Genomic DNA, 144,179 nt, shown 5'->3' with positions numbered 1-144,179 from the left:
GAAGGGCAAAGGAGTCCAGGAAGGCTGGATGTTATTCAAGGAGGAAGTCTCAAAGGCACAGGAGCAGGCCGTCCCCATGTGCCATAAGTCGAGCAGGAGGGGGAGAAGACCGGCCTGGCTGAACAGAGAGCTTTGGCTAGAACTCAAGAAAAAAAGGAGAGCTTACTGCCTTTGGAAGAAGGGGCAGGTGACTCAGGAGGACTGCAAGGATGTTGTGAGGGTATGTAGGGAGAAGATCAGAAAGGCGAAGGCCCAGCTGGAACTTAAACTGGCCACCGCCATTAAAGACAACAAAAAAAGTTTTTATAAATTTGTCAGTGACAAAAGGAGGGCCAGGGAGAATCTCCCTCCTTTTTTGGATGCAGAAGGAAACTTTGCCACGAAAGATGAGGAGAAGGCTGAGGTACTTAATGCCTTCTTTGCCTTAGTCTTCCAGAAGACTGGAAGCTAGCAAATGTGACGCCCCTCTACAAGAAGGGTCGGAAGGAGGATCCGGGGAACTACAGGCCTGTCAGCCTGACCTCGGTGCCAGGGAAGGTCATGGAACAAATCATCCTGAGAGCCATTATGCGGCATGTGTGGGACAACCGGGGGATCATGCTCAGCCAGCATGGGTTTATGAAAGGGAGATCCTGTTTCACTAACCTGGTCTCCTTCTATGACAAGGTGACCCGCTTAGTGGATGAGGGGAAAGGCTGTGGATGTTGTCTACCAGGACTTTAGTATGGCCTTTGACACTGTCTCCCACAGCATTCTCCTGGAGAAGCTGGCTGCTCACGGCTTGGATAAGTGCACTCTGTGCTGGGTTAAAAACTGGCTGGACGGCCGAGCCCAGAGAGTGGTGGTGAATGGAGTCAAATCCAGCTGGCGGCCGGTCAGGAGTGGTGTTCCCCAGGGCTCAGTACTGGGGCCGGTCCTGTTCAACATCTTCATTGATGATCTGGATGAGGGGATCGAGTGCACCCTCAGTAAGTTTGCAGATGACACCAAGTTGGGTGGAAGTGTTGATCTGCTGGAGGGTAGGAAGGCCCTACAGAGGGACCTGGACAGGCTGGATCGTTGGGCCGGGGCCAACTGCATGAGATTCAACAAGGCTAAAAGCGCCGGGTCCTGCACTTGGGTCACAACAACCCCATGCAACGCTACAGGCTGGGGGAGGAGTGGCTGGAGAGCTGCCTGGCGGAAAAGGACCTGGGGGTGTTGGTTGACAGCCGCCTGAACATGAGCCAGCAGTGTGCTCAGGTGGCCAAGAAGGCCAATGGCATCCTGGCTTGTATCAGGAATAGTGTGGCCAGCAGGACCAGGGAGGAGATAGTGCCCCTGTACTCGGCACTGGTGAGGCCGCACCTCGAGTACTGTGTTCAGTTTTGGGCCCCTCACTACAAGAAGGACATCGAGGTGCTGGAGCGTGTCCAGAGAAGGGCAACGAAGTTGGTGAAGGGTCTAGAGCACAAGTTTTATGAGGAGCGGCTGAGGGAGCTGGGGTTGTTTAGCCTGGAGAAGAGGAGGCTGAGGGGAGACCTTATTGCTCTCTACAACTACCTGAAAGGAGGTTGTAGCGAGGTGTGGGTCGGTCTCTTCTCCCTAGTAACAAGCGATAGGACGAGAGGAAACGGCCTCAAGCTGCGCCAGGGGAAGTTTAGGTTGGATATTAGGAAAAACTTCTTCACCGAAAGGGTGGTCAGGTACTGGAACAGGCTGCCCAGGGAAGTGGTTGAGTCCCCATCCCTGGAGGTATTTAAAAGAAAGGTAGACGTGGTGCTCGAGGACATGGTTTAGTGGTGGACTTGGCAGTGTTAGGTTAACGGTTGGACTCGATGATCTTAAGGGTCTTTTCCAACCTTAATGATTCTATGATTCTATGCCCGAGACGGCCTCCAACCATCACATCACCCACAAGTTCTTCTCTGTTCACAAACAAGAGGTCCAGCAGGGCCCCTTCCCTAGTTGGCTCGCTCACCAGCTGTGTCAGGAAGTTATCTTCCACACACTCCAAGAACCACCTAGACTGTTTCCTCTCCGCTGTACTGTATTTTCAGCAGACATCTGGTAAGTTGAGGTCCCCCATGAGAACAAGGGCTAGCGAGCATGAGACTTCTCCCAGCTGCTTATAGAATATTTCATCTGCCTCTTCATCCTGGCCGAGTGGTCTGTAACAGACTCCCACCATGATATCTGCCTTGTTGGCCTTCCCCCTGATTCTTACCCATAAACACTCAACCCTTTCATCACCATCATCAAGCTCTAGACAGTCAAAACACTGCCTAACATAGAGGGCTACCCCACCGCCTCTCCTTCCTTGCCTATCCCTTCTGAAGAGTTTATAGCCGTCCATTGCAGCACTCCAGTTGTGCGAGTCATCCCACCATGTTTCCATGATTGCAATTATATCATAGTTTTCCTGCTGTACAATGGTTTCCAACTCCTCCTGTTTGTTGCCCATGCTGCGTGCATTGGTGTAGATGCACTTCAGTTGGGCCATTGATCCTGCCACCTTATTTGTGGGAGAAGCCCTAATTCCTATGTCTGTTCTCAGGTGCTTCCGTGGTTTCTAACACATCAATAACCCTTGCTTCTTTGCTGCCTCGTGGATCTCCATTCCCTACCCACACTGAGATGGCTAAGGAGCATTCATTGCTGCTCTGGTTGGCTTGGCTTTTTACCCTGTTGCTTTCAACTTCACGGGTGTCACCACTATGGATCCCATCCCCCAGGCTTGTCAGTTTAAAGCTTGCTTCACCAACTTTGCTAGCCTGTTGGCAAAGATTCCTTTGCCTTCTCTAGTCAGGTAGACTAGACATCTAGTCCAGTGACCCAATGAGGAAGTCGGGAGGCAAAGGCATTCGGAAGCGCTGTCTGTTGTACCCTAGAGGGACTCAGCGGGAGATTGTTCAGTTACTGTCCTTGGACTAGGCAAGGAAGAAGGAAGCCCCCTCCTCCATTTCCAACCCTGTGTCGTCAGAACGGGGAATTGTGTGAAACGGAGCCTTAAACAGGGACATGGCCGAGTGTCCTGGTTTCAGCTGGGTCAGAGTTAATTTTCTTCTTGGTAGCCCTGCTGTGTTTTGGGTTTAGGATGAGAACAATGTCGATAACACACTGATGCTTTGGTTCTTGCTAAGTAGTGCTAAGTTGTTGCTAAGTAGTTGCTAAGTAGTGCTCACACTGGTCAAGGACTTTTCAGCTTCCCATGCTCTGCCAGGTGCACAAGAAGCTGGGAGGGGGCACAGCCAGGACAGCTGACCCAGGCTGGCCAAAGGGCTATTCCATACCATATGACATCATGCTCAGTATATAAGCTGGGGGAGTTGGCTGGGAGGCAGCGATCCCTGCTTGGGGACGTGCTGGGCATCGGTCGGTGGGTGGTGAGCAATTGTAGAGTGTATCGCTTGTTTTGTATTACTATTGTATTATTATTATTTGTTTTTATTTTTATTGTTATTATTACTATTACTACTGTTCTATTTTTATTTTACTTTAGTTATTAAAATGTTCTTATCTCAACCCACGAGTTTTCTCACTTTCACCCTTCTGATTCTCTCCCCCATCCCACTGGGGCAGGGGGAGGAGTGAGCGAGCGGCTGTGTGGTGCTTAGTTGATGGCTGGGGTTAAACCACGACAGTCCTTTTTGGCGCCCGACGTGGAGCACGAAGTTGTTTGAGATAATAACAGATTAACCAGAGTGTATTAAGGAATTTGTATCTGTTAACAGTTGCCAGTCGTAATATTGATTCATCCATTCTCTGTACTAGTCTACCTGATCTGCACCATGCTCTTGTTTTTTCTGTGCATGTTAAAGATTGGTGTGGGTTTTTGCAGTTTGCTGTGCTCTGCAGTGATTAGTGATGTTTTGCCTGGAAGACTGGTTATTAAAACACCGACCTTGAGCGGTATCTGGTATTTGGGTTCTGTAGTGAAGCCATTACTGTACTTCCGATACCACCTCATGGAGACAATTAGCAATAATACCTCTTCTGAGAGTTTTTTTATGGAGGAAATACAGACTGGCACCTTTGTTGCTTTCTTCTGTGATGTTTCCTCCTTCATTACAACACCTTTTCATTATCTTGAACATCCTTGGGTAGTTAAGATACATCTATTGGTAGTTCTTGGGAATATTGTTTCAGTTTTGTCTAAGGTTAATAAGCAGTTTAAGAATATCATCCAGAGATCTGCTCCAAGGCTGGATAGTTATGAGTGGCAGGGTGTGCGGGAGAGCATGGGCAAGTATCTAGGACAGTGGGCACCTCCAATGTTTTGGAACTTCACCCCCGAACAAGTGCAGAATCCTGAAAAACTAGTAAAGTATTTGGAAAAAGTATGTTGTCACCCTGGCAACTCCAGAGAGACACAGATCACTGCAACATGCTGGGGCCTGGCCCATGCCTACCGAGCCCTGTTCAACACTATTCAGAACCCTCAAGGGGAAGAGAAGGTCTCTGGATCTGACGACAAAATGACAGCCCCCGTGGCTGCGCCGGTCTCTGCGGCTGCGCCAGCCCCTGCCACAGGCACTGCAGCTGTGCCAGCCCCCGTGCCGGCCCCCGCGGCTGTGCCAGCCCCCGCGACAGGCACTGTGGCTGAACCAGAGAACCAACCCGTGCTAGTATCATTCACCCCTATACAGCAGAAAAAATACACAAGGAAATCAGCTCGTTTAGTAAGGGCTGATGATGAGCCAGGGCCATCAAGAGAGCAGGAGGAGGAAGAGGCAGAACCCATAAATGAGATGGTAACCACCTGATCCCTGTCCCTGAGAGAGCTGCAAGATATGCAAAAAGATTTCAGTCATCATCCAGGCGAGCCCATCATCACCTGGCTGCTCCGATGCTGGGATAACGGGGCCAGTAGCCTGGAATTAGAGGGTAGGGAAGCAACTCCTGTCAGGCTTGAAGGAAAGGTATCCCTTCAAGGAAGATGTTATATGTCACCCAGGCAAGTGGACCACCATGGAGAGAGGTATCCAGTACCTGAGGAAATTAGCCATGCTGGAGGTGATTTATAATGACCTGGACAACGAGCAGTTATCCAAAGATCCAGACGAAGTCCAGTGCACATGACCCATGTGGCGGAAGCTTGTACAGAGTGCACCATCATCACACACAAAGTCATTGGCAATAATGACCTGGAAAGATGAAGAGGGACCAACGGTGGATGAAATGGCTGGCCAACTCCGACAATACGAAGAAAGTCTCTCTTCCTCCCTACGGGCCTGCATCTCAGCTGTGGAGAAACTGTCCCAGAAGGTCCAGCAACTCGAAGAGGATATATCCTACTCCTCACCTGTATGGACCAGTGTCTCAGCCATTAGCAGTAAGCGTCCCTCTGCTCAAGAGAGAAGATATAGTGGATACACACCACGGGGCACCCTGTGGTTTTATCTGCGTGACCACGGAGAGGACATGAGGAAGTGGGATGGAAAAATCTACCTCGACCCTAGAGGCATGGGTACGTGAGTTGCAAGGAAAAACAACTACAAAAGGTGGTTCTCCCAGGATAATTGTTGTTCCAGTTTCCAGTGAGCAGTTCCCCAGACAGGGTAGAAGGGCTGAATTTGCTTCCGATCTCAATAAAGGGGTTTTTGATTCGCATTTACAAGAAGTGAGTGACGAATGCTATGACTGGGACTAGAGGGGCCCTGCCTCCAGCCAGGTGGAGGAAAGGGACTCTTGGGTTTACTGGACTGTGTGGATTCGATGGCCTGGCACATCAGCCCCACAGGAGTATAAGGCTCTAGTGGACACTGGTGCACAGTTTACCCGAATGCCATCAAGCTATAAAGGGGCAGAACCCATCTGTATTTCTGGAGTGACAGGGGGATCCCAAGAGCTGACTGTATTGGAAGGCGAAGTGAGCTTAACCAGGAAGGAGTGGCAGAAGCACCCCATTGTGACTGGCCCAGAGGCTCCGTGCATCCTTGGCATAGACTACCTCAGGAGAGGGTATTTCAAGGACCCAAAAGGGTACCGGTGGGCTTTTGGCATAGCTGCCTTGGAGACGGAGGAAATTAAACAGTTGTCTACCCTGCCCGGTCTCTTGAAGGACCCTTCTGTTGTGGGGTTGCTGAGGGTCAAAGAACAACAGGTGCCAATCGCTACCACAACAGTGCACCGGCGGCAATATCGCACCAACAGAGACTCCCTGATTCCCATCCATAAGCTGATTCGTTGACTGGAGAGCCAAGGAGCGATCAGCAAGACTCGCTCACCCTTTAACAGTCCCATATGGCCAGTGCGAAAGTCTAATGGAGAGTGGAGACTAACAGTAGACTATCGGGGCCTGAACAAAGTCATGCCACCACTGAGTGCTGCCGTGCCGGACATGCTAGAACTTCAATACAAATTGGAGTCAAAGGCAGCCAAGTGGTATGCCACCACTGATACTGATAATGCGTTTTTCTCAATCCCTTTGGCAGCAGAGTGCAGGCCTCAGTTTGCTTTCACTTGGAGGGGCATCCAGTACACCTGGAATTGACTGCCCCAGGGGTGGAAACACAGCCCCACTATTTGCCATGGACTGATCCAGATGACACTGGAACAGGGTGGGGCTCCAGAACACCTGCAATACATTGATGACATCATCGTGTGGGGCAACACAGCAGCAGAAGTTTTTGAGAAAGGGAAGCAAATAGTCCAAATCCTTCTGGAGGCCGGCTTTGCCATAAAACCAAGTAAGGTCAAGGGACCTGCACAGGAGATCCATTTTTTAGGAATAAAATGGCAAGATGGACATCGTCAGATCCCAATGGATGTAATCAACAAAATAACAGCCGAAAGGGTAGTCAGGCATTGGAACAGGCTGCCCAGGGAAGTGGTTGAGTCTCCATCCCTGGAGGTATTTAAAGAATGGATAGATGTGGTGCTCGAGGACATGGTATAGTGATGGACTTGGCAGTGATAGGTTAACGGTTGGACTCGATGATCTTAAGGGTCTTTTCCAACCTTAACGATTCTATGATTCTATGAAGGTCAAGGGAGGTGATCCTTCCCCTCTGCTCAGCACTGCTGAGGCCACACCTGCAGTCCTGTGTCCAGTGCTGGGCTCCCCAGAACAAGGGAGACACACACATCCTGGAGAGTGTCCAGCAAAGGGCCAGTAAGATGATGCAGGGACTGGAGCACCCATCATAGGAGGGGAGCAGGCTGAGAGAGCTGGGATTGTTCAGCCTGGAGAGAAAGCTCAGGGTGGACTTCATCAATGTGTACAAATACATGAAGGGAGGGTGCAAAGAAGACAGAGCTAGGCTCTTTCCAGTGGTGCCCAGTGACAGGACAAGAGGCAATGGGCACAAATTGCAACACAAGTGGTTCCTCCTGAACATCAGGAAACACTTTGTTACTGTGAGGGTGACCGAGCACAGGCACAGGATGTCCAGAGAAGTTGTGGAGGCTATTTTACTGAGGGGGATGTCAGCCATCTTAAGCACAAAAGCAATCCTATCTATTATCGCAATGGCACTACGCTGAGCCCTCTGAGACACTTTGGCAGGGGGAGAAGTGGTCTCATGTAAAATAAAAAATTCCTGCAAAACATTCTGGCAAAACACAGCTGGGGCACAGACAGTGCCAAGTATTTACAGATTAACTCATAGCTTTTGGAGAAGACTACCTGATGATATGAGACATTCCTCCAGGACATTGATTTGCTCCTGACAATTGAGTTCTTTTCATGACAAAGACATCTGGAAAGATCATGGTGCTCAGTGAAGTCCCCCATTTGATTTTCTGTTTTACTCTACAGAAGATTCTAAATACCTGTAACTTTTAATGTAATCACAGAAATAATATTTTAATATATTTACATTATCTGCTACTGTACAAGAGATTTATTCCACACATTCCTACCTTTAGATCCCCATTCTTTTGCATAGTCAAATATCTAGACAAAGGGTATATCAAGATTAATCTGAAAGTTGGAAATGCCAACATCTGTGCAGTACACAAACGTTCATAAAAGGAAGAACAATGAAAGTAAAGCACAAACTAGGGTAGGCAGTACTCACATTCCACCATAGGTAAACATCCAAGTATTTACCGCTACATTCTTCTCAATATGGCAATGTGTATTTTTACTATAGAAATACATATGAAGATCTGCAGAGCTTTTATGTTTTTGTCAACAACTTGGATACATGTTCTTTTTCTTTCCTGTTTGCCCTAGTTTTAGCTGGCCCCCTATTATTTAGATACCCCTATTATTTGTTGTAAATCACCTTGTTTATTTTGTAGACATAACACTGTTCTCAGGACCGTGGGTTTGTGATAACTGGGTGAGTCTTGAGGCACTTCTGTTTTTTCCAAACTTTCTTTTAAAAGAATTTTCAAACTTTCTTGTATCCATAGCCTGAGAGCTTTTTGTCCCTCTTTCACATAAGGAACACAAGTTTTTTTAGGGGAAAATCATCTGGAAAAATATTTGCCCAGGATAGACTTCCTTTGGTGGAAAAACAGACTATGATAGGCACTTTCAGATGTTGCTTGACTTAAATGGGAAAAATGTTTTGATAATAGAAAAATAGTGAAATAAACTAAAGTATTCAGAAACATTACAGGAGCTACCTGACTGGACATGGTCCTGGGCAACCTGCTCTAGGTGACTCTGCTTTGAGCAGGGGATTGGGCTAAATGATCTCCAGAGGTGCAGTCCAGCCTCAACTACTCTGTGATTCTATCTACTGTAATGAAAAAGAAACAGAAGATTGCTAGGTACAGAATATGATTTTTTTTTTCTTCTAAGTTGCACGTACAACTTCATAGTGTTATAAGCATTGGTCAGATGTTCAACAAAATAGATATTCTCTTAAGCAGCTGAAAGAACTCTATGCACTTTAAAATATATTTTTCAGCAGCTCTGACGTACATTTCAACAGGAAGATTCATTCCTGACTCTTCTTTGGAAAGGAGAGGCTGGATCTAGGAAGCTATCTTTGTAAATCTGTCTTCATTTAACCAAACTATCTATACAGTTTCCTTTCACCATCCACTTGCTATTGAAGCGGAAAATTGAAAGTATTATCTTGGATTTTTCTTAGCTTTTTTTTTTTAACAAAACTAATTCAAGTATCAAACTAATGGTACTTAACATAACATTTACATAATTTATATAACATAACCATTTACATAAGATTTGCACAACTGCCTTAAAAAATTTGCTCTGAGGAATTAAAGCCATAAACCTGAATTTAAAACTTCCATTTCTTCTGAAAAGCTTGTGCGAAGCTTTTAAAAATGCTTTTCAATTCACATCAGAGTTGGGAGAACCACATTTTCATTTGAGCTTGTTTGGCAAATCTTAACAACAGCATTTAGATTAAAAATAATAATAATTTGCTCTCTAAAATGGCTTTATATTAAAGGTGAAAAATTTCTCTCTGTACAGAATCTGTACATATCAGCAACATATTTCCCAAGAAATGGAATTAAAACCACATGAATATGAAGCAGAGGGGAATGCTAAGCCTGATTTGGAAAGAATCCTTTAGAAATTCAGGGTCCAGATGATCAGCTGCATCTCAAGCCAGGCTAATGCTGGTACACAAATACGCTTTGTCAGACAACAAACACACACCTGTTCTGGTTTAGGGGCAACTGTGTAAACTAGCTCCCAGCTACAGGAGGAAGCAAGGCAGCAAATGCTGCCACAGCTGCCATCAGTTCATCGCCATGAAGTTGGCCGCCATCTAGCCTAGCCCCATTGTGTCTTTGAGCAGCACCAGGAGCACACATCAGAGAGCAGCAGGGAAGGGGAGCAACACCTGTCTTGTCATCCTTATGGAAACATGGCACAAGGCTCACGGGATAAGGACTGCTAACCACTCTCCAGCTACACCTCTTAGATAAAATTTCTTTACTCTTCATCTCGTATGAACCTATTTTCAGTTGCTGATAAATTTTGCCAAGCTTCATTCCCTTAACAGATGTTTACTTCAAACTGAGTTTTTGGGACACAGGTTAGCCACAGAGTTCAGTGAATCTGGAGAAGGCAATGAAAGGAAAATTTGGATAAATGAATCACATCAGAGATGTGCTTTCAGCTATCTCTATAAATATTCCTAAATATTAAAACCTCTGAGGGGAAGAGAAAAAAATAAATCATCTGACATATGCACTACAGGGACCAAGTTCTGCAGCTGAGTTTTCAGAAGACTTGGATCGACTGATCACCTTCTGTCCTGTCTCAACTCCTGCAGGCCAGAAGGGCTGCGGGCATCACATCTGTGTTATGCTGGAGTATGCGGAGACTGAAAAGGATAAAGTTGACACATCTACAGCTGGAGAGTCATAGTGGACTGACATCCCAAACAGAGAGAAAGTACAGCTTTCCTTAACCACCAAGACTCTCCTCACTATTACAAGACTGATTTTGCACAAGGCTAGTACTAAGGCATAAGCAACCATGGCAATACATCAGGGAGTGAAAGTGTCTGGATAGAAAAGGGAAAGACTGAGACAGAGAAGTTAACAGATTGGGTAAAACAGAGGAAAGTAAGTAGGAACAGGAATCAACATGTCTAGTTAGATAGGAGAGGGGAAAAGCTGCTATAGACTGGCACAGAAAAATATAGGAGAGGCTGCCAAAGGTGAGGACTGGATTGGCGCACGGGAAGAAGAGGGATATGTGGAGACACAGAGACAGCTATAACCACCAGATTATACTCATAGAATGTTTGGGGTTGGAAGGGACCTTCAAAGATCATTAGTCCAACCCCCATGCCGTGGGCAGGGACATCTTCCACCAGATCAGGTTGCTCAAAGCCCCATCCAATCTGACCTTGAACACTTCCAATGGTGGGGCATCCACAACTTCTCTGGGCAACCTGTTCCAGTGTCTCATCACTCTCATTGTAAAAAATTTCTTCCTTATATCCAATCTAAACCTACCCTCTTTCAGTTTAAAACCATTGTCTCTTGTCCTGTCACTACAGGCCTTGGTAAAAGTCCCGCTCCGTCTTTCTTGTAAGCCCCCTTTATATATTGAAAGACCGCAATAAGGTCTTCCCAGAGCCTTCTCTTCTCCAGGCTGAACAGAAATCCCCCAGAAAACCTGAAACTGAAACCAGAATTCCAGTGTCCATAAAGGGGACTGCCCCAAGGCAGCAAATACAGCTGAAACCACTGCCCAGATCCATTCCCTTTTCCTTACTGAATCATCCACACAGGAGTAACTGGCAGCACTAGTCCTAAAATTTTGCTACAGTTGCATGTTTTCTGTGACCTGCATTTTGATTTCAAAGATCCAAATTGAAATCAGTGGGGACCAGCTGTGCAACATATGTCACAATCCATTGCTGGTTTATATTTCTGCTTTCTTCGAATCAAGTATGATGTAAAGTCTTGCCATAAAAGTGGCTTTGTTTAAATCTAGGGCTTTTAGAATGATCAAGTTTAAAATGTAATTTTGTGAATGGATTAATATTATAAATGCTTTTAGCACTAGGCTGCTTTTAAAATAGGCTATTTGCAATTTGATGATTTATATGGTCTTATATAAGCTATTTCACTGAATTTTATTAATAAAAGTGTAATTGAATTCCAAAATTATTGTTTGACAGCTGATCACTTACAAATCTGAATGATGAGAAAATGAGTTTAAGTAGCAACTAGGGAAAAAAGAGTAATAATAGTAAAACCAATAAATTATTATAAATTGTGACTATTACTCAGGTAACTATTACCTGTTACTCAGGTTAGTGGCAGACTGTGCCCAATGCCATCACAGCCCACACGTACAAATCCCTGTACAAAGGCCACAGCAGATGCCCCGGGCAGCATACATCCTGCAGGAGGTAAAGCACATGCAGTCCCTGCTCTGGGAAGAGGAATTCCTCTCACCTGTAGGGTTTTCTTCAGGGACCTGCCCGATAAAGAGCCTGGTGGGGCCCTCGCGCCAAAGGGAAACCGGCTGCTCTCGCGAGCGAGGCAGGCGAGGCTTGGGCGTTGCTGGGGCAACCGCGGGAGATTTAAACGCGGAGATCCCGGAAGCAGCATTCAGTTGGCGAGGCACGCGGCGGCAGCAACAGGAGCGTGGTGACCAGGGCGCGTCGCATCAGAAAGGGCGCGGCGCGTCAGAAAGGGCGCGTCGCGGCAGTTTGCGCAGGCAGTTTGCACAGGCAGAGCGAGCAGGCAGCTGGCGAGCTCTCCTTGTGGTCTACACCCTCCCGGAAGAGACCTAGCCATGGTTTCCGCTCGGACAAGAGCCATCGCCAGAAGGGATGTGGCGACGCAGACGGAGCTCCCACTCAAACATGCAGCCACCCAGATCTCTGGCTGCAGGGAGTGCCAGAGCCTTGCTCTGGTGACAAGGTACTGCTGAGGCAACACTCGCGTGAGGTGCGAGCAGGTGGAGGATCTGCTCAGCATGGTGGCAGAGCTGAAAGAAGTCGCAAGACTGAGAAGTATCAGGGAGTGCGAGAGGGAGATGATAGACTGGTGGAGCCAGTCCCTACCATCCCTGAGACGACCATGCCAGATGGAAGCATCAAGTGAGGGAGTGGCTCCCCTGCCCTTGTACCATCAGGCAGAGGGAGGGGACCCAAGAGAAGGAGAAGGATGGATGCGGATCCCAGCTCGGCGCAGCAGGCAAATCCTCTCCCAGCCAACCTCACCCCCCCAGGTGCCCTTACACAACAGGTATGAGGCTCTGGAACCTGAGGGCCAGGAGGATGAAGATACAGACAGGGATCCATCCAAAGGGTTGACTGGGGGGAAGCAGTCAGCCCCGCGCATTACAACGGCCATTGGCAAGAAAAAAAGAAGGGTAATTGTCATAGGTGACTCCCTTCTGAGGGGAACAGATGGCCCGATATGCCGACCGGACCCATCCCATAGGGAAGTCTGCTGCCTCCCTGGGGCAAGGAAAAGGAACGTTACCAGGAAGCTCCCCAGGCTGGTGAAAGCTTCCGATTATTATCCACTAGTGGTTGTTCAAGTCGGCAGTGATGAGGTAGCTGAGAGTGGCATCAGGACAATCAAAAGGGACTTTAGAGAACTGGGGCGATTGCTTGAAGGATCAGGAGCACAGGTGGTGTTTTCCTCCATCCCATCAGTAGCCGGGAGGCATATGGAAAGGAACAGGAAGACCCATCTCATTAACACGTGGCTCAGAGGCTGGTGCCAGCGGCGGAATTTTGGGTTTTTCGACCATGGGGCAGTTTACATGGCACCAGGCCTGCTGGAGACAGATGGGGTTCACCTGTCGCAAAGGGGGAAAAGGATCCTGGCCCAGGAGTTAGCTGGCCTTGTTGAGAGAGCTTTAAACTAGATGCGAAGGGGGAAGGGGATAAAACCAGGCTTGCTTGGGACGAGCCTAGGGGTGGCATGCCTGTGTTGGTGAAGAGATCTATAGCCCAACTGAAGTGAATTTACACCAATGCACGTAGCATGGGCAATAAACAGGAGGAGCTGGAAGCCACTGTGTGGCAGGAAAACTATAATGTGGTCGCCACCACTGAGCGCTGCTGTGCTGGACATGCTAGAACTTCAATACAAATTGGAGTCAAAGGCAGCCAAGTGGTATGCCACCACTGATACTGATAATGCGTTTTTCTCAATCCCTTTGGCAGCAGAGTGCAGGCCTCAGTTTGCTTTCACTTGGAGGGGCATCCAGTACACCTGGAATTGACTGCCCCAGGGGTGGAAACACAGCCCCACTATTTGCCATGGACTGATCCAGATGACACTGGAACAGGGTGGGGCTCCAGAACACCTGCAATACATTGATGACATCATCGTGTGGGGCAACACAGCAGCAGAAGTTTTTGAGAAAGGGAAGCAAATAGTCCAGACCCTTCTGGAGGCCAGCTTTGCCATAAAACCAAGTAAGGTCAAGGGACCTGCACAGGAGATCCATTTTTTAGGAATAAAATGGCAAGATGGACATCGTCAGATCCCAATGGATGTAATCAACAAAATAACAGCCATGTCTCCACCAACCAGCAAAAAGGAAGCACAAGCTTTCTTGGGCGTTGTGGGTTTTTGGAGAATGCATATTCCAAATTACAGTCTGATCGTAAGCCCTCTCTATCAAGTGACCCGGAAGAAGAATGATTTCAAATGGGGCCCTGAGCAACGACAAGCCTTTGAACAAGTCAAATGAAGCACATGATTAGGAAAAGCCAACACGGCTTTACCAAGGGCAGATCATGCCTGACAAATCTGGTGGCCTTCTATGATAAAAAGTGACCTGCTCGGTTGACATGGGGTGAGTGGTCGACGTTGTCTACTTGGACTTCTCCAAGGTTTTCAGTACGGTTCCCCACAGCCTCCTCCTGGAGAAACTGATGCGTTATGGCCTGGACAAGTGGTCTGTGCAGTGGGTGAGGAATTGGCTGACAGGCCGCACCCAAAGGGTGGTGGTAAATATCTCTTTTTCAAACTGGCGACCTGTCACAAGTGGGGTCCCCCAGGGATGGATATTGGGCCCAACGCTATTCAATATCTTCATAAGTGATCTGGATGATGGGATCAAGTGTAGCCTGATGAAGTTTGCAGATGACACCAAATTGAGTGGGAAAGTAGACACTCTGGAAGGGAGAGCCACCCTGCAGGAAGATCTGGATAGGCTGGAAGAGTGGGCTAACAAGAACCTCATGAAGTTTAACAAGGTCAAGTGTAAGGTCTTGCACCTGGGAAAACATAATCCAGGAGTGCAGCTCAGACTGGGATCCACCTGGCTAGAGAGCAGCTCTGTGGAAAGGGACCCGGGGGTCCTGGTGGACAGGAAGCTCAACATGAGTGAACAGTGTGCTGCTGCATCCAAGAAGGCCAATAGGATGCTGGGCTGCATCAAAAAGGGCATCACCAGCAGAGATAAAGAAGTCATTATCCCACTCTACTCGGCGCTTGTCAGGCCACACCTGGAATACTGTGTACAGTTCTGGTCCCCGTTATACAAAAAAGATGTGGACAGGCTGGAGGGGGTCCAGGGAAGGGGCCACCAAGATGATCAAGGGTCTGGGAAGCCTGCCATATGAGGATAGGCTGAGAGAGCTGGGCTTGTTCAGCCTTGAGAAAAGGAGGCTTAGAGGTGATCTCATCACCATGTACCAGTACTTAAAGGGGAGCTACAAAGATGATGGAGACTCCCTTTTTACAAGGAGTCACATGGTGAGGACTAGGGGTAATGGGTACAAGTTACTCTTAGGGAGATTCCGATTGGACACGAGAGGTAAATTTTTCCCAATGACAACAGTCAATCATTGGAATAATCTCTCCAGGGAAGTGGTTGACTCCGCTACACTGGACACGTTTAAGACTCAGCTGGACATGGTGCTGGGTCATCTCATCTAGACTGTGCTCTTGCCTAGAAAGGTTGGACCAGATGATCCTTGAGGTCCCTTCCAACCTGGTATTCTATGATTCTATGATGATTCTATGAAGTTAAACAGGAGATAGTTCATGCAGTAGCCCTTGGGCCAGTCCGGGCAGGACAAGATGTAAAAGATGTGCTCTACACCGCAGCCGGGGAGGATGGCCCTACCTGGAGCCTCTGGCAGAAAGCACCAGGGGAGACTCGAGGTCAACCCCTAGGGTTTTGGAGTCAGGGATACAGAGGATCCGAGGCTGGCTATACTTCAACTGAAAAAGAGACATTGGCAGCATATGAAGGGGTTCGAGCTGCTTCGGAAGTGGTTGGTACTGAAGCACAGCTCCTCCTGGCACCCCGACTGCCAGTGCTGGGCTGGATGTTCAAAGGGAGGGTCCCCTGTACACATCATGCAACTGATGCTACATGGAGTAAGTGGGTCGCACTGATCACACAATGGGCCCGAATAGGAATCCCCAGTCACCCGGGAATCTTGGAAGTGATCATGGACTGGCCAAGAGGCAAAGATTTCGGAATATCACCAGAGGAGGAGGTGACGCGTGCTGAGGAGGCCCCACTGTATAATAAACTACCAGAAAACGAGGAGCAATATGCCCTGTTGACTGATGGGTCCTGTCATCTTGTGGGGAAGCATCGGAGGTGGAAAGCTGCTGTATGGAGTCCTGTACGACAAGTTGCAGAAACTGCTGAAGGAGAAGGGGAATTGAGTCAGTTTGCAGAGGTGAAAGCCATCCAGCTGGCTTAAGATATTGCCGAACGAGAGAAGTGGCCAATGGCAAATGCCCTGTGGGGGTGGTTGCAGCAATGGAAGCAGAGCAACTGGCAGCGCAGAGGCAAACCCATCTGGGCTGCTGCATTGTGGCAAGATATTGCTGCCCGGGTAGAGAACCCGGGCATCACGTAGATGCTCATGTACCCAAGAGTCGGGCCACTGAAGAACATCAAAACAACCAGCAGGTGGATCAGGCTGCTAAGATTCAAGTGGCTCAGGACTGGCAACATAAGGGTGAATTATTTCTAGCTTGGTGTTCCCATGACACCTCAGGCCATCAAGGAAAAGATGCAACATATAGATGGGCTCGTGATCAAGGGGTGGACCTGACCATGGACACTATTGCACAGATTATCCATGAATGCGAAACATGCGCTGCAATCAAGCAAGCCAAGCAGTTCAAGCCTCTCTGGTATGGAGGACAATGGCTGAAATATCAATATGGGGAGGCCTGGCAGATTGATTATATCACACTCCCACAAACCTGCCAAGGCAAGCGCCATGTGCTTACAATGGCGGAAGCAACCACTGGATGGCCGGAAACATATCCCGTGCCCCATGCCATCGCCTGGAACGCTATCCTGGGCCTTGAAAAACAGGTCCTATGGCGACATGGCACCCCAGAAAGAATTGAGTCAGATAACAGAACTCATTTCCGAAACAACCTCATAGACACCTGGGCCAAAGGGCATGGCATTGAGTGGGTATCTCACATCCCCTATCATGCACCAGCCTCCGGGAAAATCGAACGATACAATGGACTGTTAAAGACTACACTGAGAGCAATGGGTGGTGGGACATTCAAACACTGGGATACACATCTAGCAAAGGCCACCTGGTTAGTCTACACTAGGGGATCTGCCAATCAAGCTGGCCTTGCCCAATCAAGACTTTTACGTACTGTAGAAGGGGATAAAGCCCCTGTAGTGCATGTAAAAAATATGCTGGGGAAGACAGTCTGGGTTAGTTCCGCCTTAGGCAAAGGTAAACGCATTGGTGGGATTGCTTTTGCTCAAGGACCTGGGTGCACTTGGCGGATGATGCGGGAGGATGGGGAAGTCTGATGTGTACCTCAAGGAGATTTGATTTTGGGTGAAAATAGCCAATGAACCAAATTATATAATGTTTGTTGCTATATAATACTGTATGTCATCACTTCTGTGATTACTATATGCCATATCAACAGTATACAGTAAGAATCACCCAAATTAATGCAGAATGAACTCTGAGGAAACGAAGCAAAGTTCAGAGGTGATAGAACTAGAACTGGCTTCAGCATGAGACAATCCAACAGCACACACCATCTCTCCTGCCCTGAAAGTGAAAGGGTTAAAGCCAAGATAGACAAAGCCACTGCATTAAAATGCCTCCTGAAAGAATTAAAGCCTAGGGGCCAGGAGGATATTGTAAATATCTTAGTCACTTAACTAAACAAAAGAAAGGCCTTTGTGATTTAGAGAGTAGTTAGAATGGTTGTAAGATAAGGGGGCTCAGGGATAATCCCATCTCAGACAACTGGGCCTTGGGAGAACAAATGCACAGATAGGAAGTCACAAAAGAATGACAACAGCCTTGAAGGACACCGTTTATGTGATCCTAGAACTGAGTTTGCGCAGAAGCAAAGGTCAATCAGCGAGCACAGTGAAGACGACTACGAGCCTTCATCTGAAGACCCCCAAAGACCACCTGAAGACCACCACGGGAGACGACTGCGCATGCGGACCGGACATTTGCATATGTTAATAAGTTCCAGGAAATCCCATGTTTATGTAAATGATTTCTCGGAAATCCCGTGAATATGTAGGATTTTATAGTATATAATCTCTGAAAGTCCACCAAATCGGTGGAGCACTTATGGTGGAGAATCCCCAGTGCTGCCCAGCGCTGCAATAAAGAATACCTGCTTAATGGTAACTTCGTTGCTATGGAGTTTCATTTCAGGGACTCTCTGAATACTCCGTTTCTCCCTTGGGGGGATTCAGACTGTGAGGAGAAGCATCCGTGAATTTTTGTATCAAAAGACTGTTATGACAGATGAAGCTCAAAGTCGTAAACTAAATGAACTCAACAAACGTTCTAGAGGGATAGCCTATAGATTGAGGGAATGATACCCGTGTATTGTATCAAAGGAAGGGAAGGGGGTGGTGTTTAATGAGGATGTGTTGGATAACATGGGACCTGAGCATGACGTAAATGGTATGGAATAAGGGGTGGATACTGTCCTGGTTTCAGCTGGGATAGAGTTAATTTTCTTCTTGGTAGCCGGTATGGTGCTGTGTTTTGGGTTTAGGATGAGAACAATGTTGATAACACACTGATGCTTTGGTTCTTGCTAAGTAGTGCTAAGTTGTTGCTAAGTAGTGCTTACACTAGTCAAGGACTTTTCAGCTTTCCATGCTCTGCCTGGTGCACTAGAAGCTGGGAGGGGGCACAGCCAGGACAGCTAACCCAAACTGGCCAAGGGGCTATTCCGTACCACATGACGTCATGCTCATTATATAAGCTGGGGGAGTTGGCCGGGGGGCAGCGATCCCTGCTTGGGGACGTGCTGGGCATTGGTCGGCGGGTGGTGAGCAATTGTAGAGTGTATCGCTTGCTTTGCATTACTATTGTATTATTATTATTATTTGGTTTTATTTTTATTGTTATTATTACTATTACTACTGTTCTATTTTTATTTTACTTTAGTTATTAAACTGTTCTTAGCTCAACCCACGAGTTTTCCCCTTTTACCCTTCTGATTCTCTCCCCCATCCTACCAGTGGGGGAGTGAGTGAGCGGCTGCGTGGTGCTTAGTTGCTAGCTGGGGTTAAACTATGACACCGAGTCATACTCAGCATCAGCTAGGCACAGTTTGCTTAGAGTCTTCTAGCTAAAGTATGAGAAATCACCCTTTCTGGCATTAATGAGCAGAAGCCTAAAACATCAGTTAAGTTTTTATCTCTGATTTAGCCTTGCAGATCAGCTATTCTGTTAACTGGGGCGGGTATATCTCACGCAATTGTTGGGGTTAGGTTTCAGGTTTGATTCAGCAGTGTTCAGAGCCTGAGGGTGAGTGAGTTGCCCAAGGAAGAGGGAGCTGTGGCAGAGCCAGGATTGAACAGCATATAAAGAAATCATCACAGGGGATATGTATGTGAAGGGAGGAAATGGTTTCCTTAGCCTTAACCAGAAGACCAGCCAGACTAGTGGCACGATGTTTTAGCTTCAGAACAATCCAAATCTTGAATATTGGAGCAATTCCATGTTAAACCAAATTTTCCTGGCTATTTGAGTTATTGTTTGGGTTTCCAGTTATTAAATTGCATCTTTACATAACCTCTACCTTGAGATGGCCATTCCTTTATATGGCATGTCAGTATCAGAGAAGATTATGTTGCATCATGGAAGACACCATACAACAGAGAAGCCTGATTCATCCCAGACAGACTAATCTAGCAAAATGAAGTATAACTTCAGTAAGCAATTCAGATGCCTGAATCTCATTGAAATGCCTGTAGTGGCAAAGGTCAAAGGCCCATCTTTCCCTGTACCCCATCTCAATTTTGTTAAAAGAGTGGCTGAGAAGGATGTAGAGATAGAGCAAGCATAGACGGTGCCTCCCCATAATGTTCTCCTAACTTCCAATGCACTTCAGGATGTCCCTATGCTGAAGTAGGTGTGGGATTTCCTGAACGGGGTGTGGTTTCCATGTGTTTAGGAGTCATGCAAGTGAATTATTTATGTGACAAAACACTTGATATAAGCTTTCTCTTATCCACCTCCTTCACTGCAAGCCCATCTTCTGCAGGCAATGAATAAAAAATTCAGTTTAATATTGGACTGTTTTAAAGAGAAATGTTTTGCCTCTTTCCAGTTGTTCAAAATATTCTGTGTTAGTTCAAATCAACCAGAACTAAATACCCATTTTCAGATTTTTCTCTTTTTTTTCTTATTTTTTTTTTAATAAAGTTGAATTTTGTTCTGGGTGGGGGGGACAGAAAATCTGGCTTTGCAGAAATTGCATATTTGGAAAGAAAAATCTCCCCTAAAGAAAATATTTAGCTACCTCCCATTCTGCTCTTGGAAACACATCCAAAAAAGAGATGGTAGTGATTTTTCAATAACCAATGCTGAGCTTCAAATAATAAATCGATAATCCTTTAGCAAGATTGAAGTAATTTTGTTCTTTGCTAGGTTGGTTTGTCACAAATTGTTAGGAGGATTTATTTCCCTTTGGGACCATGACACTGCTGCCATGACAACAGTTATTAACAAAGCAAGATTCATCCCATGATATGTAAAATTATGGAAGCTGTCTAGGACGTTGCTGAGTATTATATCTTTTTTCTTTTCTTTTCTTAGTAATTAAACTTGGTGGGTGGATAATAACACAGTTTGGAAGCTTTCAGATATCTATTTTGAGACTCCCTGTCCTATATGGAGGCTTTCTTGCAGAAAGATCCAAGTCTAATACAAAACGTGTGTTTTGCACATGATGAGCCCTTGGTAACATGCAACAGCATTAGCAGAGGTCCAGGTTATTCAACCGGATTGATTTAAGAGGTGGCATTGTTGGCACTTTTTCATAAGTCATTTAAAAAATAGAACAAAACAAAACAAAACAAACCCTTTCCATTTCCTATGTCTTTTATAAAGATTAATTGAACCTTCCAGTGACACGTGTGGAGTGGACAAGTTGCAGCAACTGGATCACAGATTTTGTACTTTCCCATTTCCACATATTGTATTCCACAGTGATATGGAGAATCTTCTACTTTCTCTTTTCTCTACTCTGGCTCAGACTGTTTGGGGTGTTTTCCTCCATCCCATCAGTAGCTGGGAGGCATATGGAAAGGAACAGGAAGACCCACCTCATCAACACGTGGATCGGAGGCTGGTGCCAGCGGCGGAATTTTGGGTTTTTCGACCATGGGGCAGTTTACATGGCACCAGGCCTGCTGGAGACAGATGGGGTTCACCTGTCGCAAAGGGGGAAAAGGATCCTGGCCCAGGAGTTAGCTGGCCTTGTTGAGAGAGCTTTAAACTAGATGCGAAGGGGGAAGGGGATAAAACCAGGCTTGCTTGGGACGAGCCTAGGGGTGGTATGCCTGTGTTGGTGAAGAGATCTATAGCGCAACTGAAGTGCATTTACACCAATGCACGCAGCATGGGCAATAAACAGGAGGAGCTGGAAGCCACTGTGCGGCAGGAAAACTATGATGTGGTCGCCATCACGGAAACGTGGTGGGATGACTCACACAACTGGAGTGCTGCAATGGATGGCTACAAGCTCTTTAGAAGGGACAGGCTAGGAAGGAGAGGGGGAGGGGTAGCCCTGTATGTTAGGGAGTGTTTTGACTGTCTAGAACAGTAATTATAAGGTTGAGTGCTAATGGGTAAAGATCAGAGGGAAGGCTAACAAGGCAGACATCCTGGTGGGAGTCTGTTACAGACCACCCAACCAGGATGAGGAAACAGATGAAGTATTCTACAAGCGGTTGGCTGAAGTCTCACGATCCCTAGCCCTTGTTCTCATGGGAGACTTCAACTGACCAGATATCTGCTGGAAATACAACACAGCAGAGAGGAAGCAGTCTCGGAGGTTCCTGGAGTGTGTGGGAGATAACTTCCTGACACAGCTGGTAAGCGAACCAACCAGGGGGGTGCCCCGCTGGACCTGCTGTTTACGAACAGAGAAGCCCTGGTGGGCGATGTGGTGGTCGGAGGCTGTCTTGGGCTCAGCGACCACGACATGATAGAGTTTTCGATTCTAGGAGAAATAAGGAAGGGGGTCAGCAAAACCACTACCCTGAACTTTAGAAGGGCAGACTTTGGATTGTTTAGGAGTCTGGTTAACAGAGTCCCTTGGGAGGCAGTCCTGAAGGGCAAAGGAGTCCAGGAAGGCTGGACGTTATTCAAGGAGGAAATCTCAAAGGTGCAGGAGCAGGCCGTCCCCATGTGCCACAAGTCAAGCAGACGGGGGAGAAGACCGGCCTGGCTGAACAGAGAGCTTTGGCTAGAACTCAAGAAAAAAAGGAGAGCTTACCGCCTTTGGAAGAAGGGGCAGGTGACTCAGGAGGACTACAAGGATGTTGTGAGGGTATGTAGGGAGAAGATCAGAAAGGCGAACGCCCAGCTGGAACTTAAACTGGCCACCGCCGTTAAAGACAACAAAAAAAGTTTTTATAAATATGTCAGTGCCAAAAGGAGGGCCAGGGAGAATCTCCCTCCTTTATTGGATGCGGAGGGAAACTTTGCCACGAAAGATGAGGAGAAGGCTGAGGTACTTAATGCCTTCGTTGCCTCAGTCTTTAATCGTCAGGCTGGTCATGCTCGGGGTTTTCAGGCCCCTGAGCTGGGAGATGGAGATAGGATGCAGAGTGAAGCCCCAGTTGTCGAAGAGGTGGCAGTCACTAACCTGCTCCTCCACCTGGATGCGCACAAGTCCATGGGGCCAGATGGTATCCACCTGAGGATACCGAGGGAGCTGGCAGAGGAGCTTGCCAAGCCATTCTCCATCATTTAACATCAGTCCTGGTCAACTGGGTAGGTCCCGGATGACTGGAAGCTAGCAAATGTGACCCTCTACAAGAAGGGTCGGAAGGAGGATCCAGGGAACTACAGGCCTGTCAGCCTGACCTCGGTGCCAGGGAAGGTCATGGAGCAGATAATCTTGAATGCCATTACGCAGCAAGTACAGGACAACCGAGGGATCAGGCCCAGGCAGCATGGGTTTATGAAAGGGAGATCCTGTTTCACTAACCTGGTCTCCTTCTATGACAAGGTGACCCACTTAGTGGATGACGGGAAGGCTGTTGATGTTGTCTACTTGGACTTTAGTAAGGCCTTTGACACTGTCTCCCACAGCATTCTCCTGGAGAAGCTGGCTGCTCACGGCTTGGATAAGTGCACTCTGTGCTGGGTTAAAAACTGGCTGGACGGCCGAGCCCAGAGAGTGGTGGTGAATGGAGTCAAATCCAGTTGGCGGCCGGTCAGGAGTGGTGTTCCCCAGGCCTCAGTACTGGGGCCAGTCCTGTTCAACATCTTCATTGATGATCTGGATGAGGGGATCGAGTGCACCCTCAGTAAGTTTGCAGATGACACCAAGTTGGGTGGAAGTGTTGATCTGCTGGAGGGTAAGAAGGCCCTACAGAGGGACCTGGACAGGCTGGATCGATGGGCCGGGGCCAACTGCATGAGATTCAACAAGGCTAAAAGCGCCGGGTCCTGCACTTGGGTCACAACAACCCCATGCAATGCTACAGGCTGGGGGGAGGAGTGGCTGGAGAGCTGCCTGGCGGAAAAGGACCTGGGTGTGTTGGTTGACAGCCGCCTGAACATGAGCCAGCAGTGTGCTCAGGTGGCCAAGAAGGCCAATGGCATCCTGGCCTGTATCAGGAATAGTGTGGCCAGCAGGACCAGGGAGGAGATAGTGCCCCTGTACTCGGCACTGGTGAGGCCGCACCTCGAGTACTGTGTTCAGTTTTGGGCCCCTCACTACAAGAAGGGCATCGAGGTGCTGGAGCGTGTCCAGAGAAGGGCAACGAAGTTGGTGAAGGGTCTAGAACACAAGTTTTATGAGGAGCGGCTGAGGGAGCTGGGGTTGCTTATTTTGGAGAAGAGGAGGCTGAGGGGAGACCTTATTGCTCTCTGCAACTACCTGAAAGGAGGTTGTAGCGAGGTGTGGGTTGGTCTCTTCTCCCAAGTAACAAGTGATAGGACGAGAGGAAACGGCCTCAAGCTGCGCCAGGGGAGGTTTAGGTTAGACATTATGAAAAACTTCTTCACTGAGAGGGTGGTCAAGCATTGGAACAGGCTGCCCAGGGAAGTGGTTGAGTCTCCATCCCTGGAGGTATTTAAAGAACGAATAGATGTGGTGCTCGAGGACATGGTATAGATGGACTTGGCAGTGTTAGCTTAACGGTTGGACTCGATGATCTTAAGGGTCTTTTCCAACCTTGACGATTCTATGATTCCTTAGGCAAGTAGAGGGCCGTTGGTTGGGGAGGACCTGCCTTCCTAAGCAAGCAAAGAGCTGACCGGGAAGCTGGTCAGAACATGTAGGAAGAAGACTGAGAAGTTACCTGGACAAAAGACAACATGGTAGCACAATGAGTAAACACCACAGATAGATCTGTACTCCTGAAAGCCAAACAAAATGTGGATGGGGTGCAAGCTTGAACCCTGGACCACTGATCCTCCACAGGAACTGCAAACATATTTCCTGGCACAGTACTTACTGTGCCAGTTAGCATGTGTTGCCCCCCCCCCTCCGCTATCTGGCACAGTCTTGAGGGGTAGCACACTGCAGGGGCCACTCCCAGTAGGAAGAACAGACAAGGTTTCACTAGGTTTGTCTCCTTCCACCCTTTGCTATCACAAGCTGGCTTTTTACTCTTAAATACCCCCCACCATGCCAGACTCCAGAGCATACTGGACACATCACATTTCATACTATGAAAATTTCACCCGCAGAAAACTTTCTGCAGGAAAGCATAATTTCAACACCTTTTTAGATACTTTCCACCCGGGGGGGGGGGGGGGGGGAACAAATAAAGCCTGAACTGGTTTAGGGCCATGGGACCCAGAGCCGCATAACATGGGTGCATAGCCTTGTATAGCCTCAAGTCCAGAGTGAACTCCATCCCTGCTTTATTAAGGATCCCAACACTGCAGTCTTGCAAATAGCTACCAGTTAAAAAATAAAATAAAAAAAAATCCCAACAACAACACAGACTTTGCTTACTATCAGAAAAGTGCAGTTATAACTTTTAGTGGTCAACTTTCATGATCTTTCCTGATCACAATTTGCTGAAAGAGCAGATTCTGGAGAGAATAAGTACAGAAGAAAAATAAGTGTATTTTTTCCAGAACAGGCTATCTTAACACTAATACAACACGCATGGTAAATTGCTTAATATCTCTGAAAGTGACAACTGCAATGAGCCATGAAAACCTTCTGAGGATGAAAATTCCTCTCAATGAAGAGAGGAATTTTTAAAGTAATGCTCCATATAGTTTAGACTATAGAATATCTAAACTATAGAGTATCTAAAACCAGGGATTATATTAAAAACCTTAGAATCTTAGCCAGGACTGGAAAGTATTTTATCGCACATTAGTAACAGACTTGGAAGGCGATATTTTGCTCTTAAGCTGCAATAAGACTTATTAAGAGCTAGAACTAAGAGTCAGTAGCTGAAGCCAGAGGAAAATAATACCCAAAAGTAAGCAATTCTGCTTTTGTTAAAATAGCATAAAGTGTAGCATTTCAGAAAGAAGCTAGTGTAAGACCTCCAGAAAAATCAAGTCTTCAAGCCATAAAGCATTGCCTTCAGATCTCTCCGTCAAACGCATTGCAAAAGTAGATATTTCCTGGCTTTTCAATTAATGACTTCTGAAAGGGTTATTTCATACCTCTTTCCATACTCTTCCCACCCTACCAAGTACGCCAACAACTGTTGCTAAACGCCCTACAGAAAACTGCCTTTTTATTTTCCCCTTCTACTATTGCTATATTTTCCTATTGCATTCCAAACCTGGAAATAAAAGGCCCTATAGCCCCATTACATTGATGTAGCTATTTTCTAGCGCTACTTTTTGCATGGATTTTAAACGCTATCTTTCATTATTCCTCTTGCATGGAAAAATTACTAGAAGACTACTGTTTAATCAATCTATTTTGCACTTTCTGGGGAATACATTATGACTCTCTTCCTGTGGGTTATCCTATACATCAGTATTCCCACAGCTAGGCACATGACAAGGCAATTCAATCTGAATGTTGCATAAAGGGCCTTAGCGTTATTTCTGTGAGAAAGCTTCAGGAAATGGCTGTAATGACCAGGTTTTATGTTCTCAAACTTCATTTTGTCATCAGGAGGAGCTGGCTTCATCCAAAATAAACTTGAACAGATTATTTAGAGTAACAGATGTTTTTCAAACAGATTTATGTTTAAATAAAAAAACCCACAATGTTGATTAGCGGGGCATTAATTTTAATTAAGTGCACCAGCATATTGATAACTGGTCTTTTCAGGTCTCAGCTAATTGTTTCATTTACTGTATACACACAATGCTGTGCTATATCCACTATATGGGAATCTATTATAACAAGAGGTTAGTCAGTGATTATCAACTTCTCTCTTCATAATTAAATATCTTGATAGGAAGCATCCATATGGAGATAAGAGGCAAATAACAGATTTTATATCCGTCAAGTCCAAGGGCAGCACACTGCTAGAAATTTTACATACCAAAAGGCTGGAGCAAGGCCAGTCTTTTTAATGGTCAAAGATAGGTGGATGTGCAAACATATTTGTGCCAGACACCACGTTGCTCTGCAAATGCCTAGGACATCACAGATTTTACCATCTGTTTAAATGGATGAGCCACAGATGTTCAAACTTCCATGTCAGTTGAGTCCAGAAGCTGCATACAGTATTCAGACTCTGAAAAGTGCAAATGTTAAAAATCCAGCCCTTGATTTATTTTTTAGAGTGGTTTCAAGTATAATTTGCATTTTATAGCTTTTCTCTGTGTAATGATGGTTTCTACACATAAATATCTACTCACCACAGTAATTTTATGTTGGTATATGTATTACTAAGAGTAAAGAAAGTAGAAAACACATTCTCAGGCAAATATATCTTCTATATCACTTTATTCATGAGGCAGGAAAGAAGAGGCAGAAGGACAGAAATTAATGCAGACTCCTTGGCTGTAAATTAATGAAACTACAACCCTTCACATCAATGCCCAGATCTCAAACAGCTTAGGGAGGATCAGATCCCTAGATAATAAGAAGTTGAATCATAGAATCGTTAAGGTTGGAAAAGACCCTTAAGATCATCGAGTCCAACCGTTAAGAAATGTAGTCTGTCTATTCTTTAACTGTTAAATGTTGATTTTTAAAAAAAATACTAAAAATGTTTTGATACAGATTGAATGAAATCTTATATTTAAGATTTAAAAACAGAAAGCAAAATCAGCATTTTTAATGTAATTGTACATGTATATTTTTATATGTATACAACTACACACTAATTCTGTTTTGGGGGTATATCAGTATAAATATCACATGCAAAACACCTTTTTTTTTTTAAGCTGTAGACATAACTACATTAGGGAGCTTAGCATTAAGTAAGGGCCTACATTTTCAAAATTGTAAGATAGAATGAGCAAAATCTGTTTTTTATTTTTAATTGCATTTGCAAAAAGGTTGGACCATAGTGTTGGAGATATGCAAGAAATAAGACAAAGGATGTTAAGGCAGAGATCATTAATCAACCTCTGTAAACAGTTAACAAGACCTGGCCTGAGGGAAGAAACAGAAGGACACCACAAAACAGTCTAGCAAGGAAATACCAAGATAAGCATGAGAAAACAAGGCCGCTGACAAACCCGAAGTAAGAATCGCTTGAACCATGAGTGAACTATCCTAATTAACACAGTAAAAACCACACCTCCAGCAATGAAGCCCCTGGCCCAAGCAAAGACCTCTACCCACTGAGCATGCTCTGTAAATTTAAAACACACTGTTCCTTTAAGTGGAGAGGAGGCTTGTGAGAACCAATAGAAGCAAGGACGAATAAGTGGAATTGTGAAAATACTGATAACAGCTACTCAGAATGTATAAAATGTCCCTGCATGTTAACCAAGGTGTGCTAGCTTTGTGGATTTACCTCCTAGCACCCATCTCTGCGCAGACATGAAATAAATATCTCAACTCAGTGTGTTATTTGGCTTTTTGCACACTGGGTAAAAGAACCCTGCTTTTTGGGACAACAATAGGGGAAATATAGCTATCACTGAAAACTGGTTGAGTCACATTGAAATTCAGCATAGCAAGATCACCTGTATTCCTCTCTCCTACTGTGTCATATATCTATGTACTGTGGTCAACTGCAATTTTTCTTTAACAGTAACCAGAAAACTTAATATGTAGGAGAGATGTTTGGGATAACTACAATCACAGACAAACATAGATCCGATTAATCTGGTTCCATGGCATGCACATCCCTTAGGTTCTCAAAATTCTGGTTTTCCAGTGAAACTGAGTATAAAACAGCTTTCATGCTTTGCCAGCTCAGTTTATGCAGCCAACAGTTCAGCAATCCCGCAGGTCCTAGTGTTGTCTTAGTTATTTATACAATCATCTAATACATATTCATTGTCACTTTGTTAAATGATTGGTTAAAATTCTTCACCTGCCATGTAAATTACTACGCATGCTCACTATGATTCTCGAGCCCTTTACTTCCTTAATCTTTTGGGTCGGTGGGTTTCTTGAGTGGGTGGTCCTTGAGTTGGTGGTCGTGATCTCCCCCTGCCGGAATTACCTTTCCCCTAAGTTCACTTAACTTTGGCAACACTAAGCACTCCTTTACGGACTGTTAGCGAAGCAAACAGTCATTCACTTTAGGGTTCTTTGTTCTGAGACATATATCCTGTTTCATGATGCCATAGTATTGTTGTTAGGGTAAAAATGAGCAAGGTTAATCTTTACCGACATCACTAGGAGCTCTCCATCACAGGCCATAAAGCCACCTTCCTTTTCATCTTCCACTTCAGCTCCTAATCTGACCTCAGACCCACTTTCAAACACACATCAAGCACAAAAAATATTTGTCATCCACACCTTTAAAAAAAAAATTTATATGCAACATACATTCCATACAGATAGTACACAAAAAGCTGTTTCTCTCCCTTTATCATCTTTTCAAATCAATTACTGAACTGGAATAATTTCATTTTTGAGTTGGGCAACCTACAAATGATATACTTGCAGTCCTTACTGAAAATTCAAAAAAGTTTTGGTCTGCGTTGGTTTGGCAGAACTGGAGAGAGAAATGAGATCATACTTAAGATATGATATACCAAGAAAGCTAACGGACTATCCATGGGCTGTAATTCAGATTCTAGGCTATAGCAAATCTGAGCTTTGCTAGCTCTCAAAGTCACTGTGACAGGTAAAATTGGTTGGCAAATTATTTCATGCCAAAAACACCATTATTTCTCATATGGAGAACAGCAAGTTCCAGCGAGCCCCTGAAGGAACAGTGTGTTCTCTGTACATAAGCCAGCAGCTACGCTACTTGGGGAGAATATTTGTGTTACTGCCTGAAAATTACTACTTCAGGTAACAATACTTTCATTCAGGGAAAGCAAGCTGGAACATGAGAACAGAGTATTACTTTTTCAGATGCACGAAAACCAAATCCTGATGCAACAAAACAAAAGCAATCCTGTCCTTGATCCTGAGAATGCAAATACATGCAACCAACCAGTACTGTTTTTGCTTAAGGCCTTTTCCACATATATACAAATGTAAATGCTCACCTGCAATGAAAAACTTTTGAACAACTTTGAAGTATATTTTAGTATGAATACATTCACTGCACAACTATTTACAGAAAGTGACTGCAAAGACAAAATTACACAAGCAAGCCAAAAGCTGCTTCATGAATAATATTACTTCGAAATTTTTCATAGAATCATAGAATCATTTAGGTTGGAAAAGACCTTTAAGATCATCAAGTCCAACCATTTCTTTTCCCCTCTGGGCCAAATTGCATCACACACTTTGTTTAAAAGTATGAAACAACATTTTTCAAGACACTTTGAAGATACTCATTTGAACAGCTAATTTTAGCTTCAACATTCCTACTTCTTCTCTTTGGTTTCCTCCTATTTCCATATAGGATTGGAACTCAGTTTTTTCCTCTAGGTTTTTTTCTTTCCTCTCTCTCTCTCTGCCCCACACACTCCATGCCTTTCAATCTACTGAGTGAGCTACCAGAAGAGACAGATATGTTTATGCTGTCTTAAGAGGATATAATAAGTTATTGTACTGATGTGATTACACTTTTTTTTGCTTTTCCTAAGACTCTTAACTCTTAATGATCATCCAGGAAGAAAGCAAAACTCCCGTTTAAAAAAAAAATTATTTTTTTTTTGTTGATCTTAACCTATTTATTTATTTTTCAAGCTCTGGAATAATCTTTATATTGTGCATAGTTAATTCAGAAATGTAAATTGACCACTGTAAACAAGAGAAGAAAAAGTTCAGTATACTTTAGGCTAAGCAAAATTCTTTTTTTTTCTTGTGAACTCTGAATTTCTGGTTATAAATTCTATATTTTTTGTATGAAAGATTATAACAAAACCACAACAACCCAGTCACATCGATACATTCTTCTGTGAAGCCAAAGTATTTTAGATCTGTAAAACTGAGAAATGTAAAAATATTTATTTCCAAGATAAGCAGTGCTGGACTCACAGTCACTTAATGTTATCATCATTCAAATAACATTACATAGCAATAGCAACAGAAGGCCCTGTCAGATCCTCTACTAATTTTGACCTGTCCTTAATTCCCAAAGCTGCCATGAATTATTAGCACATGCCCTTGCTTCTGCTAACTGCCCTATTAAGCAATGCTTGTGCCTTTCTGGGGTTTTGTATGACCACTCCTGTCAGTTGTCTGCACGAAGGACCCACCACTTGTACAGGCTTAAGCTGTGTCCAGTGGCTAATGTGGACGCATTCTTGGGGGGGATGTCCCCCTTTTTTTGTTTATTTTTGCTTTGGGATGGGGGTTTCTTCACACAACTGACATTTGGCACACAGGTGCAAATGGAAGAAATGCTTCTACCTGCTGCAAATGGCTTACAATTAACTGCCCATCAGGAGACTGTAATATGGGTACAAAGCAGAACACACCTGCAGCCAGTACTCTAGTGCTGTACTGAGCAGACATAAATTTCAATATTTGTAAGCAAAATGTTTACAAAAATATTTTCCAAAACACGTTGGAGCTTTTATATAAATTATGTTGCTGACATGGATAACTGAATTTACACTGAAAATTCACTAGCAAAGCATCAGATCTTCAAGTTCAAATGGAAGTTTAGTTCTTTTTATAAGCTCTTCCAAAATATGTGTGAAAGCATTTCTTCATATCAGTCTTACATTTTAAGCAGACAAACACAAATGAATTTTATCTGCTTTGGCCAAATGCCAATGCATACAACAACCAGTAGGACTCAAGGTAGGGGCTATATACAAGCTTGGACCGTCTTTCCTGCAAAGTTAAGCTCCCTTGAATTTATAGAGAAAAGCCTCTCGCATGTTTTAAACAAGGATGCAAATCCAAGACACTCTACTAAACAATTAGGAAAACCTTTTCAAAGAGTTCTGAAAAAAAACCAGCTATCTAGTGTAGCAAACACTACACATCAAGGTTATCCCGCCAGATCTCCAGCCCACCCGGGCTTTATACCCCCAGCAGTAGGCGTGTCATGTATAAGGGGCAGAAACAAGGGAGGGTCGACTCTTAACTCTTTCCGTACAGCACGTGATCTTCCGGTCGCCAGCCCTTATCTTTACTACATTTCCCCCTCCCTTAGCCCCAGTAGTTCTGGATCTTGCTGGGGAAGCGGTGTGTAAAATAATCGATATATGGTAAGACTTATACAGACACGCATCCGTTACGTTCATGGATTTTGCCCAGTCCAGCCAGTAGTTCGTCGCGGCTCCCTCATTACTCCCCCACATCATCAGGATGCATAGGGAAATGGTAACCTGTCAAGATAAGACTCAATAGATTGATTAATGTCTATACGGTCAAATATTTTGACTGGGTACCCATTCTAGCGTCCCTTTCTCGGTTTGCACACACGCATACCCACGTCCCAAGCAACGGAGGGAATAAGGCCCCCCCCATTCATGGGTTTGCAGGTCCCGTACTTGAACCAAAGGGTAAGGCCCTTCGTTCTCATCGAGCCGGAAGTGTGCCTGGGTTGCAGTCTGGGTTTTATAGGTGTTCCCTCAAATGGTATGATTTAAGGTAATTAGTGCCGTTGTCAACAGACACTGTGCCCAAAATAAGGGAGGGTCAAGGGGAGGGGGAACCCCTGTTCCTGGGCTTATCTTTTCCCCCTCCCTAAGTCGGTCGAGTAACTCTCGTTCTACAATGCTTTGGCCCGTACTGTTGTAGGGAATGCCATGACTCAACTGAATATCCCAGCGCGTGCAAAAGTCCTTTGTCTTCTTGCTGACATATGCCGCTCCATTATCTGTTTTAATTTTTTGTGGAATGCCAAGTTGCGCCATACAGTCCTGCCAATGTAAAATAACTGCGAGAGCATTTTGTTTAGCATGCATAGTCGCTAAAATAACTCCACTGCAGGTATCAACTGTGACATGCAGATACTTACGTGGATTAAAGGGTTCATAAATCGTAACATCAGACTGCCATATTTGGTTGGGCTGCAACCCTCGAGGGTTTACCCCTGCCTCCCAGAGGGGACCTTTGGAACACACAGGACAAGCAGCAATCACAGAGCGAGCATCTTGCAATGTAATGCCAGCGAGCCTAGCTAAACCGCGAGCTCCACAGTGGAGCAGCTCATGCAGGCGGAAAGCTCGCCTTAGGTTAGAAGTTTCTTCAACCGCCAGTACGCTCTTTGCTAAGCTGTCCGCTGCTTCATTCCCAGCAGAAAGAAAACTCGGTATGGAACTATGACTATTAACATGGATAGGACAGACAGGAGCGGTTCTCATTTGCAGTGCGGTGAGCAACATTCCGGCAATCTCTGACGTTGCCCCAAGTGCCCATCGGCACTTCTTCAGTAACTTATATACATAGCAAGAGTCTGTGATTAGATCCAAGGCCTCTTCGGGCCATTGAGTGAAAGCCATCCATACCGCTTTGGCCTCAAGATACTGCACGGATTGCCCTTGATCTTGATAACTAATGTGGGTCCACTGACCATCCTCCTGCCATGTAACGACAGCTTTCCCAGTAATCAAGGACGCGTCGGTAAAAACCGTGCGGCCTCCGGTGGGTTGTTCAACTATGGCACTAGCTGGCAAAAGATGGAGTACCTGGGTTATCTCCCCACAGGGGTGTGGTCTTAGACCTTCAATACAACCCGTAAATTCAGCTATTGCCGCTTGCAGAAACCCAACTTGTGGAAGTACCAACTCCCACTGTGCCAAAGAACAGGGCAATGCGATGACCTCCGGGTCCTTCCCTGTTAAGTGTTGAGTTTGCCTCCGACAGCAGAGAATAAGCTGGGATAATAATGTTGGCCAAGAAATTAAAGCCGTCTTTGGTTTGCCTTGATACAACCAAGCAAAAGGCCAGCCTTTTTCACCATTATTTTGAATTAGTAAACCATGGCCAGCGGTGTCGGTCATGTAAATCAGGGCAGTGACCGGTTGTTGAGGTGTAAATCGAGCGAGACCCCAATGCTGGGCTCGCTCCATAATTGTCCTAAGAATCTCCTGATGGTTTCTTGAAAGAGTCCTTGGAGCTAGGGGGGGAATCTCCTCCTTTCAGGAGTTGATATAAGGTAGTCATTTCTGCCTCAGATATTGGAATAAAGTTTCTAAGCCACAATAGTTGTCCAATTAATTTTTGCGCCTCATGGAGTGTTGTCACTGTAGTCCGAATTTCAAATGATTGTGCTGTCACGCTTCATGGCCTCAGTTGAGTACCTAAATACTTTACTGCACGTCCTACCTGCGTTTTCCAAGGCTCAATGTGTAACCCATGTCGCTCCAAACTGATTATCAGCTGCACGCGCGCCTTTTCCAGTAACTCCTCTTGGTTGGACGCCAATAACACGTCATCCATGTAATGGAAAATGATGACCGTAGGGAAATCTTCTCAAATAGGGCGTATCGCAGCAGCTACAGCAATTTGACACAAGACTGGCGAGTTTTCCATGCCCTGGGGTAACACCTTCCATTGATATCTGGCGCACGGGTGTTGATTGTTAGGCTCAGGAACAGTAAAGGCAAAGCGTACTCTATCTTCTTCATGCAAGGGAACACTAAAAAAGCAATCTCTAATATCTATAACCACTATTTGATAGTCAGGTGGAATCACGGCTGGAGAAGGGAGGCCCGCTTGTAGCGGGCCCATGTCTTATATACATGCATTAACTGCGCGTAGATCATGTAGCAGTCGCCACGCTCCCGATTTTTTCTTTATCACGAAAATGGGGGCGTTCCAGGGACTTGTAGAGGGTTCGATGTGTCCTGCGTCAAGTTCTCGTTGTACCAATTGTCGAACAGCCGCCCTCTTTTCCTCTGTCAATGGCCACTGCTCTACCCACACTGGTTTATCTGTCAACCAGGTGAGTTTTAATGGGCGGACACAGGCAGTGGCCATTATGATAAATTTGTACGCAGCACTATATTCATCTTCTGCAAGCAACATCGTCCCAAGATGACAATGGGTAACTCCGCAATGGCGGGGTTACACCATGCTACCCTAGCTTGTCCGGATTCCGGATCCTTCAACATAATTTGCATTGGGCTTCTGCTTTGATGCAAGGTCTGCATGCCTCCCACGCCTTGCAGCGAACCTCTCGGTTCGAGTGGCCAATCATCTGGCCATAGATGCAATGGGATTACTGTAACATCCGCTCCTGTATCCAAAAGGGCTCTTAACACGAGGCGTGGTGTTCCCCCCAACTCTGGGAGCCATGGGATAACTATAATATCTACTTCTGGTCGTGTGGTCATGTTTAGGGTGAGTGCCACATATGGCGAGGCTCTATCCCCAGCCTCCTCTATTGCGCGCTCCCATCTCCCCAAGGCAGCTGAGTTGGATATTGCATCATTGGAACCGCAGGCGACTGTGCTGGTCCCGGGGAAGGAGAGACTCCCTGTGCCATACATTGCGCTGCTGTCGTCAGGCCTGTTGAGCTGATCACTGGGGCAGGTGGGGATGGCATGGCCCTCAGCCATCCCCTCTTCTCATTTCCCCAGCCCGGTCTCCTTTGCTGATTCCCCGCTTTGCACTGTCGAGCTCTGTGGCCTAGTCGCCCGCAGCGCCAGCATCGTAGGTCTCTCTCTCCTTCCCCTGTTCCAGGGGTGTTTGTTTTTGAAGGGCATTGTCGCGCCATGTGTCCTTGCCCCCCCACGCTTATGGCACGTAAGTCGTGCGCCGCGGCAGGCCGCATGGACTGCGGCCACTACCGGTTGCATACTTTGCATCTGTTCCTGTTCCAGCACGTAACGAATCATCTGTGAAAGCGTGGTCCCTATGGGTAACTGTCTTAGCAACACTGCAGTTTGTGGGTTTGCTTGCGTACGTGCACAGTCAAGCAATATCGCCTCCTTAGCCTGCTCAGGAAGTCGAGCAACCTGGAGCGCCGCTTGCAGCCGGTCTAAAAACTTTGTGAAGGGCTCACTTAACGATTGCCGTATTTGGACCCATGGAGGCTCCCTTTTATCAAGAGCCGCGATGATGCGTATCGCTTCCTGGGCAGCTTTTGAAGATGCAGCAAAATCGCGCCCCTGCATTCGCTGAGCCTGTGCCTGAGGAGTTGCGAACTGCCCTTCACCCATCAACTGCTCTAAAGTCACTCCTGCCATGGGATGGTTGGCCTGTTGCGCCTCGATAACAACTTGGGTGCACCGATTCCTCCACTCCTCCCTAAACAATACCATCATCGAGGGGGTCAATACGGCCCGCATCAACTGAGTGATATCAAAAGGTGCAAGTGGCATTGCAAAAACACAGTCTAGTAGGACTTGGGTTCCTGGGGAATTTAATCCATGACTTTTCACTGTTGTGACCAATTCTTTCACCAACTTTGCATCTAACGGTTGCCACTCATATCCTCCACCTGGGGCTGCTCAGATAGGAAATGCTTGAATCGGAGGGGCCTGGAATCGCACTCCTTCCAAGACACAATTTTTTGCAATCATCCGCCAATCCGTCCCGTTTGCCCTCTCTTTCGGCATTCCCCCTGGCATAAGACTTTCCGCATTTGCCACCACCCCTCTCAATCAGCTGATCAATGCCTCGAGTTCCCTTGAAACCTCGTTAGTCCGTCTCAGAAGCGGGGGCGGATGAGCAACAATCAAGGATCCCTCATCACCCCCTTCGCCCTCACTGCTATCAGAGCTCATGGGGTAATTGTGTACAGGCTCCCTCCACTGTGAGGGAATACCAGTTTGATTTCCCACTGCCCAAGGGGTAAGGGGTCCCTCTGGTAGCTCAGGTATCACTGGCAGTGCCAGGGGAGCCCTACCACCCACCCCCCCAATGTCCTGCGCTCCGCTCTCTGTGTGTCCAGCACTCGTCGATCACTGGGATACAACAGGGCGTCCTCAGGTGTTTTGCCTTCTTTTTCTCCTTCCCGCCATCTTCCTTCACGTAGTTCACGATACCACTGGGATCCCACATCAGCCCCCGGGACCCAATCCAGCAACCTATCAGTCAGCTCCCTTTCCACACATTGTTGCAACTCACCCCAGGGGTACTGAGGAAGTGGCAGATCTGCCGGTGCAGGAGGTGCCGGAGGTTCCGTGGGTGGCCGCTCTAAACTCCCCACTTGTATCAGGAACACCTTTCCCGAGTCCTTTGTTCCCACTGCACCATAGTCTCCCTGCACCTCCCCTTCCTCCGTTGGCTCAGCCCCCAGTAACAACAGTTCCATCTGTGTCCCACAGGCCACTCCTTCCCAGCCAGCCTGTGTCCCCTCCAAAACTAAACTTGTTGGCTTTTCATTCCCAGGAGATTCATGCCCCATCAGCGCACCACGTGCGGCAGGCCTGCGCTGCCTTGCCGCAAACCCCCTCTTGAGCACCCTTGTCATTACCGACTTTAGTACCTTTATGAGTTCCACGAGCTCCATCGCTGTTGCCTGATCACGTCGGGGTCACCACTGTGTAGCAAACACTACACATCAAAGTTATCCCACCAGATCTCCAGCCGACCCGGGCTTTATACCCCCAGCAGTAGGCGTGTCATGTTATAAGGGGCGGAGACAAGGGAGGGTCGACCCTTAACTCTTTCCGTACAGCACGTGATCTTCACCTTGTCTTTACTACATCTAGACTTCCTAAAGTGCATGTAAAATACTGGAATAGTTATTTAACATAATAAAAGACAAAAAGTTTCCTTCAGGTAGAGTCAGTGTAGTCAAGGAGGCACTGAACTATGAATTAGGGGAGAATCTATACCAAAAGCAGTAAAATGTTCAGTGCGAGCTAATTCTGACCCAGTCCAGAAAAAAGCCCTAATTATCCTTGGCACAATGTACCTATACTGTTTCTGAGATCAAACAGGCGTCCTAATGTGGACCTCCACTGCTTGCAGTATGCTAGATTCCAAATATCACCTATAGAATTCTATATCAATAAAGTTTCAGTTCCTGGAAGCATATTAACAGTATTGAAACGGTGCATGTACTCAGCTATAGCACAGGACCAATTTTCCACGTTACTCCCCTTGAGATCACAGCAAACATGTTGCCATAAGAAATTCACTTTAAAAACTTACAAGGTTTTTTTCCACAGATTAGCATCTCTCATTTTTGTTCACCACAGGAACAGTAAAGAAGCAACGTTCAGAGTTAAATATCCTGTTAAATAAAATAGATTTAAAAAATTATCACAGCAGAGATAATGTTCATTCAAATGAGACATGACAAGTCACATGACTGTTCAGACCACAATACCACATTCTCCAAGTTTAATGTCTTGCCAAATTGTTTCCTTGTGCTTCGCATACATCAGAGAAACTATGCTGAAACCAGTTTTCACATCTGAGAACTACTTTGGATTTCTTATTTCAGAAATATCCACAGAATCTAATAGTTTATACTATAATTCACTGATTCACTTAATGCATACCATCTCATTCAAATGAATTTCACTGTGGTTTAGGTTTTATATTGTAGTAAAGATAAGGGCTGGCGACCGGAAGATCACGTGCTGTACGGAAAGAGTTAAGGGTCGACCCTCCCTTGTCTCCGCCCCTTATAACATGACACACCTACTGCTGGGGGTATAAAGCCCGGGTCGGCTGGAGATCTAGTGGGATAACTTTGATGTGTAGTGTTTGCTACACAGTGGTGACCCCGACGTGATCAGGCAACAGCGATGGAGCTCGCGGAACTCATAAAGGTACTAAAGTCGGTAACGACAAGGGTGCTCAAGAGGGGGTTTGTGGCAAGGCGGCGCCGACCTGCTGCACGTGGTGTGCTGATGGGGCAGGAATCTCCTGGGAACGAAAAGCCAACAAGTTTAGTTTCGGAGGGGACACAGGCTGGCTGGGAAGGAGTGGCCTGTGGGACACAGACGGAACCGTTGTTACTGGGGGCTGAGCCAACGGAGGAAGGGGAGGTGCAAGGAGACTATGGCGCAGCGGGAACAAAGGAGTCGGGAAAGGTGTTCCCGATACAAGTGGGGAGTTTAGAGCGGCCGCCCACGGAACCTTCGGCACCTCCTGCACCGGCGGATCTGCCACTTCCTCAATACCCCTGGGGCGAGTTGCAACAATGTGTGGAAAGGGAGCTGACTGATAGGTTGCTGGATTGGGTCCCGGGGGCTGATGTGGGATCCCAGCAGTATCGTGAACTACGTGAAGGAAGATGGCGGGAAGGAGAAAAAGAAGGCAAAACACCTGAGGACGCCCCATTGTATCCCAGTGATCGACGAGTGCTGGACACACAGAGAGCGGAGCGCAGGACATCGAGGGGCCGTGGTAGGGCTCCCCCGGCACTGTCAGTGATACCTGAGCCACCAGAGGGAACCCCTATCCCTGGGGCAATGGGAAATCAAACTGGTATTCCCTCACAGTGGAGGGAGCCTGTACACGATTACCCCATGAGCTCTGATAGCAGTGAGGGCGAAGGGGGTGACGAGGGATCCTCGATTGTTGCTCATCCGCCCCCGCTTCCGAGACGGACTAACGAGGTTTCAAGGGAACTCGAGGCATTGATCAGCCGATTGAGAGGGGTGGTGGCAAATGCGGAAAGTCTTATGCCAGGGGGAATGCCGAAAGAGAGGGCAAACGGGACAGATTGGCAGATGATTGCAAAAAATTGTGTCTTGGAAGGAGTGCGATTCCAGGCCCCTCCGATTCAAGCATTTCCTATCCGAGCAGCCCCAGGTGGAGGATATGAGTGGCAACCGTTAGATGCAAAGTTGGTGAAAGAATTGGTCACAACGGTGAAAAGTCATGGATTAAATTCCCCAGAGACCCAAGTCCTATTAGACTGTGTTTTTGCAACGCCGCTTGCACCTTTTGATATCATTCAGTTGATGCGGGCCGTATTGACCCCCTCGATGATGGTATTGTTTAGGGAGGAGTGGAGGAATCGGTGCACCCAAGTTGTTATTGAGGCGCAACAGGCCAACCATCCCATGGCAGGAGTGACTTTAGAGCAGCTGATGGGTGAAGGGCAGTTCGCAACTCCTCAGGCACAGGCTCAGCGAATGCGGGGGCGCGATTTTGCTGCATCTTCGAAAGCTGCCCAGGAAGCAATACGCATCATCGCAGCTCTTGATTATATTACATATATAATAGCGTACCTATTTATTATACCTGACCACTAAGGTAAAGCTGGCAAAAGTTCTCAAATATTACCTGCATGAACAAAACACTTTTTTGTTTAACTTCATAAAGTTATTTAAAGAAATTAAACAGTTTACTTTGCTGAACCATGTCTAACAAAAATACTTTCAACAGTGTCGCTGTAGTATTGACTTTCACTTTGTGATGGTCACTTTAATCTTGCTTAATTCTATGCATTACAATGTAAGACTTGCAAACAGCAATACTGTGTTCACCACAGGACACAGTATGTGTAGCTCACCATTTGAAGTAATACACACACACACTCCTTACAAAAAGAAATTCAATATGCATAAGGCCACTAATACAAAAGAAACTGTTTTACTTCAATGTTAACCCTAAATTCAATAGCTTTTTTTTTATTTTAGAAGTTGAAAAATGTAGTCAAACACTTTGTAAAATAAGAATTTGACAATAAAGGATAAATATATTGCTAAAATTACATTCCTGTTTTTCTATTACAGGTTCAAAAAATAATTTCTTTGCTAGCAAAAAAAAGATTTTTACAGGAGTTTTACAAAGGCCCAGAGGCTATAATATTAATTAGAAAGAGCAAGTCAGCTGTCTGAAGAACATTTACTATTTTGAAATTATTTACTCACACAAATCCATCTGAAAGCTATTGCTTCAAGAAGGAAAGCTAATAAGAAACAGTATAGGCTTATATCCTGCTAGCAAAAAGTATGTACTTCTTGGTATAACCCAAGCTATTTACCCACAAACTCTAGCTTTATTACACCACACAATGAAATGATGTTTCCAGTGGAAAAAAGGGCAACGTGGAAAGTTCTTTGCATGAACTAATGCATTTCTACCAATGAATATGACCTTGTAGCATTTACTAGAGAGATGTAGAGCACTAGCTTAGTAGCTTTCTAATTTCTGATTTCAGTCTGCTGCTTTATTGTTTTAAACCTCAGTTGCACAGAAGTAACGCCCGACAACCTCAGGAAACCAACAAGGGAGTCACTGTGATAACTCCATCTGATTAAACTGCAGATCCTGAACAGCATTTCCCACTGGTTTCTAATTCACGGTGAGTAGATTTTGTTTTTAAATGTGTGAACTCGTAACGTGCTGGCATTTCGCTTGCTACAAAAACAACCCCTACAGATTAAGGGAAGCATCATAGCACTATAAAAAAAAAAGAGGGGGAGGGGGGTGTTAGTTAAACTTTACAGTTGTTTAAAATACTAGATGTTAACACTGTTCTGCTTTTTACCGGAGAGAAGATGCGGAGAGAGAGTGTGAAAGGAGTGGGCGGTTCTTTATTATACTGCAAGCTGAGAATTGTGTGCATTCCTTCAATAGTTCAACCATGATTGCTAGTATACAATATACAAATTGTATGAAAATGTAAGACACACCACGGTGCCTTGATTAGAAAAAGACGAGGTGTAATGCAGCATCACTATATTTTATTATAGAAGCACAAAAAATATGGGGATCAAACTCAGCCTATTTCAGAAATGGATGAACCCCAAATGCACTGACCACATGCAACATCATGAAGCTATTTTAACCCTAGCAAGAGAAGAGCTACAAAGTTAACTGAACCTGATCTCACACAGCACAGAATCTCAACTGTTAGCTGCTAGTGAACTACTTCCTAAACACAAGCATTCTTGTTTATGGTATGTAATTAAAAGAGTTGAAAAAGTCAAAATTACTCACAGAGTCCTGAAGATGCAATAGCAAATTATTTAAGACAAGAAATTCCAGTGCAATATTATAAAACAAGTAGGAATAAACATGCATAAAGTCAGGAAATGACAGGCCTCTGGGTTACTGCAACTGTAGGAATCATGCTCGTGCATGCTGGGCTATAATTTCTGAAACAGAGCCCAGGAAACAACCAATCGCTTAGCTCTTCCTAACAAGTCCAACTGACTATGAAAAGCTGGAAGTGCTGCACAGAACAATGAAGAGGAGCTATCCCACATATTAATCTGCTTATCTAGGATTGCTTTCTGTGTAGATATAGGGAAGCATGAAACGAGAAAAAAAAAAAAAAGAAAGAAAAATCAGTTTTGTTGTTGAAACAACAGAATAAGTTTCAATCAACAGGCAAATCTTCCGTTGTAGTCAGATGGCTACTACTATAGTCAAACATTTGTAACATCAGCTAAAACATTTCAGAAGAGAGCCATCCTCATTAGTAGTGATTTTTTTCATATTATTGACAGAAAGCTTTGCAAACTGGATTTATATTACCTATGCAATTGTTTCGGTGCTCTCCTGCTCTAAATTTAATGTTACTGCTTAATGTGAAACATCCTTCCATAAAATCTGATTAAAGTAAGATATTTATTTTTTCAGACCACAGGTGGCTGTTCAGTGCATTAATGAGCAGCCCTTCCTGGAAAGCTATCTGCGTGTATGTCACAAAGGGAGTGAGAGTGCACTCGTAAGAGAGAAGCAGCAATATATTTATTGGTAACAAAGTTTGATAGTAAACGCGACAGTGGTTTAACAAGATTTGATGGCAAGGTGCACTTGATTATTTACTGCATAGGGGACAGGGTCAGACAAGACTGTCAGGGAGACCCTCCCATTGAGTCATGAGGTTCAGAAAGGACCCCCTTGCTTTCCAAACTCCTTCTCAGAGAGGAGTCTAGGTGCGGCTGGATCCAATCCTAGTCCCAGACTTGGTCAACGGTTTATGTCTAAAGGATTATATATGCTCAATCAATCCTTTATATTGCTTAGCTAAGATTACAAAGTTTCAGTGCACTTGTTCCCAATTCACTTACCGAGGGTCTGATGCGATAAGGATTCTCTCAACCTCGAGGAGTAACCTTGAGAGGCGTCCCTACTCAAGGGGAGATCCTGGCATGCAGCCTGCTACCGCGCAGGAGAGCTCAAAGGGCTCTTGGGCTGCTCACTATTTATGGGGGTAAGATGATTGACTCATAGTCATATTTGCATACTGACCGCAGATGCCAGTTTCTTCCAAATCTGGCTTGAATTGGCACGGACCAGCACTGTGGTCAGGTGGGTGCATTATCATAAATTAGCCCTTGGCTATTGTGCTGTTATCTGTCTCCCCTGAATCCACCTTGAGCGGGATGCAGCCATCAAGACCAGATGCACCCATCATGGGCACCATTGGTGGTTATCACTTGATCAGAGTTACGGGAAAAGGGGGGAGGGGGCAGGGGGAGCACACCGCCACAATGTAGGGTAACATTTAAAAGACCATAATTTACCAGAGAGATAAGGAGAGAAAAAAGAAAGCGGGTCTTCAATCAATAATCAAAAAAGAAACACTTTAAACAATCTGGAACAGACCAGAATTTACACACTAGAGAATATGGAGCCAAAGTTGTCCTTTCTGGGAAATTCCATGGTTTCGAAATGTGGGTTTGACCAATTTGAAATTAACATGACTTCGATGTTGTAAAGTCCCTGTCGATTTTGGGCTCGGGAAAGGTTTGTAATGATCCCAAGAGTAAGATTAAGACACAAGCGAGGTCAAATGCCGTCTATCAGGCCATTTTTATTGGATAAAAGCAGAAGAATAGAGCGATAGGAAAAGCAGGAAATATTAGGAGGAAACTAAGCAAGCATTCGGAAGGATAAGCAAGAGAGAGTCACCACCATGGATCCAGTGGCATCCCGTTGGTCCTCAGTCTTCAGTTCTTCAGTGGTAGGCGCACACCGCGGTTTGTTTCCATGGTCTTTTATATACGGCACATGTCCACAGTCCGGTACGTGCGTATATGCCTCACGCGTTGTTCACGCGCTCTAGGTCTCGCCTATACATGACCATCAGCAGGTAACAATGTATATTCTTGGCGGGCAGCTGGCTCAGCCCAGATGATGGTTGGTATCTTGCTTTGAGGGTGCCTGATAAGCAAAAGAATGGTCTGCTGCTTCAGCAAGTTTGCATAAGTTTCTCTGCAGGCTGCAGTGTCTCCGGGTTTCGCAATTCCGCCGTGTCTTATCAGGCAAGAATACACGAGCAAGCTTTGAGACAATGGTTTGACATTCCAGTCTCTTACACCACCCCGTGGCTCAAAGGTTGCTGTCTTGGCTCATATCGCTGTCTTCATGGTCCAGGGTGGTGATAGAGGGAGGGGATAGTAAAATAGGAAAAGAGCATTTGTTCATACAATTTTTACAATTGAAGGTTTTGGCTGGTACACTGCACGGATATATTTAACACCATCTAGTGATGGGGCGGCTATAAATTGTGTATTGGTTACAACATGCTGAATTAATTGTATTTAAACATGGAATGATACATGGTAAAAATAGCAACATTGCCGCGCCACACAACATATAAAACAAGATATGCTTAACCCATGGAGCACCCGAAAGCCATGAGAAGGGATCAAATTCCCAACCTTTCCAGGTCTGAATGGGGACATGGGCTAATTTTCTTATTCCGGAAGTTATTTGGTTAACCACCTGACCATTGTCATCAATTTTTAAACAACAGCTCAAATCATTTAATTTACCACAAACACCTCCTTCTTCAGCTAGCAGGTAGTCAAGAACCACGCACTGTTGCATTTGCATGGCCTGGTCTGCTAATAGATCCAGGGCACGAGCGGTCTCATTGGTAATAATTTCTAAAACAGCTTGTAATCGAATAATGCAATTCAAATTATAAACAGGTTCTCAAGCGCCACTAATCACTTCATTGGGGTTCCAGGTGGCAGGCCCATAGTGTTGGATGATTCGTTGAGGGGGCCAATCGTCTTTCCCCCATGTTTGGCCACTTCCACCCGCTATAGCGGTATTAATGGATCGCTTATTTCGTGTAAGGTCATCATATAATTTGACACCCAGATTTTTGTCCTCATCCTCAGGGAGCAGAAAAAACAAGGGATGAATCACCCCGACATAGCATACTCCAGTCCAATTTGCTGGCAACAGTTTGTATGCATGTTGGCCACACATCCAGTAGTGGCCCTTTAAGGCTCGGGTACCACTTTCAAATAAACCAGTAGATGTCCATGGGGATTGGAAATAAGTTGTGTTACCTACTCCTAGAGGATGATATGGCATTCCGCCTGTCATATTACAAAGCCAGGCACCAGATGAGTTATCCCATTTGTACCCAACAGTACTGTTAGTAACAAGATTTAGGGTGCCTTGATTGTCTTTGTCATCAACTATATTCCAACATAATGGTTCACCATTTGGCAGGATTAATCGTTGACTGCTGCACCCTCCTGTGTTCATGCTCCACAAGAGGGTTAGCTCATGAGGTGTGGTGCTGCTATAAAAAAGGGTTCCCATCATATTGGTATGGGACCAAAATTCAGAAAAGGGGTTTTGGTGTCCTGTTACATTTATCCAGGCCCATTTTTGTGAGCAATTACTGTTATTGGACATACAATAATTTCCATATGTATAGGTCCAATTACATTTATTGATTCCCACAGAGATACCATCTTTTTGAGTTCGATTTAGGCAATACTGGACTTGAGCTGGATATCGTATTGGCCAGGGTGGTGGTGCATTTTCTTCCCAATAAGTATTATTTTTTACTTCACTGTAATTGCTCACTAGCTCTTCAGGAAAAAGGGGAACGGAGGTCCATGGCCAGCTTTCTAGACCAAATGGTCCTCCACACACCCAACAATTGGTAAGATTAAACACATGGGCCACGGAATAACCTAAAGTCACAAACTCGTTTTCCCATTCTCAGTTAACACTTAGAGAGCCGAAGCTTCTCCAGGGATAAAGGGCAAAGAAAATGGTTGCCCAAAGCAATTTTTGTGATGATATGCTATACATCCTAGAAAGATTAACAAACTAATGAATATCAATATTATACAAAGAATTAGAATCCATGAGGGTCTTTTGTCGTGGTTCAGGATACTGTTTTTCACGAAGTTCACCTGCAAAAGAAAAAAGAAAACATCCTCGGTTCGTTCTGGGAACCGGAGGTAAAAGGTTATTATTAAAAGGATGGGATGATCCATCATGTGTTAATTTCGTGTTCCTTTCCATGAGCATAATTTGGGCACCGGTATCTACTAAAACCGTTATGGGTACTTGTCTAGATCCTATGAAACAGGTGATTAATAAATCGCCTTGATGGCCTATAGTGAGCTGCCTAACATGCACCCATCCTTCTCTCCCCTGCTCACTACAAAGGGGTGAAGGGGCTAGTTTCCTGTCAGCCTCTGGGAGGCGGTCGAGTTGGTCAAATCAATTAGGGGTGGGGGTGTGCTAGGAGCCAGAATCTCGGATATTTCCACTTTGGCTGCCGGCTTTTCGGGCCGTCCTAAAATCAATTTCTCGAGCTTATCAGTCGGTAGCCCATCCATAAGACCTCGAGGGACACCCTTCCGCCATCCAATGGTCCACAAGCTATTATGCCTGTTCAGTATGTCCCTTCCGCCAGGAGGTTTAATGAGAGACACTCTCTTATCGCTACCAAGGCGCAGAGGAGGTTTCGGGAGAGGTTTCATTTCGGTACGTCTTAAACCCTTCGGGTCTGATTCTGTGGACAGAGTGCTAACCAGGCCATATTTTCACCTGTAATTGATTAATTCCTGAGCGACCTCTCCCCAAGTCCACACTTTTAAATTTTGGGTCTTGCGATCAGGTGTTACCAGCCCTGCTAGTGCGGCCATGGCCCTTTCGCCTTGGAGCACTGCATTGATTGTACCCTGTAATTGAATGCCAATAGGTTTTAAAGATTCAGGGAGGCTCCTTATCAGGGTAGTCATTCGTTCAGGGTCAACTGGTATCATCATCGGGGACTCCTGTCTGGGTTTGAGCTCGCGATCATACATCATTTGTAGGCATGCCGCTTCTTGTAAATTCTCTACCAGTTGATCAACTGATCCCGTAATAGTGAGAGGGTCTCCCCGTTCCAAGGGATTGAGACCTCCAGCCCAGTAGGCTGCCCTTTGGGTTAGGGACCAGGGAGCACAGTGATCACCGGTAGTTAAAAATACTCCGGGCCCCCAATATCCTTCAGTCTCCTTTTCACTTAGTAGTATCAGGTCCCCACCCAACAACGACACCCTCCACACATATTCTGTCTCCGATCCTTTAGATGTGTGGCCAAACTCCTTTTTTAATTTAGCCAGTTCCACAGCGGTATATGGCACTTCTTTGGTAGTAATTTGAGGGGAGTCATCTTGGTCATCGTCATACGTGAATTCGGTTTTGACCAAAGGTCGGAGTGAGTGAGGCGGCATTTCTAATTTGTCTAATCTCAATTTTGCCTCTCCCAGCTCCTCGCAGGGGTATATAATTTCCCTCTTGGGGGGTGAATGGCTATCATGACTCTCTCCCGTGAGGAGTTGCTCTTTAAGAGCAGATTGCAGATAGTCTGCCGGGGCTCTACCCTGCTTTAATAGTCCCTTTAAGTTCTCTACTTGTCCTTGCAAGGATTGGACAAGGGCTTGTAATGACTGTATGGTTTGAGACTTGGCACTACGCTGCCGGTCTCTTGCTTCCATAGCTGCAACTAAACTGTCACCTAAATTGGCGCATACGATTGATTTTCCTTTCCCGGCCTGAAGTCTAGCGTCCTTTTGCAGGGCGCTGATTCAGTCGGTAACACTCTGCAGATTATGCCAATTATCTCGTGCCCAATCGATACCTGGTACTAAAGGGCATGCATTATGTTTTTCAAAAAAATTATACAGCACATCCCTGCCTGCAGGGATACTGTTATCATCATCCATATGTCTTCTGCTAAATAACTTTTCTGAAGTGCTTCAGACTAACAGAAAACATTTTATTCTCAATTCTGGTTTATTTTATAAAAAATTATAAAATAAAATGTATAGTTTCATGTAGTGAAAAATACATAGGAATCTGACAAGATCAGAAATTTCGACCTTACATAACTATCTTCCTGTACACGTGCCCACTGAATTCTCCATGTTGATAAATTTCTATTTACTCACAAAAGAAGAGACATACTTTAATATAAGAAAAAGTTACAGTTTTTGAAAAGAGCTGTCAGCCTTTTTATATAGAAATCCTAGTATTATTGAATGAAAACATAGATGCTTTGGGGTGAGTTAGCATGAATTTTACAAGGATGGAAATCATGTAGGTTTGGTTGCTTTATCTTTAAATTGCATTGGGTTTGTGTGGCAAGGTTTTGGTAGTGGGGGGGCTGCAGGGGTGGCTTCTGTGAGAAGCTGCTAGAAGCTTCCCCTATGTCCGATAGAGCCAATGCCAGCTGGCTCCAAGATGGACCTGCCACTGGCCAAGGCTGAGCCAAGCAGCAATGGTGGTAGCGCCTCTGTGATAACATATTTAAGAAGGGGAAAAAACTGCTGCACAACAGCAGCCGGGAGAGAGGAGTGAGAATATGTGAGAGAAACAACTCTGCAGACACCAAGGTCAGTGAAGAAGGAGGGGGAGGAGGTGCTCTAGGCACCAGAGCAGAGATTCCCCTGCAGCCCCTGGTGAAGACCATGGTGAGGCAGGCTGTCCCCCTGCAGCCCATGGAGGTCCACAGTGGAGCAGATATCCACCTGCAGCCCGTGGAGGACCCCACGCCAGAGCAGGTGGATGCGCTTGAAGGAGGCTGTGACCCCGTGGAGAGCCTGCACTGGAGCAGGCTCCTGGCAGGACCTGTGGCCCTGTGGAGAGAGAGAGCCCATGCTGGAGCAGGTCTTCTGGCAGGGCTTGTGACCCCGTGGGGAACTCACGCTGGAGCAGTCTGCTCCTGAAGGACTGCACCCCTGGAAAGGACCCATGCTGGAGCATTTGGTGAAGAACTGCAGCCCGTGGGAAGGACCCATGTTGGAGAAGTTCTGGAGGACTGTCTCCTGTGGGAGGGACCCCATGCTGGAGCAGGGGAAGAGCGTGAGGAGGAAGGAGCAGCAGAGACAGTGTGCGATGAACTGACTGCAACCCCCATTCCCTGTCCCCCTGCACTGCTCAGGGGGAGGAGGTAGAGAAAATCGGGAGTGAAGTTGAGCCCAGGAAGAAGGGAGGGGTGGGGGGAAAGTGTTTTAAGATTTGGTTTTATTTCTCATTACCCTACTCTAACTTTTGATTGGCAATAAATTAAACTAATTTCCCTGAGTCAAGTCTGTTTTGCCCATGATGGTAATTGGTGAGTGATCTCTCCCTGTCCTTATCTCAACCCACGAGCCTTTCATCGTATTTTTCTCCCCCTGTCCAGTTAATGAGGGGGAGTGATAGAGCAGCTTGTTGGGCACCTTGTGTCCAGCCAAGGTCAACCCATCACATAAATCTTTTTTATATATGGTTATTCTTTACATTTCTTCATTTTCTTCTTTCTCTTGTAATCCATGCCTTAATCATTTCCGAAATCTCCTTGGCAAAATGTATTTTATAAAACTGGCTCCAGTGTCTGCAGTCACGACACCCATATTCAACAGCTTCTACAGATATTTTGCAGCTTTAGATATCTTCCCAGAAGACAGTAGCTGCAGATGACCATCTGGACCACCTTGTCCTGCTGGGCATCATTACTTGAATTAGAGAAATGGAAGCCTTTAATCTCATGAATCAAGTCTTTCTGCTTACCTAAGGAGTCTCCTCCCCAGGTCTCCAGTCTATCACTACATGTAGTAATCATGAGCTATTTCAGCATTGCATCCTTTTAAATAGGGGCCACTTCCTTCCTCATCTCTCCTTAGCTAAGTCGGGACCTGTGAAAAAAGGGCTACTCGTGTCAGTGGCAATTAGGTTGTCAAAAAGAAGAATGCAAGATTAAGTCACATTCCAATATATTTTAATTTTCTCAACACACTTTCATCCCCATTGTGGATTGTGCTGCTCATCCCTTAGGTTTCGCATTCCTTTATTATTGCAGTTCCAAGAGTGTCTTGTAGATGACCAGATATATATGAGCTGAAACATCTGCAGATTTACTTGATCCTGCAGAAAGTATCTGTGCTTAGCTTTACTAGGATTACTTGCAATCCATGAAGTTCATACACAGGTGATTGTTATTCATTTCTCTGTATGGACTAGCTATATAAACAGTAACTACAAAATCACCCCTTGCAATGCACACACACAAAATATATGGAAAGAAGGGCATATTACTATTACACCCAGCTCTAAAAACAGCAGGGAAATTCTACATACTTAGGACAGCATTGAAAATAGCAAGTATGAACAATGGAAGTAGAGATCTGCAGGCAGGTTACAAGAGAAATTCTGAATGTTTACTCATCTGATTAATCAGCAGGTATAATCCACTAGTGAATGCCACATGAAGAATAAGGTTTCTCTGATAATATTAGGAAACAAGCATTGTGTGTTGAACGACTTGAGGTATGAACAAACATTCAATAGTTTAATAAACAAGTTGTTCATGTCTCCAGATGCTGATTTTATTTTATACAGCAGCAATGCCAACAAATACCAGATCGTAAAAGATAATTGTACTCTGTACAATACTTTTATGAAGGAAATCTTTTGAACAAAAGGTGCACAAAGAAATATGGAACATATGATCCATGAATACACTTCCTGTGTCAGAAGCAGAAGGACGTCATCCAACATGTAACCATATAATGATTTAGCAAAACAATATGTAAAAGAATGTGAGACTCCTGCTTACAGTAAACAAGAACAACATCTGGTTAAGGTTACGTTATGTTGGTACAAAACCAAGCTGAAGAAACAGAGTATATGCATAGCAGATTTTTGGGGGAAAATAAAATCCTATATACATATATTCATTTAGGAACCCAAGGAATCATCTGTACTACTGGTTCAGATGCACATGAACAAGCTCAGCCGGTGCTAAACTCACTACTAGATGCACAGTTAACTGACAACTTTAATACAAAAGCAATTGTCCTGGTTTTGGCTGGGATGGAGTAAAATTTCTTCCTAGTAGCTGGTATAGTGCTGTGTTTTGGATTTAGGATGAGAATAATGTTGATAACACACTGATGGTTTAGTTGTTCCTAAGTAGTGCTTACACTAGTCAAGGACTTTTCAGCTTCCCATGCTCTGCCAGGTGCACAAGAAGCTGGGAGGGGGCACAGTCAGGACAGCTGACCCAGACTGGCCAAAGGGCTATTCCATACCGTATGATGTCATGCTCAGTATATAAACTGGGGGGAATTGGCCAGAGGCCAGTGACCGCTGCTCGGGGACTGGCTGGGCATCGGTCAGCAGGTCGTGAGCAATTGCATTGTGCATCACTTGCTTTGTATATTCTTTTTATTATGTGTGGTGCTTAGTTGCTGGCTAGGGTTACACCACGACAGCAATATAAGTAATTTTGATAGCTAATCAGCTCTGCATGGAGGGAGAACAGTGATGTACAGTCTGCCTATATTGCTTGCACACCTTAGTATGTAAGCCTGCACAACATTATGCTGTATTATATGGATGTGCTTGTATTGCGCTCAGGATAGAGATGCTTCAAGACACCAAAGAACTTCTAAGCCAACTTGATATTTAGTAAATATTCTTATTTCAGTAGTTATTCTAAACTACCTATTATTGATTTTGTTAATAGAACAGTTGCACTAAGTCACACTGAAAGTTAATTCAGCCCAGTATCCCAAATTTGAAAGTGAGCTATAGGGGATGCTTAGTGGAAGACATGCCCACCATCACCAAAACAAAAAAAAAGAAAGGAAAAAAAGAAAAAAAAAGAGAGAAAAAAAAATTAAAGGCTTTATTATTAGCATCCTTTGCCTTTTAATAAAGCCTAGAAGGTTTTACTAAGATCTAGAACTCATTTCACATACAAAGAAAATAAAAACCCATACTCTATACAGCACTTATTAAAAAAATATGGGAGTGTAGAATTTCTCTCAGTTTAACACATGCCCAGGGAGACACAATATTAAGCAACTTTCCCCATGATCACTGATTCCGGAGTGGAATCCAGTCTTTCAAGTCTCACTCCAGGATTTAAGCCACAAGATAGCCATCTCCATCACTATTTACTGCAGCGAGTTACAGCTTATAAACTACCTATGAGACAGTGAGGTTATTTAACCTGCTACTGTATGACTGAGCATCCTGCATATGTAGAATCAACTTTACGCTATCGAAGTTGTATTACCTATATCCCAGACCAGCAACGATGGAAGATGATTGTTAAATCTCACTGGTCCTCTGGAAAGCAGAGTTGCATTTAGACTAAGGAGAGGCTGAAACCAAGGGAAATCAGTCCACCCACACTGGCTGGTCCGTGAAGGGAGAAGAGTAATAGAATTATTGCAGAAACAGCACAAGATGCTGGGACATTAGGAGTCTCAGTAACTAGAGAGATATAGAAGAATTTACAGACTGTCACAGATAGACAGGAAGCTTGATCCAAGGGAGAGGATCACAAGAGACAAACATATTAAAAAAAAATGCTTTCACTTGCACATATTTTCTCTCCCACAGAGGTAAGAAATTCAGATGAAGAGATGGAAGATAAACTCCATGATTTAGAGAAACAATTTTCATAAGAAGGGGCTCCTTTTCTCCATAGTAACTACTGATATCTGGTCAGGAAGGATGAAACTGTCTCCGAGAGCCTAAGACAGCATGTCTTTAAAAGAATGATAAACCTTATGCTCAGGTACATGCCAGATGATAAGCTAAGAAAGGAGCCAACTGAAGTTCAGCTAGTAGACCCAATGTGTTTGCAACCCCATCAATAAACCTGTTAAGTATCCAGCTGGGGAAGCCCTACAAAGCTTCCACTTTCTTGTTTCCAGAAAAATCTGATTGTATTAGAAGAACTTGTTTGCATTGAGAACCTAAGCACTAGAAAGTTTAAAAATGCCAGCTCTACAGTTGCACACAAAATCGATGCATTCGGTCCCAGCAGTAAGAAAGCTTCAAGTCCTTTGAGAATAGATAGTAACTGTGTTAGAAACTAGCTATAAAACCTATAAAACCTGGCATTTCCAACTTCTGAATACTAGATTTCAGAAACAGTGTAATATTTTGCACAGAATTTGCAGGGGAGGCTTTTCTGGAGGGGGGAAAAGGTGATATGTATGTAGCTTCGTAGGTTTATATTGAGAAAAACAGTATGCATTATATCTGTCACTCTGAACCTTCAGTGATGGTTGGGAGGAGCTGATAGTTGTCAGCCCACGCAGCAGACTAAGCGCTGAAGCATACAGTTATCATTTAAAGACATTACTGACAAGCCCAGGAACTTGGTAGCCTGCTGGCATGGATGGATCACTGGGGCCAAGCACTGGCTCTCAAGGAATGAGAATGAATATTGAAGAATGAACCCTCCTATTATCTCTCTCCCCATCCTAGCTTGGGAATCTCAGGCTTTTCTTTCATTGCTCCCAGTTGGGAAAAGTAGAAATATTCAAACTATTTGTAGGATCTTGGTCTCTTATAAATAGAACCAGGTACAAAACAGAGTGGGGAAGATTAAATCAGCACATTTCCTGCCTAGTGCAATTCTCAGAGGTGCTGTGAGTCAAGAGATCCATGCAGAGTGACATTAACAGCAGAAAAACCCAAAGCACTTTGTGAGAGCCCCACCGAGTCACTAAGAGAGGGAAGGGAAAAGAACAAGGCTGTTAGGAAGAAATTAAAGTTACAACATCAAAGGGGAAGAGAAAAAAAAAACAGAGCCTACACTTTACCTTTTTTTGGGAGCCCTGCAAGTTCAATGGTAGCAATGGATCTGTGTGGGTCTGGACTCCTGCCCCGATCTTCTCTCTCGCCCCCCCCCTGGCATTCTCAGTTGTTCTTATTGAAGCAGCAGCTGTCACTCTGGCAGCAGCAGTGTGAGCCCAGGTGAGTTCATACATGTAGTTATTTTAGCACATTGCCTTTTTCTTTCTTCTCAGAAAAAATTCTGGCAATTTAATACTTTGGATAGTTCAGCTAGACCTGGATAGGATTTCACTGGGTAGAGAAATAAAAGCCCTAAACAAAAGAGTTCTTTCAGTCCTGTTTTTTTTTTTTTTTTCTCAAACAACTGTTGTGAACAAAGGCACAAGAGATTTAAGAGGAAGAATTTTCTTTCTGGTAGGAAATATTAAGCAACCAAGTTATAAGCAGAGCTGGTCACATTTTTGGTTGCAAAAATGCCAACTGAAATAGTCTTAAGAACATGAAATAGTCTTTTAAGAACTATCAGTGTCATCTCTAGACCACAATCAAATTGTATAATCCTGTGACAGGGAAAACCATGCTGGCTCTTCCTTTCACCCTCTCTTCTCTGTTGCTCTGCTCATAGCAAGCAATAGCCTGGAAGCCGAGTCATGGTTTAAGTCACATTTCTACTCAATTCACCCTTCTCTAAAGTCACAGTCTATGCACTGTCTAGACCCAGATCATCCACAGCCTTTTCTGGTCAGAGGTTTTCCACTCTGTATGAAATATGAAAAGTTTGAAGTGGACACTTGAACATCCTGTATCCTCTTAACTCTATTCCAAAGAGAGGCCATATCTTTCTGTCTTCATAAATAAGTTCTAATAAATTCATAAATATAATTGTGCTGCACTGAAACATCACTAGCAATGGACAACCATATGGTAAGAGTGGCCACACATGTCAAATTACGTTCATAGAGTCTGGGATCCTCTCTCACATTGGCAAGCAGAGGGTGCCAATGAAAGAGTGAACATGTAAAAAAATGCCTCTCCAGAATGCACTTGCAAGCTTCAGCAAGCTGTGGATCAGCAATGCACTGAGCCAAAGATGGCATCTTGGTTTATAACAACTCCCAACTAATTCTTTTCTTCCATTAATTTCTCCAGCCACTTTCTGAACCCATATAAACCTTCAGCATTCACAGGAACCTGCTAGAAAGAAGTCCACAGCTTAACTACACAGCCTATAAAAACCTCATCCTTTAGTTCCAAACCTGATACCTTCCCCAAGGTTAATTTGATGATTCCAAGTTTTTATATTTGAAAATGCACCAAATAATTCTTCTATCTCTCATTATATCATAGACATCAATTTTACCCCTCTATCATCTTTTCTCCAGGCTGAAGACTCCTGGTCTATTTATTCATTTCTCATGTGGAAGCCCTTCCAATATTCTGTATACGGCTACACCACCAACTTCTACATTGGCATAACAATGTTCTTTTGATAGTAAATTGCTGTATATCCTATACTGACAGAGAGTGTCCTACCTGTCAAACTGTCACCTCTCATACTTGGGCTCACTGTGCAGAACTGGAAGAGGTTCCTAGCATTGTCTGTTCTCCTTCTCTTCCCCCTCATCTCAGAGGGGGACAGCTTCAAACTTCTCCTATAGGAATGAAATAATGGGAAAGCCTCTTAGTGCACTGTATGCCTGAGAATTCGCAATGTATACCAGAAGACCAGAAATATGAATCATGGACACAAGGACTTTTCATTTCATCTGAAGGTCACTTTCAGTAATTCCATTTATTTCCTTTTTTTAAGCTTGCATTTAAGTCATTTAAAAGCTACATCATGTTGTTAATATTGTTGCTGAATCTGATCTTTTAGTAGTTATTAATTTTCAGTATTTTTATTTTTTTTTCCTGTTAGCATAAGTTGCTTTGGCAGGCAAGGCGGCAGGCTTAATAGCTGTCTTCCTTGTGCTATCCATTTTTCAACCATTCACATGAACAGCTTTGTTTTTAAAGGTAATTAAATTCATCAAAGGTTATTAAGTACCTGGATCCAGTGTTATAAACTCCTGGAAAAGTGTTATATTCTCTGAGATTTACTTACATCATTGTTGGAACTGAAATCTGTTCATCACATTTGAGAGACAGAATAATGACTAGTTTTGTTTTATTGTCGCATACAATGAGAACTTGACCTTTGCATTTGAGTTGCTTTGAGGTGCACCTGTTCCAGTGTGGCATTATCCATGGGCCACAATGCCTTCAGAGATATACCTGCTCCAGTGTGGCCTTACCCACAGCCACAGTCCCTTCAGGAGTGAACCTGCTCCAACATGGCCTTACCCATGGCTGCAGTCCCTCCAGGGGCATACCTGCTCTGTCGTGGGCTTATCCATGGCCACATGCTTTGAGGTGCTCCAGCACGACCTCATGCACAGCCACAGATGCTTCAAGGTGTACCTTCTCCAGCGTGGACTTATGTCGCGGATGGAGTGAGAGTGCACTTGTAAGAGCAATATGTTTATTGATAACAAAGTTTGACAGTAAATGCAACAGTGGTTTAACAAGATTCGATGGCAAGGTACACTTGATTATTTACTGCATAGGGGACAGGGTCAGACAACACTGTCAGGGAGACCCTCCTGTTGAGTCATGAGATTCAGAGAGGACCCCCTTGCTTTCTAAACTCCTTCTCAAAGAGGAGTCTCAGAGAGTGCAGCTGGATCCAATCCTAGTCCCAGACTTGGTCAACGGTTTATGTCTAAAGGATTATATATGCTCAATCAATCCTTTATATCACTTAGCTAAGATTTCAAAGTTTAGCATGCTATTAGTCACTTACCGAGGATCTGTTGTGCCAAGGAATCTCAACCTCGAGGAGTAACCTTGAGAGGCGTCCCTACTCAAGGGGAGATCCTGGCATGCAGCCTGCTACCACGCAGGAGAGCTCAAAGGGCTCTTGGGCTGCTCACTATTTATGGGGGTAAGATGATTGACTTATAGTCATATTTACATACCAACTCCGTATGTTAGTTTCTTCCAAATCTAGCATGAGTTGGACACTGACCAGCACTGTGGTTTGGTAGACACATTGCCATAAATTAGCCCCTGGCTGTTGTGCTGTTATCTGTCTCCCCCGAATCCACTCCGAGCTGGATGCATCCATCACAACTGCCACTGGTGATTATCACTTGAGCAGGGCCATGGGAAAAGGTCAGATGGGGGGGGGGGGGGCAGGAGGGTACAGGGGGAGCACACCGCCACAACTTATCCTTGGGCCACAATCCCTTCAGAGGTATACCTGCTGCGGCACAGACATAATCATGGCCACAGACGCTTTGAGATGTACCTGCTCTGGAATGCGCTTATCCACGGCCACAGATGCTTCAGAGTGTCCTGTTCCTGTGTGGACTCATCCACAGGTCGCAGTCCCTTCGACTCGAGTTCACACTGGAGTTCCAGCCTGTCCAGTACAGCAGCACAGAAACAGCAGCGATGCCCTGGCCATCTGCCAGCCCAGGCGCATGGCCATTGCTGTTATCAAAATGTTCCCAGGCACAGCAGAGTGAGATGATAAGCAGCACAGCAAGCAGCAAAAGCAAAAAGCAGCCACTAACGAGCACCAGACTCTAATATACAGTAAGGCAAGCAAGCACAGAAGCCTGCCGATTAATAGCTAAACAGCAATAACAGCTATAAATTTGATCTAGCACATTCCAATCAAACCTATCGTTACCTTGAACCCTTCGAGCCCCACATTGGGCACCAAAAAGGACTGTCGTGGTTTAACCCCAGCCAGCAACTAAGCACCACACAGCTGCTTGCTTGCTCACTCCCCCCATGGTGGGATGGGGGAGAGAATTGGAAGGGTAAAAGTGAGAAAACTCATGGGTTGAGATAAAGACAGTTTAATAAGTAAAGCAAAAGCCATGCTTGCAAGCAAAGCAAAGCAAGGAATTAATTCACTGCTTCCCATCAGCAGGCAGGTGTTCAGCCATCTCCAGGAAAGCAGGGCTCCATCACACATAACAGTTACTTGGGAAGACAAATGCCATCGCTCTGAACGTGCCCCCCTTCCTCCTTCTTCTTCCCCCAGCGTTATATGCTGAGCATGATGTCATATGGTATGGGATATCCCTTTGGTCAGTTGGGGTCAGCTGTCCCGGCTGTGTCCCCTCCCAACTTCTTGTGCACCCCCAGCCTCCTCGCTGGTGGGGTGGTGTGAGAAGCAGAAAAGGCCTTGACTCTGTGTAAGCACTGCTCAGCAATAACAAAAAACATCCCTGTATTATCAACACTGTTTTCAGCACAAATCCAAAACATAGCCCCATACTAGCTACTATGAAGAAAATTAACTCTATCCCAGACAAAACCATCACAGCCCCCAGCAGAGCAATCCCTTTTTCTCCTCATCCCCTCCCCACCTTGAGCATAATCTCTCTCCTGACCTATCGGTTCCTAGTGACCCCACATCTGTGACAGTTTTGCTCCAGCATTTCCTGGAAGAGGGAAGAACGGTACTTATCTTCCTTTCTTGGGAAGGGACCTGGGTCTTTGCTTAACATCCCTCTTTCCTGCTGTTTGTTGCATTACTTTCTTTCCTTACACAAACACAGCTTGCTCCAGCTCCTAAATTAACAATCAGTCATCTGGAAAACATTTTGGTTCACATGTCTCTCTTTCTGCTCTAATCCTCTGATGTTGATCATTCTTTGAATAATAGCTTCCATTGTTAGTTGCTAATGCATAAAGATTACTTAATTGCTCATATTTTGTATGAAGTCTGTTTAACTCACCTAACTTACTAGGATTGTGATAACAGCTGGTGACACTTACAACTACAGAGAATGATTGATGACTGATGTTATTTTCTGAAACTGTTTTCAGATGTTACTTCACTACAGATACAGAGAAAGCTTAGGCAAAATCTGGAAGATCTAATCTTCTCATTCTACTAAGTGGAAATAAGAACTAAAATGAAGAAGGTAGTCTGTTAACATACCATGCTTTTTATGTTATTGCTGTGATATGCCAGAGTTGGCGTCCTCCCACCACTTCTTTTTCAAAAAGATGTTTTAGGTTGTAAGAGCTTCTCTTTCTTCTACAGAGAATATGTTAACTCAAATGACTCGCTTCATCTCTTGACCACAAATTTTTAAGTCTCCTACTGCCTCAGAGCTTATGATTCTAGTTATTTTAGCTCTAGGTAAGCTCACGCTTCTTAGCTTTCAAATCCACAAACTAATTTCTCATAGATATAATTCTCTAAGTATATAAGTGCACTTGAATTAATTTTATTATTGATTAACATCAATACATTAGGCTTAAAACAGAAGTGTGAGATGACAAGCTTTTCAAGAAAATAAAGCCTGTAAAATGGGATTAGAACTTATACAAGTTCTTAGCTCTGTTTTCAAGTATTTCCTGTACCGTATTTTGTTTATCAGTGCCTCTTCCTGTGTTGATGTCAGTTCTTTTTTTCTAGAAACCCAGATTATAAAATACGTCACTATTTATCTGTTTCCTATCTGGGGAAGGGGGGGAAATCTGTTAAAATCCATCTGTTCAGTGTAAGCAGTGCTAAGCAATAGAGGGCTTTAAAAATTAGTCCAGAAGTCTTCAATTGCTTGTCTTTATAATGTGATCAAAACCATACAAGAATAAAACCGCCTTGTGATGTGAAATAAATTTAAATACTAAACTGTTCTCTATGTAGAATGGAGAAGACAGGTTCTAAAGAAATAAGCTGTGATACTACTTTGATGTGGTAAATTAATTCCAGGAAGTTAATTCAAACAAACAATTTCTTTTTCATTACATCCCAAACTACTTACCTAACACACTAACAAAAACATAAAAAAATGAAATGCGAGAAGAGGTTCTTTCATCTGGCCAAAGTAGTCTACTACAGTTTTGAAGACATCTCTTTCAAATCCTGAATATATAGGCTGCTTCAAGTCTGAGCAACTGGGCCCTAAAAAAAAAAAAGGGACTGAAATAAAATTTCACTTATATTTCCAATAGATCCACACACATAATAGAGGAAACACATATAATAGAGGAAAAATGTGAACAGAATAGTTAAACCTTTATATATTTCATTGAAATTAACTGCACTGGCAGAAGAACATACGCTGGCTGATCTTTTCTAACATTGTTTTCAAGGCAATGATCAGAAAAAATATTGATTGTGAATACAAACGGTATTTGATGAAGCAGTAAAAGCACAGTCAGTTCAATTGATTTTTATGGGGGTGTGTGGTTCAACACAACCCTGGTGTTCAGAAAATCTAATTCCCTAACTATTGTACCAATTAGTCTTTATAGTATTAAATTGTATGAACTTCCTTAATACTATGAAACTCTATTAGCTTTTTAAGAGATATGTATTTTACATTGTATACTGCATAACCATAGTTAAGTCAACATAACTAAAGGGCCCCAACTCACTGCAAGAAGGATAGCCCTCACCTTGAAGATAAGGACCTTTGTTTCTCAGAGTCTTAAAGCTATCCATGAAGAAGAAAGGATACCCCTGGACTACCGAGATAACGCCAGCATCCTAGCCCCTCCAACACCTCTGTGAAACCCTCCCATTATCTGGCATCATAGATAACTAACTGTAGCAAGGCCAACTCCAGGGATCATAGAATCATAGAATGCTTTGGGATGGAAGGGACCTTTAAAGGTCATCTAGTCCATCCCCCCTGCAATTGGCAGGGACATCTACAACTAGATCAGGTTGCTCAGAGCCCCATCCAACCTGACCTTGAATGTTTCCAAGGATGGGGCATCTACCACCTCTCTGGGCAACCCGTTCCAGTGTTTCACTGTGGGAATAAATGAGGCTGTGTTTGACTTTGACGAGATGCAGCTGTGCCCTTGAGGCTTGTTACAAACAAGTTTGCGAAAACTTAGAGGCAGCAAAATAAGGATGTGATTAGATACGTTTCTGAAAGAGAAAAGTCGCGTGCACCAACTTGAAGAACCAATAAGCAGCGCGGAAGACATGCGTGAACATAAGACAGTAACCAATGAAATAAGTTTTGCTTGCTCGTGAACACTAGATCATATTATAAAAGGGATAGATTGTAAAAATAAAGGGTCTTCGCTTGTCTTCGCCTGAACTCATATGCGGAGTCCGTGTCTCATTCCCTTCAAATGGTGACCCCGATGTGATCCGGAGGAGGCAGCGCTGCAAGTAGCGTCCAGAGGGAACCCAGCTGAATGACTCAAGCTGACGGCAGGACCGCGGCTTTAATCCTGAGACATCACCTTCAGAAACAGGTGAGCAGCTGGGCAGTAATCATGGGAGCTAACATATCAGCTGAAGAAGAAGCTATAGTTAAACTTTTAATGCAGCTATTAGCGAAACGAGGAGTGAAGTATGACGCATATAAAATAAAATTATTACTGAAGTTCTTGCAAAAGCAAGGGGCTCCTTCTACAGTCTCTGCAGTATTTGATGTGAAAACTTGGGAACAGGCAGGGGAGACGATTTGGGAGGCGGTGTCCAGAGGGGACACCACCGCCACCGAAGTCATGACCACTTGGTGATTAGTGACTGAGACCTTGCGCTCATGGCAAGCTGAAAAAAAGGTACAAAACGCAGTCGCTCAAGCGGCACAGATAGGGAATGATGAACTGAGTGAAAGCAAGCCCCAAGACAAGGAAGCTCTTATAGACTTGGGGGAAAATGAAAAGAATGAGAACTTGGGTGAAACAAACAAGGGAACAGGACTCAGACCGCCTCCCCCAAGTTCCATTCCAATGAAACCCACTCCATCCTGTCCTCCGTGTCCGATGCAGCTGCCCGCGCCGCAGGCTGTACCACAGCCTGAGCGAGCCTTCGACCCCTTTCAATGGGATCTGATTAAGGAATTAAGGAAAACCGTCACTGTGTACGGTTTAAATGCGCCGTTTTCTCAATCACTGTTGGAAAATGTTATGATGGGACAGTTATTAACCCCATTTGACTCACGACAAGTGGCTGCAATGATCTTAACACCGACCCAGCGATTACTCTGGGAGCAAAAATGGAGGGAACACTATGAGGTAGCCGCCCTGAACAATCTAGCGCGACAGGATGGAGATCCCCTTGCCGGAGCAGGGATACCCCAGCTGATGGGTACTGACCCTTTGCTGGATCCCCGGTTGCAGGCTAGATTAGACCCAAATATCCTTTGACAATCCGCGGTGTTAGCTCTTCAGGCGATGTTGCGGCTGCCCGAAGTGGGAAAGCCAGAGCAATCGTTTACTAGTATTCGGCAGGGGACCCAAGAACCATATATGCAATTCATTGATAGGTTAAGAGATGCATTGGATAAACAAATCGAAAATCGTGAGGCAAAAGAAGCCCTAATACTAAAGCTAGCAGTGGAAAATGCAAATACAGATTGTAAAAAATTACTGCAGGAGCTACCTGTAAACGCCACACTGGTGCAGATGATAGAGGCTTGTAATCGAGTCGGATCTATTGAACATCATACTGCCGCGTTGGCAGGAGCGTTTGCTGCAGCCCTCAACATTGGGAAGGGTGCCGACGGGGAATGGCGATGCTATCGGTGTCATGCCACCGGACACCTAGCTGCTGATTGCCCACAGCGGGCCGGCCGAAGTGCCGCTCCCAATCCTCCTACCCTATGTCCACGATGTGGAAAAGGGTGGCACTGGGCTAACCAGTGCCACTCGAAATATAATGCGGAAGGACAACCCCTGCCAGCACGGCAGGGAAACGGGAGGCGGAGCACGGGGCGGAGCCGCGTGATGACACAAGCTCCACCACCTCCCGGACCGAAAGGACAGCCAACGCCAGGTTTCCGGCCAAGGGCAATGCTGGCCGAGAGGCCGGTTTTTGCAACAGTGATGGCAACTTCACAGACATCGTCCCCATGGGCACCCTCGCCGCCCAGACCAGAGGGAGTGCCGGACTGGATGTCGCCACAATAGCAGATCTTACCCTTTGGGGATCCCATGTGCAAAAAACCCCGCTAAACGTGAAAGGACCCATTGGACAAGGATATAGTGCACTACTATTAGGTAGATCAAGCACCACCTTAAGAGGCTGTTTTGTTTTGCCTGGAGTAATTGATGCCAATTATGAGGGGCAAATTCAAGCAATGGTTTGGACTCCTTCTCCCCCAGTATTTATACCTAAGGGAACCAGAATCGCTCAACTAATCCTGTTTAAAGCTACAGTTTCGCGAGCTGAAAATCGCACACGGCACAATGCGGGATTCGGATCAACAGGGCCTCCTGCGATTTTTTGGGCCACAGACATCGCCACTACAAGACCGACACTTACAGTTACATTACACAACCCACGCGCAACTCCTTCTTGTACCCAGCTATCAGTCTTAATGGATACTGGAGCCGATGTTACTGTCTTAGCTCTTAAGGACTGGCCACGTAGTTGGCCGTTAGCCACCCCCACAGAGGGCTTGATTGGAGTCGGCGGCCTTTCTCGAACCTTTCAAAGCACCCACCTGCTCAATATCAATACCCAAGAAGGGTCTACATTTACTGTACAGCCATATGTGACAAATTTGCCCATGAGCCTGTTGGGGTGAGACGTAATGTCCCAATGCGGCTTCACCTTAAATTGCCCTGAAAATTTTCAGTAGCGGCCGTTGATGAGCGACCGACAATGAAACTTATTTGGAAAAAAGAAACACCCATTTGGATAGATCAATGGCCGCTCCCCAAAGAAAAGGTCGCTGCCCTTCAAGAACTGGTCAAAGAACAACTTCAACAAGGACATATCACTCCTACAACCAGCCCCTGGAATTCTCCTGTATTTGTTATAAAAAAGAAGAGTGGAAAATGGTGACTGCTACATGACTTGAGACAAATAAACGAAGCTATGGAAGAAATGGGAGCGCTCCAACCCGGCTTGCCCTCGCCAACAATGATACCCTGAAATTGGGACATAATCATAGTAGACTTAAAAGACTGCTTCTTTACTATCCCACTACATCCTACGGATGCACCGCGTTTTGCGTTTTCGGTACCAAAAATTAACCGAGGCGAGCCAATGGATAGATACCACCGGACTGTCCTGCCTCAAGGAATGAAGAATTCTCCAACAATCTGTCAAACATATGTGGCTAAAGCCATACGTCCTGTACGACTAAAATTCCTGGAAATGTATATCTATCACTATATGGACGACATTTTACTAGCAGGCCCCATGAACACCATGGTGCATGAAGCACTACCTGTTTTAAAATATGCATTGCAAAGCAAAGGACTGCAAATCGCACCAGAAAAAATTCAAATGGAAGCACCATGGAAATATCTTGGGTGGAAAATCTTACAACAAAGTATCCAACCTCAAAATGTGATCATTTCAGCAGACATAAAAACCTTGAATGATGTACAAAAACTATTGGGAAACATAAATTGGATTAGAGCGCAGTGTGGTATCGATAACTACACATTAACACCCTTATTTGAGCTACTTAAAGGAGATACCGATATTAACGCACCACGCCAATGGACGACCGAAGCAAAAAAATGCACTGAGAATCATAAATGAAAAACTCTCACTGCAACAATGTCACCGACGACTTGAAAATTTACCCATACAATTATATATCTGCAACCAAAAACAACCGCCTCTAGCAATCATCGGACAATGGGAGAACAAAGGAATAGACCCTCTCGTAATGTTGGAATGGGTGTTTTTGCCACATCAACCTGCGAAAACCCTGGCTACTCGTATCGAAATGTTCGCCGCCTTGATAAAAAAGGGCAGAGAACGAATTGTAGAAATGGCTGGAGAAGAGCCTCATCTCATTGTCCTTCCTGTCGTAAAGGACTACTTAGATTGGTGCTTACAAAATAGTCTAGAACTTCAAATGGCCTTAGCAGGGTTTAGTGGAAGAATTGATACTCATCACCTCCGTCATAAAATGTTCACCTTTTACAATAATGTGAAAATTGAAGAGGCGCCACTATACCAGTGGCAACCGGTTAAGGGTCAAACGGTGTTCACCGATGGCTCAGGGAAAACAGGAAAAACAGTCATCACATGGCAAAAAGAAGGTCAACGGCAACACAAAATAGAACAAATTGAGGGTTCACCTCAATTAGTCGAGTTGCACGCCATTACCATGGCTTTTAGAGAATGGCCTCTAACTCCACTAAATATTGTATCAGACTCACTATATGCTGTAGGAATTGTGCAACGCATTGAAAGGGCACAACTAAAACATATACTGAAAGAAGCCTTGTTTTTGAAGTTTAAGGAGCTATTATTCTTAATAGAACAACAAAAACATCCCTATTGTGTAATCCACATTAGAAGCCATACAAACTTACCCGGGTTCTTTACAGAAGGAAATGCACGAGCCGATTACCTAACGAACATTGCATTACATACCCCAGTACCAAACACACTTTCTCAAGCTCAATTATCGCATCAATTTTTCCACCAACCTGCCAAAGCTCTTGTGAAACAATTTGCAATCTCTATGGGGGATGCAAAACTCGTTGTGCAAACATGTCCAGACTGTCAACAACAACCATCCCACCCATTGTTTGCGACAAACCCTAGGGGACTCTCCTCCCTTCAGCTCTGGCAAACTGATGTGACTCGTGACTTTGGTCGGAAGAGATATGTTCATGTTTCCCTAGATACCTACTCCCATGCAATCTGGGCCACTGCAATGACAGGTGAAACTAGCCGGCACGTACAAAGCCACTTCTGAGCTGCCTTTGCAGCACTTGGTATTCCAAAAGAAATAAAAACAAATAATGGCCTGGCATATGTCAGCCATGCGACACAAAAATTTTTCCACACGTGGGGTATCACTCATAAGACAGGGATACCCCATTCCCCCACAGGGCAAGCTATTATAGAACGTGCACACAGAACCTTAAAAACTCTATTGCAAAAACAAAAAGAGGGGGAAGCTCAGGAATCTCCCCAAAACAGATTAGGAAAAGCTATATATGTACTAAACCATTTATCGCTGCCTTTTCAACATGAAGATGTCACACCCATAGTCAAACATTTTAAAGCTATGGAGTCGGGAATGGCACATATATCAAAGGAGAAGGCGATGGTAACGATGAAAAATTTAAATACTGGGTGTTGGGAAGGGCCATATCGGCTACTAACTTGGGGTCGAGGGTATCCTTGTGTCTCAACAAATGTAGGACCTAAGTGGGTACCTGTAAGGTGCGTAAGACCGGCTCTTGCATCGGATAACAGGAACGAGCAGCAGAAGACAATGAACTCTGAGAAGACTGATGGGGAATGACCCCCATGCGAACGTGAGAGCAGTTTGTGTCCATCGTTGGAGACCAGGAGTATCTCTTTGTCCCGTCTGTAAGTGGTGTTCTGGATTTGTGATCTTTTTTTTTTTTAATTACTATAATAAGTAAATGAGCTTTTGTGGTAGAAAAACAAAAAGGGGGAATTGTGGGAATAAATGAGGCTGTGTTTGACTTTGACGAGATGCAGCTGTGCCCTTGAGGCTTGTTACAAAAAAGTTTGCGAAAACTTAGAGGCAGCAAAATAAGGATGTGATTAGATACGTTTCTGAAAGAGAAAAGTCGCGTGCACCAACTTGAAGAACCAATAAGCAGCGCGGAAGAGACGCGTGAACATAAGACAGTAACCAATGAAATAAGTTTTGCTTGCTCGTGAACAGTAGATCATATTATAAAAGGGATAGATTGTAAAAATAAAGGGTCTTCGCTTGTCTTCGCCTGAACTCATATGCGGAGTCCGTGTCTCATTCCCTTCATTTCACCACTCTCATCGTAAAAAATGTTTTCCTTGTATTTAGTCTAAATCTACCCTCCCTTAGTTTAAAACCATTACCCCTTGTCCTGTCGCAGCAGGCCTTGCTAAAAAGACTATCCCCATCTTTCTTTTAGGCCCCCTTTAAGTAATGAAAGGCTGCAATAAGGTCTCCCCGCTGCCTTCTCTTCTCCAGGCTGAACAACACCAGCTCTCTCAGCCTTTCCTCATAGCAGAGGTGTTCCATCCCTCTGATCATTTTTGTAGCCTCCTCTGGACCTGCTCCATGTCCTTCTTGTGCTGAGGACCCCAGAGCTGGACACATTACTCCAGGTGGGGTCTCACCAGAGCAGAGTAGAGGGGCGGAATTACTTCCCTCGACCTGCTGGCCACGCTTCTTTTGATGCAGCCCAGGATACAGTTGGCTTTCTGGGCTGCAAGAGCACATTGCCGGCTCATGTCCAGCTTTTCATCCACCAGTACCCCAAGTCCTTCTCCTCAGGGCTGCTCTCAATCCCTTCATCCCCCAGCCTGTACTGATACCGGGGATTGCCCCAACCCAGGTCCAGGACCTTGCACTTGGCCTTGTTGAACCTCATGAAGTTCACACAGGCCCACTTCTCCAGCTTGTCCAGGTCCCTCTGGATGGCATCCCATCCCTCAGGCATGTCAACTGCACCACTCAGCTTGGTGTCATCTGCAAACTTGCCGAGGGTGCACTCGATCCTGCTGTCTATGTCATCGATGAAGATATTGAACAGCACTGGCCCCAGTACGGACCCCTGAGGGACACCACTCGTCACTGATCTTCATCTGGACATCGAGCCATTGACCACTACCCTCTGGATGCGACCATCCAGCCAATTAGCTATCCACCGAACAGTCCGCCCATCAAATCCATATCCTTCCAATTTAGAGAGAAGGATATTGTGGGGGACCATGTCAAAGGCCTTACAGAAGTCCAGATAGATGACATCCATAGCTCTTCCCTCGTCCACTGATGCAGTCACTCCATCATAGAAGGCCACTAGGTTGGTCAGGCAGGACTTGCCCTTGGTGAAGCCGTGCTGGCTGTCTCAGACCACCTCCCTGTCCTCCATGTGCCTTAGCATAGCTTCTAGGAGGATCTGTTCCATGATCTTCCCAGGCACAGAGGTGAGGCTGACAGGTCGGTAGTTCCCAGGGTCCTCCTTTCTACCCTTTTTAAAAATGGCTGCAATATTTCCCTTTTTCCAGTCCCCAGGGACTTCACCTGACTGCCATGACTTTTCAAATATCATGGAGAGTGGCTTGGCAACTACATCAGCCAATTCCCTCAGGACTCTGGGATGCATCTCATCAGGACCCATAAACTTATGCACATTCAGGTTCCTCAGGTGGTCGTGAACCTGATCTTCACTTACAGTGGGAGGACCTCTGCTCCCCTGATCCCCGTCAAATGGCCCATTGACTTGGGAGGTGTGAGGAGGGAGGTTGCCAGTGAAGACTGAGGCAAAGAAATTGTTGAGTACCTCAGCCTTCTCCTCGTCTGTTATTACCAGCTTGCCACTTTTGCTCATCAGAGGGGGTATGCTTTCTTTAACCTTCCTTTTCTGGTTGACGTACCTGTAGAAGCCCTTCTTATTATTCTTTGCATCCCTCACCAGGTTCAGCTCCAGCCGAGCCTTGGCCTTCCTGATCCCATCCTTACACAACCGGGCAGTGTCCCTGTACTCTTCCCAGGATACCTGTCCCTTCTTCCACTGCCTGTGCATTCTCTTCTTGCCCTTTAGTTTGACCCCCAGGTCATGGCTCAGCCACGTCAGTCTCTCCCTTCCCTGCTTGGTTTCCTACACCTGGGAATCGAGAGCTCTTGTGCTCTATGGAAAGCATCCTTGAAGACCTGCCAGCTCTGTTCTCCTCCCTTGTCCCTGAGGGCACTTTCCCAGGGGGTCCTGTTGATTAACTCCTTGAAGAGCTGGAAGTTTGCTTTCCTAAAATTCAGGGTCCTGACTATACTCTTCACCTGACCCTTATCTCTCTGGACTGTGAACTCGACCAGTGCGTGAAATGTCCTTGAGCTCACTGACATTGGTGACCACCAGGTCCAGTACTGCGTTCCCTCTGGTAGGGCTATCTATTACCACTTAGGAACTTAGGAAGTTGTCCTCCATGCACTCCAGGTGTATCCTAGATTGCCTACCACCTGCCGTGTTACTTTCCCAGCAGATGTTGGGGTGGTTGAAATCCCCCAGCAGGACAAGAGCCTGTGAGCGTGAAGCTTCCTGTAGTTGGAGAAAAAAAGCTTCATCAATAGGCTCCCCTTGATCAGGCAGCCTGTAGTAGACACCAACCACAAGGTTCCCTTTGTTGCCTCGGTCTCTAATTCTTACCCATAAACTGTTAACCTGCTCATGGCTATTCTTCAGGGACAGTTCTTCACATTCTATCCATTTCTTGACATAGAGGGCAATGCCTCCGCCCTTCCTACATCGCCTGTCCCTTCTGAACAGCCTGTAGCCATCGATAGCTGAACTCCAGTCATGGGATTCATCCCACCAAATTTCAGTAATGGCAACTAGGTCATAGCTTTCTAACAGCACAGTAGCTTCCAGCTCCTCCTGTTTGTTGCCCATGCTGCGTGCATTGGTGTAGAGGCACTTCAGCTGGGCTGTTGGCCGCATCACCTTCTTAGAGGAACAACCCTTGGTTCCCTTGAGGCATTTCTCTAATATTTCCCTGTTGGCTCCTTGTCCTGGTTTCAGCTGGGATAGAGTTAATTTTCTTCTTAGTAGCTGCTATAGTGCTGTGTTTTGGATTTAGTATGAGAATAATGTTGATAACACACTGATGTTTTAGTTGTTGCTAAGTAGTGCTTACACCAGTCAAGGGCTTTTCAGCTTCCCATGCTCTGCATGGCGTACAAGAAGCTGGGAGGGGGCACAGCCAGGGGGCCTGACCCAGATTGGCCACAGGGCTATTCCACACCATATGACGTCATGCTCAGTATATAACTGGGGCGAGTTGGCCGGAGGGGAAGGGATTGCTGCTCGGGAACAGGCTGGGCATCAGTCAGGGGGTGGTGAGCAATTGTGTCGTATATCACTTGCTTGGTACATTATTATTGTATTATATTATTATTATTACTACTACTACTACTATCATTCTATTTTATTTTACTTCAATAATTAAACTGTTCTTATCTCAACCCAGGAGTTGTCTGATTTTCACCCTTCCAATTCCCTCCCCCACCCCACTGGGGGGGAGTGAGTGAGCGGCTGTGTGGTTCATAGTTGCTGGCTGGGGTTAAACCACAACAGTCCTTTTTGGCGCCCAACGTGGGGCACGAAGGGTTTGAGATAATAACAGATTAATCAGAGTGTATTAAGGAATTTGTATCTGTTAACAGTTGCTGGTCATAATATTGATTCATCTGGTCTCGGTATTAGTCTACCTGATCTGCACCATGCTCTTGTTTTTGCAGTACACGTTAAAGATTGGTGTTGGGTGTTGCAGTTTGCTGTGCTCTGCAGTGATCAGTGATGTTTTGCCTGGGAGATTTGTTATTAAAACACTGACCTTGAGCGCTATCTGGTATTTGGGTTCTGTAGTGAAGCCATTACTGTACTTCGGGTACCACCTCCTGGAGACAATTAGCAATAATACCTCTTCCTCTGAGAGGCTTTTTATGGAGGAAATACAGAATAGCACCTTCACTGCCGCCTTCTATAATGTATCCTCCTTCATTACAACAACTTTTTTGTATCTTGAACATCCTTGGGTAGTTAAGATACATCTATTGGTAGTTCTTGGGAATATTGTTTCAGTTTTGTCTAAGGTTAATAAGCAGTTTAAGAATATCATCCAGAGATCTGCTCCAAGGCTGGATAGTTATGAGTGGCAGGGTGTGTGGGAGAGTATGGGCAAATGCCTAGGACGGTGGGCCCCTCCAGTGTTTTGGAGTTTCACCCCTGAACAAGTGCAGAATCCTGAAAAATTAGTAGAACATTTGGAAAAAGTATGCTGTCATCCTGACAATTCTAGGGAGACACAAATCACTGCAATGTGCTGGGGCCTGGCCCATGCCTACCGAGCCGTATTAAACACTATTCAGAACCCTCAAGGGGAAGAGAAGGTCTCTGGATCTGATAACAAAACGACTGGCGTTGCAGCTATGCCAGCCCCGGCAACAGACACTACGGCTACGCCAGCCCCTGTGACGAGCGCTGCCGATACGCCAGCCCCTGTAACAGGTGCTGTGGCTACACCAGAGAACCAACCCGTGCCAGTATCAGTTGCCCCTATACAGAAGAAAAAATACACAAGAAAATCAACTCGTTTAGTAAGGGCTGATGATGAACCAGGGCCATCACAAGAACAGGAGGAGGAAGAGGCAGAACCCACAAATGAGATGGTAACAACCCAATCTCTGTCCCTGAGTGAGCTGCGAGATATGCGAAAAGATTTTAGTCGTCATCCAGGCGAGCACATCATCACTTGGCTGCTCCGATGCTGGGATAATGGGGCTAGTAGCCTGGAATTAGAGAGTAAGGAAGCCAAGGAGCTGGGATCCATTTCTAGGGAAGGGGGCATTGACAAAGCGATTGGAAAAGGGGCAAAAGTCCTCAGCCTCTGGAGGCGACTTCTGGCAGCTGTGAAGGAAAGGTATCCTTTCAAGGAAGATTTTTTATGTCAGCCAGGCAAGTGGACCACCATGGAGAGAGGTATCCAGTACCTGAGGGAATTGGCCGTGCTGGAGGTGATGCATAGTGACTTGAACAGTGAGCAGTTATCCAAAGATCCAGATGAAGTCCAGTGCACACGACCCATGTGGCGGAAGTTCGTGCGGAGCGCACCGTCATCATATGCAAACTCTTTGGCAACAATGACCTGGAAAGATGAAGAGGGACCAACGGTGGATGAAATGGCTGGCCAACTCTGACACTACGAAGAAAGTCTCTCTGCCTCCCTACGGGCCTGCGTCGCGGCTGTGGAGAAACTGCCTGATGTGCTAGCTGAGAAATTATCCCGGGAGTTCCAGCGATTCAAAGAGGACATGTCCTACTGCTCACCTATACGGACCAGTATCTCAGCCATCAGGAGTAAGCATCCCTCTCTTCAAGAGAGAAGATATAGTGGATACACACCACGGGCCACCCTGTGGTTTTATCTGCGTGACCATGGAGAGGACATGAGGAAGTGGGATGGAAAATCTACCTCGACCCTAGAGGCACGAGTACATGAGTTGCAAAGAAAAACAATTACAAAAGGTGGTTCTCCCAGGATAATTGTTGTTCCAGTTTCCAGTGAGCAGTTCCCCAGACAGGGTAGAAGGGCTGATTTTGCTTCCGATCCTAATAAAGGGATTTTTGATTCGCATTTACAAGAAGGGAGTAACGAATGCTATGACTGGGACTAGAGGGGCCCTGCCTCCAGCCAGGTGGAGGAAAGGGACAACCGGGTGTACTGGACTGTGTGGATTCGATGGCCTGGCACATCAGCCCCACAGGAGTATAAGGCTTTAGTAGACACTGGTGCACAGTGTACCCTAATGCCATCAAGCTATGAAGGGGCAGAACCCATCTGTATTTCTGGAGTGACAGGGGGATCCCAACATCTAACTGTATTGGAGGGTGATGTGAGCTTAACCGGGAAGGAGTGGCAGAAGCACCCCATTGTGACTGGCCCAGAGGCTCCGTGCATCCTTGGCATAGACTACCTCAGGAGAGGGTATTTCAAGGACCCAAAAGGGTACCGGAGGGCTTTTGGCATAGCTGCCTTGGAGACGGAGGAAATTAAACAGTTGTCTACCCTGCCCGGTCTCTTGAAGGACCCTTCTGTTGTGGGGTTGCTGAGGGTCAAAGAACAACAGGTGCCAATCGCTACCACAACAGTGCACCGGCGGCAATATCGCACCAACAGAGACTCCCTGATTCCCATCCATAAGCTGATTCGTCAACTGGAGAGCCAAGGAGTGATCAGCAAGACTCGCTCACCCTTTAACAGTCCCATATGGCCAGTGCGAAAGTCTAATGGAGAGTGGAGACTAACAGTAGACTATCGGGGCCTGAACAAAGTCATGCCACCACTGGGTGCTGCTGTGCCAGACATGCTAGAACTTCAATATGAACTGGAGTCAAAGGCAGCCAAGTGGTATGCCACCACTGATACTGATAATGCATTTTTCTCAATCCCTTTGGCGGCAGAGTGCAGGCCACAGTTTGCTTTCACTTGGAGGGGCATCCAGTACACCTGGAATCGACTGCCCCAGGGGTGGAAACACAGCCCCACCATTTGCTATGGACTGATCCAGACTACATTGGAACAGGGTGGGGCTCCAGAACACCTGCAATACATTGATGACATCATCGTGTGGGGCAACACAGCAGCAGAAGTTTTTGAGAAAGGGAAGAAAATAGTCCAAATCCTTCTGGAGGCTGGCTTTGCCATAAAACCAAGTAAGGTCAAGGGACCTGCACAGGAGATCCATTTTTTAGGAATAAAATGGCAAGATGGACGTCGTCAGATCCCAATGGATGTGATCAACAAAATAACAGCCATGTCTCCACCAACCAGCAAAAAGGAAACACAGGCTTTCTTGGGCGTTGTGGGTTTTTGGAGAATGCATATTCCAAGTTACAGTCTGATCGTAAGCCCTCTCTATCAAGTGACCCGGAAGAAGAATGATTTCAAATGGGGCCCTGAGCAACGACAGGCCTTTGAACAAATTAAACAGGAGATAGTCCATGCAGTAGCCCTTGGGCCAGTCCGGGCAGGACAAGATGTAAAAGATGTGCTCTACACTGCAGCCGGGGAGAATGGCCCTAGCTGGAGCCTCTGGCAGAAAGCACCAGGGGAGATTCGAGGTCAACCCCTAGGGTTTTGGAGTCGGGGATACAGAGGATTCGAGGCTGGCTATACTCCAACTGAAAAAGAGATATTAGCAGCATATGAAGGGGTTCGAGCCGCTTCGGAAGTGGTTTGTACTGAAGCACAGCTCCTCCTGGCACCCCGACTGCCGGTGTTGGGCTGGATGTTCAAAGGGAGGGTCCCCTGTACACATCATGCAACTGATGCTACATGGAGTAAGTGGGTCGCATTGATCACACAACGGGCTCGAATAGGAAACCCCAGTCGCCCAGGAATCTTGGAAGTGATCATGGACTGGCCAGAAGGCAAAGATTTCGGAATATCACCAGAGGAGGAGGTGACGCGTGCTGAGGAGGCCCCACCATATAATAAACTATCAGAAAATGAGAAGCAATATGCCTTGTTCACTGATGGGTCCTGTCGCCTTGTGGGGAAACATCGGAGGTGGAAAGTTGCTGTATGGGGTCCTGTACGACAAGTTGCAGAAACTGCTGAAGGAGAAGGGGAATCGAGTCAGTTTGCAGAGGTGAAAGCCATCCAGCTGGCTTTAGATATGGCCGAACGAGAAAAGTGGCCAATGCTCTATCTGTATACCGACTCATGGATGGTGGCAAATGCCCTGTGGGGCTGGTTACAGCAATGGAAGCAGAGCAACTGGCAGCGCAGAGGCAAACCCATCTGGGCTGCCACATTGTGGCAAGATATTGCTGCCCGGGTAGAGAACCTGGTTGTAAAAATATGTCATGTAGATGCTCACGTACCCAAGAGTCGGGCCAGTGAAGAACATCACAACAACCAGCAGGTGGATCAGGCTGCTAAGATTGAAGCGGCTCAGGTGGACCTGAACTGGCAACATAAGGGTGAATTATTTATGTCTTGGTGTTCCCATGACACCTCAGGCCATCAAGGAAGAGATGCAACATATAGATGGGCTCGTGATCGAGGGGTTGATCTGACCATGGATACTATTGCACAGGTTATCCATGAATGCGTAACGTGCTGCAATCAAGCAAGCCAAGCGGTTCAAGCCTCTCTGGTATGGAGGACAATGGCTGAAATATAAATATGGGGAGGCCTGGCAGATTGATTATATCACACTCCCACAAACCCACCAAGGCAAGCGCCATGTGCTTACAATGGTGGAAGCAACCACCGGATGGCTGGAAACATATCCCGTGCCCCATGCCACTGCCCGGAACACTATCCTGGGTCTTGAAAAGCAAGTCCTGTGGCGATATGGCACCCCAGAAAGAATTGGGTCAGACAACGGGACTCATTTCCGAAGCAACCTCGTAGACACCTGGGCCAAAGAGCATGGCATTGAGTGGGTATATCACATCCCCTATCATGCACCAGCCTCCGGGAAAATCGAACGATACAATGGACTGTTAAAGACTACACTGAGAGCAATGGGTGCTGGGACATTCAAACACTGGGATACACATTTAGCAAAGGCCACCTGGTTAGTCAACACTAGGGGATCTGCCAATCGAGCTGGCCCTGCCCAGTCAAGACTTTTACGTACTGCAGAGGGGGATAAAGTCCCTGTAGTGCACCTAAAAAATATGACGGGGAAGACAGTCTGGGTTACTCCTGCTTCAGGCAGAGGTAAACCCATTCGTGGGATTGCTTTTGCTCAAGGACCTGGCTGCACTTGGTGGGTGATGCGGGAGGATGGGGAAGTCCGATGTGTACCTCAAGGAGATTTGATTTTGGGTGAAAATAGCCAATGAACTGAATTGTATAATGTTAGTTGCTATATAATACTAGATGTCATCACTTCAATGATCACTATGTGCCATATCAACGGTATACAGTAAGAATCACCCAAATTAATGAAGAACAAAATTTGAGGAAACTGAAAAAGTGCAGTGGTGATGGAACCAGAACTGGCTTCAGCATGCTACAATCCAACACCACACACCATCTCTCCTGCCCTGAAAGACTGTTATGACAGATGGAGCCTAAAGTCATGAACTAAATGAACTCAACAAACATTTTAGAGGGATAGCCTATAGACTAGGGAAATTGTATCTATATGTGTGTGTGTATATATACATATATATAAAATATATCAAAAGACTGGAAAAGTGGTAGTGATTAATTGGAATGTATTTGAAAGACCTGGGCATGACGTATATGGTATGGAATAAGGGGTGGATACTGTCCTGGTTTCAGCTGGGATAGAGTTAATTTTCTGCCTAGTAGCTGGTATAGTGCTGTGTTTTGGATTTAGGATGAGAATAATGTTGATAACACACTGATGTTTTAGTTGTTGCTAAGTAGTGCTTACACCAGTCAAGGGCTTTTCAGCTTCCCATGCTCTGCATGGCGTACAAGAAGCTGGGAGGGGGCACAGCCAGGGGGCCTGACCCAGATTGGCCACAGGGCTATTCCACACCATATGACGTCATGCTCAGTATATAACTGGGGCGAGTTGGCCGGAGGGGAAGGGATTGCTGCTCGGGAACAGGCTGGGCATCAGTCAGGGGGTGGTGAGCAATTGTGTCGTATATCACTTGCTTGGTACATTATTATTGTATTATATTATTATTATTACTACTACTACTACTATCATTCTATTTTATTTTACTTCAATAATTAAACTGTTCTTATCTCAACCCAGGAGTTGTCTGATTTTCACCCTTCCAATTCTCTCCCCCACCCCACTGGGGGGGAGTGAGTGAGCGGCTGTGTGGTTCATAGTTGCTGGCTGGGGTTAAACCACAACACTCCTATTACCTCAAGAGCCCCCTGCTCATCCCCGTAAGACTTTGACTGTGCTGCAGTGTCTCCAGCACACCTCAGATCAACAGGCTGAGGGCCCCTGCTAGCATCCCATCCCCCACTAGTACCCCATCCCTCTAACCATGGCGTGCCATCCCACCTCTTATCACAGGCAAACCTGATATCGACCCCCTCCCCCTTCAAATCTACTTTAAAGCCCCATCAATGAGCCCCACAAGCTCCTGAGCAAAGACCCTCTTCCCCCTTTGAGAAAGGTGAATCCCGTCAGATGCCAACAAGCCTGGTGCCGTGTAGGCCAGCCCATTGTTGAAAAACCCAAAATTGTGATGTTGACACCAGCCACGGAGCCATGTATGAATGGACTGGATCCATTTGTTCCTCTCAATGTTCCTGCCCGCAACTGGAAGGAGGGAGGAAAAAATAATCTGTGCTCCCGATTTCCTCACCAACCGTCCCAAGGCCCTGAAGTCTCTCTTGATAGCTTTTGGACTACAGGTTGCAGCTTCCTCTCCACCTACATGGAAGATCAATAACGGGTAGTAGTCCGAGGGCTGTACCAGGCTGGGAAGTTTCCTGGTGATGTCCTTAACCCGGGCCCCGGGGAGGCAGCAGACTTCCCTTTGAGGAGGGTTTGCCCGGCATATTGGGCCCTCTGTCCCCTTCAGAAGGGAGTCACCTACAACTATAACCCTTCTTTCCTTCCTTGTGGAGGTGGTCATGATACAGGGGGTAGGCCTTTCTGACCTTGGTGGCACCTCTGCTGTAGATGGACTATCATCCACATCATCCATGGACTGGCTTTCCACATCCAGAGCCTCATACCTGTTGTACAGAGGCACCTGGGAAGGCAAGCTGGGCAAGGAAGGGGTTCGCCTGCTGCCCTGACTGCGGACTTGCCTCCATTCACTCCTTTCCTTTAAGCTACTGCATTCGGCCTGGTGGGGGAAGGATACAGGATCCCCTTGATCTTGTTTTTTTTCTGGTGGCTGTTCCTGTTTCTGTCTAAGGGAGGGCAGAGCATGGGTCCACCAGTCTCTCTCTTTCTCAGCCTCCCTGATGCTCCTTAACCTTTCTACTTCCTCTCATAGCTCTGCCACCAAGCTGAGCAGATCATCCACCTGTTCACACCTCACACAGCTGTTCTCATCACTGCCAACCGTTACCAGTGAAAGGCTTTGGCACTCCCCTGCAGCCTGAGACCTGCGTGGCTACATGGTTTGTTGAGAGCGTGTCAAGTCCCACCTGGGGAGGAGAGGGGAGGAGTGACTAAGATTCGCAAATCCTCTCAGTGTGGATTAAGGTGGGCCAACACTCAAGGTCTGCACACAAACACCAGCTTTAATAGAGAGCTTCTAGAGAGACAAATATTCGATACCTGCCAACCCTCTCACGGTTATATCCACCCCAGCTATGAGGCTTTATGGAAAGTCAAGGTAGGCCGTGCAGTACTTGACTACAATTTAACAACTTTAACAACTTAATCACCTTAGGAAAAGTGAAAAAAAGAGAGAGAGAGAGAGAGAAGGAAAAGAGAATCACCAGTCCTGGATCCAGCGTTGGTCCTGCCAACAGCGGTATTTGGTGACGAAAAAGGAGAAGAGCGAGAACTGAAGGTCCTTATAGAGATGTTGATTCTGCGCAGGGTGCTCGGTGATAATTCCACAAATCAAGCACACCGTCATACAAACTACAGCACATTTATCAGGCTAATGATTAGTATAAACCCACCTAAATTTACACTTATTGGTTAGTGATTAACATTTCATACACTATTGGTTTGCTGTATTTAAATTAGCCTCACTTGCTATGTAAATTAGCACGCATGCTCCTTTGGGGGGGGGGGGGGCAGGGGCAAGTCTTTTCTGTCGGTGGTCGCGATCTCCCCTCACCACATTTACCTTTCACCCAGTTTCTGCAGTTTTATCTTCTCTGGCCACCGTCCAGTCTTTGGTGCCAAGATGTTCCCTTTTATCAGCTTGTTAGTGCTTCTTCAAGGTTAGAGCTGTTAGTTTTCCACAGTTTGTTATCTTTTATCTCCCTCCCAAATTCCTTTCCCAAGGCACAAGTGGTTAGTAGTTTTGCTAATTGGAAAATTACATCACCGACCAGTCAAACCAAGAGGAGTGATACCAGGACTGTCCCCCAGGCAGTAGGTGTGGGGAGGGGGGAATAAGACGCTTCACAGACCTCGGGGGATGGGGCCGAGGCAAGGCCGCCCTGTCTCCACGGGGCTCCCTCCCTCACCCTCACTCCAGGGTACTGTCTGGTCCTGGGTCCTAGCGACCGTCCCTCTGCATTGTGGTTTTAGCACCCAGGCTGTTTGAGACATCTCGTTGTTTTGCACTAGCAGTTCTCTACAGAGCGCAGTTTGGGTTGCCACATCCATTCTGGTGGTTGTAGAGGACATGGCCTTCTGCCGGGTGGAGACCATAGCTGAGCTCCTTCTGAGAGGGTGATGACCACTGGCTGAACTTACCTTTTGAGCTGGCAGAGCTTCAGCGCCCTGCGTGCACGCCCTGCCTGCGCGAACTGCTGCGCCAGCCGCCGCGCCACGCCCTGGCTGACACGCCACGCCCTGTTTGCTGCACTCCTGGTCGCTCGTGCTCACTCCTCGTTAGCTGGTGACTTTTCAAATATTAAACAGTATGCTTCCTATTACAAGTATTTTAAGTATTCCCAAGTTCTAGTAAAATCTCCAGGATACAAGTGAGTATTTAGGTTTCACAAACATGCAGCAACTTTTCTCTGTTACGTAACTTGTCCAAAGCTCAGAAGTGATGTGTGTCAGAACAGCCATTAAAATTCAGGAGTTAATGGCCTCTAGTCCTGTGTTCAGATCCTCTCCATGATTAAAACCAGTTCAACTCACTTGTTTTCAACTACCACTCAAAGATTAAACATCTGCTTATGGAAAAATTACTGGAGAATTTTTAGATGAGATACTAAAGACTGATATTCATCTTTGTTCAGCATATACTGATCATAACTAAATAGTAAACTCACTAGCAGGTTCTATGCAGGAAGAAAGTAAAAACAAATAGCTACAGCTGAAGACACCCATCAGATCTAGTCCACCATTATAACAGAATAAAGTAAAGCAGAGAATGCAAGTCTGAGAGACTACTATCCTTTATTCAACCTTCAGATCCCAGCTCGATGCTTGAAGATTGTCATCAACATGTCAATGGGTGCATATACAATACAGTTTGTGTCAGCAGTGTACTTTTCAAGGCAAAACTCCTGATCACTCCCAGTTACTGTTCTTAGATTTGCATCACAGAGCAGTCCTAAACTACATTAACAGTATTCCTTGTGATTACAACTAAACCACAAAATGTACTCCAGAAATGCACCCAATTACTCTGTGGTGGGTTGACCTTGGCTGGACGCCAGGTGCCCACCAAAGCTGCTCTATCACTCTCCCTCCTCAGCTGGACAGGGGAGAGAAAATATAACAAAAGGCTCGTGGGTCGAGATAAGGACAGGGAGAGATCACTCAGGAATTACCATCATGGGCAAAACAGACTTGACTCGGGGAAATTAATTTAATTTATTACCAATCAGATCAGAGTAGGATAATGAGAAATAAAACCAAATCTTAAAACACCTTCCCCCCACCCCTCCCTTCTTCCCAGGCTTAACTTCACTCCCAATTTCTCTACCTCCTCCCTCTGAGTGGCACAGGGGGATGGGGAATGGGAGTTGTGGTCAGTTCATCACGTGTTGTCTCTGCCGCTCTGGAAGCTACACCTTTCTATAAAAGAACCAGCAGAAAGAAGCTTATTCCTTTGCCTCAGTTATTTCAACTTACGGTCCACTGTATTAACCAAAACTGCCAACGAAAGAGATTTTGAGCTATGCCAGACTGTATGCCATCTCATCTGAGACAGATGTATATAGGCAGTCCTTTGCTAACTCTTATCAGGCCAGGATGCTTGGATGGAGGCTGGAAGCTGTAAAATGTAAAAACTGCAGCAGATACTTACTCAGTAACTAAAATACTCTGTTCTCTTTACTTGTCTTTGGCAGTATCTTTTCTTTCTTCCCTCTAAATCTTCTACCTACTATTGAAGTTCTAAGGACCATGCTTTTTCCTCCTCAGAAACCTGCTGTACATGAAAGGCGCACTTGATCTGCACATAAATAACTATATTACAACTATGGAATAGCCATTCATTCAGGACCTCTAGATGTCCAGCAAAATGGTAAGAGCTACTTTTCCAAACAGACTACTGATCACCAAGAAATCCAAGGCTAATGTCCTGCACTGATGAACATTAATAAAAAGGCCAAAATTATCGAAGAAATCCGAACAGTTCACAAAAAGTATGAGAACACAGACACACACACGATACACTAGAGGAAGTGTTTAGAACATATGTAACTAAAGAAGCCTAGGCTTTTAAGATGTCAAAGCGGCAACAACTGATACAACTTTGGTTTACTAATAAAAGCAAATATGTTCAACAACTTTACAAAGGCTGGATCAATCCACGTAAGTATGGAGCAGAATGATTCTCCAAGCTCATAAAGGGTAACAATGAAACCAAGACTACTTGTCCTTAGCCACAACATATTCTGAATGAAAAAGGAAATGGAATCACTAACAACCTCATAATAGCTAGGAAGGGAGTAATACTGTATATATTCTGCTACATGAAGAATCTGAATAAGAGTTACAATGTAAATGACAGTAAAGTAACTATTTTGTCTTGTAGTATAACAAATGCCTTACTGCAATTTGAGTAAACCAGAATGCAAACATAGTGGCAAATACAGCCATGCTGAACTTAGGAGGCTAAAGACATTTCACGCACTGGTCGAGTTCACAGTCCAGAGAGATAAGGGTCAGGTGAAGAGTGTAGTCAGGACCCTGAATTTTAGGAAAGCAAACTTCCAGCTCTTCAAGGAGTTAATCAACAGGACCCCCTGGGAAAGTGCCCTCAGGGACAAGGGAGGAGAACAGAGCTGGCAGGTCTTCAAGGATGCTTTCCATAGAGCACAAGAGCTCTCGATTCCCAGGTGTAGGAAACCAAGCAGGGAAGGGAGAGACTGACGTGGCTGAGCCATGACCTGGGGGTCAAACTAAAGGGCAAGAAGAGAATGCACAGGCAGTGGAAGAAGGGACAGGTATCCTGGGAAGAGTACAGGGACACTGCCCGGTTGTGTAAGGATGGGATCAGGAAGGCCAAGGCTCGGCTGGAGCTGAACCTGGTGAGGGATGCAAAGAATAATAAGAAGGGCTTCTACAGGTACGTCAACCAGAAAAGGAAGGTTAAAGAAAGCATACCCCCTCTGATGAGCAAAAGTGGCAAGCTGGTAATAACAGACGAGGAGAAGGCTGAGGTACTCAACAATTTCTTTGCCTCAGTCTTCACTGGCAACCTCCCTCCTCACACCTCCCAAGTCAATGGGCCATTTGACGGGGATCAGGGGAGCAGAGGTCCTCCCACTGTAAGTGAAGATCAGGTTCACGACCACCTGAGGAACCTGAACATTCATAAGTTTATGGGTCCTGATGAGATGCACCCAGGAGCCCTGAGGGAATTGGCTGATGTAGTTGCCAAGCCACTCTCCATGATATTTGAAAAGTCATGGCAGTCAGGTGAAGTCCCTGGGGACTGGAAAAAGGCAAATATTGCAGCCATTATTAAAAAGGGTAAAAAGGAGGACCCTGGGAACTGTCGACTTGTTAGCCTCACCTCTGTGCCTGGGAAGATCATGGAACAGATCCTCCTAGAAGCTATGCTAAGGCACATGGAGGACAGGGAGGTGGTCTGAGACAGCCAGCACGGCTTCACCAAGGGCAAGTCCTGCCTGACCAACCTAGTGGCCTTCTATGATGGAGTGACTGCATCAGTGGACGAGGGAAGAGCTATGGATGTCATCTATCTGGACTTCTGTAAGGCCTTTGACATGGTCCCCCACAATATCCTTCTCTCTAAATTGGAAGGATATGGATTTGATGGGCGGACTGTTCGGTGGATAGCTAATTGGCTGGATGGTCGCATCCAGAGGGTAGTGGTCAATGGCTCGATGTCCAGATGAAGATCAGTGACGAGTGGTGTCCCTCAGGGGTCCGTACTGGGGCCAGTGCTGTTCAATATCTTCATCGATGACATAGACAGCAGGATCGAGTGCACCCTCGGCAAGTTTGCAGATGACACCAAGCTGAGTGGTGCAGTTGACATGCCTGAGGGATGGGATGCCATCCAGAGGGACCTGGACAAGCTGGAGAAGTGGGCCTGTGTGAACTTCATGAGGTTCAACAAGGCCAAGTGCAAGGTCCTGGACCTGGGTTGGGGCAATCCCCGGTATCAGTACAGGCTGGGGGATGAAGGGATTGAGAGCAGCCCTGAGGAGAAGGACTTGGGGTACTGGTGGATGAAAAGCTGGACATGAGCCGGCAATGTGCTCTTGCAGCCCAGAAAGCCAACTGTATCCTGGGCTGCATCAAAAGAAGCGTGGCCAGCAGGTCGAGGGAAGTAATTCCGCCCCTCTACTCTGCTCTGGTGAGACCCCACCTGGAGTACTGTGTCCAGCTCTGGGGTCCTCAGTACAGGAAGGACGTGGACCTGTGTCACGGTTTAACCCCAGCTAGCCACTAAGCACCACACAACCGCTCGCTCATTCCCCCCCATCGGTGGAATGGGGGAGAGAATCGGAAGATTTAGGAATATAGGAAGATACTTAGGAACAACAGCACTATTTAGCAAGAACCAAAACATCAGTGTGTTATGAACATTATTCTCATCCTAAATCCAAAACACAGCACTATACCAGCTACTAGGAAGAAAATTAACTCTATCCCAGCTGAAACCAGGACAGTATCCACCCCTTATTCCATAATATTTACATCATGCTCAGGTCCCACATTATCCTATACATCCTCATTAACCACCACCACCCTTCCCATCCTTTGATATAATACACAGGTGTCATTCCCTCAATCTATAAGCTATCCCTCTAGAATGTTTGTTGAGTTCATTTACTTTATGACTTCGGGCTTCATCTGTCATAACAGTCTTTCAGGGCAGAAGAGATGGCGTGTGGTGTTGGATTGTTGCATGCTGAAGCCAGTTCCATCACTGCTGCACTTTGCTTGGTTTCCTCAAAGTTCATTCTTCATTAATTTGGGTGATTCTTACTGTATACTGTTGATATGGCACATAGTAATCACAGAAGTGATGACATACAGTATTATATAGCAACTAACAATATACAGTTCAGTTCATTGGCTATTCTGACCCAAAATCAAATCCCCTTGAGGTAAACATTGGACATACCCATCCTCCCGCATCACCCACCAAGTGCACGCAGGTCCTTGAGCAACATTGCCTGAGGCGGGCAGTGCTCTCAGTGTAGTCTTTAACAGTCCATTGTATCATTCGATTTTCCCAGAGGCTGGTGCATGATAGGGGATATGAGATACCCACTCAATGCCACGCTCTTTCAGGATATGTTTCCAATCATCTGGTGGTTGCTTCCACCATTGGAAGCACATGGTGCTTGCCTTGGCAGGTTTGTGGGAGTGTCATATAATCAATCTGCCAGGCCTCCCCATATTTATATTTCAGCCATTGTCCTCCATACCAGAGAGGCTTTAACTGCTTGGCTTGCTTGATTGCAGCACGTTTCGCATTCATGGATAACCTGTGCAATAGCGTCCAGGGTCAAGTCCACCCCTCGATCACGAGCCCATCTATATGTTGCATCTCTTCCTTGGTGGCCTGAGGTGTCATGGGAACACCAAGACATAAATAATTCACCCTTATGTTGCCAGTTCAGGTCCACCTGAGCCGCTTCAATCTTAGCAGCCTGATCCACCTGCTGGTTGTTTTGATGTTCTTCAGTGGCACAAATACTGGGTATGAGCATCTACATGACGTACTTTTACAACCAGGTTCTCTATCCAGGCGGCAATATCTTGCCACAATGCGACAGCCAAGATGTGTTTGCCTCTGCGCTGCCAGTTGCTCTGCTTCCATTGCTGTAACCAGCCCCACAGGGCATTTGCCACCATCTGTGAGCCAGTACAGAGACAGAGCATTGGCCACTTTTCTTGTTCAGCAATATCTAAAGCCAGCTGGATGGCTTTCACCTCTGCAAACTGACTCAATTCACCTTCTCCTTCAGCAGTTTCTGCAACTTGTCGTACAGGACTCCATACAGCAGCTTTCCACCTCCGATGCTTCCCCACAAGATGACAGGACCCATCAGTGAACAAGGCATATTGCTTCTCATTTTCTGGCAGTTTATTATACAGTGGGGCCTCCTCAGCACGCGTCACCTCCTCCTCTGGTGATATTCCGAAATCTTTGCCTTCTGGCCAGTCCATGATCACTTCCAAGATTCCTGGGCGACTGGGGTTTCCTTTTTGAGACCATTGTGTGATTAGTGCGACCCACTTACTCCACGTAGCATCAGTTGCATGATGGGTGCAGGGGATCCTCCCTTTGAACATCCAGCCCAGCACTGGCAGTCCAGGTGCCAGGAGGAGCTGTGCTTCAGTACCAACCACTTCCAAAGCAGCTCGAACCCCTTCATATGCTGCCTATATCTCTTTTTCAGTTGGAATATAGCCAGCCTCGGATCCTCTGTATCCCTGACTCCAAAACCCTAGGGGTCGACCTCGAGTCTCCCCTGGTGCTTTCTGCCAGAGGCTCCAGGTAGGGCCATCCTCCCCGGCTGCAGTGTAGAGTACATTTTTTACATCTTGTCCTGCCCAGACTGGCCCAAGGGCTACTGCATGGACTATCCCCCATTTAATTTGTTCAAAGGCTTGTCAAATTGCTCAGGGCCCCAATTGAAATCGTTCTTCTTCTGGGTCACTTGATAGAGAGGGCTTACGATCAGACTGTAATTTGGAATATGCATTCTCCAAAAACCCACAACGCCCAAGAAAGCTTGTGCTTCCTTTTTGCTGGTTGGTGGAGACATGGCTGTTATTTTGCTGATTACATCCATTGGGATCTGACGATGTCCATCTTGCCATTTTATTCCTAAAAAATGGATCTCCTGTGCAGGTCCCTTGACCTTACTTGGTTTTATGGCAAAGCCGGCCTCCAGAAGGGTCTGGACTATTTTCTTCCCTTTCTCAAAAACTTCTGCTGCTGTGTTGCCCCACACGATGATGTCATCAATGTATTGCAGGTGTTCCGGAGCCCCACCCTGTTCCAATGCAGTCTGGATCAGTCCATAGCAAATGGTGGGGCTATGTTTCCACCCCTGGGGCAGTCGATTCCAGGTGTACTGGACCCCCCTCCAAGTGAAAGCAAACTGTGGCCTGCACTCTGCCGCCAAAGGGATTGAGAAAAACGCATTAGCGATGTCAATTGTGGCATACCACTTGGCTGCCTTTGACTCCAGTTCATATTGAAGTTCTAGCATGTCTGGCACGGCAGCGCTCAGTGGTGGCGCGACTTCATTGAGGCCCCAATAGCATACTGTTAGTCTCCACTCTCCATTAGACTTTCGCACTGGCCATATGGGACTGTTAAAGGGTGAGCGAGTCTTGCTGATCACTCTCCAGTTGACGAATCAGCTTATGGATGGGAATCAGGGAGTCTCTGTTGGTGCGATATTGCCGCCGGTGCACTGTTGTGGTAGCGATTGGCACCTGTTGTTCTTTGACCCTCAGCAACCCCACAACAGAGGGGTCCTTCGAGAGACCAGGCAGGGTAGACAACTGTTTAATTTCCTCCGTCTCCAAGGCAGCTATGCCAAAAGCCCTCCGGTACCCTTTTGGGTCCTTGAAATACCCTCTCCTGAGGTAGTCTATGCCAAGGATGCACGGAGCCTCTGGGCCAGTCACAATGGGGTGCTTCTGCCACTCCTTCCCGGTTAAGCTCACTTCGCCTTCCAATACAGTCAGCTCTTGGGATCCCCCTGTCACTCCAGAAATACAGAAGGGGTTCTGCCCCTTTATAGCTTGATGGCATTCGGGTAAACTGTGCACCAGTGTCCACTAGAGCCTTATACTCCTGTGGGGCTGATGTGCCAGGCCATCGAATCCACACAGTCCAGTAAACCCAAGAGTCCCTTTCCTCCACCTGGCTGGAGGCAGGGCCCCTCTAGTCCCAGTCATAGCATTCGTCACTCACTTCTTGTAAATGTGAATCAAAAACCCCTTTATTGAGTTCGGAAGCAAATTCAGCCCTTCTACCCTGTCTGGGGAACTGCTCACTGGAAACTGGAACAACAATTATCCTGGGAGAACCACCTTTTGTAGTTGTTTTTCCTTGCAACTCACGTACCCGTGCCTCTAGGGTCGAGGTAGATTTTTCCATCCCACTTCCTCATGTCCTCTCCGTGGTCACGCAGATAAAACCACAGGGTGCCCCGTGGTGTGTATCCACTATATCTTCTCTCTTGAGCAGAGGGACGCTTACTGCTAATGGCTGAGATACTGGTCCATACAGGTGAGGAGTAGGATATATCCTCTTCGAGTTGCTGGACCTTCTGGGACAGTTTCTCCACAGCTCAGACGCAGGCCCATAGGGAGGAAGAGAGACTTTCTTCGTATTGTCGGAGTTGGCCAGCCATTTCATCCACCGTTGGTCCCTCTTCATCTTTCCAGGTCATTATTGCCAATGACTTTGTGTGTGATGATGGTGCACTCTGTACGAACTTCCGCCACATGGGTCGTGTGCACTGGACTTCGTCTGGATCTTTGGATAACTGCTCGTTGTCCAGATCATTATAAATCACCTCCAGCATGGCTAATTCCCTCAGGTACTGGATACCTCTCGCCATGGTGGTCCACTTGCCTGGGTGACATATAACATCTTCCTTGAAGGGATACCTTTTACTTCACGCCTGACAGGAGTCGCCTCCAGAGGCTGAGGGCTTTTGCCCCTTTTCCAATCGCTTTGTCAATGCCCCCTTCCCTAGAAAGGGATCCCAGCTGCTTGGCTTCCCTACCCTCTAATTCCAGGCTACTGGCCTGTCGTGGTTTATCCCCAGCCAGCAACTAAGCACCACACAGCCGCTCGCTCACTCCCCCCCACCCCAGTGGGATGAGGGAGAGAATCAGAAGGGTGAAAGTCAGAAAACTCATGGGTTGAGCTAAGAACAGTTTAATAACCGAAGTAAAATGAAATAGAAAAGTAGTAATAGTAATAATAATAATATGATACAATAATAATATACAAAGCAAGTGATACACTGTGCAATTGCTCACCACCCGCCAACAGATGCCCAGCACGTCCCCAAGCAGGGATCGCTGCCTCCCGGCCAACTCCCCCAGCTTATATACTGAGCATGACATCATATGATATGGAATAGCCCTTGGCCCAGTCTGGGTCAGCTGTCCTGGCTGTGCCCCCTCCCAGCTTCTTGTGCACTGGGCAGAGCATGGGAAGCTGAAAAGTCCTTGACTTAGTGTAAGCGCTACTTAGCAAGAACCAAAACATCAGTGTGTTATTCACACTGTTTTCATCCTAAACCCAAAACACACTATACCAGCTACTAGGAAGAAAATTAACTCTATCCCAGCTGAAACTAGGACATGGCCCCATTATCCCAGTATCGGAGCAGCCAGGTGATGAGGGGCTCCAAGGACTGAAATCTTTTCACATTCTTGCAGCTCACTCAGGGACAGGGATCAGGTGGTTACCATCTCATTCATGGGTTCTGCCTCTTCCTCCTCCTGTTCTCTTGATGGCCCTGGCTCATCATCAGCCCTTACTAAACGAGCTGATTTCCTTGTGTATTTTTTCTTCTGTATAGGGGTGAATGATACTGGCACAGGTTGGTTCTCTGGTTCAGCCACAGTGCCTGTTGCGTGGGCTGTCTCAGCCATGGGGGCTGTCGCAGGGGCTGTCATTTTGTCATCAGATCCAGAGACCTTCTCTTCCCCTTGAGGGTTCTGAATAGTGTTGAATAGGGCTCGGTAGGCATGGGACAGGCCCCAGCATGTTGCAGTGATCTGTGTCTCTCTGGAGTTGCCAGGGTGACAGCATACTTTTTCCAAATACTTTACTAGTTTTTCAGGATTCTGCACTTGTTCGGGGGTGAAGTTCCAAAACATTGGAGGGGCCCACTGTCCTAGGTACTTGCCCATACTCTCCTACACACCCTGCCACTCATAACTATCCAGCCTTGGAGCAGATCTCTGGATGATATTCTTAAACTGCTTATTAACCTTAGACAAAACTGAAACAATATTCCCAAGAACTACCAATAGATGTATCTTAACTACCCAAGGATGTTCAAGATAATGAAAAGGTGTTGTAATGAAGGAGGAAACATCACAGAAGAAAGCAACAAAGGTGCCAGTCTGTATTTCCTCCATAAAAAAACCTCTCAGAGGAAGAGGTATTATTGCTAATTGTCTCCATGAGGTGGTACCCGAAGTACAGTAATGGCTTCACTACAGAACCCAAATACCAGATAGTGCTTAAGGTCAGTGTTTTAATAACAAATCTCCCAGGCAAAACATCACTAATCACTGCAGAGCACAGCAAACTGCAAAACCCCACACCAATCTTTAACATGCACAGCAAAAACAAGAGCATGGTGCAGATCATAGAATCATAGAATCATTAAGGCTGGAAAAGACCAGGTAGACTAATACCGAGAACAGATGAATCAATATTACGACCGATAACTGTTCACAGATACAAATTCCTTAATACACTCTGGTTAATCTGTTATTATTTCAAACCCTTCGAGCCCCACGTTGGGCGCCAAAAAGGACTGTCGTGGTTTAACCCCAGCCAGCAACTAAGCACCACACAGCTGCTCGCTCACTCCCCCCACTGGTGGGATGGGGGAGAGAATCAGAAGGGTAAAAGTGAGAAAACTCGTGGATTGAGATAAGAACAGTTTAATAATTGAAGTAAAATAAAATAGAATAGTAGTAATAGTAGTAATAATAATAACAACAACAATAATAATAAAAACAAATAATAATAATACAATAATAATATACAAAGCAAGCGATACACTCTACAATTGCTCACCACCCACCGACCGATGCCCAGCACGTCCCCAAGCAGGGATCGCTGCCTCCCGGCCAACTCCCCCAGCTTATATACTGAGCACGACATCATATGGTATGGAATAGCCCTTGGCCCAGTCTGGGTCAGCTGTCCTGGCTGTGCCCCCTCCCAGCTTCTTGTGCACTGGGCAGAGCATGGGAAGCTGAAAAGTCCTTGACTTAGTGTAAGCACTACTTAGCAAGAACCAAAACATCAGTGTGTTATTCACACTGTTTTCATCCTAAACCCAAAACACACTATACCAGCTACTAGGAAGAAAATTAACTCTATCCCAGCTGAAACCAGGACAACCTGTTGGAGCGGGTCCAGAGGAGGGCCACAAAAATGATCAGAGGGATGGAACACCTCTCCTATGAGGAAAGGCTGAGAGAGCTGGGGAAGGAGAGAAGAGAGAGGAGAAGAGAAGGCTGCAGGGAGACCTTATTGCGGCCTTTCAATACTTAAAGGGGGCTTATAAGAAAGATGGGGACAGACTTTTTAGCAGGGCCAGTAGCGATAGGACAAGGAGTAATGGTTTTAAACTAAAAGAGGGTAGATTCAGACTAGATATAAGGAAGAAATTTTCCATGATGAGAGTGGTGAAACACTGGAACGGGTTGCTCAGAGAGGTGGTAGATGCCCCATCCCTGGAAACATTCAAGGTCAGGTTGGAGGGGGCTCTGAGCAACCTGATCTAGTTGTAGATGTCCCTGCCAATTGCAGGGGGGATGGACTAGATGACCTTTAAAGGTCCCTTCCCTCCCAAAGCATTCTATCATTCTATGATTTTAATCTGTAGCAGAAAGAACACTCAAAGCCAACATCCCCAGCAAATCATTAACAACAACTTTACTTCACATAAGTTTTAAATAAAAGTATTTTGCACTTAATTTTATAACCAAATATTTTGTGGCACAACAAAGAGATCATTCATTCAATTTTCTTTCCAAATATGCTTATGTCTGAGGAAATGAAAACTGGATATCTTACCATTGTGACTGATTTCTTTGGGCTGTGTTCTTGGGAAGTGCCAGCCTTCAGTTCAATCCAGTCTGGAAATTTAATGACTTCCTTTCGACATGAAGGTTTCTTTGGATATGGCTTCAGCGGTGAGGAAGGAGGAAATCTACAATTAGAGAATGTTTTTAAAGCTTCTGAACTCCACCCTATTCCATATTTACCAATGCAAAACTGTATAGTAGGCCTTCACATACAAAAATAAAACAAATGCCTTGGACATTTCACAGTGCAACTTAGTTGCCTGAAGACTGGTATTGAGTGACATGTAAAACATCCTAAGATGTCTTGTTTGGCCTCCATCTGCTGCTCCAGAACAGTTCAGGTCCTTTGTACCTCCCATGACATAGCTGAGAGCCTTGAGTAGATATCTGATATCCCAGTGCATCTCAAATAGCACCAGCTACCTATGCTTAGACAACTGACTCAGGTCTTCATTAGAAGATGTTGATTCTGCTGAAAAAGCTGTAGGTAGATTGGTCATTGGTCATAGCCAGAATGGGTTCACAAGGGGAAAATCTTGCTAAACCAACTTAATTTCCTTTTATGACAAGGTCACCCATCTAGTTGACCAAGGGAAGCCAGTAGACGTGGTGGTTTTGGATTTTAGCAAAGCTTTTGATACTGTCTCTCACAGTATCCGTCTGGACAAAACGTCCAGCATACAGCTAGACAAGTCCATAATACATTGGGTGAACACTTGGCTGACGGGTCGAGCTCAAAGAGTTGTAGTAAATGGGGTTACATCAGGCTGGTGGCCAGTCACCAGCGGGGTTCCCCAGGGCTCAGTTTTAGGGCCAGTGCTCTTTAATGCTTTTATAAATGATCTGGATGCAGGAGTCGAACATACATTAAGTAAGTTTGCCAACGACACTAAACTAGGAGGAGCTGTGGACTCCCTTGAGGGTAAAGAGGCCTTACAGAGAGATCCGGATAGACTAGAGAGCTGGGCAATCACCAGCCATATGAAATTTAACAAAGGCAAGTGCCGGATTCTCCACCTGGGATGGGGTAATCCTGGTTATACATACAAATTGGAAGGACGAGAGGCTGGAGAGCAGCCCCACAGAAAGAGATCTGGGGGTTTGGGTTGATGGCAAGTTGAATAGGAGTCAACAGTGTGCCCTGGCAGCCAAAAGGGCCAACTGTGTCCCGGGACGTATCAAGCACAGCATAACTAGCTGGTCGAGGGAGGCGATTGTCCCACTCTACGCTGCACTGGTGCGGCCCCACCTCGAGTACTGTGTGCAGTTTTGGGCACCTCAATATAAGAAGGACATCAAACTATTAGAGTGCGTCCAGAGGAAGGTGACCAAGATGGTGAAAGGCCTCGACGGCAAGACTTACGAGGAGCAGCTGAGGTCACTCGGTTTGTTCAGCTTGGAGAAGAGAAGGCTGAGGGGTGACCTCATCGCAGTCTACAACTTCCTCAAGGGGGGCAGCAGAGGGGGAGGTGATCTCCTCTCTCTGGTGACCAGCGATAGGACACAAGGAAATGGAATGAAGCTGCATCAGGGGAAGTTCAGATTGGACATTAGGAAAAGGTTCTTCACTGAGAGGGTGGTCGGTCACTGGAACAGGCAAGGTTCACGCTATTACTTAATGCAGAGTATATAATAATGATTCAAAATTACCAATGCAAAAATCTTAGTGCACTATAATACAAGGTTATACACGATATTGGTCACTTACCAGAGATCTGCAGTTGGTAAGAGGTCTCTCAGCCTCGAGGAGTAACCTTGAGAGGCGTCCCAGCTCAAGGGGAGATCACCACCATGCAGCCAACTGCTTCGCAGGGAGAGCTCAAAGAAGGCTCACTTAGGCGGTCATATTTATGGAATGAAGTGGTTGGCTCGTAGTCAATTTACATGCAATGGAAAAGGTATGCATGAGACTCCTTGTACCCACAACTTTCTTTGTTCCTTGATAAATGAGTCTTGGAAGAACCACCTGCTATTCATGTGTTAATCGCATGATCGGTATTCCAGTTTCCAAGCCCATATCTATCAATGCTCACCATGTCACCCTGTTCCCATGTGGGTTTTCCGAACAGGTTGGAACTAGAGAAGTTCTTGGCCCGGTTACGGCCTAGGCCTTTACTTCCTTTGGAGCCTGAACCAAACTACCACTAGTTTGGTCAAGGAGTCGAGCGCATCTGTCACAAACTAACATCGGTGTCAATAGTATAACAAGTCCCACAGCTGAATTCCCAGAAGTTTAGTAGCAATGCAAGAGTACCAACCTTTTTGCTTTTAATACAATTGCTTAGATTCCAAAAAATGTAAAGCCTGAAAGCTTCCAAAACTGTAACTTCTCATTTATTGTTGTAGACTACACTGAGCCAGTAAGTCAGGACACACAGACACAGTCTTTGCTATTTTTAGAAGCACCACTAGTTCTCACCTTCACAATTAATACTTGCCCAATACTCTCAGGCAAATCAACATTTGGCAATATCTGTTTTGTGTACTCTATGGAGTGAATAAGAGCAGACAACTACATTTACATGAGAAGTTAATAAAAGACCTAACTACCTTGTTTCCAATGACAGAACTCTGCACCACAGTGTACAGTTGCATTAAATTAATATAGGGATTTATAGAAAAGGTACGAAGCATATCAAGGTTTCCAGAGTAAGTACTATCAATGGAATTAAAAGCTACTTGTACTTCTACCCGGTAAGAAACATATTTACAAAGTAACATTAGGAAAGTCCAGCAGAGGGAGCTGCCAGGACATTAAATACATGAATAAGGGAGGGCTGGTAAACATGTTTAGCTCCATAAATAGGAGAAAAGCATGTTTTAATACTTAAAGCCAAACATCAAAACTACAAGTAGCATACATAGTTTATTTATGCACCAAGCCCAGTGGGTAAAAGCTGGCTCCAATTCAAGATGTATGAAAGGTATGCAGTTTCAGTAAAAAATATTTAACTGTGCAGTTAATAACTTAGTTATCTTTTGAATGGGAGGTGAAGAAAGAAAAAGAATATTAAGGTAGCTATCATAAAAGAGCTCTCTTATCTAATAGCAGACAATTAGGCAGAGCACATAGAAAGTGAAAAGCATAGAGAGATTTCATCCAATCAACTTCCACAGCCTGCAGCTCGTGAAAGTCATGGCTGAAAATACAAAGGAGAAAAGAACAAAATAATTTGAATGTGTCACAATGCCAATGCAAAACAAACAAAAAAAAAACCACAACCACACAAAACACCAAACCCAAAACAAGGGATATAGCACAATACCAGTGGTTACCAAAAACTGTAATCTTTTGACAAAAACGAGTCAATTCCCAGGAAGAAAGGAGACAAAGTACTTAACACCTAAGGCACCAGTAAAAAAAAAACTGCATAGATAGTGTTGTCATAAGAATAGACAGAGCAGGACTGGGCTAAGAAGTATACCAAACCAATACAACATCTATAACCATATGCTGTATCAGCACCTAATTGCTTTTCTAGCTCTGTTTAAACAAGCAAGAAGCCCACTCCACACCCCTCCTTTACATTTAACCTTCTCCAGGCTGAAGTCAAGGTGTAATATCCTCTGCAGCTCTTCTTGTCTTCCATGCCTGTCTTCCAACCTGAACTAGTCAATGACTAGGTAAACTATCCCAGTATCTTGCCCTCCTATAGCAGCCATAAGCAGATGGCCAGAGAAGAGTTTAAGAACAGGAGAAGCATACATGATACTTCCTCAGCACCCTTTTCCAGCCTTCAGTCATTTTCAGCTCACAGACTGCAGAGCCATATGTTGTTTTTAGATAGACAGTAACAAACTTTCTTGGATCAATTTGTCAAAATATCTTCAGATACAAGTCCTTAGATATACTGGGACCTTAGAGTTTGAGTCTCAAATTCTAAAATTTAACATTTTTCTTGATTAATTATTACATGGAATTTCCCTTTATTGAGCTAAGTTTGGAGAGAACATTCATTTTTTATTTCCCCAAAATTATTTAAAATTTCTTCCATTAAAGTTGATTGAAATTGGTTTGAATATTTAACTTATTTGGCAGGGAAGCTGTAGCACTCAGTGTCGTTTCCTTCAGAAGGCAGGCTAAAAACCAGCTACCACTTTTACTGAAAGATATCATGCAGTATTGTGAAGAACAAGTCAAATCAGTACTAATTTGTTACTGGAATTAAGTACAAACCCAATCTGACTGTAAATCAACTGAACTGCACTGGAACAAGTTTGTTAACATAAAACACGATTATTTTATAAAAAAATATCTTGACCCAAATCTGTTTACAACAGAATAAAAGAACTACATTATGCATACCTCATACTTTTAAAGTATTCCAAGTTAATAAATAAAATTAGGAGAGTAGTGAACAACTGCACTTACAGCATAGGTGTACAGACTAGACAGCAAAAAAGCTTAGGCACACTTTAAAAACAAACTAGTTGAGATCATAGAGCAAAATGAAAAATTGGCTTCATCCACATCACATGGAAATTCAGCATTACATGTCTTTCAAAAGACAATATTAAGAAATCATTAAAAAAATTAATACATAACATTTCTTTAAGGAAAAAACTAGTAACTAGAAACTTAACATTATTGCTGATCTATTTTCCCTATTGCTCTGCATGAAGATTGCTCTGCATGAAGATAGCTTCCTTTTGAGGAAATGTTCCTCAAAAGAAGACAGCTCCCATTTCCTCAAAAGAAGACAGCTCCCATTTCCTCAAAAGAAGACAGCTCCCATTTCCTCAAAAGAAGACAGCTCCCATTTCCTCAAAAGAAGACTCACCACGATACAAGTTACAAATCCATACTTAAGGCAATGGTCATTTTTACGCTACTTTTTCAGTGAACAGGACAATACAAGATGGTACAAAATCAGAATCTGCAACTTCTTGACACCCAAACCTTAACAAGAGGTCGAAGAACCCACTCCAGTGATGCTAAGCTTTCATTACAAAGAAAATTCTTTTCCTCTGAACAAGCCACCAGTTGAGAGGCTAAACAGGGATAAAGTAAGCAAGCAAGCATCCTTGAGAATGAGCAAATAAAACTTAATTTCTTTTAAGACAATTTCAATCTACAACCCAAGGAATATAGGAAAAGGTTATATCATTAATGACTTTTAAATTCAGAAGGTCTCTCTCTTCTCTCAGAAGGAATGGAAACAGCATTCAAAGTAGCTGAGGGGTTGGGGGGGAGGACAACTGGAGTTGGATGCTCAATACCATCCTTGCTTTCATCAATGTGTTCTTGATATGCACTCTTCCAACACTGACAAACCTGATGTCTACCAACAGCAAACAGAACTCATTACCTTGTAAAAGCTGAAAAAGCTTTTGCTGGTATTCATAAAATGAAATCAAGTAAAAGTGCCCTTCAAAAATATTTAAAAACAAACAAGCCAAAAAAACCCAACTAAATATTAAATCATACTCGTCTGTCACTAAAGAAAATAGTCTTTAACAGGAAAGAAAAGAAAAACCACAAAAAAAAAAACAAAACAAACAAAAAAACACGTTAACACTTTTTCAAAGACATTCTACAAAAATATTTGTTAGACCAATACGCAAGAGTTATTACTCCCTGTTTCCATAAAACCAAAATTTTTCTGTCACTGTATAGAGGTTTACCTATATAAACGGCCATCATCTTGAATATCCTCTTTGCCCCACCTTCCTTTAATATCTTTGAAAACATGATTTTTCAGGAATTTTTTAAGCAGCTTAACCATTTGATTGCAAGTCACTTCTGGGCCAAAGTTTTGATTAGAGTCAAGCAGTTCACGTAAACAGTCCACTGCCTTCTAGGAAGCAACACTTGTAGCTTTCGAAGTGACGTCAATGCTTCTGTAAAGGCATCCCAGCAGGAAAAAGTTCTATTATCTGGTTCCGCTAGGGAAGAACAAAGCAAACCGCTCTTCTACTAGAAGCGTTTTAATTGTACAAAGCGAGATCAGAATGCAGCCAGATCTGAACACAGAACTACACACTTTTTTGATCATTTGCATTTACAGGCACACTAAAACCTAAAACTAGAATTTAAACAGTTGAGATCTGAGAACAAACACCTGATTTAGGAAGCTAAAATTTCTATAGCCCTATGCTACTTACGGGTCTACAGCTACAGCTTTAGCCTCTCCTTGGTTTTTAACTCGACAAAAAGCTGGACTAAAGCTCCACTTTGCTGCCGCCCCAGTCATTCACGGGTCTAGCCGCTCACACAGACCCAGCACGGGTAGCACTAACACCCGGACGGCAATTAGGGAGCGCCCCACCGGGTCCCGACCGGGGACCAGCTGCTCGGGAGAGGCCCAGGACACAGACGGGCTGGCGGAGCGGGGCAGGCCCAGGCGGTCAGACTGCCTCAAGGCAGCCGGCCAGTACCCAGGAGACTCTAGAAGGCCGCTGTAGGGCACGAAGACCCAACCCGGACGACGCAAGGCTACACAAAGGACAAAAGCAGGGATGGGGCACTCCAGCCCAGAGGAGCACTCACTAGCTAGGTAGTGCGGTAGCCTCAGCTCCATAGACAAGGCTAAGCTTCGCCATCTCCACAGAAACCGGCAGCCGCATACGCCGCGCCCACCGACAGTTTGAATCCGGGCCCGCGAGGCACCGCCTTCGCCCATTGGTCGGCGGCGGCGGCACATGACGGGTCTGCCTGACGCACTCGAGATGGGGCTGCCGCGGCCCGCCCCCGCGGCAGGCCGGGCGAAGGGTCGGGCCCGTCTTGCCGTTGGCCCGGCCCCCTACACGGCGAGGGGGAGAAGTGAAAGTCCCTGTGCCCCTAGCCGCGCCGTCGGGGTCTCCCCCTTTGCCCTTCCCCAGGTTCGGGTGTCTCTGCCTCACAGGCCGTCCCGCTGATAGGCTTCCACGCGTGCCCACGCTCCTCGGCGGGAGGGCTGGCCGTGGTACGAAAGGGCCGGGGCAGGGGGCACCAGAAAGAGCTAGGTGGGACTAGGCACAGGAGCATTACCGGAGGAGAAACTTGATTCCTCCCGGGCAGGCGAGAGCGGGAACGTCTCCTTTATGGCAGTCTCCAGGGAAAAACGTTTTAAAAAACCCTCTGCACAGTGCTCTGTAAGCCCTGATAGACTCCTGAGATAATAAATGCTAGAGGGAGTGGGAAATGGCAGTTATGAGGCAATCCAGCCAGACACCTGTTCCTCATCATACACTTCACACTTCAGTGGGACAGCTCTGGCTTCTCAGAAGACACATTACTTAATTTTTAAAACGAACGTTAACTATGTGTTGTTGTTTGTACTTCCTCAATCAGTAAGTGGTTCAGGACAGGGGCCAGGCTTCAGTCTGGAAAACACTCAAACCATGTCAATGGAATATATATTGTCTGGTGAATTATCACCTTAATAAAGAGAATACAGCCTTTTCATTAATTCACAAAAAAAATAAAAAACAACAAAAAAATCCCACAAACCAAAAAAAAACCCAACCCATTTTCAGGACTAAATTTCTTAGGAGAGTAATACTAGTAATACTAGTGTTTCTCTTCCACCAAATCTAAGGAATATAAAATTTCAATCCAATCTCTCTCGTTATCAGTAAACATTCACTATGACATTAATGATTTTACTGACTGTTGCACTCCTATTTTTAGTATACCTCAAATGTATGCGACACTTCAGCATGTAAGATGCACAATTTTTAGGTAGGAAAGAAATGTAACTGTCCAGATCAATACTGTGTATACCAGGATGGGTTTAATAACATTTTGTACAGGCGTCATTAGGATAGTTACGCTATATGCAACCTCTTAGAATATACCCATACAACTCACTGAAACAATGCATTTTCTTTCTCCAAATGCTTCATAACTTACAGAAAACTAAACCAGTGTGCAAGAAATTATGTAGTAGGAATCTGAAATGGAACTTGCTGACAGCCCACTGAATGATTAGCATCTCCAGTTTCTGCTCCTGCTTATTAACTCTTAATCTCAAACAACTGACTCTGGAGGCAGTTGTCTACTGTACTGGACTTGGAGGTTTTTCCTGGCTCCTTACAGTTCAGCACCTACACATGTGCAGAGCTGCTCAGTTTTGACTATGTATACTCTCAGCTCCTACTTAAGCACAAGTGAGCTTGAAGAATCAGTTGCTGATCTAGGTCCCAAAACAACAAACAAGTGTCTGGCCCCTCACACTCAGCTGTAGGATCAATTTCTTTTAAAATGCAGCTGGAGGCATGGTATCTCCTACTTTCTATAAAACTTCCAGCTGGGCCTGATCCCTGCATATTTATGCATTTTTTATTGCTTGGAGGGAGGGTGGATAATTGCAAAGTCAGAGACCAGAACTAGGACTTCCCCCACCAGCATAGGAGTCATCTGCAAGACTACAGAGTAATGCCTACTTCCCTCCAGAAGCAGCAGAGTAGCATCATCCATCTTACACTACAGACTAGCTATTACAGCCTTTCCCTGAAAGGCCTGGATTTCCCAAACATGTTTGAACCCTCAGGCTCAAGAAGGCTTGAACGAACCAAATTGTCCCACTTTCTTCATCAGTACTTAGTAAATAAATTATTATATTAAAAATAGGCACCACTCAAGCTTTAAAAAATAAATCAGAGGCAAATCCTTTCCAGCTGTTTGGAAAAAAAAAAAAAAAACCAAAACACAAACAGCAATAGGTCCCCATCCTTGCGTCCCTTCCCCTACTTTGGAAGCCAAAAGGCACGCACACAAGCCGGAGGCTGGCAAGATTTGACACTTAGAGTCAGTGACTGCATTTCCCACTGAAATTGTGTGTGGCCCCTGATCAACATCCTGGCTGCCTTGGATTCTGTGCTAAAGTACCTCTCCGCATGCATTGCCACAGAGCTGAAACTCAGCACTGAGGATACCAGGATCAAGTGTCTAAAATTTAGGGGTTGCAATATACATATCAATCCATCCAAATCCTTTCTGGGATCTAATTTCAATCTGCTTGATAGCTACAGGGATTAAATAGTGGAAAGCTAAAATATAAATTATTTTTATTTGTTTTACAAAGACAACTTGTATGTAATCTCATAAGAAATAATTTGCAACTCATGTCCAAGATGAAGTTTAAATTCTTTCAGCATTAACAATACACCATAAATGTCAGTATTCCCATAAAAGTATCCAGGTAACAAAACTTACTTCCTTGGAATTGTACAACAGGGATACAATTAAAACTGCCCCAAAGTTTTGGGTACTTGAAAATCCCACAGATCAGATCAAGCACAAAGCAAAAATCTCAAGCTTCTTTTCTGTTAGTGGCAATCATAATAGAAAACAGAACTTTTAAAGGTAACTAATTAAAACACCTCTAACTCCTCATTTACAGATCTGTTGTATGCACCAATTCCTTAATAAATTCATACAGTACAAATGCAACTTGCATACAAATAGCTAGGTCCTTTAATTTCCATACATGTGTGACCCTAACAGTCTGCCTAACCATGGAAAACAACATACTGGTTGATTCTATATGGACTGGAGTCATGCCCTGTCACCACTGCCTGCCCCACTCAGTAGCTCAGAGAATGGCACATATCTTTTTTTTGCCTAGTTCCGGAGAACAGAGACAAGGTAACTGGTGCTATTAATGGAGAAACTTTAGCCTTGAGTTGTTAAAAATGAACAATAATAATCATGAAAAAAACAACAGAAAATCTTTCTAGGCATGTATTTCAATAGATAATGGAAATAGAAGAAAATAGAGCACAGTACAATCATGCTAGGTGACATTTAGGCTTCAATTAAAAAAATGTTTCTTTAAAAGTTATTTGAGGACTAAGATTTTGGCTATTGAATCACAAGATTTTTTTCCCCCCTAAACAGCCTAGGCTACCAATATCAAAATATATCCATAGACACATTGAATAATAAGGATACTTTGGTGAACAAATCAGTAGGATGTTTTGATCATTACACTACAAGACAGTTCGGATAATCCTCAAATTAGTAGGTTTCCAACATTTAGAATAACATTCAAGTGAGTAGAAGTTTCCTACATGAAATGAATTAAGTTATCTTAGTAAAAGATGGTATATCAAAAAACCCCCTACGATCTTCAAATTAAACGCCATACTTTGACAGATTAACATATATTCCTTTCTTTAAAGTAATATAGTTTGTAAACACATATAACAATGTTTATGTATTAACTATATTAATAATAAGCTTTAGATTCTATAAACAGTATTTATTGAAGATTTGTTATTTTAATAAAATGCAGCTGACAGTCTCAAGAACTTACAACATTTAAGGTGAAGTAATTTTTTTCCTCAGTATTCAAAGTACTCAGTACTTGTCATACACAGTTTAATTTTTTTTATTTTCATGCATCTTCTAGATAGAGATCGTCTATCCATTCATTTCTTACAGGATAGACATGAACAAGTTGTTGAAAAAAAAAAACAACCCAACCCTTTTTTTTTTTTTTTTTTTTTTTTTTTTTTTAAATCAGACATCCACGTTGCTCCCCCTATCCCCCAAATTTTGAATCCCAAATAACTTACAGTAAAAATACAAATTCTGTTTTGGAAGAAAACATACAAAATATACACAGTGTAGTGCGTGCACCTAAATATCTTGATTGTCAAGTAATGCAAGTTTCCACTTTGACATATACCCTTTTTTTTTTTTTTAATAGACAAGAGTTTGTTTCACTGATCTTTGCTAATCCCATTTCTTGCCATCTTTGGTAGTCGTTGTCCCTTCGTGTAAGCATGGTACCAGAAGTGGAGAAACAAGACTAAAAACATAGAGCCATATAGCCAAATAATAAACATGAAAATTGGATACTGGTATGGACAATCATCCATGATGTAGATTTGTCCTATATGTCCTGTAATCATAATAAACTGGACCTGGAGGAAAAGAAATACTTTTAAAATAAATTACAAACTTACTACATAAGTTTAAAAAGATTCAGCATAGCTTGCATACAGAAAAACAGAAAGTTGGGAGCAGGGGGCTTTTTAAAACTATAGAGATGTACCTTTAGAGCCCCTCTCCCAAAATGTTACTTCACTGAAAAACATTTTCACAGAGTAAAGTCCTGGGACAAAATGAATCATAAGCAGCACTGAGAAACCCATACTAGTAGAAAAGGAGTCTGCACTGGCCAGTTCAGAGAAGGAAAGAAGCAGACGTGTTTGACCAGTGACAAAGAGGAGACTCCTTTAGAAAAATCAGCCAGAAAAAACAAAAAGACACCCATTGTAGGATTGGTGAACATTAATTCCCACCCACCCCACCCCCACACAGCAGCATGTGACACAAAGGTCCACAAGGTCCCAAAAAACAATTTCATGGAGGATTTAAAAAAAAAAAAAAATTTCCACATGAACTCCAAGTTAATAATCCACAGGTAGTGCCGCCAAGACAAAAAGACTTTAAATAAGTTATAAATATTCAAGCTAAATCATTCAGAGTTACACGTGGTTACATGAACTATTCTAGTAACACCAGACCTGGTGCAAGCAGTTACATCCATGGCTGCTTCTCCCTGCTCCTTTCCCTCCTCCATCAGCATCCTTGCTCAGGACAAACTAATTGCTTAGCCAGAAGCTGAATTTTGAAAATTCAGCTATTAAAAAAGCAGGGCATGAAGAAAGCACCCAGAGCATAACCATCTGAAAGCTATCTAATGCTGATAAAACATGTAATGTAATTATTGCAAGAGTACTTTTTAATGCTCTGAATTAAGGAGAGGTAAATTCTCTAAACACAAACAATTTCTATGAAAGAATGGACATGAAATTCTTAAGAAATACTTCTTTTTCCCTTTGCTCATCGCTATTTACATGTGCATTCTATACATTAATTAATTATGTTTTCTTGGTGTAAACTTGTATTCTAATCATTTTTATACAGAAAATGAGTTTTGTAAATATATTTACCAAGTACTGCATAACTGAAAAGCTCATGTGTCTAAATCTGTGAATATAGTGAACACTGAAGTCAGCGGATTTAAGTAAATAACTAAGTGGAGCTCATAACTTTTGTTTTACTCAATTAAAGCGTGAGTAAAACTTGTACCAACTGTAAGCTACATACATGAACATAACTAAAAGTACAAATATATTGCATTGAGTCTGTGTTAGCCTTAATCAGTTTTCTGAGAGGTGTTTAAATCAAACAGAAAATTACTCACAAGTTGTATAGTTGTCATGTATTTTTTCCACCACAAATATTTATGATAGGCTGGTCCCAAAGAACAGATTCCATAATAAGTGTACATGACAACATGGACAATACAGTTCAACAAAGCATGAAACGTTCCTAAACCACCTGCAGAAAAACAAAATATGGTAGTATTATTGCATCAAGTATTTAAAAAGCCACCTCAGGTCCCAGTAGTTTGGTTTGAGTCGGGGGGAAAAAACCCAGACCACAAAACCTACAGACTTTGATTAAGTATTTAACCTGAATTGGGTTGACACCAATTCTGAGGTATCTCATCAGTTTCCTTTCTCGGAAAAAGCTTATCTAAGCATTTCCAAAAAAGCAATAAATCCTAGCTGATCTAATTTCCTGTAAAAGGCTTTAGTTGAATTTTTTGTTCTTTGGGTTGATTTTTTTTTTAATTATTAAAACATATACATGAAGGAGGCACAGAGAATTTAGTGGAAACAGCGTTCCTCCTGTTTTACACCTCTTTTCTAGACATCATGATGAATTGTGCAAAGCTCTGGAGGATAAGTAATTATTCTCTCCCCAACAGAGATTTCCAGATTTCCAGGGAAAGAATCACAATTTCAGACAGTAAGTTTTCAGAATCATGACCTAAGCGAGGGTCTCACAAATCCATAGTCCATCTCAAAAGCATACGTACAGTGAAAAGGAAATTTAAGGCCAAGTAATCTCCCCCCTTGGGGAAAACTCATGACTGAAACTAGTAAGATATGAACATTTCACAAAGCGAGTAAGGAAATATTTCCTTTTCCATTGGATCAACTATGGAGTTAGATGATCCTGCTCAAAGTAATTTTATTTTAATTAACTGTCGTGGTTTAACCCCAGCCACCAACTAAGCACCACACAGCTGCTCGCTCACTCCCCCCACTGGTGGGATGGGGGAGAGAATTGGAAGGGTAAAAGTCAGAAAACTCCTGGGTTGAGATAAGAACAGTTTAATAATTGAAATAAAATAAAATAGAATAGTAGTAATAATAATATTGATAATAAAATAATACAATAATAATATACAAAGCAAGTGATGCATGATGCAATTGCTCACCACCTGCTGACCAATGCCAAGCCCGTCCCCGAGCAGCGATTGCTGCCCCCCGGCCAACTCCCCCCAGTTTATATACTGAGCATGACATCATATGGTATGGAATAGCCCTTTGGCCAGTCTGGGTCAGCTGTCCTGGCTGTGCCCCCTCCCAGCTTCTTGTGCACCTGGCAGAGCATGGGAAGCTGAAAAGTCCTTGACTAGTGTAAGCACTGCTTAGCAACAACTAAAACATCAGTGTGTTATCGACACTGTTCTCATCCTAAATCCAAAACACAGCACTATACCAGCTACTAGGAAGAAAATTATCACAGAATCATAGAATACCAGGTTGGAAGGGACCTCAAGGATCATCTGGTCCAACCTTTCTAGGCAAGAGCACAATCTAGACGAGATGACCCAGCACCATGTCCAGCTGAGCCTTAGACGTGTCCAGTGTAGCAGAGTCAACCACTTCCCTGGGGAGATTATTCCAATGATTGACTGTTGTCATTGGGAAAAATTTTCCTCTCGTGTCCAATTGGAATCTCCCTAAGAGTAACTTGTACCCATTACCCCTTGTCCTCACCACGTGACTCCTTGTAAAAAGGGAGTCTCCATCGTCTTTGTAGCTCCCCTTTAAGTACTGGTACATGGTGATGAGATCACCTCTAAGCCTCCTTTTCTCAAGGCTGAACAAGCCCAGCTCTCTCAGCCTATCCTCATATGGCAGGCTTCCCAGACCCTTGATCATCTTGGTGGCCCTTCTCTGGACCCCCTCCAGCCTGTCTACATCTTTTTTGTATAGTGGGGACCAGAACACAGTATTACACACAGTATTCCAGGTGTGGCCTGACAAGCGCCGAGTAGAGTGGGATAATGACTTCTTTATCTCTATCCCAGCTGAAACCAGGACATTAAAACAAGAAATTATAGGTAAAAAATGATCCAAGAAGTGGCATACAGCAAAGTATTTTTAAAAGAAATATGAACATGAAAATATTGAGCATCAGGAAGAAAACAAAATGTCATGAAAAGCAGACACTTAATGAGAATATTTTTGTATCCAAAAGTCAATTTTCCATTAAGAATCATTCAAGTTGAAAATAAAACTTATTTTGTGATTTTAATAGCTCGCACTAGTCTTCCAGCTTGATAGATCATAACTCCTCCAGCTGTGATTGCAAACTTTCTTTGAAACTTAGCTATTTGTATTTTTGAAAATAATTCGAGTGTTCTTACAGTTCAAACATACATATTTTCTTTTGGCTTGCACAGTGAACATTCAAAAGAAAAAAATAGTTAAAGCAGAGGAAAGAAAAAAAAAGAAAAAACAACCTAAGCAACAGTACAAAAATATGCTCCAAAAAGCAACACCATACATAAGCACCATCTTACAATTCCCTGTTTACATCAGATCAGAGAAAAAAAAAAATCAGCATCTCCTTTCACAAACATGTTGTTTTTTAAAAACAGGTTGAAAACTTGATCAATGCCACTATTTAGAAGGAAGGATAAACAGTGATGAAACTGAATACAAGATAATCGTTGGCAGGACTGAAATTCTTGGAAAAAAATTTAAGTTATCAAACAGATCAGTATTTGGAAAGATTAGTATAAAGATAATCAATAGAGTTGTAGGAATAAACACATCTCTTCACGAGTATGAGGAACTATTACGAGCAGAGGACAAAACAGATCTTGCACACTTTGCTGAAAGTATTTGTCAGATTATCACATGGGAAATTTGAATCTGATGCAAAATCAGAAGCCTGTATCTGGTATACTGAGCCAATGTCCAGATAAAAGGCAGACAGTTAATCACCTATAAATGGAAACTTTTCAAGGTTGAAGAGGAGGGACTGTTAGTTGCTGGGATTCTTTGCAAATCTATAAACATACTGAACTGTATGCTGAGAAACTATTCACAAGTTCATCATTAACTTAAAATACCAGTTACTCATCAACATTTGAGAAAGACATGATCAAGACACCAGCTTCCTAATAACAGAAACTCAACAAATGCAGCAGAAGTATATCCTTTTATACACTAGGAAAATCTATACACAGAACATGTTCAAAAGACCCCATCTACAAATCTTCTGGACTGCTTTCAGGGCTTATTTTTGTATTCATAAAACAGGCACTAACAGATCTAATTTAACAGGCAATAGTTCTCTTCATCAGTTTGTCACTGATTTTCTGGGAGAAAAAAAAAATAACATGCCAGAGGACATGAGTGAAAGAACATGTACAAACTCCCCTCTTTCTTGATAGAAACTCCTAAAAAACCCCACACCCTCCTAGAGATGTACTACAGTTCTAGAAATGACTGTGCATTTCTCCACTCCATGCTTACCAGGCTATTCTTATGGCAAGCTATATTTATTAGTGTTGCACACTAATAAATACTATAGCATAGAAAGATGCATGCATAGACACACAGAGCAGGAAAGGAGAAAGTGAAGGTAAGCTAGAAGTGGACAGAGACTTTCAATTCATTACAATTCAAATAAGTTTCTGTAATAAATAAGGTCCAGAAAATATCTCTGTAGTTTTGAGAAAGCCAAAGTATTAGATGTAAATAAGCCCCAATTATGCTACCTAAGGCCAGTAAAAATAACTGCAACAAAGCCTGAATAATTTCTTAAACAGGCAAAACAAAGGATGGTAAGAACAACGAGAACACAGTCCTCCCCTCCAATTCCATTCTTATGTTTCAGGGGGACAAATGCCTTTGAAGCAGTTTCAACAGAGTATCTGCCTCATACTTCTCCCCTAGTACTTCTGATTTTGCAGTCATATCTTTCTTTCGTGTAATAATGCTCTTTACTTACATACACCTCTCTCCCCTGCACCTTCTTCCCCTTACAAAAAACCACATCGCACAACATGCTGTCAAATAGGAAAAATTAGTACTTCCCACCCACTTAAATAATTGTTATGTATGGTGATCTCAGATGTTCCATGAAATACTGCAGAGATCTAAATTTAAAAACATTGATGTTCGCAAGATTTTTAATTCTGTTCTTTAAATATTTTTGTCTATCATAGTTAACTTCTACTACCAGCAGATATGTACAACTTAAACTGTCTCTCCACTACCTGCAGCAAATTTGACTCCAAACCACCAGGTCCATGGCATGATGGAATGATGAAAGACATGCAGGAATGTAACTTGGTTGTTTTTCTTACGCAGCACAAAAAATATCTGAAACAGTTTTTTAATGAACAGAATGTTACAGGAGATAATCAAGCCCAACATACTTACAGAAAACTGTATGCATCAGTGCTGGTTGCTCACTACTATACATTTGAAAATTCTTCACAGTTGCAGTCTTGGGAGAAGCAGGGAAACTGAGGCTCTAGATAGGCAGACTAGTTTTCAAAAAAATTAAACCAGTATGTAAAATCCACCTGCGGAGTCTCAAAAGCAGGATTAAGAAGTATCTAGAAGCATCAGATTTTAAGTCCCCTGAACTACTAAGGCAAAGCCATTTGAGAAAATTAACCAAAGGACTAGCAACAGATACAGACAGGAGAAAATATTAAGTTAGAGAAATAGCACTATTAATTATGAACACTGACTTAGCTACCCTTGGAAAAAGGCAAAATTGGACAGAATAAATGTAGGTATTCTTAATGGATATTGACAGGCCACATTTTAAAGGACGGACATCGAGGGAAGTGTTAAGGGAAGATAGAGCAAGAAAACTGTGTAAAGAGAAGTCAGGTCACATGAAGGGTAGCATCAGATGGCAAGGAAAGGAACACAGAAGAAAAAAAATCTGGTGTGCCAGGAAAAACATTTGGAAACAGATGACTCTTAAATACAGCTAAGAAATTACTTTTGCAATAAAACCAAAAAGCTTCTGAGAAACAGATACCTAATTGGATGGATTAAAACAAAACAAATTTAAAAAACAAACAAAAACTCAAACAAACAAACAAACCCAACCAATTTTTTCAGGCCCAGGACTAATTAAAAAGCAGCAATCTAACGAGTGGGTAGTAAAGGTAAATAGAGGACTAAACTGATCAGGCTTTTCCAGTTTTAGCATTCCTGGCCCTTCCCTTACCATTCCATTTGGCCCAGTTAGTAAGATCTTCCAGTGTTGAATCACAATATTTGCAGATGAAAGTTAGATGGCTAACTTTGCTTGCAGGGTGTAGAACATCCTAATTGCTCATGAGTCAGCTCCTGAATCACCACTATTGTGCCCCACACACAATAAGGCAAACAAAATCACAGCTGATTCCAACACTCAGAAGCTGGTTTGAGAATAGCTAAACCAACCATACTAGGTGTAAGTCTTGGGAAGAGGGGAAGGCAGATAGCTGCTCGTGGTGAGTGAGGTCTGCATTCTGCTTTAATGCATTGCTGCTCAGACTTTCTTTGAAACACCTTAGAGTGCCGGCCTGATATCAAACACATCTATAGTCATAACCACCAAGGCATACACAGGAATTTAGAGCAAGTAAGTAGGGCAATTTATGCTGTATTCAGAGCTGCTGATGCAAATATTCCAAATGTGGAAGATAAAATCTGAAGATAACATGGAAAAAAATTCAACATGATCAACACCATTTTTTTATCTGCAGTGTTGAGACAAGCATTGCCATAGCACAACAGGTTAGTTCATTCAGCTGTTAAACAGACAAGTTATCAGGGCTTCCTAAATTTTTAAACGTGTGTTCTCTCATTAACATTTTTCCTGATAATCAAGAAATGACAGTGTAATGAGACAATAAGATGAGAAGAGATAATAAGGGTAAACACCAATAATCGAAGACTGGAGGGCTAAATACAAAGCAATTTATGCCCTCAGCCCCCAACAGCACCAGTTCTTCTACTGTGAAAAGGAAATATCACTACTTCTTTTATTAGGCTACAAATACTTACAGTGTCTAATAATTCAATGAACTTGGAAAAGTAGTAAAGCCAACAAGTTCGTACCATCTGCAAGAGTAAAAACCAGAAATTATCAAATCATAATAGACATAAATAAAACTAAACAGCTGCAGGAAAAATAAGTAACTATATAAAAGGAAAGTATCAGGATGAGTAAATGGTGTCACAAGGTTGACATAAATATTTAAATGTATAGTTTGTTTAGTTTTTCTTTAAAAAACACAAAACATTCTTTAATCCAGAAGGAATGTTAAAACCAAGATGAACAAGCCAACAAATACGTTGCCTCTTTCTTTTTCCCAATCAACCCCCTCCATTTAACTCTCATGCTCTACATTATGCAAGAGGGCATTTCCATTTACTGCATTCCACTCTACAGCAGTGCGTTTGGTTGTTCAAAAAGCATTTCCAAAAATAAAGTCAGTGTAGCATAACAATTCGGCATTTGGCAACTTACTCTTAGAGCTGTAGGTGACCTCGAGTAGTCAATGACATCACACCGGAATGAGTACCCTGTGGCCCAACCCGACATAAGAAACTGGAGAAAAGAAAAGGGAAAGGGCAAAGATTTACTTTATGTCTTTTGAAAAAAATCATTAATTTCAGATTACTTTCACAATCACTAAGCATGAGGGGAAAACAGTATTAAAAACTTGTTGAATCAGCAACCTTGTCAGTCATCTACCTCTGTGCGGGCTAGCTACCATAAAATCCTTTGCTGTTGCACATTAATAAATTTCTAATTCCAGGACCACACCTATGGACAAGAACTTTCTTCCTGCACCCATTATCTCAGCATTAGGAACTAAAGAGGAGAAACAGCTGCATCTCAAAACCATGTTAGAAAAGCAACTTATTGTATAAATCAGACCACAAAAACAAATCAACCATTTTGAAATTTTTTGAAAATTGCTATCACAGCCAAACATCTTAATACTGAAAAGAAACCAGCACAACATCTTAATACTGAAAGAAAAGCCATATTTTTCTGTTGTGCTGGTTAATATCATTAAAGACAAGGAACAAATCAATATGCACTATATTTTTAGTATCATAGTTTCTAAAATTTTGCTTAGTTGAACTGCATGATTCAATTAGTCTTTCACTGATATCAGGGATGAGAAGCTAAAGTTTTATAATCAAGAGCACATGTACAGGACCAAAGGACTATATGTAACAAGTATAATTTAATCTTTTCTCTTGGAATATATTAGAACTTGGACAAGAGCAACATTGTTAATATTACACTTGGCTCATTTGCCGGCCAGCCTCTAGGACTACTGTATCTTACATCTGTTCAAAAAGTACTTCTCATTGATTGATCATCATCATCCACTCATGCACAATAGGAGGTTCAGCTCTCTTAACAGATGGAGGGTTTTAGTCTGTGACTGCAATAGATGTTTAACTTCCTAAAAGAATCAATTGCTTAAAAGAAACAAGATTTGAAACACCATCAAGATAGCACAATACTAAAGCACCCACAAAATGGCTTAGATCCAAAGAGGGAAAGAATCAGCTTTTTGCTGAGAACCAGACAATAGCAGAGATTCAATCTGTTAAGCTCTAGCTATGCATTCTTTCATGAAATTGTAAAATAGAAGTCTTTATAGCAGATTAATTGAATACTGTGTTAGTGTCAGACACTAAAAGAAGCATAATTTTTTTTTTAGTTTCTGAGGGTTATAACCAAAATGAAACTTATCACCAAATCACATGAGGAAGTTTGGTGATTTTTCAAAACAAAGTCTAAATAGCAAACGTATGCATCTTGCCCACCACTTACAGCTTTCTACACAACAGTCATGACACAAAGTAGCTGCTGCTGCACTGTCTTTAGAGTGCTGTTAAAAGAAATGTCAAGCAGTTCCCCATAACTCATGATGAAATTTATGCAAATTGAGGTAACAAAAAGGTATCCTGCCAATTTTTTAACTTTTCATTACCAATTTGCCAAACCTGAAATAGCCACATAGCCAGATTTAACACAAAGAGGGTCAGTACTACTAGCATAGTGATGCTTCACCAAGCAAATGTATAAGGCTATCATTCACACAATACTACTGTTAAATAGCTACACTTTAAAAAAAAAAAAACCAAAACAAAAACAACAAACCCAAACACAAAACATCACCAACAACAACAAACAACCCCAAAACAACAGATATTAGCTATCTTAAGGTTTCAGATATTAGCTATCTTAAGGTTTAAGGTTCTAAATTAAAGTTTCTACATAGTCTATATCATTCATGGTTAAGGATTTTTAGGTCATTCAACCCATAACCCTATACAACTCATCAGGCTTTCCAGTCTTAAAGTCTAAACATTTGCTTGAGCAATGAACTACAGTAAAATCTCAACATTCCTTTTGAGAGAAAGAGCATTTACTATTGGGGGGGGGGGGGGGGGGAGAGATAAAAATCAATGCTAAAGATCTTCATGGTTTGTTTTTTGAGGAGTTTTTTGGGGGTTTTTTGTTGTTTTTTTAGGATGAAGATCCCCAAATCGGATATTGTTAACTTCTGTAATTTAAAAGGCAGATCTAACTGAAGATTATTCTATAGTAAATGTACTCTATATACAGTGTTTGAAACATCAGTGTTGAGTATCATGTAGTAGGACAGAAATAATTACAACAAAGAAAAATACGTAGTCTACTTTACCTGCTACAACCCAGGGAAATTAAATAAGTTATGAGGATTTTTGATTTTTTAAATTATATATAATGGCACATAAAATATTTTATAATCTTTCTAGGTATGACTTATTCCCCTTTTTTCAAGTATCAGCTCAATTAGTTTAGCATACAGCTTGGAGGAATATAATTGTGACAATCAGAATAATATTTTTTTTGAGAATTGCAGAGTGGGAATTATATTAATAAATTTATTAAAAGTTGGTATGAAGATAGTTACAGACACAAAATATATAAATACGTTACAAATAAAAGTAGAACTTACTTCATAAGTCATATATAAAGAGAGGGTTACCACACTAAAATTATAAAGCGCCATTATCTGCCTAAGTTCAAAAGGTTTTTTATTTTCCATGAGTTTGGGTCCTAAGGAAGTGACAAAATAAATGTAGGTTCCAATGATAATGGTTGTTGGAAAAGGTGAAGACATGAGTGGCCAGCCTTCCAGTCTTGGATCTAGAGGAGGGGAGGAGGAAAAAAAATTTTAAAAAAATCAGATCTTTCCAATACTTACTAAATCCTAAAAAGGTTACAGAAAGGTAATTAATTCTTAATGGTTTAGGTTTTGCTGTCACTGATCAAGTTTCAGAGTCCATTCACCTCAAATCCGCACCAACTGAATAACAAGATTTAGCACCTGTAGGATTCTACGCTTCTTTCTGCATCAATTCTTCACACATAATGAAGAGGAGACACAGAATCGTGAGCGACCCAATTTTCGGTCTAGAGCTCTCCCCTCATGAAAAGTCTGCATTTTCATACGTGAACACGGCTTAGAGGGCAGCATAGGAAGGCAATGTGCAAGCAGATCACTGAGGCTGCATTTCCAAGTGAGGCTTCATTCTTCTGGAAAAGCATAAACAAGTCCAAGTCACAGACAGGGAGTAGCCCCACTTTTCAAGATCCTCAAGCTTCAGAAGCAGTACGGTGTTAGACGTAGTAAGTATGGGGATTTAAAAGTTAGAAGACATTCTGTCCCATCAGTTGGTATTCATAGCTTAGTTCTTGAGGCTTATGCCTATTCAGTCCAGACACGTCACCACTTTCACAGCACCATAAAACACATGCTTTCATATTACAAACCTCCAGTTGGTAAATCTGTTGCAAGTTTCTCTCCAGTTATCCCAGATAGAACTATTGCAGAGAAGAGTCCTTCTCCTACGCATGCCCTGCTCCTTCTCCCCACAGCTGAGGCTGGCAGACATTCCCTCTAAACTTCACCATGATTCCACTGCACCCTTCTGTGGTTCATCACCGAGTCCCAGCTTACCAAAGACTTGTTCTCCATAAACAGGAGAAATAACACAAACTTAATATAATTTTTTAAAATTATTTATTTTTATAAACTGACTTTTAGAAGATTTGTTTCTGAATTACCCCAAATTTAACTACTGACTCAGTAAACTGCTGCTTTTATGGTTTGCTGCTGTATTTTGTGGGTGAAATTATACCACTGCAATTTTTGTTAAATGTTTAATTCATGGCCAATTGTCTTAAGTCAGTGATCTTCAACCCATGGCATTCAAGTAACATATCACCCATGAGACCCTCTGATGTTTACAGCCACTAGAAGTTTTAAAACAGATTGAGGAGGAAAGCACATTATAATGCTGCACACAGCCTGTAATGTGCCCAGTGCTGCTGCCCACAGACCAACAAGGATTGTGAACTACAGCACTAGGCATTATCTAAAAAATGAAATCTCTATGTGTTGCATTGCAAGAGAATCACCAGCTCTTCACAACTGACTGCTTTTTCTGCATCCACTCCTTGCACTGACACTACCAAAACTTTCCCATTGGTCTTCCCAGCTTGATCCTGAGGAAACCATGTCCAGCCACTAAGAGTATGCTACAAGATGCCAAATACAAGCACTGGTAGGCAGAGAGACGAGGGATTCAAATTCTGAAGTCATGGACACTGCAGACGAAATGCTCCATCACAATCTACTTCACCCACACAAGTCATACTGATAAAACTCCCTTCTCACTTGCATGCTGTGGTACTATGGAACAAGAGAAATTGTATTCAGCTATACTGGAAAAGATAAATTAGTAATTTTATTGATCAAATCTTAACTGCTTCTCAAGTTTTCCCCAGGAATCAGCTAATCCCTGTCACTATGTGCCTACCATGGTGAGGAACACTCAGGGATGCCACTGAGATAGATGGGTTTTAACCCCAAACTTGAGATCTTCTCTGTCGTTTTTTGGTAAGCGTGCAGAACTACAGAACAACAATGTTAAAACAAAGCATGTTTAATATCCTCATACCAGCTGCAACAAGAGACTAACATTCCTTTTCAAAAGGACTGTGATAGAGTGAATTACTCTGAGGATTAATTTCAAGATACTATAACTCATCAAGGTTTTTATTTCTTTTACTTTGCAACAGCAAAATACAGTAACACCATGCACCTAGCTCAATTAACTGACAAAATACCATTGTTCAGTAATGAAAAAAAGTTAAAGCTTTACATTCAGTAGCATAGAAAAAACGTAAACTATATATTCAGGCAAGCCAGAAACTCTTACAGAAGAATCACCATCTGCACTTTATTTAGTCTGGGGTTATACCCATAAATTAGCTGAGTTTTGTTTCTTCCTTTTTTTAAAATGCAGAAACTAGTCTGTTCCTTAAAGTTAAAAATGTCAATAAGTAACCTTACAAGTCTTAGAAACATTTACAGGAAGACAAAGCTACTTTAAGTTGATAAACAGTACACCTAGAATAGGTACACATTGCTATTCAAAATTATTGAAAGTTAATAAGTTTTAGACTTAAATGACTCACCGGCATCTTTAATCCATTCATCATACAGTAGCACAGCCTTTGATGTCAGATTGTTAAAGGCCATTTTCACTTGATTAAGATTTTATGATGCTGCCTGCAGGAAAACAAAACAAAACAGAAATATGGATTTTTGTAATTAATAAAACAAAGGTCAATAAAGTGTTTTGGAAAAGATTTTCAGGAAACAAAATGGAAAAAAATATGGAGAGGGTTAACAGAGCACCACATGTGAAATATAGATCAGGGAGCGTTAGCTGACCACATCACACTATGCTTGATGCTAATTTATAGCTGAGCTGTTATGCACAACAATATGATTTTGTAACCTCTACATACCAAACCAAGGTCCTTCTATGCCATAAAGCGTTATCTCAAGAAACCATGCTGTGGTTAACAGTTACAGGGAAAATATAAATAAAGAGCAGCTGCTTAAATTCATTTTTATTGTCATCTCCATTTAAAGTCCAACTCATTGATATGTGAAGAAGTTCAGCTTTGCAACATTTACTACTGAAAACTTTAATTTTCTAACTAAGAAGTATTTCTAAGGTAGGTGGGAGGGAAGAAAGGTGCCAATATGTCTGCATACTCCTTTTAAATACAATAATTAGCTATGTTATAATTAGTATGCAAATCACACTGATGAATCAACTGTTTCCACATCAGGATCATGAAGTGTCATAGTACCACCAGTAATACCATTAACTCACAAGAATTATCCAACACATCCAGTTTGCATGCAGCACCACCCACATATGTAAAATAAAGAAGTATGCTTATATGAATACTGATTTTTGCTCCAAAAATCAAGTACTCATCAGCCCTTCCCTTGCCTCATTCCCCCTAGAAAATACTTTTTAAAAATCCCAACACATTTGAATGGTGCCTCTCCTATTCCCACTCAGTGTCTCACTTTGCCATATGATTTCTCTGCATACCCCTGTGCAATCTTCACAATGTATTCACCTTTGTCAGTCCAGGCTGCAGCACACCTTGATAACCAGCTCCTTTCCTCTAGCTGCCCTTCTCCACCTCTTCCAGGCTAAGCTAGCTGCAGCTTTGGAGAGCCAGTTCTGCCTTTGTGATGGTAACGCATCTCTCTCTGCTCACTCCTCAGATCTCTCCACTATCATCTTCTCATGTTCTCACCTTAACGTTCCTTCAAAATAATTTCACCCTTATCTCCACTTCTACAAGTACCTCCTGTTCACTGCCATTTCACAGGAGTTTTTAGGCACCTCAAAGTACACCACACCTGCCCTTCATCACAAGATGCAACACAGACAAGCCTGCCTTCATTAGAGTTTATCTGATCTACCTCTTCCCAATTCTCATTTTGCTACCCACTTGTTTTCTTGCTTGCACTCCTGTCCCATGTGTCTGTACATCTGAAACCACCATCAATTTCTTGTTCAGAAATATTCCCTCTGCAAGCCTCTAAAGTTCATATCTTCCAGAAATACCATCCTCCAGCATCAGCATTTCCCAACTCAATGTCACAAAATCAACTTTTGTATACAACACTACTACTTTACTTTCAATATGCTTTACAATTCTACTTATTTTCTTCACATAATTAGCTACCTAGCTTTCCTTTGTAAGTCCATTTCTATGAACAATTGTTTGCATTACTTTTAGGTTTTCAGAATTTGTTTGTTTGTTTGTTAACTATCTACAAGTAGGGTTAATGGCAGCATGGAAGGTATTTTGTCTTATCCTGTTACACTTACTTCACACACAAATTCATACATACTGGGGCAAAAAAATACGACTGAGGCGCCTTTTTTTTTTTTAAATAGAAGAGTAAAAAAACCCTACATACCTACACACAAGATAAACAACTAGCTTGTGCTTCAGCAAAAAACAAACCATTTTTGAAAGATTGCTTTTTCACAGTACAACCATGTTGTTAAGAAGTAACCTGATAACGCTTTGACCAAACTGCCAAACATTATAGAAGATCGTAAGTCTACAGAACTTATCCTCTAAATGTGAGATTGGACATATTTGGCCTGAAGGGACAAAGACTTGGGAGCAGAGAAAGCCATTTGTTAATTACACAGCTTTAGTTCTTCATGCTGTAAACTCATCTGCACATTAAGCATTTGTATAGCCACAGTTCAGTCAGGAAAACATACATTTATTCTACATACCTGCTAAGGTACTTACAGAATCAGCACATTGGCACTTTTATTTCCAATGTTCCACTTTCTGCTTGTAAAAAAATTAAAAAATGCAACTAAAATGCACTAGCAGTAGGGAAATTTCTTTTTAAAATACAGTGTCTAGATTGTAGCAAACTCTCTCAAAATTAGGGAAGTCACACTAGCAGCCTAATTTTCAAAATTAGGTTATTTTAAATGACATATTGGAAGTGATTTACATAAATTTTAAAAAACGCAGTCATATAAGTTCAGTCTGCCCAGCTTGAAAAGTTCTAAAGAACATAGAGGCAGTCCTCTGAAGCACACACATTCAGGAAGCAAGCACTGAAATCACCTCAAAAACATATGCAAGATACTCAGCTCTTAGAAAGAAATGAGCACTATTTTTCTTTTTTTTTCCCCTTTTTATTTAAAAATGTCAATAGAAGTAATACTGTGCACCTAGGTTCAAGCCAGCTGTACTAATATCATTTCTGAAGACACCTTTAAACAAATGTGATTTCATAATTATAAAAATAGGGGGTGTAAGTGAGGCAAATGATGGAAAGGGCTGTGTCAAAAGAGCAAAGTCATTTGCTGGCCTCTGGTCCCCTGCGGCTCAGCAGACAGCTGAAAGAGCCCACTAACTGCAGCTGAGTTAAAGCATCCATAGAATGCCTCATGATGACAAGTAGTAGGTAATAAGTTGTTGGAAGTGCTCGAGTTCGGTTAGCACACAAAACTATTAGCGATTCTTGTAATGGGAATTACTGGTATGCCTCAAACATTCCTTATTTTTAAATGAAAACAAGAAGTTTCTCACATTCCTTTGCTTAGCCCACATGAAATATATTTGCCATTCTTGATGCTCATTTATTCCCCCTACGTAGTTTTTAAATATTAAAACAGATATTAAGATTTGCTTTTAAATAGTAATTTTACAACAAACATTTTATGTTGATGGCTACTAAACAAAACAAGCAAACAAAAGAACTTGTTTCATTTTGCTTGGTTTTATGTCAATCTAACATAAGCTTTGTCACTCCAGAAAACAAATTCTAAAACTCAGTGGGAACTTAAAACATGTTAAGAATCTGCATTAGAGAGCAATGCTAATTATTAGAAAGATGGACAAGCTACTTTTACAGGGACCTCTTAGCAAAAGACAGGAGAATATGACAATACAGTACAAACTTCAATGGGATAATTTCCACTCAAGGCAGATGCCAAAAGCAAAGGTTCTGGAGCATCACCCCCTGGGCCTGGCAGGCAGGTAACAATGGGTGGACCCTCCATCCCACAGAGCCCGCAGCAAGATGGGGAGAGCCTGCAGAAAGCATTGACCCACACAGGTCTGATTTCAAAATGATAGCTTAAGAAATGACAGTAATACTGGCTTACATATTCAAGTACAATTATGAAACTTTAATGTTTCAGAATCACTTAGTATACTATTGTTAATTCTGCTCTTGAAGTTCAGAAGGTAATTAAATCAGGATGTTTCATAGATGGTATCTTTAGCTTTACCTGGAAAATACCAGCTCTGCCCTTCCTATTTCCCAAGGCTGTGTGCTTACATAATTGCAGTTACTTTAACTACATTACTCTCTTATGCCACATGGCAAACATACAAACTGCCTATTACCTTAGATTGATTACTCACCTATATTCTGCAACAAAGTTTTAAACTGTAGCTGGATGTCACCTGTTGTTACAGATTTCCCTGAGAGGAGTTTCCATCACCTTGCCATCCTTTATGCCTTCTCTCAACCACACAACCTGTTTTTGGAAAGATTGGTCTCACGGGCAAGTTGGCTATATCCTGCTTAGCATTAGGTGGCCTTTTCTTTTTGTTAATATTGCTTGTAAACACTGTTCCTGTGTTGTGGGTTGACCCTGGCTGGATGCCAGGTGCCCAACAAGCTGCTCTATCACTCCCTCTCATCAACTGGACAGGGGGAGAAAAATACGATGAAAGGCTCGTGGGTTGAGATAAGGACAGGGAGAGATCACTCACCAATTACCATCATGGGCAAAACAGACTTGACTCAGGGAAATTAGTTTAATTTATTGCCAATCAAAAGTCAGAGTAAGGTAATAAGAAATAAAAACAAATCTTAAAACACCTTCCCCCCACCCCTCCCTTCTTCCCAGGCTCAACTTCACTCCCCAATTCTCTATCTCCTCCCTCCGAGCGGCACAGGGGGATGGGGAATGGGGGTTGCAGTCAGTTCATCGCACAGTCTCTGCTGCTCCTTCCTCCTCACGCTCTTCCCCTGCTCCAGCATGGGGTCCCTCCCACAGGAGACAGTCCTCCACGAACTTCTCCAACATGGGTCCTTCCCACGGGCTGCAGTTCTTCACCAAATGCTCCAGCATGGGTCCTTTCCATGGGGTGCAGTCCTTCAGGAAGAGACTGCTCCAGCATGGGTCTCCCACGGGATCACAATTCCTGCCAGAAGACCTGCTCCAGCATGGGCTCTCTCTCTCCACAGGGCCACAGGTCCTGCCAGGAGCCTGCTCCAGTGCAGGCTCTCCACGGGGTCACAGCCTCCTTCAAGCGCATCCACCTGCTCTGGCGTGGGGTCCTCCACGGGCTGCAGGTGGATATCTGCTCCACCGTTAACCTCCATGGGCTGCAGGGGGACAGCCTGCTTCACTGTGCTCTTCACCAGGGGCTGCAGGGGAATCTCTGCTCCGGCACCTGGAGCACCTCCTCCCCCTCCTTCTTCACTGACCTTGGTGTCTGCAGAGTTGTTCCTCTCACATACTCTCACTCCTCTCCCCAGCTGCAAATGCGCAGGGTTTTTTTTTCCACCATCTTAAATATATTGTCATAGAGGTGCTACCACCATTGCTGCTTGGCTCAGCCTTGGCCAGCGGCGGGTCCGTCTTGGAGCCGGCTGGCATTGGCTCTATCGGACATAGGGGAAGCTTCTAGCAGCTTCTCACAGAAGCCACCCCTGCAGCCCCCCCGCTACCAAAACCTTGCCACACAAACCCAATACATCCTGTTAAATGACCATTCTGCCCAAGTGAGTGACAGAAAGCAGTCAAGGCAACTCTATGCAACAGAGGTATTTGGAGAAATTTCCAAGTTTTGAGAGTTGTATAAGTTAGTCGTTACCTTGATTAAATTTCAAACTTTTTCTTTGAAGTCAGTCCATTTTAAAATACAAATTCTAACTTCTTAGAGTGCATCAACAATCTCTGCATGTACATTTTAGAGTAGACATTCAGGAGGGAATAGCAAATTTCAAAGGAAATATAAATTCCTTTTTTAAAAAAGTGGACAACGTAAAAACAGATGAAAGATGTTTAGAAACTATATTAGAACTTCTACTTGTAAAATTCCCCATTAGCAGCATTCAATAAGATATCTAATACTTACCCTTTGTAGTCAGCCTTACTGAATTATTTACACAGTACTTCTTTATTTAATGCTTTGCTTTTTAAACTAGTATCAAATCTGTCATTTACCTACATGAATAAAGTAGCCTGGAAGCAGCAGAACTAGTGAAAACTTGTTTCTCTTCAATCACACTTCAGATTGGGAAATCCGTTAGTCTGGCAGAAAACCATTCTGATGCTGCATAAAGACCAATTTGTATTTTCTTCCACACCTGCCTATAAACTGTTAAAAGAACTGATGCTGCAGACTTCACAACAAGGCTGAACATTGGCAACAGGCACAGAAAGGCTCCTTCCTATGGGAACTGTTTCAGGTTCTTCACAGGCCACAGGTACAGCCCCATTTTGTGCCCAGCTCCCTGCCAGAATCATATGGGCATTCTCCTGGTCCGTGCACACCAATCCAACCACCAGCAACTGCTGAATGAGGATGCCCTGGCGCATAGTCCCATGGCATCTCTGCCAATGGGTCTGGTCCTCAGGCAGCTGCAGGATAAGCCACAACAGCTCACTGACCCAACTGAAAGCTTAATCTTTTGGGAAAAGGTTATTTTTCAGTCAGTTCAGTGGGTGCACCTGAAAGGCTGAAAGAGCTCATACAAGTGAAACAGTGAGACATTAACTGGGATGACCACAGGCAGGGAGAAAGGTGGGAGTAGCAGCCCTGTCATAGATCCCTTTAAGTTGATGGTGAAATCATGTAGGGAGGACATAGGATCATCATGTCCAGTCCTGCATAGTCATAGACAATCATGTACTAGATCCATAGTCAAGAAGTTCACACACTGCACCTCAGCAAGTCATCACTCTGTCCATCACAAGCCACAAGGGACATTCCACAACACAAGAACCGAAGCCACAAAAATTACATTGTGCTACAATAAGGCAGAAAAAGATCTGACATCACCAATATCTTAAATGTCTTAAATGCATCAGCTGGGGTTGCAGTGGTGCATGTGAAAGTGATCCTAGGGACTAATGTCCCACATCACATAGAAAGGCACATCGAGTTCAAACAGTCCCTGCAGTCATAGCCTGGAAGGAAGTTGCTTTACAAGTCTGAACTCAATTATCAGTTTAACTCAAGTATGAGAAAGACACTGGGAAGGCCCCTGAAAGGATTCTCAGTTTCACTTGGGAAGTGAACACCATGGACATCAGTGTATCTTCCCCAGTTTTCTCTCCCCATATTCCCAACGTTTCAGAGAAAGGCAAAAACATAAACAGGGGTTAAAGCTCCTAGAATTTTAACTTGCTATCAATGCTCCCCTGCCTTTACCAAAAACTCTTTACTTGAGCATGTCAGCCATCCTGCAGTTAACCAGTCTCACCTGTCTACTCCTCTGCTGTGGCGAGTGGCTCCTGCACCCAGCTTATGACAGAAGCTCTTCTCGTTGGTCCCCCAGTGCATGACTTGCACTTGGCTCCCTTAAGTTTCATTCCAGCTCAGTGACGCCAGCTCACAAAGTCACCTAGTCCTGCCTACATGGTGAGCCCTGTGGCACATATTGCATGACAACTTTCACCTAGAAGTCAAAATAAGGATCACCTATGATTTAATTATTTTTATTAATGCAACCTCATTAGATAATGATACATCATTACCCTTATCAAAAACCTTTGGCAAAGTATTCATTTAGTATTTGGGCCATATCCGACTCAGGTTAATCTCCTCCTTACCAAAAGGGCTTAACAGCTCCTCCTTTTTCCTCCTTGCTTATTATGTAACCAGAAAACTTTCTGCAGCATTTTAATTTTTCTTTCAAGATCAGATCAGCTAAGCTTTGGGTCACTTTAAACAGGCTTTCACCAAATGAGAACCAGGGGCTAGACAGCAGTAGCACAATCCAGTATTTTCAGCTGCGCAACACAATCATGCTAACTCATACAGCCAGTGCTCCCCATTCATTCCTCTACAAGTCAACATCTTCGTAACATGCTGAGCTTTTACTCATTCTGGTTTTCTTTTCTCTACAATAGGGACAGGTCTGATAAATATACGTAAGAATTATTTACAACTGTGGTATTTCTAAAGTGCATACACATTGTTAGTAACCAAGCAAACCAAAATATAAAACTCTCTACGGATCTAGAGGGGTAAGGAGTGGTATTTACCTGCACTGCAGAAAAGCACGTTCTGTTGTTTGGTTTTTTTTTTAACTTGCATAGGAAATATATTCTTTTCAAGAAACAATTTATAGGTAAGCTCTAAAAAGGTAGGAGGAGGGCAAGTACTAACTAAATACTTTCAATGAAAAGGACCAAAGATGTCTGATGACATCAAAAGTTTGCATTTTAGAAGACTAAGAATGAATGGGCTTTGTGGATGCATCCACAAAATAGGATTAATGACATTTAATTTCTTCTCATTATGGTGATGAAGATTGCTTGTTCTGAGTACACACCGTAGTTACTTGAATGCTTTGGTAAGACTCCTTCCAGCTTTCTACCAGACACCTCTTTTAGGGCGAAGCATATGGAACACAGATAAGAGCATCCTCATATCAGTTCTCAATACCTTCTTAAAACACCCTGACAAAGGGCAGGCCACAAGCAAAACAGACTCAGCTAATGTTGCCAAGATTTGTGTTCAGTCTAAAGCTCTCTCTCCTTCTCCTCTGTGATACCATTACCCAAAGTCTATATCATTCTTGAAACTCCAGGTAGGACAGCTTAGAATTGACTCCGGTTATGAGTACTCTTGCTTCTATCTACCTGCTTGATTAAAGCTACTCATGTGAAAATATGAAAAGGGACATGAGTGAGACCATCCCCTTCCTTCAGCTGCAAGCGGAGCCACTGGGTTGGCTCTGTCATATCATCTATCCTCATTAACATTTAACAAGAGAACTGCATATGAGAATCTCATACATCCAATTAATTACAATAGAAGCAGTTTGCTACCAAGAACTGGTAAAGAATTTAGTTTGTGTTTACTCATCACTTGACATAAATTGTCATTAAATAGTCACTGTGGGGGGCACTCTATGGAAGCTAAAGAAAGAGAGAGATGCAGAACTAGACTTCAGATAGGGACATTCATAGCTGCCTGCAAGCATTAGAGAGAGGGAACATCCAAGTCAAAGTGACTCAGAGCAGTTGAAGGCCTATGGAGACAAAAGAAAAAGGTTGATCCAAGGGCAAAGCAATGCTGTGTGGGACAATATTCAGATGACAACCTAACCTCAAAAGCTTACGCAAAACTAAAACTCTCCATCATCTAAAAACATTAACTGGCTTGATTAGCAAAAGTATCTTACAACATTTTTTAAACTAGATCTTGTTATAAAAATTCAACTTTAAAAGGATACAAGTTCTTTGTTCAATTTCTGAGCAATCAACATGCAGCAGTTTGCATAACACACAATGCAAAGTAGAGCCTGATATTATGGGCAAAATATATTAATGACATGACACAGCTGTGAAGGTTTACTTCTGCTCCAGATCTAGTTAGGTAGACCTTGGTTCCTTTGCTAACAGGAATTTTAAGGAGTCTTCAGTATTTTGCACTTTCAGGAAGCTCAAGAACAGCGTATAAAGCAGCATTATGCAGGCTGTGAGTTTGTAACATTAGAGCTTTTTAAAATTAGCTTAAAACACTGAATGACAACTTAACAGAAGAACAGAATGAAACACACCACATTAATGAACAGGTTTAATCACAGGTATGTTGTAAGGACTTTCCATCTTCTATCAGTATTTTCCACTACTACAGTAGAATGTAGTTTTTTACCATCTTTCCAAGCATTCAGAGACTACCCAGGACCACAAGACATCACTGCAGTTTAAAATAGATCAGCTCAGCCAAACAGTGTGTAGGGATAAACCAGCTACATCTGGCCATGTCAAGTGCACTTACTTTTTTCCTCTTTTCAATCCTGAAAGATTACCAACTACAAATAGCTCTAAAAAATTTATCCCATCAACAAAGTACATTAGGCAGTGGATGTGCCACATCAGAATAACACAGGAGACAATAATACTTCCAGCCCAGAACCTTGGCAAGCAGCAAAGTACTCAGCCTAATACTAATGTTCCTGTAAAACACCAGTATACAAGAAACAGACAAGTGTCTAATAGTCTACTCAGCATGCAACAGCAGCAAAGGAGAGGAAAACTGGACTGTTTCCAGTACAAAGAAAGATTAGGCTTATATATATTTAAGTTATCAAAAAAAGTCTGAGAGAGCATTTTTCATGTACAGGTTTCAGTGCTTTGCAGAAGAGGTCAGTGTGTTTGGTTCACTCTCCGTATGGAGCACTCAGTCACCAGAGAAAAAGGGGCACCTTTTCCATCAGATAGCACAGCAAAGCTGTGAACAAAACCAAAGTGTTGGGTGCCAGTTCAATATTCCAGTTACTATGCAAAACTATCAGGCCACACACTGCTGTCCAAACCTAAAGCAACACTGCAGCCCTCATCACCCAAGCAGGTTTCTAAGCGTAGTGGTTGGTCTCCACTCTTTCTCTTCTACCTTGCCTCAAGATGATTTTATTGTTCACATACAAACCAAGGAATCATAAAATGGTTTGGGATGGAAGGGACCTTAAAGATCATCTAGTTCCAACCCCCCTGCCATGGGCAGGGATACCTTCCACTAGATCAGGTTGCTCAAAGCCCCATCCAACCTGGCCTTGAACACTTCCAGGGAGGGGGCATCTACCACCTCTCTGGGCAACCTGTTCCAGTGTCTCACCACCCTCACAGTAAAGAATTTCTTCCTAATATCTAATCTAAATCTGCCCTCTCTCAGTTTAAAACCATTACCCCTCATCCTATCACTGCACTCCGTGATAAAGAGTCCCTTCCCATCTTTCCTGTAGGCCCCTTTAAGTATTGAAAGGCTGCTATAAGGTGTCCCTGGAGCCTTCTCTTCTCTAAGCTAAACAACCCCAACTCTCTCAGCCTGTCCTCATAGGGGAGGTGCTTCAGTCCCCTGATCATCTTCATGGCCCTCCTCTGGACCTGCTTGAGCAGGTCCATGTCTTTCTTATGCTGGTGGCATTAGAGCTGAACACGGTACCCCAGGTGGGGTCTCATGAGAGCAGAGTAGAGGAGGAGAATCACCTCCCTCGACCTGCTGGCCACGCTTCTTTTGATGCAGCCCAGGATGTGATTGGCTTTCTGGGCTGCAAGCGCACATTGCCAGCTCATGTCCAGCTTTTCACCCACCAATACCCCCAAGTCCTTCTCCTCAGGGCTGCTCTCAATCCACTCATCACCCAGCCTGTATCCATGTTTGGGATTGCTCCGACCCAGGTGCAGGGCCTTGCACTTGGCCTTCTTGAACTTCATGAGGTTCACATGGGCCCATCTCTCTAGCCTGTCCAGGTCCCTCTGGATGGCATCCCTTCCCTCTAGAGTATCAACCACACCACTCAGCTTGGTGTCATCTGCAAACTTGCTGAGGGTGCACTCAATCCCACTGTCCATGTCCCCGACAAAGATGTTAAATAATACTGGTCTCAAAATGGACCCCTGAGGGACGCCACTCATCACTGATCTCCATCTGGACATCGAGCCATTGACCGCAACTCTTTGGGTGCGACCATCCAGCCAATTCCTTATCCACCAAGTAGTCCATCCATCAAATCCATGTCTCCCCAATTTAAAGACAAGGATGTTGTGCAGGACAGTGTCAAATGCTTTGCGCAAGTCCAGGTAGATGATGTCAGTCGCTCTTCCCTTATCCACCAACGCTGTAACCCCATCGTAGAAGGCCACCAAATTTGTCAGGCATGATTTGCCCTTAGTGAAGCCATGTTGGCTCTCACCAATCACCTCTCTGTTTTCCATGTGCCTTAGCATAGTTTCCAGGAGGATCTGCTCCATGATCTTGCCAGGCACAGAGGTAAGACTGACCGGCCTGTAGTTCCCTGGGTCTTCCTTTTTTTCCCTTTTTTAAAAATGGGGGTTATCTTTCCCCTTTTCCAGTCACTGGGAACTTCACCAGTCTGCCACGACTTTTCAAATATGATGGATAGTGGCTTAGCAAATTCATCCGCCAGTTCCCTCAGGACCCTCGGATGCATCTCATCAGGTCCCATGGAGTTGTGCACATTCAGGTTCCTTAGATGATCTCAAACCTGATCTTCTACAGTGGGCAATACTTTATTCTCCCAGTCCCTGCCTTTGGATTCTGTGAGTTGGGCAGCATGGCTAGAGCACTTGCCAGTGAAGACCGAGGCAAAAAAGTGTTTGAGTACCTCAGCCTTCTCCATGTCAGTTGTAGCCGGGTCTCCCATTTCGCAGTGAGTGTAGGTGAAAGCAAATTCACCCACACTCACTGTCTTCTATACACATTACATAGCTGCAGGTTCATCCAGCTGACTATATCCAAAAAGCATGATGCTTTCCCACTGACTGGAATGGAGGACTGGACCTCTTCCCACTGCTGTTGTCCCAACACATGAGTCAAGGTCATATAATTTCGCCATCTGTAAAAGCAGCTCCCTTCCTTATCACAAAAGTCTGTCTAGATTCAATTAAGTTTTGTCCAGTGCTCCGGCACTTTGGATGAAGACAACCAATGGCATGCAAGCCCACTTCACAAGGATATGTGTGAAGTCTCTACAGGATAAAAGCAAGAACACCAAATTGCACAATTTCCACAGCTCCAGAGGCAATTTTCCATCCCATACCTTTAAACATAGGTCAAATGGGATATCTAAGCTGTTCAGTTTTAAAATACAGTAGCAGCCTCATTTCAACAGATTGGGAAGAACTCCAGATCAAACCAGAACTCAGCATTGTCCAGTCCACGTTCAGGAAACCTTTTTTCTGCAACTTTCAGATAAACTCCCTTAACTGATCAATGGACCACTTCAGTTTATGAGAAGCAGTTTCAGGATAATCTGAACTCCAGCTAGGGGATTTCTCACCCCATAACATTTCAAATACTCATTAAAGGACTTGTTGAAGGGAGGCATAGAAAGCTCTAACAGCTTCTGTTTTGCACTCCCTCCTCCCAACCTTCTCCCTTCTCCAAAATATAAGAGGCATGTTCGTGGTTAGAAGTTAAAATGAGTGGACTTCCTGAACACCAGAGCTATGCATAAAGCTATTTACAGTCTTGCCTTACAGTTTTATTACTTCTTCATGTAAAAGCAAATTCAAGCAGACTCGTCTTCAACAACCTAACTTGGTACAGAACAAAAGATGCTACAGAAACAATGTTGTTGGCACAATAGCAATAATGCAAGTGACCAAAGGAATTAATATCTGTAACAAAGTTTCTGAGGAACACAGCTCACAAGTAGTTTTGAAAAAGGTTTAATTTCAAAGTTGACAGTGAACACTGAGCTTACTTCATTAGCCTCTTGGCTTTTACACACAGCGTCTTCTACACATCTCAGTCACAAGAGACAAGAGTGGACAGGGCACTTCCAAAGTACTTACAATAATTTCATTAAGCTTGTCAGACCCATTCTGTACAGTTAAAAATCTCAAAAATGAATCTTTTATTTCAGTATTGAAAAGACAAGACACAAAACTGACTACAAAAGTGATTAAAGAATGTATTTAATCCAGATATTTCCAACAGTGCATCTAAGCAAATAAGAAAAGGATTGTAGTGGATTTTATAAATGCAAACACTGTAAAATACACTAGAGTATTCAATTGCAATATACCCGAATTTAAGTAATTTTCACCTGTACAGGAGAAGGCAACATAACCAGCTACTACTTCTCTGAACAGACTATAGACATTTCCATGCTGCCCATCCCCATCTATTCATAAGGCCACATGGTAAATAAATACCACAGTATTTAACAGAATAAATGAGCACATCTGACCTATAACCCTGATATTCTTGATGCTTCAGCCAATACCTTTTAATTAAAAACAAAACCAAAGAACATTTTACCAAAAGAAAAGAAATGAAAGTATTGGCTCTAAAGTCCTTACAAAATACTGTATTTCAAAACTTAACTAAACAGAAATACTTTCCCCGCCCTCAAAAAGATCCTTTACTGTCAACAACAGTTCTAAACCAAGAAGTTTCTTCTTCCCAGTTGCCTTGCACTCTGCTCAGGTACACATCAAAAAACATCAGCATCAACTACTGGTAACACTTTCCAGGCACTTTACTTTTTAATAGATCAGGCAAAACCCAATTTAAAAAAAAAAAAATCCACTTGTCACCTCAAATAACTTTCAGACACGGTACCAACGTGAACCACACCTGTACTCTAAGTGTACAGAAAAGCACTGAATCAGGTTTTTGTGACTTTGTTTTAAGCCATTTCAGGATTGATGATACAATGCAAATTATTTCCAAATCAACAAACTGACCTTTGTGTTTCAGACTCCAGCAAGAGTTGTCCCCTTCTTTTGTTAGAAAACAGAGAATAAAAGGAATAGTTATTCCTAGTAAGCTATGTTTTTATCTCAGACATACCCATAAACCCAGAATGCCATCGCTGGGATAGTAGCATTCTCTTGAATTCCAGTCCAGGAGATGCCTGTAGAAACTTATTAACTTTTTGCACTGTACATACTATTCCTTTGTACAGGTTTTTGCAGTGCACCATACAGAGTTATGTTTATATTCACACACATTTGGTGAGGTACTGCTTTAAAAAAAAAAGAGAGAGAGAGAAAGAGACTTTGAATAGAGGCTCCAGGCACAGGGTCCAATGTGCAAGGCACCATATCAATATAAAAGACAATCCAAACTACAAAGAATTCACAATACAATTAAACATATGCAGGCAGCATGTAGAAATTCATAAAGCTGCTACAAGCAGCTTGAGTATAGCCTGCTTGAGCAGAGCAAGTCTGACTCTTTACACGGCAAGTTTGCAATTATAAGAGCACTTTTAATGGTACCAATGTCTTTTTAATCAACCTCTCCCCCCATTACTCATACCTGCTCCTACATCACCCTTGACTTGTGCTGAAACAACTGTTTTTCTGGCTGCATAATAAAACAGATGATTGGGAAACAGATCCAAGGCAGGAGAGACAGTCCCACAGAAAAGGAAAGGGTATTTTTAACCCAGACCAGTTCCTCAGTGCACTTCAGCACTGGCCTTCACCAAGGGTTATACCAGCATAACAGAAAGGTGACACAAGGGCAAAAGCACTCAGGATAAAAGAAATGCTGGTGAAAATACATCAGCCTAAGTTGGTATCATGAGGGGAGTGGAGATAAGAGTCAGCGTTCACTGCTTTTATTGTGACACAGCCCTGACGCAGTTAAGAGGGGCAATCTGAATACCATTGCTCCTGGCAAATAAGATGATTCATAGAGTTTATTTATTGACACCTAAATTTGTCCTCCTTGTGACACCTGTGCCACTCTGCAGGTGGAACCCAGAGCTTGCTTTGGGATGGACAGGCTTTGCAAGTAGTTTTTAAGAGATTTGTGTGGTAGCTCAGGATTCAAAGTTAAAAATGCTACTGAAATTCAGTTCCTCAGATTCTCATCTGGTACCAAGATAACCAAGACACTTTTACACCTGTGCTGCTCTAAACTGTGTATTCTTCTCACATTACTCAATTTATGAACTACTTATACATCTTTTCTAGTCAACATCTTCAGTGATAAAACATTTTGTGTGACCATCATAAGCAGACAGAACATAAATAGCAAAATACATGCAGAAAATCATAATTAAAAAGACATACATCAACAGACACATGGAAAGCATTTTACTGCATGATTTTAGTTTAAAAAAAAAACAAACAAAACAAAACCAAAAAAACCCAAAACAAACAAACCACACACACACTATTCAAAATTTCCAGTTCAATGGTTAGCATTAAACACTGAAACCAAAGACAGGTAAATAAAAGAGACATCTGAGTTACTCTGGTGTCTCTCATCAGGGTAAACTTACATATTTAATTTCAGCTGAAATAATTTCTGTTACTTTTTGGATTTTAACTAAATATCAGAAGGATAGAAAAATTCTTAACTGCTACATCACTTGCAACTTTTCAAAACTTCTTGTAAATTGAACACGTGACAACAGGCTACAGAAAATAAAACTGTACTGCATGACCCTCTGGCTTCCATTTTCTTGCCTTTAAAAAAAACAACATTAAAAAAAGTACAATCAGGCTTAAAAAATGAATTATTTATTTTGTTAATGCTATGTTTTTGTTCTAATAATCTGATATTTTCAAGTAGTAAAAGGTTTACTTTTCACCATTTAGGCTGCATTTGCCCTCTGTAGATGCAACACTGAGCCTGGATACTGGAGGGAGGCCCTTGGGCAAGCACATGGGACCTGCTTGCTAGCACCGTACAACAATGCAGCGTAACTACCCCATATTTAAATAACATTTAAAGTAATTTTAAGTGAGCAGAAAGCTCCTAAAATTAAACCTAAAACAACCGTGAAGCTTTTGTGACATGCTTTAAATCTTTTTTTATGGCAACAGTTAGTGTTTGAATAGCCTCTGTTTGAGTTTCCCAGTACTTAGCTCCCATCCCTTTCTGCCTCGGGGGTGGCTTCCAAGCACAGAACAGCTTCCTCCTAAATATTCAGAAAGGCCTACCAGAACTGCTGTTTGAAGCATCCATAAATTGCAATAGAGAAAAATGTAATCAAATCTGTCAGTTTTCAAACTTAATATGTACTTGGGCAATGGGGAAACCAATGAAAAACTGCACCTCTGTGTGTGTGTCATCTGCTATGACTTCAGGAAAGAAAACCAGAACAGTGAAAAGCTGCTGTGAGGGACAGAGTAATAGTGAGAGGAATGGAGTATTTCTTCCTTTTCAGCTACCCAGGACTGGGGAAGTAGCTTAAAGCTTCAGACATCCACTAGTCTGAAATCAGTATTAAAGTTGGGCTATAAAATTATTTTTATAAAATCATGCTGTGCCACTGAAGATGACACCACCCCATCTATTCATCCTTGCCTATGTGCCATAGCTCTACTGAAAGGGTTAAAGCCAAGATAGACAAAGCCACTGCATCAAAATGCCTCCTGAAAAGCCTAGGGGCAAGGAGGATATTTAAATATCTTAGTCACTTAACTAAACAAAAGAAAGGCCTTTGGGATTTAGGGAGTAGTTAAGAATGGTTGTAAGAGAAGGGGGCTCCGGGATAATCCCATCTCAGACAACTGGGCCTTGGGAGAACAAATGCATGGAAGATAGGAAGTCACAATAGGATGACAACAGCCTTGAAGGACACAGTTTATGTGATGCTGGGACTGAGTTTGCGCAGAAGTAGAGGTCAATCAGCGAGCACAGTGAAGAAGACTACGAGCCTTCATCTGAAGACCCCCAAAGACCACCTGAAGACCACCACGGGAGACGACTGCGCATGCGGATCGGACATTTGCATATGTTAATGAATCCCAGGAAACCTCATGTTTATGTAAATGATTTCTCGGAAATCCTGTGAATATGTAGGATTTTATAGTATATAATCTCTGAAAGTCCACCAAATCGGTGGAGCACTTATGGTGGAGAATCCCCAGTGCTGCCCAGCGCTGCAATAAAGAATACCTGCTTAACAGTAACTTCGTTGCTATGGAGTTTCATTTCAGGGACTCTCTGAATACTCCGTTTCTCCCTTGGGGGGATTCGGACTGTGAGGAGAAGCATCCGTGAATTTTTGTATCACTACTATCCATAGTTTACGAATTGTCCTTAATCCACTTCAGACAAAGCAAGTCAAATTAGTTTAACCCACAGCTGGAAGCTGAACTATTTCATTTCAGCTGGGGCAGACCAGGGAGCTTGCACCAGCCTTCAGCAGGAGAATTACAGGGCAGCAGCCTCTGACAGCAATGCCAGGGCAGAGAGGTATCAGGGAGGGAGAGATGCCACCTGAAGTCTGCAAAACTAGATCCAGAATATGACAAACAAACATGATTTCAACAAACAGCTAGCAAAGATCCAGGAAGGGATCCTGGCTCCCTTCCACTTCCTGCACCTGAACACTGCACGGCACAGAGGTGACATCCTCCCACTTCCCTCACCACACACGCCTCCCGGGCCCATCCCTCCTCACCCCTCTGCCTTGCTCCGCATCTGCCCACACCTCCAGAAATCTGTATGTTAAGCAACTGGGCAGGGGCAGGCCCGAGGAAGAGATAAGTGTTAAACCAAAAGTACTAGGGAGAAGTAGATTCATGAGAAAGAGCAGGAGTACAAGGTAGGAAAAAAAAAAAAAGTTTCCCAGTTTATTGTAGCAGAATGAAACAAAGCCAGGAAGGGCACAGCATGGCAAGGGGAGCACACTCAGCACAGGCCATCAAGTTGTGTCACATCAGGATACAGAAACATACCTGATTAGTTCTTTTACTGGTATATAAGTAGTTGATAGGTATTTCATGGTACTCTGTGAGCTTCATAACTAGTCAAATTCTATTTGGCATGTATTACTTGACTAATGCCACGGCATCTTTCCCAACACATTCCATGAATATTGCTTCCTGTACCATAACCTGCCTTACTCTACCAGTAAATAAATACTATTTAATAGAAAGTTGATTGACACATTATAATGAAATACCATAAAGCTGCATTATTCCCAGCACTTGCAACAGAGGTGCTGCCTAGGAAGACTTTAAGCCTACGTTTGGCTAGGTTTTCATATCCTAGGTCTTTGTACTTTTCCTTCAAGCAAACATGTAAGTACAAGTGCACCCATTCCTCAGTGAAGCATTTTCAGGGTACGTCCACGCACAACAATGCTACCTCTACCCAAGGCAGCTCCAAGGCAGCCCGAATGCTTCCCAGGCAGCACCCCAGATGCTGAGCAGCAGAGTAAGTCAGGCAGCGTGCAGTTCCCAGGCTGCTCCAAACAACCAGAAAAACTTGTTCAAACTTCTCCCACATGGCAACATTCAGTACAGACCTACACGCAGGTCTGGGAAGGATTGAGTTACAATGGAGTAAGGAAGAGGGTATCCATACACAGCTATAAGGTTTCTGGTTTGTCTGAACAGCTTTAGTTAACTTATCTTGATTTCCTACACAAGCAAGCAAAGAAATCAGTAAGTTGGTCTGCAGCCTCACTACACCTTTTCAAGCATCACCCAGTTCTATCCTAGCAGCAGTGAGGCCCAAAACCCAACCAAAGTATCAACATACTTACAACTTAAGTATCGACGTACTTATAACACTCGAACAACACATGTGACATCCATGGTTGCAAAGGGCAAGTCCAAGAGACTGGCCCAATGCAGCCTCATCAGCCACACGCGCTGGCATGCACCTGCTTCCTCAGCTCCCAGCCTCACTGCTGCTGCTGCCAGTCTTTGGGGACGGACTCACCATGTGCAGCAGCAGAGACCTGTCTCCGAGGAGGAGGAAGGCAGCAAGCCAGGCAACCACCCCACTTTCAACTTGCTAGACAACCCCTGACTAAACATCATCCCTCCAGCCCTACATTTTAATATCGTCATCTTAACCACATTGGCCACACCTCTCCCCTGGCTGCCTCCAACCTTTGCCCCTGCTGAGAAAGAGGCCTCTATCTCTTGACATCTGGGCCCACTCTTCTCTCTGGGGTGTGGACAGGGGAAAAGGCATTTTTCAAGAATAAAATCCCTGATGCAGCCTCCTGTGCAAGGCAGAGGCCATCTCCATACCTCATCCTTGGTGTGACTTGTTCTTCAAGACAGGAAGATGAGCTCAGTGCATGTGGGGCACAGCCAGAGGGCTTAGAGGGACAGGCAGTGTGGGGAACAGCCAGAGGGTTTAAGGGGATAGACACCACAGGGTGTGGGGCACAGCCAGAGAACTTGGGGCCCAGGCACTGCAGGGTGTGAGGTGCAGCTAGGGGGTTTGGGGGAATAGGCACTGTGAGGCATAGACAGAGGGTTTGGGGGTGAAGGCACAGCAAGTCACTGACGGGGTTTTGGGGAGACAGGGACCACAGGGTGCAGGCAGAGTTTGAGGGAAAGGCACAGACAGGGGTTTGGGATACAGATGTGGGCACAGCCAGAGATTTGGGGAGACAGGGACTGCGAGGCTCAGCCAGAGGGTTTGGGGGAAAGGTGCAGCGGGGATGCAGGTGCAGCCTGAAGATGGAGGGAAGAAGCACAGCCGAGGATTTGCGGGAGAGGCATGGGGGGTGCGGGCACAACCAGGGAGTTTGAGGGGTAGGTGGGTAGGAGGCACCCCGGGGCCCAGCCCCATCCCTAGCCCGCCCAGCCCTGCGCGCACAAACGCGGGAGGGACCCCCCGCAGGAAGGGCGGAGGCCGGAGGAACGCGCACCCGCCTCGTCCCTCCCCAACACCACCCCGGACCCCACGCCCGCCACGCCACGCCACGCGGCCGCAGAGGGTAGTGGGCAGCAGGGAGGGAGGCGGCGGGCACCCGGTGCCCTCCCGCACCCCGAAGTTCCCCGCTCTCACTAGGACCACTCACGCGGCAGCAGCACGGCCCCACCCGTCCTCGCAGCCGCCGAGCAGCAACTGCGGGGCGGGGCGGCCCGGCCAGGCCAGGCCAGGCCCGCTCGGCCCCCGCCACCGCGACACCACCCGCCGCCGCGCTCACACCCACACTCGTACCCGGGGCCGTGCCGGCGGCACTGAGTCATCAGTCCCGCCGCTGCCTTTCCCGCCCCCTCCCGAGATGCGGAGGCGGGGTTCGGGCACCGTTTGACATTGCGCCCAGGGGCGGGCGAGTAGCCCGCGGCGGGAAGCCGTGTCGCCTTCCGCGGCCCCGGGGGCTGCCCCTTCCCCCGCGGCCGGGCTCCCTGGGGGACCGGGCGGGGAGGTCGAGGCTAAGAACAGAAAAAAGACAACTGATTTTCTCCCTGTTGCGATATCCACTGCTGAGGTATTCAGAGGTTTCTCCAGACGCCCCTAGATCTCTCACTAGCGCTTTCTGCGAGCACGGAGAAGTCCGAATTGCAGCGCGGCTTCTTGATGCTGAGGGATCGGTGGCAATTAAGGGTCACTCAAGGCAACACTAGGAAGATGGAATAATTCCTTGTTTAAAAAAATAAAGCAAAACTGGTGAGCTTTATCTCAGTACTTTAGGGCACACTCTCACCCCAAAAAGATTGCAGTACATATGTATGTTCCTCTCTTAGAAGCTATTTAGGATGAAGATAATGCTCCCCAGTGACTCCCATCTAGAGAAGCAAGGGGCACTATGAAAGGTGATGGGGGATTCCTAGTGCGTAAATAGGTAAATTTTAGTTTGTCACTTTAGTCCATAGAAAGCTATAAATTACAGCTTTTGAGATTGTTAGCATAGAGATGATAGCTTGAGTCAAAAGAAGAGGCAAAAACAAGTAGCAGGGAGAGGGTATGAAGGCAAAATTGAAGAAAAGAGGCAAACTCCTTTTATGATGTGCAGAAAAGCACAAGATGAAGGGACTGCGAGCTGATGCTGTGAAATTAATACACAGTCAATGTGTAAGTGCAGAAGGGGCCTCTGAGTTGGACAGCTCAAAACCAGAAGTTCGAGACCACAAGAAGCAGAACCAGAATCAAAAACTTCTTATGAGTGTGGCAATATTATGAGAAGCTGAAAAACAGATGGCAGGATGGGGATGGAGAAACATAGCTTGTAACAGAAATCCTGCAGAAACTCCGCATCACTGAGCAATTGATTAGGCTGGAGATTAGGAGAAGGACCTTGAGCTTTTGGGTTTGCTTCATGTTCCTGTTGGAATTGTTATTATGACAGGTGAGGAAATCCTGGGGCTTTTGAGAGGGCATCTCAATAAGATCACTGGGATTGCCCAAAAGGGATATGTAGGAATATGACAATCCATTGAGCAATACTGTGTGTCTCACCTAGGAGGGGAAAATCACAAAACAAAATTAAACAACCCCATTCTCCCACCCCCTTAATTTTCAGAAGTTGGAAACTTTTAATTGATTTCTTGGTTCAAAACCATTTTTTTAAGACATCAGCCAAGAAAAACTACAAACAGACCTTAGGAACCAGCACATCCCTGCTCAGACGGAGCCCTTGGGAGCCTTAAGACTAATAAGTCTTGACTTCTCCAGAGGAATGCAGCTACATGGCTCAGCAAGCAATTAATATTCCTCATGTGTTGTAATATCTATTTTCCCATGCCTGATAGGGCTGACTTGGCTGAGACAAAATGGGACACTGTGGTGCATAACAATAAAAAGTAAGTAGGTCACCTGTAGACTTCAAAATGCAAGGCTGTTGTTATTAATGGAAAAAAATAACAACAATTACCAGATGCAAGCTAACAGCTCTAACACATTCGATGCCAACAGTGTTAGTTAGCAACAACAGCTGCTACTTCTCTCTTTGGAACCCCATAAAGAGAGTAAGCAGCCTTGCCTTCTGTGTGCTTCAGGAGCAAAGGTAATTCAAATCATCAGGCAAGTCTGTGAGGGTTGGGAGAGGACAGAAATAACGGTTGACCTGTGTAGTAAAGATAAGGGCTGGCGACCGGAAGATCACGTGCTGTACGGAAAGAGTTAAGGGTCGACCCTCCCTTGTCTCCGCCCCTTATAACATGACACGCCTACTGCTGGGGGTATAAAGGTAAACTACTGTGCAATAAACATTGAGGCTGAACACCCACACTGTGTGTGCTGACTGTTCCTTCCCCAGCCCGGGTCGGCTGGAGATCCGCCGGTATAACCTTGATATGTAACGAACGCTACATAGTGGTGACCCCGGTGTGATCGGCTGCAGGCAGCAGCGATGGAGCTCGCGGAACTCGTAAAGGTACTAAAGTCAGTAGCGACGGAGGTGGGCGAGGATGGGGCGATAAGGAAAAGGCCCACGGGCGACTGCATCCAATGGATACTACGCCGGGGAGTGCTCGGCGCTCCCACAGAAGTTTTTGGACACCCCAAATTGGGGGAAAATACGCAACGAGCTGACAGAAGCGATCATAAGCAATGTTGGAGGAGCCCCCGCGCCCGGGGAACAGTAGAAAGGGTGCTCAAGAAGGGGTTTGCGGCAAAGCGGTGCTGGCTTGCCGCACATAGAGCGCTGATGGGGCATGAATCTCCTGGGAACGAAAAGCCAACGGGTTTAGTCTTGGAGGGGACACAGGCTGGCTGGGAGGGAGCACAGCCAGGGGGAGGCTGACCCAGACTGGCCAAAGGGCTATTCCATACCATATGACATCATGCTCAGCATATAAAGCTGGGGGAAGAAGAAGGAAGGGGGGGGACGTTTGGAGTGATGGCATTTGTCTTCCCAAGTAACCGTTACGCGTGATGGAGCCCTGCTTTCCTGGGAATGGCTGAGCACCTGCTTGCCTATGGGAAGTAGTGAATGAATTCCTTGCTTTGCTTTGCTTGCGTGCGCGGCTTCTGCTTTACCCATTAAACTGTCTTTATCTCAACCCATGAGTTTTCTCACTTTTACTCTTCCGATTCTCTCCCCCATCCCACCGGGGGGGAGTGAGCAAGCGGCTGTGTGGTGCTTATTTGCTAGCTGGGGTTAAACCACGACATTTTTTTTTTTGGTGCCCAATATAGGGTACAAAGCGTTCGAGATAACGACAGATTTAATTGGAATGTGCTAGATCGAAGTTATAGCTGGTATTGCTGTTTAGCTATTAATCGGCAGGTTTCTGTGCTTGCCACGGGGCTTGCTTGCCTTACTGTATATTAGAGTCTAATGCTCGTTAGTGGCTGCTTTTTGCTTTCGCTGCTTGCTGTACTGCTGAACTGCTTATCATCTCACTCTGCTGTGCCTGGGAACATTTTGATAACAGCAATGGCTATGTGCCTGGGCTGGCAGATGGCCAGGGCATCTCTGCTGTTTTTCTGTACTGCTGTACTGGACAGGCTGGAACTCCAGTGTGAACTCGAGTTGAAGGGGTGGTCTGTGGGGCACAGACGGGGCCGTCGTTACTGGGGACTGAGCCAACGGAGGAAGGGGAGGCGCAGGGAGGCCATGGCGCAGCGGGAACAAAGGAGTCGGGAAAGGTGTTCCCGTTACGAGTGGGGAGTCTAGAGCAGCCGCCCACGGAACCTTCGGCACCTTCTGCACCAGTGGATCCGCCACCTCCTCAATACCCCTGGGGCGAGTTGCAACAATGTGTGGAAAGGGAGCTGACTGATAGGTTGCTGGATTGGGTCCCGGGGGCCAATGTGGGATCCCAGCGGTTTTGCGAAATACGTGAAGGAAGATGGCGGGAAGGAGAAAAGGAGGGCAAGGCACCATCACCTTCTGAGGACGCCCCGTTGCATCCCAGGGATCGACGGGTGCTGGACACACAGAGAGCAGAGTGCAGGAAAAGATCTGAGGAACAAGGAGAACCGGCGTCACGGCTGACGACATCTAGGGGGGGTGGTAGGGCTCCCCCGGCACTGCCAGTGATACCTGAGCTACCAGAGGGACCCCTTACCCCTGGGGCAGTGGGAAAGCGAACTGGTATTACTTTGCAAGATGCTCGCTCTGTGATTGTTGCTTATCCTGTGTGTTCCAAAGGTCCCCTCTGGGAGGCAGGGGTAAACCCTCGAGGGTTGCAGCCCAACCAAATATGGCAGTCTGATGTTATGATTTATGAACCCTTTAATCCACGTAAGTATCTGCATGTCAGTTGATACCTGCAGTGGAGTTATTTTAGCCACTATGCATGCTAAACAAAATGCTCTCGCAGTTATTTTACATTGGCAGGACTGTATGGCGCAACTTGGCATCCCACAAAAAATTAAAACAGATAATGGAGCGGCATATGTCAGCAAGAAGACAAAGGACTTTTGCGCGCGCTGGGATATTGAGTTGAGTCATGGCATTCCCTACAACAGTACGGGCCAAAGCATTGTAGAACGTGCGCATCGCACATTAAAAGAGTTACTCGACCGACTAAGGGAGGGGGAAAAGATAAGCCCAGGAACAGGGGTTCCCCCTCCCCTTGGCCCTCCCTTATTTCGGGCACAGCATCTGTTGACGACGGCACTAATTACCTTAAATCATACCATTCGAGGGAACACCTATAAAACCCAGACTGCAACCCAGGCGCATTTCCGGCTCGATGAGAACGAAGGGCCTTACCCTTTGGTTCAAGTACGGGACCTGCAAACCCGTGAATGGAGGGGCCCTTATTCCCTCCGTTGCCTGGGACGTGGGTATGCGTGTGTGCAAACCGAGAAAGGGACGCTAGAATGGGTACCCAGTCGAAATATTCGACCCTATAAACATTAATCAATCTATTGAGTCTTATCTTGACAGGTTACCATTTCCCTATGCATCCTGATGGTGTGGGGGAGCAATGAGGGAGCCGCGACGAACTACTGGCTGCATTGGGCAAAATCCATGAACGTAATGGATGCGTGTCTGTATATGCCGGTTATTGGACAAGCCTCTACCTGTCTATTGTTCACCCCCTACTTCACTAGAGATAAGGAGGACAGTTGCTGCCACAAGTCAAACCAGAGCTCCACTATCCCAGGCTTACAAAACTGGAATGTTAATAACGCTCAAACTTTTAATAACCGGGCTCATAGACTTGTTACTTGTTCTTGACCTTGTTGTGCTATTACCCTGTCTGTTACGCTTAATTATGCGTTCTATGAGTCGTATATTAAGAAGTCTTACCACATATCGATTATTTTACGCGCAGCTTCCCCAGCAAGATCCAGAACTACTGGAGCTAAGGGAGGGGGAAATGTAGTAAAGATAAGGGCTGGCGACCGGAAGATCATGCGCTGTACGGAAAGAGTTAAGGGTCGACCCTCCCTTGTCTCCGCCCCTTATAACATGACACGCCTACTGCTGGGGGTATAAAGGTAAACTACTGTGCAATAAACATTGAAGCTGAACACCCACACTGTGTGTGCTGACTGTTCCTTCCCCAGCCCGGGTCGGCTGGAGATCCGCCGGTATAACCTTGATATGTAACGAACGCTACAGACCTGCTCGTGGCAGGTAAATGATTAACATACAGTTATATGCAGCAGGGGAAAGGCAGCATGAAGGAGACAGCTGTGCCCTGCACACACAAAGAAAGCAGAGACACACAGGAAGTCAGACATTTAAATTTTAAAAGAGGGAGCTAGCAGCAACCAGACTTTCTCAGTGGTTAGCACGTGAAAGCTGTGCATGAGATTTACTGTAAAAGTTCACTATATTCACTATCCAGGAACAGGGCAGGAGGGAAATGAATGTAGACACTGGAGACAGCTCTGCATTTTACAAGACGCTGAAGACTTAACTCCTGGTCTACGCTGAATGAATCATAGAATCATTTAGGTTGGAAAAGACTGTTAAGATCATCGAGTCCAACCATTAACCTAGCACTGCCAAGTCCACCACTAAACCATGTCCCTAAGCACCACATCTACACATCTTTTAAATAGCTCCAGGGATGGGGACTCAGCCACTTCCCTGGGCAGCCTGTTCCAATGCTTGACTACCCTTTCAGTGAAGAAATTTTTCCTAATATCCAATCTAAACCTCCCCTGGCACAACTTGAGGCCATTTCCTCTCGTCCTATCACTTCTTACCTGGGAAAAGAGACCGACCCCCACCTCGCTACAACCTCCTTTCAGGTAGTTGTAGAGAGCAATAAGGTCTCCCCTCAGCCTCCTCTTCTCCAGACTAAGCAACCCCAGCTCCCTCAGCCGCTCCTCATAAGACTTGTGCTCTAGATTCTTTGCCAGCTTTGTTGCCCTTCTTTGGACACATTCCAGCACCTCGATGTCCTTCTTGTAGTGAGGGGCCCAAAACTAAACACAGTATTCAAGGTGCGGCCTCACCAGTGCCGAGTACAGGGGCACGATCACCTCCCTGGTCCTGCTGGCCACACTATTCTTGATACAGGCCACACTGTTTTGGATGCAAGCCAGGATGCTATTGGCCTTCTTGGCCACCTGAGCACACTGCTGGCTCATGTTCAGCCGGCTGTCAACCAACACACCCAGGTCCTTTTCCGCCAGGCAGCTCTCCAGCCACTCTTCCCCAAGCCTGTAGCATTGCATGGGGTTGTTGTGACCCAAGTGCAGGACCCGGCACTTAGCCTTGTTGAACCTCATGCAGTTGACTTTGGCCCATTGATCCAGCCTGTCCAGGTCCCTCTGTAGAGCCTTCCTATCCTCCAGCAGATCAATACTCCTGCCCAGCTTGGTATCATCTTCAAACTTACTTAGGGTACACTCGATCCCCTCATCCAGATCACTGATAAAGATATTAAACAGAACTGGCCCCAACACTGAGCCCTGGGGAACACCACTCGTGACCGGCCGCCAACTGGATTTGACTCCATTCACCACCACTCTCTGGGCCTGGCCATCCAGCCAGTTTTTTTACCCAGCGAAGAGTACGCCCATCCAAGCCATGAGCAGCCAGTTTCTCCAGGAGAATGCTGTGGGAAATGGTGTCAAAGGCCTTACTAAAGTCCAAGTAGACAACATCCACAGCCTTTCCCTCATCCACTAAGCGGGTCACCTTGTCATAGAAGGAGACCAGGTTAGTGAAACAGGATCTCCCTTTCATAAACCCATGCTGACTGGGCCTGATCACCTGGTTGTCCTGTATGAGCTTGAAGAACTGTGCTTGCCATGAATACTGCTAACCAATGCTTTTCCTTATTTTGTTGCTGTGCTAGAATCCAAGTAGCTCAGATGCTACTCTTCTGCTGACTAAAGGATGTTTAGACTGTCATTCTGTTGATGAGATTGTGTTTTAAGAGTCTTTTAGAGATGAATACTCTCTAGGACTGTATTTGAAGCTTGAAGGGCTGATCAGCAGGAGCTCACCAACATTGTTGGGAGCTTTTGCTGAAATGGTAACAGTTGTAACCAAGCAAGGAAGTCATCTAAAGAACACCAACAGATATCTGCATACCAGTCTTGAAGAGATATGGAAACATTACAAGCAGGGCTGTGTACCCTGCTTGTAGGCCCACAGCCCAGGGAAGTGCTCTGAGTCTCTGCCAGGATGGTGGGCACTCACCTCAGAGTTAAAACCAGTGTTTCTACAGAGAAAGCCCCTGAGATGTCTGATGCTTCCACCCAGATGGAACTGGTAAAGGAAGGAGACTTCAATACAGACGGTCGGTTGCAATGAGTGCCCAGACCCTTCTCCTGGAGAAAAGGTAAGTACCTGCAAAAGATGTGCACAGGTTGATGATCTGTTGCGTCAGGTGGCTGAGTTGCAGGATACAGTTAAAAGGCTGCACAGTATTAGAGGAGCTGAGATGGAGATAGATAGGTGGTTTCAGAACCATGCTCCTGTGGCGGACACCACAGAGAATGAGACACCTTGGACCCTGGTGACCCACAAAAGCAGGACTCTGCTTCAGTCCCCACCCTCCAACATTACAACCAAAAACAGATATGAAGCTTTAACAGCTATGGACACCCACGAGCAAAGTCTGCAAGGAGAAACTGTATCAGCAGTGCACAGTGGATACCACAAAAAGAAACGACGAGTGCTTGTAGTGGGTGACTCTCTGTTAAGGGGCACTGAGGTGCCCATCTGCCAGCCTGACAGGGAGTCACGAGAGTTATGCTGCCTTCTGGGAGCTAAGGTCCGAGATGTTGCTGAGAGGGTGCCACAACTTGTCAGGATCACAGACTACTATCCATTGCTATTCTTTCACATGGACACAAATGACACCACAAGTTGGAACCTGGGCAGAATCAAGGAAGACTACAAAGCCCTGGGGGTGAAAGCGAAAAGTATTAGTGCCCAAGTTATCTTTTCTTCCATTTTATCAGTTAGAGGAAAGGGGGCAGCCAGAAATAGACGTATAATGCAAATCAACTTCTGGCTTTGTGGCTGGTGCTGTCATGAGGATTTTGGCTTTTATGACAACGGGACATTCTTCAATGACTGTAGCCTGTTAGGGAGGGATTCACCTGTCTAGAAGCAAAGGAATCTTTGGCAGCAGGCTGGCCAACTTGGTGAGATGGGCTTTAAACTGAAGGACTCGGGGGGCGGGGTCCAAAGTGGCAATGCTCATGCCATTGCAACCAACTGGGGAATAAGCCAGGACAACCAGATCAGTGACAACTGTTCCTTAGCTGCCTCCCAAGATGTGAACTAGAAGAGCAACCACCTCAAGTGTATGCATACCAATGCATGCAGCCTGGAGAACAAACAGGAGGAACTGGAGCTCCGCGCCCAGTCAGAAAGTTATGATATCATAGGAATAACTGAAACATGGTGGGACAACTCACATGACTGGAGGATCGCGATGGATGGCTATAGGCTATTTCGTAAAGACAGGCAAGGAAGAAGAGGAGGATGAGTCACACTCTATGTTAAGGAGAACCTTGAATATATAGAAGTCAACTACTGTGATTGTGGAAGCCCTATCGAATGCCTCTGGGTCAAGATCAGAAGGGTCATCTCCAAGGGGGATCTTACAGTAGGCATCTGCTACCGACCTCCAAACCACGATGATAAAGCCAATGAAGCAATATTTGGGACACTAAGGCAAGCTTCTGGTCAACAGAACCTGATTCTTATGGGTTACTTCAACTACCCAGACATTTGTTGGAAGAACAATACAGCAGCTGATGTCATCCATCAAGTTCCTGGAATGCGTAGAGGACTGCTTCTTCATACAAATGTTAGATGTGCCAACCAGGAATGAGGCACTGCTGGACTTGCTATTCACAAACCAAAAAAACCTGCTTTGTAATATCTTGGTTAGCGATAGCCTTGGCTGCAGTGATCACAATATTGTGGAGTTTGGGATCCAGCTGAGAATGGTGAAGGTAAATACTAACACAAAGGTTCTAGATTTTAGAAGAGCAAACTTCAGCTCGCTCAGAGCTCAGTTGGGAGGGCTTCCATGGGAAGTTTCCATGGAGGATAAAGGAGCTAGCGAGTGGTGTGAGTTTTTCAAGAATATTCTCCTGGAAGCACAAAAACAGTTCATCCCCTTTAAAGGTAAGGGAAGTAGGTGGAGCAAGAGACCCCTTTGGCTTAACTGGGAGCTTCTGAGTCTGCTCAAAACCAAAAGAGAAGCGTTCCAGAGATGGAAAAGCAGATGAATACCCGTTGAGAACTACAAGGCCATTGCCAGGGCGTGCAGAGATGCCGTTAGAAAAGCAAAAGCTCAGCTCGAATTGAAATTGGCCAGAGATGTCAAAAACTGCAAGAAACGGTTCTTCAGGTACGTAAACAATAAGCAGAAACAGAAGAAAAATATTGGCCCACTATTAAACAGTAGAGGTGAATCAGTCACCAACAATGCTGAAAAGGCAGAGATTCTCAACACTTTCTTCACCTCTGTCTTTACCAGCATTGTTGGGCCCCAGGCCTTGGGAACAAAAATCCAGGTTGATGCAAACACAGACCCACCGTCAGTGAAGGAGGAGTTGGTATGTGAACTGTTACAGGAGCTTGACCCCCTACAAATCGATGAGCCCTGACAATATCCACCCAAGGGTGTTGAGAGCTAGCTGTCGTCGTCGTGAGGCTGCTCTCCATAATCTTTGAGAAGTCATGGAGATTGAGGAACATCCCAGAAGACTGGAAGGCTAATGTCACCCCCATCTACAAGAGGAGCTTAAAGGAGGATCCAGGAAATTATAGGCCCATCAGTCTTACTTCAGTCCCTGGGAAAGTTATGGAACAAATCCTCCTGGGGGCTATCACAAGTCAAATGAAGCACGTGATTGGGAAAAGCCAGCATGGATTCACCAAGGACAAACTGTGCTTGACAAACCTGATCGCCTTCTATGACACAGAAACCTGCTCGGTTGCTTTTTTTACCTAATCCTCTGAGCCAGAACAGTGTCCTTTGTGTAGCCAAGGCATTTCTGAACGTTTCTCTGCCTAGGTCTGTTCCGGAGAGCCATGCATGGATCCTTGTGTAATGCTGGTAGTGACCTTCCAGGAGCAGTTTCCAAACAGCAGAGAAATTCCTCCTCAGATGTATATCATCACTTTTGCTGTAGCACAAGGTGAGAAGATGACACAGTCCTGCTCATCTGTCTATGGATGAGTTGTGCCAGGAGGTTCCCCCCCTCTCTCTGTGGACATACGATGCAGGTAACTGTACAGAAGTGAGTAGCTGTTGCTGTTTTTTCACGGTTTCTTGACGCCATGAATCCACTGCGAGCTACTGCAGTATTGTCAAGTCAGCTCTGTTTCAACAGTTAAATGTGCTTTACCTACATGTTGAGCTCCATCTTTGTCATTTGAACTACAGTGAATTTGATAAATTCTTGCAAACGTGACAAAATCTATTCAGACAGGTGGGTTTATATGGAAAGTTCCCTATCTCAAGTAATAGTATTAAAATCATTCGGTAGGTCCTTACCATGAAAAATTGTTTTACTGTTATACAGCTGAGACTGGTGCTAGGCAGGAGTGAAGGAAGGTACTCCAAAAGTACAGTAAAAAATGGCTATGGCAAAAGTAAAAGCATTAATTTTAGGTGTATGAAAAATGTCTTCAAAGGGAATGTTTAACAGAGATAGTGTCATATATATATACAATATACATATGTGAATATAAATACACATTCTATGCCAACACACTTGGCCAGCCTATTCCCAAGCATCAGAGAGTCATAGAATCATAGAATGGTTTGGGTTGGAAGGGACCTTTAAAGGTCATCTAGTCCAACCCCTCCTGCAACGAGCAGGGATATCTTCAACTAGATCAGGTTGCTCAGAGCCCCATCCAGCCTGGCCTTGAATGTTTCCAAGGAGGGGGCATCTACCACCTCTCTGGGCAGCCTGTGCCAGTGTTTTGCCACCCTCATCGTAAAAAAATTCTTCCTTATATCTAGTCTGAATCTTCCCTCTTTTAGTTTAAAACCATTACCCCTTGTCCTATCGCTATTGGCCCTACTAAAAAGTCT

General features: G+C 44.3%; 4 protein-coding genes and 1 long non-coding RNA gene across 17 annotated transcripts; 2 read left to right on the top strand and 3 right to left on the bottom strand.

Annotated features, from left to right (window-relative positions):
- The first annotated feature begins 37,896 nt into the window (after window positions 1-37,896).
- LOC148055196 (uncharacterized) lies at window positions 37,897-75,211 on the top strand. Of its 7 annotated transcripts, XM_087762615.1 has the most exons (4): window positions 37,897-38,015; window positions 40,389-40,504; window positions 65,204-65,320; window positions 70,413-75,211. In XM_087762615.1, exon 4 carries the CDS (start codon window positions 71,268-71,270, stop codon window positions 73,647-73,649), a length of 2,382 nt encoding a protein of 793 aa, XP_087618741.1. In that variant the 5' UTR covers window positions 37,897-38,015; window positions 40,389-40,504; window positions 65,204-65,320; window positions 70,413-71,267; the 3' UTR covers window positions 73,650-75,211. The 7 variants fall into 7 exon arrangements, with proteins under 7 accessions (XP_087618741.1, XP_087618742.1, XP_087618740.1 ...); XM_087762616.1 differs by lacking the exon at window positions 65,204-65,320; XM_087762614.1 differs by lacking the exon at window positions 65,204-65,320 and having other exon boundaries at window positions 69,761-75,211.
- LOC148055197 (uncharacterized) lies at window positions 45,963-46,901 on the bottom strand. Its single transcript, XM_087762617.1, has one exon. The coding sequence runs from the start codon at window positions 46,899-46,901 to the stop codon at window positions 45,963-45,965; it is 939 nt and encodes a 312-aa protein (XP_087618743.1).
- A 308-nt stretch (window positions 75,212-75,519) lies between the features above and the next one.
- On the bottom strand, window positions 75,520-95,962 carry LOC148055195 (uncharacterized). Its single transcript, XM_087762400.1, is given in 3 exon segments — window positions 75,520-76,542; window positions 89,308-89,443; window positions 95,517-95,962. Coding segments are annotated over 3 exon segments (1,605 nt in total).
- Window positions 95,963-98,972: 3,010 nt separating this feature from the next.
- Window positions 98,973-132,958, bottom strand: LOC104022974 (very long chain fatty acid elongase 7-like). Of its 7 annotated transcripts, XM_087762622.1 has the most exons (11): window positions 132,824-132,942; window positions 112,924-113,017; window positions 112,263-112,356; window positions 110,768-110,976; window positions 110,396-110,586; window positions 107,893-107,973; window positions 107,427-107,483; window positions 105,836-105,901; window positions 105,629-105,734; window positions 101,462-101,598; window positions 98,973-100,172 (listed from the first exon to the last, which is right to left on the bottom strand). In XM_087762622.1, exons 5-11 carry the CDS (start codon window positions 110,558-110,560, stop codon window positions 99,969-99,971), a joined length of 816 nt encoding a protein of 271 aa, XP_087618748.1. In that variant the 5' UTR covers window positions 110,561-110,586; window positions 110,768-110,976; window positions 112,263-112,356; window positions 112,924-113,017; window positions 132,824-132,942; the 3' UTR covers window positions 98,973-99,968. The 7 variants fall into 7 exon arrangements, with proteins under 7 accessions (XP_087618748.1, XP_087618749.1, XP_087618747.1 ...); XM_087762623.1 differs by lacking the exon at window positions 110,768-110,976; XM_087762621.1 differs by lacking the exon at window positions 112,263-112,356.
- Window positions 132,959-134,840: 1,882 nt separating this feature from the next.
- On the top strand, window positions 134,841-138,183 carry LOC148055194 (uncharacterized). The gene is made up of 2 exons (XR_015705864.1): window positions 134,841-137,136; window positions 137,588-138,183. It is a non-coding gene; the product is annotated as an uncharacterized LOC148055194 (long non-coding RNA).
- The last annotated feature ends 5,996 nt before the right edge of the window (window positions 138,184-144,179 follow it).

This window comes from Nipponia nippon, unplaced genomic scaffold, assembly GCF_047370975.1.
Source record: "Nipponia nippon isolate SJK-2023a ecotype South Korea unplaced genomic scaffold, ASM4737097v1 scaffold_26, whole genome shotgun sequence".
NCBI lineage: Eukaryota > Metazoa > Chordata > Aves > Pelecaniformes > Threskiornithidae > Nipponia > Nipponia nippon.
This window is presented reverse-complemented; position numbering and strand designations above follow the sequence as displayed.

What these genes read in the sequence shown, in the direction of transcription:
- LOC148055196 (XM_087762616.1), top strand. Translation starts at nt 71,268, where the DNA reads ATGCCATCAAGCTATGAAGGGGCAGAACCCATCTGTATTTCTGGAGTG.
- LOC148055197 (XM_087762617.1), bottom strand. Translation starts at nt 46,901, where the DNA reads ATGGAAGCAAGAGACCGGCAGCGTAGTGCCAAGTCTCAAACCATACAG.
- LOC104022974 (XM_087762618.1), bottom strand. Translation starts at nt 112,987, where the DNA reads ATGGCCTTTAACAATCTGACATCAAAGGCTGTGCTACTGTATGATGAA. An exon ending in TGAATGGATTAAAGATGCCG is followed by an intron (nt 110,587 to 112,923) that starts GTGAGTCATTTA and finishes CCCCTCCTCTAG; the next exon opens with ATCCAAGACTGGAAGGCTGG. An exon ending in ACTGTGAAGAATTTTCAAAT is followed by an intron (nt 105,735 to 105,835) that starts GTATAGTAGTGA and finishes AAACTGTTTCAG; the next exon opens with ATATTTTTTGTGCTGCGTAA.